The sequence below is a fragment of the Callospermophilus lateralis genome, unplaced genomic scaffold (assembly GCF_048772815.1).
Source record: "Callospermophilus lateralis isolate mCalLat2 unplaced genomic scaffold, mCalLat2.hap1 Scaffold_592, whole genome shotgun sequence".
Classification (NCBI taxonomy): Eukaryota; Metazoa; Chordata; class Mammalia; order Rodentia; family Sciuridae; genus Callospermophilus; species Callospermophilus lateralis.
In genome coordinates this window covers 838,558-975,059 of record NW_027514558.1, presented here as the reverse complement: position 1 = coordinate 975,059, position 136,502 = coordinate 838,558, and the positions used below count along the sequence as shown (strand labels likewise).

At 41.1% G+C, this 136,502-nt stretch overlaps 1 pseudogene; it reads right to left on the bottom strand.

Annotated features, from left to right (window-relative positions):
• Positions 1–14,955: 14,955 nt before the first annotated feature.
• Positions 14,956–88,733, bottom strand: LOC143640719 (inactive serine protease PAMR1-like; annotated as a pseudogene).
• Between the last annotated feature and the right edge of the window lie 47,769 nt (positions 88,734–136,502).

The following is a 136,502-nucleotide window of genomic DNA, read 5'->3' as shown; positions in this document are numbered from 1 at the left end:
CGGAGTAAGCCTGTCGCTTGGGACCTGCCAGCCTCCTCCAGAAGAGACCTCAAAACTCTACCGCCCTGGTGGCGGTCCTCTGAACCCGTCACTTTTAATCTTCTTGCCGGTAGGAGGCACTCCTTGGTGCCCCATTGTGCTGAACCCATTATAAAATGGACTGCCGAGGACCACGTGGAAACTTGCAGAGCGGGCCCTGGAGATGGTGTTTGGGAAGACAGGGTCCCTGAACTACCATTTGGTGGTTAACTGTCAGGCGCTGGTATCTGAGAGCTTGAGTTCTTCACCATCTCCCAGTAATCTTCATCTTCCCCGAGTAATCTGGGAAAAAATTCCTGATCTCACTTCTGCCTTTCTGCAAAATAGGGAGATCATCCCCAGCCTAGCAGTGAGCAGGAGAACTAACCAAATGAAATGTAGGCGACACGAAAATCTCTTTAAACTAGAACCTGGCGCCCAGTAAACGTCAAAAAAAAAAAAATGTTCAGTGAATTCTAAGGGTCCTTGGAGAATCATTTTCTTGGGCAAAACATCCAAGGATGAATAGACAAGTGAGGGAAATAACAAGAAAAGGAGGGGGAGAAGCTTTACAGAAGTTAAAAATAAATCTCTCTCTCCATGTACCTCTTTTCTTCACCTCCCTTCCCATAATCTGGGTCCAAAAATCTTCCTCCATCTTTCCTCCCCTCTTCTCTTTTCTTTCTGCATCACATTCACTCTCAGACTTTTCAGAATTCTTCAAACTCTGCATTGTCTTTCAAGGGGGAAAAGAGTGCTTTAACCACGTCTTTATCCTTTATCCTGGAGCATTTAATTTTGGGTACTTTCCTCTCCCAAAGAATTTAGGTATTGTTTAGTCAATGTGTTTCTTAAAAATAATTTGTAAATGAAAAGGGCTTCTTGCACCTTGGTTATTATGCTTGACAGTTGCCTTCCCATAAATCCTATAGATGTGTGACTTTGTATCTGAAGTTGTCACGTGTGCATCCTGTTGAAGCCAGATTTAAAGTTAGGTAGTCAGTGTAGTCAGGTAAATCGGGTCTAATATCAAGTGAAATCTAAAATGGAGGCCATGCTGGGAATGACTCAGGGAAAACGCAGGACAACTCATGGAATGTTAATGAAGTCCTAAAGGCCCTAGGCCAAAGTCCACCTCAAAGAAATGTTAATGGAGCCCAGGAAAACAGCCCCAACAGACTTGGAGATAGCCCATCCCAAAAGGTGATAATTAAGCCCACCTGTAGGCCTCCAATCTACATTCCATCACTGAAAGAACTATAAAAAGGGGAAAGAACAGCCCTTCCACGGATTCCCACCTTTTGGGTCCCCTTCTTCCTCCGGGAGAAGTCTTTTCTGCTGTCCTTTAATAAACTTCTAATTTCTATTCTGACCTTGCCTCGGCGTGTGCTTTCTGGTGTTATTCTTCAACATTGGGGAAGCAAGAACTCGTCACCGGTCAACAGCGGTTTCACTGTCATTCTCCCTTCACCATTTAGGGATTTTCCTTCCCTCTCTGCTGAGGTAGCAGCTGGAGAACAAAGCCCTGAGGATCTCTCCCAGGAGGCCTAGATATTAATGACCCCAGCAGCACTACTCTATGGCCAGCACCCCTTTAAATTGAGCCTGAGTGAGCCACTCCGTGTAATCCTTCAGTATCTGCATCGGCAAAGGGCAGAGCGGTGCCATTCATTAGTACTCCCTGCCTACAGCAAGGCTCCTAAGGCCACGTAAACCCCGGGTAAGGAAAAGGACAGAAAAGGAAGAAGTTGAAGCTGTTTTCAATTTTTAAAACATCTGGTTGAAACCCACTCAATTACATTTTCCATGTTTGAGGAAATTCAGATATAAATGGGAGTAGAAATTTCAGCTTGCCACCTTCTCTATAGATGACAGTGTTTGGGAACCCTGACATCACCTCCTACATGGAAGAGACATTTGCATTCAGCTGCCCTGGGGGACCTGGTTTATTAAATCATATGGACTACACCACAAACAACTCTGGCTAAGAAGAAATTCTTTCTTGGTCCCAGAGGGCTCCTGCCATCGTTCACACCAGCTCATTTTTAACGCAGACTGGAGCAGTGATTTCCAAAACTAGCTGCCCATTAAAATATTCTTAGAGAGTTTTTAGATATGCAACAAGGCTAAGGCCTCCTGTTAGAGATTTCTACACCATCAGAGGGATTCTGGCTTGGTTGTTCTTCAAAATATCCCCAGGTGATCAATTCTATGATGCAGTTAAAGTCAGGAATGGTTAGACTAGAAGCCTTCAGTATATTGGAGAAGAGTCCAAAAATAGGACTCCAAAAAAATAGTTGGAGCAAGTTGGTATTTAGCCTTTGAAAAGAGAAAACTTAGAAAGATATGCTACCAAGCTGAACTTCTTGTCTTCATATACAAGCTGTTAAAATCTTTTCAGTCCAACACTTGTGTGTTATTCTAGACAACTAATATGCAACTCTATAAAAACAACACAGACCTTTCTTCTTACGTGCCCACGGAACATGAAGGGTAAGCCATGAAGGGTAAGCCGCTGGGTAAGACTCAGCTCTGGGTTAGACAGACCTGCCTTAAATCACCCCCTGCCATGGATTAGACTCTGTGTCACATTAGTCTGGGCATTTCAGATTCTCAGCTTCCTCATTCTGAAACTGGAGAAGATAACAATTGTTGTCATGAGGATTTAACAGAATAACATGGGAAATGTTTAGCTAATATGTTGCCTGGCATGACAAGAGTGCTCAATGAAGGCCACCCTGGACACATGGGCACTGCAGCATGCACCCAACTTATCTACCACTTATCTAGCCACTAGCCTTCCTACCTGAAGTATGACCCTGCTGTCTCCTTCCAATCCCCACAATAAACTTTGAGTCTCCCAGCCAGCAGTAAGTGGATGTGACAACAGTAAGAGGCCACCTTTGCGCTTTTGAGCTTTCTAGCCTCTCTTAGTCTCCTCTAGGAACACTTATGGCAAAAGCGGAAGAGGTAAGGTGTTCTGACATTTGCACACAGATTTACCTAAATCTAGATCACTGGTTCTCAAACATCAGCTTGAATAAGAACTACTCCACAGGACTGAATACCAAAAAGTCAATATACTCTAATCTGATAGGATTTTAAAAATGAATTTTGACCTTAGGGAACTTTTTCTTTTTTGTCTTATTGATTGTTGACTTAACACCCAACCCAAGTTAAAAGTTCTAAGGGATGGTGCATGCCTATAATCCCAGCATCTTGGGAGGCTGAGGCAGGAGGATCATAAGATCAAAGCCACCCTCAGCAAGTTAGTGAAGCCCTAAGCAACTTAGTGATGAGACCCTGTCTCAAAATAAATCATAAAAAGGGATGAGGATGTGGCCCAGTGGTTAAGCAACTTTGAATTCAATTTCTGAGGAAGGAGAGGAGAAGAAGAAAGGGGTGGGGGTGGGGGGTAGGAAGAGAGGAGGAGGAGGAAGTTCTATAGAGCTAAAGTAGTGTGTAAGCCACTTTGTGGATTTGTAGTATTACTATAACATTCACTGAATGCTCCCTATGTGTACAATGAACCTTATATACTTCACCCTGTTTGACTCTTAGAGTGACCTACAGAGAACAAACTTATTATCCCAGTTTACAGAGGAGAAAACTGAGGCCAAGGGAGATTAAGAAATTTGATCAAGGCCACACAAATAGTGGTTTATCAATCAGGATCCCAGATAAGAAAAGATAATCTATTCAATTGTGGTAAATGTAATAAAATGACCATTTAGAAGAGTATGAAAAAGATGTGGGGAAACCCTACCAGATAGGGCAGACTTCCTGATTTGTTAACAGTGAGCCCCAGTACCCAGCCTGGACCTGAAGGGAAGTTATAGAAACTCAGAGGGGTCCTGCATGCAGAAATCTTATAACATGAGCTGAGACTTTTATGGCCAAAGCAACCCAGTGGAAGGGAACCTGCAAGTACCATAATCCCAGTTACCTCCTGTTCTTTGCCCTCCGGGGTTCCCTACTGGTCAAACCCAGCTGGAGGCTGAAGGACAGAAAACCCATTGAAACAATCCACAGGAAGCCCTTGCAAACTCCCCTTGCTGCAAATACACCAAGATGGGAAACAGTGGGAAGGGGACTCCAGGGCCAATAGCAGAGACCAGGGTTCAAGTGCAGGCCACCTTCCTTCAGGACCTTGCTTTTAACCTCTCCACTGTGTAACCTACAATGATAATAATGTTGGAAGAGGTTGGCCCCATAACATGCAGGAACCTCTCCACCATGGGGTGCTCTGGCAGAGAAACAGACTTGGTCAGAACACCTACCAGAGATCAGAAAAGGGTTTATTTAGACCACGGAAGAAGTGACTAGGTGGTGTCTAAAGTTGCAGTTCTAAATTCTGTAATTCTCAGTATTCTTCTCCACTTATTATGGGAACCTAGTTAAACCAAAAGGGAGACGAAATCTTTCTCTTCTTCCATTGTTTCAAATACATGCCCTGCCTTGGTTCTCCCTCAGATGGCTTGAGATTGGTTATTGAAACTCTAAAGGGGAAGGATTTGAGGGACTCCTAATGTAGCAAGGGGGAAAAGCCCTACACTGCTTTCCCATAAAAGGCTGATAAATAAGACCATTTCCCCCTTGTGATGACAACAGAGGAGAAATGTTTCAATGTTCAAAATTTATCAGAAGAAAATGACCTAGAGAGAGAAGTTAACGGCCAAGTGACCCCAGGGTTACCCGCTCAGAAGGGACTGTCATTTGTAATGTCTGAGAAATACAAATTTGACTTTTCCCTCTAGCTGCAATTACTGTTTCATCTGCCTTGCTCTTCAAGATGACAGTCATTCTCCAGAACTCAGTAATGAGAAAATCACCCACCATCAGCTCATTAGTTAAGACATCCATGTTTGTGGTTCTTCTTTGCAAAGTCAGAACCACCCAGGGAGCAAATTAAGTCTTTTCCCAGTTTCCATCCCAGCAGGTGTCCTGGTAAAGCAAGCCTGGGCTTTGGAGTCTAAGCAGTTCAATATTGAATCCCAACTCCTGCACAAGTGACATTGAATGGATCACCAAATCCCATGGATCCTAAACTCCCTCCTCTGTAAAATGGAAATAATTCTTATAGCTTTGAAACTTACATCTGTGAAGCAGACATCATGGGACCTAACATATAGTTTGGGCATACTAAAGACCTGTGCTCTGGCCTTCCCAAATAATTGAGAATCTATAAGTCACCTGGTCACCTGGACTACAAGACTAGACACATTTCCCCACCCCACCCCTAACAGAGGGAACTGTAGGAGCCCTTTCATGTAAGACAATTGACGCAAATATGTTAATTTTAAAATATCTGAAACCATTTTGGGATGCATGAAATACATGAATGAAAATTATAGTACAGTGTTGCTGTTTTAGAGGAAAGATACTGAACTATTCTCAGATAGCATTAGCTCTGAAGCCAAGAGCATGCAAGAGAGAATCTGGATATGTCTGAAATTAAGCTGAAAGTGAAAAGGATTTAGAAAGAGAAAAGAGTTCAGAATGATAATGAGTAGGAGAATTTTAAGTGGTGACACCATCATCATCATATTCAGGATGCTCAGGTGGACACAGAAGTTATAATATGATTTTCAGAATTAGACCACCCTGAGAACAACCAGCGTAACCATGTGTGGAACAATGAGATTCAAGCTGACTTCATCATTCTCTCTTTCCATTTTGAAGTACCTTGAATACGTCATTTGATCCTCTGGGCATCCGTGAGTACAGTAATGACCCTATCCACTGGGATCCTAAAAGAACTAAATAAGGCAATGTCACCCAAGGCATTTAGCACAGTTCCTGGTACATGTGATACTCACCACCACCTTCACTATGTCAGCTTCCTGGCTACCACCACCTTCTCTCAGATGACTGGTGGCACTGCTTTGCTCACAACCACATAGTACAGCTAGGCATTAGCCAGCCTGTACCCATTTGTCTGCTTGTGGTCACTGAATAGGAATAAAGGAAATCATCCATGTCATGTGTGTTTGGAGCTTTAAGATATAAGGTAAGTTCATTCACTCTTTTCTTGTTAAGATGCATTAGCAAAAGAAAAGTAAGGATGTTCTATTTTTACCCCACTTTCTAAGTGATGAAAAAAAAAGAGAGATGTTACTTCATAGAAATCTCAATTCAGATGTTACTTCATAGAAATCTCAATTCAGACTGAGAAATTGGTCTAAATATAATCTCTTCAGGCAGAAACCATTTCATTAAGCAGAGAGCTCCAGAACGTTGAAACATTCGATTGTTACGCTTAGTGGCTGATTAATTCTAATAGAGTGTGGATTTGTTTCATTTACTCGGTTTAGATGAGGGAGGAGAGGAGACAATGGGAAAAGATGAATTGTGAGTTCTCAGCCGATCATTCCATACGTCAACATTTCTAGTACAAGATGGCTTGAGGTTTGATGTCAGGGTTAACGCAAATTCTTTAAGCCTGCCATAAAAAAACCACAGCATTTTGAATTAGAGTGTCTTATTTACAGTAGCTTAATTCTTATATAATGTGGGATGAGTGTTGTTGCTGGCATTTTAATAAGTACCCCTATTTCCTCCTCATCATAGCAACCATTTTTGGTTAAGCATCCTTCCTTCCTCTTCCCTTTGTCCCATCGGAACATAACAGTATTAGTTAGTGACATCCTCATGATGAACAAAAGGGTGGATGGTTTATCTTGGGGGGGGATTCCTTTGCTTGACAATAGCTCACTGTTAAATGCTAGGATATTTGGATAGAAGACTGAATCAAGGACCCAAACCAGGCTCTGTTGACCTCAGAAAAACCAATGACATGATCCTTGTTCTTTCTCTGTTCACTTCTTTATAAGATGACTTGGTGATATCCAGAGAGATTATGTATCCAATCCCAAAAGGATCATCCTTATAAAGTTATTTTCTTTAATAAAAAACAGAGGGAGAAGCCAGTCAATTTAGTTCTAAATTGAGATTATAGAATCAGAGATTCTTTTTAAATCAAAGGCTGAAGAATTGAAGCTTGTATTTACATAACTACAGTAAAGAGTTATGTAAATAGGAATTTATCCCAGTAAGTAGGAACTTATCCCAATTCACTTCAAAGTATCATTTATTAGCACCTGAACAGTATTTTATTTGTAATGCTCTGACTCCCTTTCCACTGAAATTAAACAGCTTTTCCTGAACTGGGCATATTTAAAGATCAATAGCATTCTTTCTCTTTTGTGTGAAATCACCTGGTTCTAGAAGCCCTAAGTGCAGGAATATAACAGCAGTTTTTGTGTCCCCCAATAATTCAGTCTTTTATTTTATTCTTCACCTGAGAAGCTGTTCCCTAATTTTATCTACTGATTCCTTTTTTTTATTGACAAAGGTCTCCATCAAACCTAGCCCAAGCCACTGGATAAACACTGAGTGAATTGGGATACAAACGTGAAGTGAGCCCTAAAAACTTAGCCATTGAGACAGTCTTCTTAAAATGCTGGGCCTCCGCTGCACATCCAGGCAGAGCTCTGCCAGGGAAAGCAAGCCCTGCTGCCAAGAAAAGCAAAGAGAGACCACAAATTGCTACCAAACCACTCCAAAATGTTCTCATCTTTCCAACAGCCCTGAAAAGATAAACTTCCCCAAGCCCTAGGGTTTCAAAGTATTTCACTCAAAATTTTCACAGGATCCTAAAGAAGGAGAAAAAAAATGCAGGCAGGAGTGAAGATAAGTGTCTTACTTTGCATCTGACATTGACCCTTGGCTTTCTTCCTGTCTCTCCTCTCTGCTTCATTTAAGATAATTCCCTGTTAGAACAACATGCATTTGGGTCGATGCAAGGAGTCTTGGTGGTCTTCATTCATGTTCCAGTTTAGAAAATAGCAAAACCCAAGGTCAAAGCCAAGGGCTGTCCTTGATGACTTGACGGCCTCACTAATAATTCCTAGTGACATTCTAGGAATTCACAGGGTTTGATATGCACAGTTTGGTCCTAGCAGTGACTTCTCATCTGGTTTTCCCAGCTTCAAACCTGGCTCTTCACCAGTGGCTCCATCTCCAACCTCAGTCCACTGAGGAGGTCACATTTTACCCCACAGCCTTATTAGTTTTCTTTCTTTCTTTTTTTGAATATTTATTTTTTAGTTGTAGTTGGACACAATACCTTTGTTTTATTTATTTATTTATTTATTTATTTATTTATTTATTTATTTATTTATTTATTATTATGTGGTGCTGAGGATTGAACCCAGGGCTTCACGCACACTAGGCAAGTGCTCTACTGCTGAGCCACAACCCCAGCCCCTGCCATACTGGTTTTCTAGATAATCCTCAGACATGCCAGGAGCCCTCCTTCTCAAGATCTTTGCACATGCTCTTCCCTCTGTCTGGAATGTTCTTCCTCACTTCACATCCTTGCTAGTAGTTAACTCCCCAACCCAGCCATCACCTCTTCAGGGAACAAACCATGTGCATTCCCTTCAGATTAAGTCAATTCCCCTGGGATACATTCTTTAGGCATACTCTACTTTTCTCCCCAGTACTTACCATGCTTTCTAACTCAGCACTAAATCTGGAATTATGTGACTGATTGCAAGCACCTGCTTATGTTGTTGGCCACCTTCAATGTCCCCAGTCCTTGGTGCACAGAAGCACTCAATTTTTTTGATGAGTGAATGACAAACAGGTGGAAAGTCAATGAAATCACAATTCTTGGTTAAATTCAGGATGGGAGAAGTTTTTATCAACTAACATTCTGATACATAAAGTCAATGTTGAAGGTCATTAAGTTTTGAGCAGATGATGAATTTGACAACATGAAAATCCTTAAATCCCAAAGGACTGGGAAGGTTCATATTCAAACCCTAAACTCACAACTCCATGGTATAATGGATACCGTACTATGAGGGAGGATTAAAGGCTGCAAATATCCTACTTGTTCAGCTGAGCCTGGTCCTTTTTGATAAGTTCAACCTGTACCACCTTTGCCCCATCCCACTCAAGTGCAGATAGGAAAATGTATTTTAAAAGTCACATAGGCCCTGTCTCTTTGTCTCAGAAGTGTATCCAGAGGACTCTCACACAATCCACCCTTGCTCTTAATGTTTTTGGTTCTTTTATCCCTTGGTCCCCATTCTTCTGTGCCCATCCTTTCCTATGGCTAACTGCACTCCAAGCTTATTTCTACAGGCTTGGACCTGAACAACATTCTAGAACTCTCTTTTCTCTCCCTACTCCTCATAACATTTCTTATAGCTGGCTCTTGAACTCTTGTCTTCCCCTCCTGGAGAGTACCACACACAGCAGCCAGCAGAGTATGTGGGTCAGGTACTGCTCACAGGCTTGGCTATCAGGTGCATGGTCCTGCTGGAGTGTCACATCATTGCACTCCATTTGCAGATGAGGACCAACTGTGGGATTGACACTGTGGGGTAGTGACAGAGCTTAGACTTGAGCTCAGGCTGGGTTTTCTGATTGCTTCCATATGTCCAATACAGTCCTCCTGAACTCCTTTTAGAATTCCATTTCCATTTTTTCATTGTCCTGACAACATCAGCTGAATGTTCACAAATGAACAATAAGAAGCCACATTATTAATCTTAGCATGTGAAATCCACCACCAATGGCCTCCCACTTTGATGGGCCTTGCCTTGACTGACAGGCCTGACCTGTCACTGTAATGAAGGTTTCATGGTGAAGAATGATTAGTCCCTATCCAACACAGTCCCCTTTATGCTTAATTTCCCAAGTTTTATCCTTACTTATACTACCTTTCTGTCTGCCACTCCTCCGGAGATTTGAAGTTTTAACTGTACTGTGACAGGTTGAGTCTTTGGGAGACACTGCAAATAAAAAGTGGACTAAAGATTCTGTCTTTTTAGTCCCTTCCTCTTGATTCTGTTGTCATTTATGAATACAATGCGAGTTGGTTCCTCTACTACCCATTAAAGATAAAGACCACCTCAGGTATAAAACCTATCCATTACCAAGGAAAGTGAAGGTCTTGCTTAAATTGTAGTGTATCTAAATTTTAGGTGTCATTTAAATTGTATCATATGGGACACAAAATATAAGTAAAATCTACATGATTTAGGGAGGACATTTATGCACATATATATGTACACAGCCTCCATCCAAAGACCACTAGAAACTCCTGAGGTTGAATGAGCTTCTCAGTCCGTACAGTGAGGGACAGTGTGTGTCACAGAGAACTGAGAGGGATATCATCAAAAGTGTCTTGGAAACAACTTACAGGATTTTGACTTCTAAATGATTTGGGGGAGGTTTGAAGGAGGAGTGGGGCTCAGTTCTGGATTGGAAGCTGTCAGAAAGTAGGGGTACTTCTAGAATTGGCCATCTTAATAGAAGACTGAGACCAAAGCTGTAATTGACAGAGAAGGAGCAGTGACTCATGTTAAATCCTTGGAAAGGGAGAGAACTGGTATTCGTAAAGTTTGCATCGTGGTTACACAATATATGAAAGTGGTATTCTTTATGTCTTGATCAATCCTGGTCACAGAATGACCCAGAGGGATATTGGCATGAATGAAGGTTTGCAAATGGATACTAATATGTGCTAAAGTATTTACCTTCAAGAGGAGAACACCACAGCCTAACGAGGCCTGCCATGGACACCTAAACACCAGAGCCTAGCTGATAGAATGTCACTGGTCAGGGGCCACAAGTGTACATATGCAAACAAAACAGCCACAAGAGGAATTATAAACAAACTCTTCTAGATGAAGCACAAGCAGCTAGTCCCTGGTATTTTCCTGTTGTGTCTCCTGATGGCACCTATTCAGATTCTCTGAATCTCCCCAAAGGCCTCCTCAGTGGTCAAGCACTTTCCCAGCACTTGCAAGATTTCTTCCATGTCAACTTAGGGACACTGGACCTATGCTGAAAAATTTCCTCCCCAATATGGTTCTGGATTAGGGGTGGGGAGAAAACAAGAAAAACTCTCATGAGATTTGGAATGGAAAGTGAAATAACCACTGTTTTCACACTCTGGAAGTTGGTAGAGCTCATCCAACACCAAGGCAGTTCATACACATTGTCACTCCATGTCACTCCCTCTGCTGGGATGGGACAGCAACAAAACCCACAGCTTTTCCAGCATCCTGTTCTGGCTTTTAGGAATTTGAATCAGGTGAGCATTCGGCCACATGCTAAGGATACCAACTTCTCCTTCAAGTCACTCACACCAATGAGGTTGGGGGCAGCAAGAGACACACATGGGTTTCTGTTTGTCCTCACAGGTTCTAGTTTGTCCTTGCTGTGTCAAGTTCACATCCAGTTTTCATTCCCAACTGCTGGCCTGGTGGATTCAGGACCAACCAGGAGCAAAGTCTTCTCCACAAGTGCCTGGTGTTATGTGGTGAGTATAATCCCTTACTCTCTGTGACTCTTAAGAGTTCTGGTTGACTGACAAACCTCTGGCTGATGTCCACACCAGATTTCCAGCTGTGAGTCCTATTCTAGAATGCAAGGTGGGTGTTATAAAGAGAGATGGAGAACATTCCAACAGCATCCAGACACAGCCAAGGGACTGGCCCATTATCTGATTGTTTTGTTCTGACTTGAGTCTTATGAGATACAATACTCGTGGCTGGGGTAGGAAGATCTAGGGGTCATAGCAAATGGCTATGGGGCTATTAATCACATTCCCAGGATTTGGGGCCAGAAGAAGCATCTAAGAACATCCAAGTCATGGCAGAGATGACAGTTCTGCGAACCAGAACTGAGTGGTAAGGCAAGAATGGAAAAATTATGCTATGCAAGTGAAGGAGGTGTCAAAAAAAAGTGGGGAGCATGATGGTTAGGTGGGGAGTCAGAACAGTCAGGCAGGAGAATGTGAGAATGGACCCCCATGTGTGCAGTGTCCATGGAGGCAGATGTGGAGGCTTTGGGGTGCTGTGCTCAGCTGGATAACTCAGGCCCTGCCAGTATTGTGGGAACCCAACCACATGCCATGTGTGTTAGTCAGTTTTCCATCATTCTGACAAAATACCTGAGACAGATGCCCCCTAAGGAGGAAAGATTTATTTTGGCTCCCGTATCAGAGGTTTTAGTCATGATCAGTTGGCCCTGTTGCTTTGGTCATGACAATATGGCACATCATGGCATGAACACATGGCAGAGAAAGCTGCTCACTTCACAGTGGTATGAAAGCTGGGAAACGGAGAGGGGGGAGGAGGGGCCAGGATTCCAATATTGCCTTCAATGACCTGAGGTCCTCCCACACCACCTCCCAACAGTGCCGTATGCTGGTGGCCAAGCATTTAACATGTGGGCCTTTGGGAGATATTTAGGATCCCAACCACAACTCCATGTATGAGTCCATTGGTTTCTACAGTATCTCCCTATCATGCAGCTACCAAGATACAATCCCAGGACCTTATCAGGCCGATTTAACACCTGCTGAAGGGCAGGGAGGGAGGCTTAAGCAATTTGCCCAAGATCACTGAGAAAAGAAAAAAAAATGTTAAAAGACAGGAATTTGAATTCAGATCTCTTTAATTCAACTTCCATTACACCTTTCAAGGACCAGGTCTTCTGGGCTTAGAACAAAGTCTTTGGGTGACCTGATAAATATCCGTAGAATCAAATCTCCCTGCCTCAATCAAAGATTCACTTGACTGCAACATCAGATCAAGCCTCTGTCTAATTCCACAAAAACTGTGAGAAGATAAATATTTTTTGTTTTAAGCCATTAAGTATTGGATAATTTGTACTCAACAATGGATAATGTATTGCTCTTGTATGAAGCCGTCACGATGGAGGTGGGGGTGGTGAAAGGAAGAGAGTGTGACTCAGAGAAAGCCCTAGGAACACCAACCAAAAGACAAATTAGAAGTAATTCCTTTCTGACTGAAGGGGTTATGTATAAACAAAGAAAGGGAGGCAGTTTGGGAGGCAAATATGTCCACTATTCCAACCTTGGGGCCAAAGTCCTTGAGGCTGAAGTTCTCTGAGACAAGTTGAAAGAACAGTAAAATTCCTGTTTGGATCTACAGGCAGAGAACATCTCCTCAAATGCCGTGTAACAAGTCTGGGTTCCCCATTCTCGTGTGGTACAGAAAAGACTGAGAAGTTCCCACAAGCCCCCAAGCGAGGAAGAAAGGGTCACTAAGAGTCTAGCTGCGCAATCACCATAGAAATCATCTCTGTGGCCATGAGGCCAAGTAATCCAAGCCAGGATCAAATAGGAATCACCACCAGATCTCAGGAGTGCCAGTCCCTACAGAGCTAAGGAGATGCCAATCAGCACCTCCTCTGAGCCCCCATGGAAGCCAATCAGCACCTCCTCTGAGCTCCCATGGAAGCAGGAGAACACAGCACAAGTTAAGCTAGTTATAGATCCTAGCACTAAATATCAGCAAAATACCCAGGATGGGAAAGACATGCCACATGCACCCAGGAACCAGCATGAAGTCAGGAGTCCCCTCGATGGTCCCAATGCTCAAAGGCACTTGAGCTTCCAAGTCACCATCTTGTAGAAGAGAAAAATGGAAATGAGGAGTGTGCTACTTAGCTTTCTGTTACTGTGACAAAAAGCCTGAGGAAATTAGCTTAAAGAGGAAAAATTTATTTTGGTTCAGGTTTTCAGTCCATAGTCAACTGACCCAATGGCTATGGGCCTGTGGTGAAGCAGAATATCATGGCAGAATGACATTGTGGAGTAAAATTTTGTACTTTATGGTAGCCAGTAGGAGAGAAGGGAAGGAAAGGGCCAGAGACAAAATAAATTCTTCAAAGTCATGACCCTGGTGACCTGTTTTCTCTAACTAGACCCCAAATCCAAATGTTCCTGCCTCTTCCCAATACACCAGATGTAGGGGACCAAGCCTCTAACACATGAGCATTTGAGGGGACATTTAAGATCCAAATCATAACAAGGAGAAAAGATAAAAGAGTAAGTCACCCCAAAAAGAAGGTGTTAATGGGAGGATCACATAAAGAATTTACAGGATTGAATTCAACTTTTTCCTCCCTTATCCAGTGGGAAGCAGGTCTGGGGCTGAGGAGGAAACACCCATGTATTATGGAAAACAGGGAGGCTACAGGTCCTTGGCAAACCTAAATCTGATGTAAGCGAACATGTGGCTTCAATCCAACTACTCTAAAACATACGACAAAGATTTATTTTATTTCCAAAGAAGGGTTTTAGACTGGATCTAGAACATGAGAACCAAGGGCACATGGAAGTCAGCTAGTCCCTGGTGTTTTTCTTTTGTGTCACCTGATGGCACCTCTGTCTTTTTTCTCCTAATCTATGACTCACGAAGCTCCAAGAGTTGGTCTTGAAAAGACAGCGTGGTCTTTGGCACACACACTATTTGGTACCCTTAGTTCTATATTAAAGGACTATAGGGAGACATGGCTCTGACACACGTAGCCCAGAGACACAGTACGCAGGAATGAGAGCACAGCACACCTGTTTTGTAGGTCAGAAGCCAACCCTTGTTTTATTGAAATGTGTACAGGAGATTGGAAAAGAAAAGGACCAGACTGCACTGTGGCAAGGGACAAAGAATGTGCCACATCCTAACTCAGCCATGCCAGACGTCCTGCAGGCAGCTCTTTGGAACTTGGTTTGGCTGCAGCCTCCACAGAGGCTTTGTGAAGCCCAGAACTCCTCAGGTCAACCCTCAACCAGAGGTGACCATGACATTCACCTCACTGAAAGGTGGGGAAGGCCACCAGGTCAGTCAAACCGGAAGGTGTTCTTTGAAGAAACTCAGGTCTTGAAAGCTCTAGGATCTTCCCAGTGGTTTCCAAGCAGGCGGGAAGAAGGCAGTGGCTACCAGAAACTGAGCTCTACTCACCCCCCACTGAGTTGTGTCCATGAAATCAGAAGCCCTGGCAGAGCCAAGTTCATGGGCAAAATCCACACTTCAGATCCACACTGAGTCCTATAGCCCAGGTACAGACAGGTGCGTGGAAAAGCTCCCCGACAGGCCTGCAGCTGGCTCACTTCATGTTCCTCTCAATCCAGTCTTTGAAAGGCAGCACCTTGGTAAATGCTGTGGAGAGGCTATGACTACAAGATTTATCATAGCTCCAGCTGACCAGCCCCACCAGATGCCAGTATGGCTCAGGTGATGCCCGGCCGGGGAAGAACATAGCTGCAATGCCCCCGGTCTCCGCCGTGCAGATGTCCGAAGGGGCACTGGAGTCCTGGCTGGCACATAACATGTTGTGGGTGACACTCACGGGGATGCTGTGGTCTTCATGCTGCTCCTCACACAGCAGTGAGTCCACCACCCTGACCACCCCAGAGCGCAGCGTGTCGTTCTTGAAGCCAGGGCTCCTCACATCTGCCAAGATGTTCCAGCCAGCCACAGTGAGGTGGGACTCCTGGAAGGAGATGCTGAGGTCCCTAGTGGCAGCGAGGCAGATGGGCTGGACACGGGTGCTGATGCGGGCCTTGTCCAGGAGCTTCAAGATGGCGATGTCAGCGTCCAGCAGTATGGGGTCGTAGTTGGGATGCAGAATGATGGCAGAAATCTATCAATACAAGGAATGGATAGCAATGGTGAGCATCCAGCTCCATGGTGAACAAGGACAGTCAAGTTTGGGGGCAAAATTATTGGGAGAAATTGTTCAAAAACCAGGTACCATTATTTGACATTCTTTGCTCAAGAAATCTTAAAAAGTAATTGCTCTGTTTCCAGGACTGCAAACTGAAATGACTACTGGAGTCTGTTAGATGACATTAAATAAGTGGAGTATTCAGGTGAAGCTACAGAGAACAGGAGCACACACACACCCTATCTAAAGTGGACAGAAAGCTGGGTGCAGCGACCTGTGATCCCAGTGACTCAGGAGGCTGAGGCAGGAGGATTGCAAATTCAAGGTCAGCCTCAGCCATTTAGCAAGACCTGTCCCAAAATAAAAAATAAAAAGGACTGAGAATTTATTTTTGTGGTAAAATATCACTGGATTCAATCTCCAGTATGTATAAATGAATAATAAATTAAAAATAAATAAAATAAATGGGCAGAGGCCACTTCATTCCAGCTGATCGCTGCCGTACAGAAATGGACCAGCATTCTACATTTGCCAGAGCATGGACTCCAGATCTTTAACTGAAACATCTTAATTTTTTAATGGTGGTAAGTAACTAATGAAGAAAATATACATCAGCATCATCATGTTCTGTTACTGGAACTGTGTTTGAGCACATTTTCGTGAGAAACTCATGTCACACTCATCATGATATATGGGTCTCTCTCCCACTAGCCTGGACTCTTCAGAGTGGAAACCATACTTTGTTCTTTTTTGTATCTAGTTTCAGTGAAGGGCAAACTGTTGTATCCCCCAAATAGATGGATGGACAGATAGAAGGATAGGACGAGAGATGGATGGATGGGTGGACAGATGGGTAGGTGGATAGATGGATGGATGAATGGACAGATAGATGGGTGAATAGAAGGCAGGGAGAGACGCAGGAAAGAGAAAAGCATTCTGTAAATTGATGAGGAATGTCTTGGATAGGATTTGTCTATGTCCTCAAAGCCTACCAGGTAGTGCCCAAATGCATTGGGTGATTAACTCTCTTTTATCCTCGAACTATTTGTTAATCTACTTTGAACTTGACTCTGTGCTAGGCTGTGAGGGTCTCGTGACATAGAATGTTTATGGAAAAGATGGTTTTAGGCCAAGCAGGTATTAAACTAATAATTTCACTAACTTTTAATTTATTATGAGCTACTAGACAAATTATATGTGTATTTTACTTGGAAGTAATTGAATTCTTTTTTTAAATATTTATTTTCTAGTTGTAATTGGACACAATACCTTTATTTTATTTATTTATTTTTATGTGGCGCTGAGGATTGAACTCAGAGCCTCGCACGTGGTAGGTGAGCCCTCTACTGCTGAGCCACATCCCCAGCCCAGTAATTGACTTTTGATAACCATGATGATAGATGGAGCTTGTCTCTTACTTTTAAAAGAAGCAAAGTGGGGAAGGACAGGATGGCCTTTCTAAATGCCCCTGGTATGTGCCAGGCCCGGGACTGGTACTGACATGCTAAGTTGACAGGGCTGACATGGTCCTGCTCTCCTGTGCTTAGAACTGGTTGAGCCAAAGCCCTGGTTTCCAAGTTGAGCCCTCCTCTCTCACCCGTAAGCTTTGGATGGTCTTCTCATTCTGGTCATCATCCCAGTAAAACTTCCCCAAGACGATTTTGAGATCTGCTGTCTTGATGACGGTGACCTTCCCCAGGTCAGTAACCCAGTGGGTGGCCACCACCACGGTGCGCTCGTTCACCAGGGCGCCGCTGCAGACCAGAAACCATGCGCCCTTGTGCAGGCCCCCATCGTGCACCCCACTGGTCTTCCTGTAGACGGCTGCTTACCATGGCCAGCATGTCCCTTGGGTCTTCAGAGAAGTGACATTCTCAATTTTCCCACAGACTATGGAGAAAGCACCAGTTCAGTAATACCAACTTAGATATTTCCATCCAAAGGGGAATGCATCTCTCTGCCAGGAGAGCACCAACTGGAAAGGTGGTCCCATGGGTCCAATGACCACTAAGCCATCTCACCTGGATTTCTTTTCCCTTTAAATATTGATCTAAACACAGTTGGTTATAAAGTCGAAGGTTAAAATTGGAGGTTTTATAGTAAAATGAAACGCAGATTATGATCCCAGGCACTTACTATCAATAGGACTTGGGTCAAGTGACTTAATCTTTTAGAGTCTCAGTTTCCTCACCTGTAAAATGGATAGAGCAATAATAATAGTCTCATAGGGTTCCAGAAGACTGAATGAGATGATGTATACAGACCCTCAAAAATTTCATGACCGTCATGATAAATGTGACCACCATGATCTAAACCATGCTGTTCTCCTTTCACAAGGGGAGAATGGAAAAAGGAGCTGGGTCTTGTTCTAGACACTTCCATATATTATCTCAGTAATCACCATCTTAACAGAGGAGGTAATTAATATTTTATTAATTAATAACAATTACCTAATTAAAATCACCGCAGGGTGGCTGTGAAATGGAGCTTAGGGTAGCCAAGATGACGTAACTAGAGGCTGCCTAGCACCTCTAACCCCCTCCCCACTTGCTGTTTAGTTCCTGCTCTCTTCCTTTTCTCCCAGTAAACATGATAGAGTTATCCACAGAAAGTATGCTCCTAGGAGTTCATGACTCCGCTTCTCCTGGGAAGTAAGTTCAAGCCAAAGGAAGACACTTCTAACCAAGGGGTTCCAGGTATCACCAAACTAGGGAAAGCCATGCAAGACCACTCCTTTGGACAATGGGACTCTCCCCAGACAACAAGTTGAATGGCTTTACACAGGCCGCTTTGGAAACTGAAAGATACCGTCACTCAAAGATGAGCCTTGACTCACTAGGGATGCAAGATGGGGCCTGCCCACTCCACTTCCCGGTCCTCAGACACGTCCTCTGGCTGCTGCCCAGGCAGCGGTAGAAGGGTGAGAGGCACTCATACTGGAGCTGGGTGTGCAGGTGCTGGTACCCAGCGGGCAGGTCTCCAAAGGGAAGGGCTGGCTTCTTGGTAGGGGCACCCTGCAGCTTCTCCTTGCTGAAGGCCGATGAATAGAGCTGGTGTAATGGCGTCTCCCTGGGTCAGAGCACATGGGGCCAGAGAAAGAGACTGTCACCCTGGTCCCTTTAGCACCCATGCCAGGTCCCATGTAGATATGTGGTTACAGCAGAAGAGGAAAATGTCCTGTCTCTGTCTCTATGTCTCTGTTCTTTCGCTTCCTTTCTCTTCTCTCTCTCTCTCTCTCATACACACACACACACACACATACAAACACACACACACACACAGTACCCTTCACCTCTACCACTGAGCAAATTCTCTTGTACGCCGCAATCTTTTCATTCCTCCATTTCCATTTCTGGCATGCTTCCAACTGCCTCGGATTTTAACCAAAGAGAACTACATCTGACATAATAGCTGCTATGCAAAGACACTACACAGGCACACACACAAATTTAATTGCGAAACTAAATAGAAAAGGGAGTTAATTTGAATGAGAGAATGCAGGCGTACTTTTTTTTCCCTCCAAACATTATCATAATGGGGCAATATTAGGAATTGACTTGAACTAAACTGTGTTGATACAGTAGCTTGATTTAGCAATTAGCAGATGTAATTAGTTCACCTCAGAGAATAGAAATTTCTCTCAGGGTACATTGATTGGGAGAAATATGAAGTGTTGTGTGTAAATGTGGAAAGGGATATTAAATGATCCCTGAAGGTGAAGGCCCCAGAGACCACTCTGGGGTTCTTGGGGGAGATATACACACATTGTTCTGCTTTGTGTTCATTTTATATTGGTGCCCACTGAGTGACAAGCTGAAATTCCTTTAGGAATCAATGTCTTCATTCCCATTTGATAAATGGAGAAGGGAAGCCCAGATAGGTAAGTGAGAGTGCTCACAGGCACACAGGAAAGGAAGATGGTTCATGAGACCACCGTGCTTAGCTGTCATGACTTCCATGTGGTGTCACAACCACATCAATTTGATATCACTGTAAGAAATTATTTCATGCATCTCTATAGAACTTGGATCAGAGCAAATATTCCACCTATATTGATTTCACTCAACAAATATTCCTATCATGGTTCTAACCAGGTCTGTAATTCTGGGAGCTTCTGCGCTTGCAAACAAGTTTATCTCTAGGCCACTGAAGGTTCACACTGCCTTTGGGGGCTCCCCAGGTGAGCCTGGCTGTTGGAGATAAGTAGAACCCCCACCCCCCACTTCAGCAGCCTGCCTTCCAGAAAGATACTGAAAAACCGAATTTCAGGTTTGCTTCTCATTTACATGAGACAGCAGGCACATTGCCACCTAACCTCCCATTAAAATTGTCTTAAAAACTGCGTTCTTTTTGAGAGGGGTTCCTCCTTGAGATGTCTCTTTGGGAAGAACAGGGGGATTCCACTTATTGGAGAGTCCAGCCCAGGGAATCACAGAGACCTGAAGACAGGGCTGAGTTTGAATTCCATTGCCACCATTTCAAAGGAAATGTCTTGCCTAAAAGGAAAAGACTTGAGAGAGAAAGAGGAAGGGTCAGATGCTGACGGGCATCCTCACCAAGGAACACTCCAGGGCGAGCCTGGTCACTCGAACTCATTATTACTAACCCTGACAATAGCTGCCTTTAACAGGTGCTTGTATGTGCAAGGTGCTTTGCTAAGTGTTAGTCTAGTGCATAAGGGAGCAGACCCTGGAGCCAGATGCTGAGTTTATGTCCTGGTTTTGCCACTTCTAGCAGTGTGACCTGGGGCAAGTTACTTTACTTCTCTGAGCCTCAGTTTACCCATATATAATAAAACGGTAATAAAAATCTGTAATAAAAAGAATAATGCCTTCCTCAGAGGCTATAGTGAGAATTAAATGAGACTAGACATGTGAAGTACTCAGAAGAGCAGCTGTACACAGAAAACATGCAATAAGTGTTAGCTATTCATGTTGGATTTAATCCTTACAACAATTCCCAGAGACTGCTATGATTATTCCTGCATTTCAAGAGAAGAAAAACAATAAAAGGCTCAGCAAGCTTAGGAACTTTCCTAGGCATACATAGAACTAAAGAGGGGCAGAACCAGCTCAGGAACCCTTGACTGTCAGTCACTCCAATGTTTTCATTCAGTAAATATTTATTGAGTGTCTTCCACATGGCAGGCACTGTCTCAGGCACTAGAACAAAGCAGACAATGCTCCTGTACTTGTAACTTCTGTATTTGGAATGGGGAGACAGAAATTGAACACGTAAACCAAGACAACCAGTAGAGCGGGAGCTGAGATGAACATGGCCAGAGAACACCAGGTAAAGGAGTCGGAGGGCAGCCGGGGGTGGTAAACTTGATAGTTTTAAAAGGGAAGCCAAGGGAGGCCTCTCTGTCAGGTAAAAACTGAGCAGAGAACTGAAAGAAGGGAGGCAGCGAGCCTCGATGGGATCCTGTGGAAGAAGTTTCCAGACCAAAAGAGGCACAAGAATAAAGTTGTACAGCAGAACTGTGCTTGGAGAGACAGCGAGAGGAAGCCTTCCTTATTGGAGCAGACACAGTGAAAAAGAGGTGAATAGAACTGGGCCTACTGCCCCTGCACCCCAAGGTGGTCTTCAGAGCTCACATCCCTGATGGCGACTGGCCATGCATCTCTAGTTTCTGGACTCCACCATCTCCTCTCTCCACTACAAGAACCTCTGACTGCCAGCTGGGGTATAGGAAGGTGTTCTTCCTGATGCCAGCACCTAGAAGCTGCCACAATCCATACATAGTAATTTAGGGAAGACTCAAGTACGACAACCCAGTTCCTCAAAGACCATCTGAGTGTCTTGCTTCTCACCAATCATCTACTTTCCCACGATCCAATAAAATTTGCCCATCTTCCAACCTTTGCTACCTCTTGGCCAAAGGCAGATGGCTAATGAGCTTCCATGGAACAAGCCCTATTCTTTCATTACCATTTAGCACTAAATGTCCCTAAGAAACCCCAACACAAAGTAGAGAAAAGGAATAGGAGAGGAAATCTCCATTACCCTTCCTGACAGAGTCTCACCTTGACTGGACCTGCATTGGAAGAACTCTCCTTCTCACCAGGTCTGAGACCTTTGGCTCTCGGCAGGCTGGGAAAAAAAAAAAAAAACAGACAGGGTCACATCATCTGTTTTCAGACTCACTGTTCACATGGCTCAGTTCAGATTTATCCCTAACCCCCTTTCTGGATACCACGTGCTCATTCCCCAGACTCAGAAGCAAGACATGTCAGCCAAGCTCGAACAGTTCGTTTAGCAAAAAAGCATGCTGCCTTTCTCCTAAATTGACAGCTTTCTCTGAAGAACTCTGATGCCTCTGAAAAACTCCTCCACCTAGGTGATTTGGGGCCTTGACGATTAAAAGATAGGACTATCTGCTTATGCGTCTAGCATTAGCACACTTGATCAGAATGGAATAAAATTCAAATGGAGTCCTAATATATTGCCCATACTGGGAATGAGAAGATTCTCATTTAAAACCAGGCAGCAATGTCAATCATAGATAAGTCTTGTGTAATTGATTTTTTCCAAGTCCTTTCTCTGCTATTAAGGACCCCAAAAAATCTCTAGGAGACAACTCAAAGCTCAGTTTAATTTTTCTGTAGTCTCCTTTTTTTTCCACAAGTGAAAAGGAGTCCTTCCTGTCTCACTTTCCCAATCAAGAGCAGCCAACATTTGTCTAATTAGTGACTTAGAGTACTTTAGTTGTATTAATTTGTAAGAGTTGACAAAAATCTTCAAGGACGCTGTTCCATACTTAATGAAATAAAACATCAGAAATCTATGCTGGTGGGGGTGAAAGTCGTTTCTGGCTAAAGTCTAAAGTGATTTATTCCTTTCACAAATCATTCCCTTTCATTCCTTTTCCCATGATTCAGGTTGTTGACAAACACCCAGAAGGGAAAGTAGAGGACTGAGGCAATTATCTGGATAATCTAGGACAAGAACCCACTTTTCTTCCCAGTAAACAGCCAGATCATTGTGACTGTCCCCCAAAACAGAGGTGCCGCTAACCAGAAGCAGCTAGAAACTATGCACCCCCACTGCAACAGAAATGGTTCCAACCGCTCTCTATAACATTTCATTACTCTGCCTCCAACTTACATTTTGCAGTATACTGCCTGGGTTGCCTTTCTTTGCATTTACCAATGCCTGGTAAGTTACACCTCTGTAATTTCCTTCTGTCTTCCATCTGAAATGTCATCCCGACTCCCCTTCACATCCTCAAATCCTCCCCAGCCTTCCAGACAGGTCCCAATTCTACCTGCTTCATGCAATTATCTCTCTTTCAAGAAACTCCCTCTCTCCTTTTCCTGAACTATCCGTTTAGTTCCTACAGCTGTCTGTTGAGTGTTCAAAGATCTACTATGTTAGTCTTGAAACATCTTAATGGGTCTCACTTCTCCCAACATAGGCAGCCAGGGAAGATGAGTCCATTCAGTTTTGACCTTGGATCTGCATATATAAACCTCAGCCCTATTGTTTTTCCTGAACTGTTCTGATAACTATATCACTCTCCTCCATCACCTCAAGATGCTGTGATTACAGTAAGCATGTCCTCCCTAAGTCTAGAAAAAAAGAAGCAAATATTTTTAGGGATGGTTTCCAATCTAAGAGATAATGTGGTTCGGGAGAAAACTTAAGAGAGGAAGGGACCCCCCACACTCCAACACACACATAGGGGCTTAAAAGAATGTATTACAGCTATCAAAAAGCACAGTAGCTCCATCTACCCCTATAGCATCCTGACATACCCATAAGTTACCTTTTATGCAGATGGGCTGTTTCCCTGACCACTCTCCATTCTGTTGGCAAGTTCTCTTCTCATTGCCACTAAGAACATAGGAGTTATTACAAAAGAATGACACCACAGTGCCGATTTTTACAGATCGCCCATTGAGCAGTCCAGGACCTCCTGTTATTTTCTTGTACCCATTGACTGGTCCCCCAAGATCTGAGCAGTTTCTTTCTTCAAGGACTAAAAGTGAAAAACAAGAGAAAAGAAGAACTGTTAAAAGTCTGAGTCATTTAACTTTAGAATAGAATCTTTTCATTATTTCATTGAATTAAAAATACAGTGATATCAAGCCTGCTAACAGTGTGCGCAAAAGAATTACCAAGAGAAATCTCATAATAGCAAATGCATGTATTAGACACGTCTTTCCTTGTTTTAATGATTTATTCTCAGATGGAGAAATATTTCATTCTAAATGTAAACAACTTTGACACAAATCTGACTCTTACATGATATCATTCTTTTTTTTTCAAATTATAGGAGCTGGGCAAGACTGGACAAGAAAAATATTTCACCTAGATTTTATGATCAGGATACAGGCATTATTAGTTTTCAATGTTGTATTATCTCCCTCATTTCCTATTGCTTGAGCAATTAAATTAGACTGTTCAGTTTCCTATTTATGTTGTATACAAAAAAGTAGAACTGCTTAACAACAAGAATACATACATGAAATAAATTTAAATCTTATATTTCATATCAAGAAAAAAAGTGTTTCAAGTTTTAGTTAAAACTACTAGAGGACAATATCATTGCAAAAATATTACAAATTCCCCCTGATGCCCAAATTTTACTTTTTATCTGTATACTTAACATTCTTAATATTCTTAATGACTTAAAGTAAAAATGGCATCCCCAGCCATTCTGAGCACTGAACAGGATTTTAGATTTAATCTTAAAAAATTCTGTTAAATAGGTAACATATTTTTCTCATACAGATTATGGCACAATACTGAATATGACCTGTCAAAGGAAAGAGAATGAGTCTTCCAAAGAATTCAACTGAATTTGGGCACTAATCTATCAGTTTCCCTGGTTTCTTTTTAATCATTTCTTCTAAGACACAGGCTCATTCCTATAAAACAGTTCTTGGGTAATGCAGTTATGCATTTGACGTACTTTTCTTCCCATAACTGTCCCAATTATCTTCCAAGCAACTTAACTTGCTTGCCTCCAGGCAAGAAAAGAATCTTCTTTCAAATAGCGCTTTTAAAACATTCAAGAATTAAAAATAAACAACATTACCGGGTGCAACTTGGCAAGATTGCTGCAATTAGCCAACTGACTGGTTTGTCTCCTCTAGGATTATCCATAACCCATGTGGCAGATGATCAATAACACTCTGTGTGCTTTGGGGGATTATGTAATATGAGTGATTTCCCTGGTGGGTGAATCCAAAACTCTTATTTTTAAGTGTTAAAAAAGGGACCTCACTGAGCAAGACTGTTTAAAATACTAAAATGGTATAAAGAGGGCAATGTGGCTTTTTTATGCTTCAAGTGGTCTCAGAAAACCCTAGTACTTGTATTTTCAGGAATACCTCTCTGATGGGAGGGGGAGGGAGAGGAAGCAGTACATGTCACCTCCATGATGGCGCCAGCTTCTTTTAGGAGATGCGTTCAGTCTGAACATATATCCCAGAGGGTGACCACTGGAGCTCAGAGACCACAATAAAAAACGTAGTGTATCCTGCCTGTATGTTTAAAATAATGTAACTAGTTGCCAACATAAAACTTGGGAGAATTCATACAAAAATAGGTCTCACTGGGTTCTCACACAATTTGGATCTTCAGTCTCCCAGCCTGCCTCCCCCAGAGCGACAATCACCTGGAGCTGAGAAATGGCTCTCTGCTCACCTGGGAGCTGCATTCTTTACCAGGCTGCCTGGCTCTGGCAAGTGTTTGAATCTGTGGCCAGTTGCCTATTGAGAGGCTATGATTTATGCAGTTCAAGCGTAGGTCCTCGTTTGTTTTGAGCTTTACTACAGCTCGTGGTCAAAAAAGATTGGGTGATATTTAAGGCCATTCCTGGAATACTGGGAGAAAATGAATGAGACTACAGCTACATCAGCCTCAGCAAAAGATAAATCTTTTCTACTGATGGTTTTGATAGGTGAGCCTGAGAGTGGGGTTGTCTTCCCCTTGAAAGGAAGCTCTTCCATGGTTTGCTAGTCTCTCATGCCCTGGGCTGCCACAGCAGGGTTCTCATAAAACACACACACACACACACACACACACACACACACACACACACACACACACAAACACACACACACACACAGTATTTAATGTGGGCTTAAATACTAGGAATTTGGGAAAGTTCTTGAGCCCTTGGAGATAAAGATTTAGGACAATCCAGGTCCTTTGTTTCTCTTTCTCAGGAGGCTATAAAAGAAGACTTAAAGAGAAATTAACTTGGAATATACAAATACCTCTGTTCAAGGGTAAAGGATGCCACTAAACATCTGCTATTCTTAAATGCAAACAATTTTATAACTTGACATTTTTGAAATCAGGTAATAAGTGTAGTTTTCACATGGAAATTTCTGTAAAACTTAAATTCAATATCTTAGAATGGAGAACTATGACAACTATTATTTGGTTTTAAGTTATTGCTTGTGGAATGTCATCATTAGGATAGAGCAAGTAATGCTTCTATGTTAGGATCCAATGGAGTGTTCAGGGGACTGAATGCTTGTTTCCCCCTCAAATTCATATGTCAAAATCCTAATCCCCGATATCATGGTATTAGGGAGAGGGAGTCTTTGGGAAGTGATCAGGTGGTGAAAATTGAGCCCTGGTGTGTGAGATTTTTGCCCTTATTGAAGGCAACTCAGAGAGTTCTCTCTCCCTCCTCCTCCATGTGAGGATACAGCAAGAAGACAGCCCTCTATGAACCAGAAAGCAGCCTTCACCAGACAGTGAATCTTCCAGCGCCTTGATCTTGGACTTCCCAGCCTCCAGAACTGTGAGAAATAAATGTTTGTTGTTTAAATCACTCAGTCTATGGTATTGACTTGTAGCAGCCCCAACTGACAAAGACAGAAGGCAAGACTACGGCTGAAAATCAAGGGAAATATAGACAACAGAATCAGATTTATAAAGGGTCCAGCAAAGTGGTCATCTGACACTACTTAAGAATATACTTTGTATACAACCAGGGATATGAAAAATGGTGCTCTATATGTGTAATAAGAATGGTAATGCATTCCGCTGTCATATATAAATTAAAAAATGAATTAAAAATGTAAAAAATAAATAACTCCGCTGATACATTCCAGAAATAAAAGACAAGATTGAGAACTTCAGTAGAAAACCAGGAATGCTGAAAAAAAAATAACCTAAGAAAAAATCAAAAACTGAAAAATTTAGTAACAGAACTCAGTGGATGGATTTAACAGCAAACTAAATAGAACTGAAAGATAGCTTATAAGAAAACTTTCAGAATGAAGTTGAAAGAGACAAGAAGGTGAAAATGTACTCAAAAATCTAAGAGGTTCATAGGACACAGTGAGAAGGTAAAGAAATACATAATTAACATTCCAGGAAAGGAGTCAGGGGGAAAGGGAGGTGGGGGGAGAGGGAGGTGGGGGGAGAGGGAGGTGGGGGGAGAGGGAGGGAGGGAGAGCAGGAGGGAGGAAGAAGAAAAAGAAGAAGAGGAGGAGGAAGAGAAGGAGAAGAAGGAGAAGAGGAAGAAGATGATGGAGGAGGAGGAAGAGAGATGACAATGGTCAGAAACAATGTGCTAGGAGATAATAGATGAAAACTTTCCTGTATTCATGGAAGAATTTGTCCTACAGATTCATAAAGCCCCAAACCAGACAAAAATGAAAAAATAGATACATGGGAATGTTTTAAAGCAACCAAAGTGGAGACAGACCAAGGGATTTGAAAACCATACTTTCCGATATTTGAAGTCATTGCTGGGCATGATGGCACACACGTGTAATCCCAGAGACTCAGAAGGCTGAGGCAGGAGGATCATTGGCTCAGCAACTTAGTGAGGCCCAAACTAACTTAGCAAGACCCTGTCTCAAAATTTTTAAAAAGGGAAGAGGGGGGGTGGCTAGCAATGTAGCTCAGTGGTAAAGCACCTCTAGGTTAAATCTCTAGTCCCCAAAAAAGTGAAAATTAAAATAAAATAACAATTGTAGTCATTATCTTTACTGATTTTGCTTCTTTATACTTTTATCAAGTTTTACAATCATAAAGTAAAATCATAAAAGTTTGTTTTTTATTATTTTTGTTGTTGTTTCTGTATTTATTATTTTTTAAATATTTTATTTTTTAGTTTTAGTTGGACAAAATACCTTTATTTTATTTATTTATTTATTTATTTATTTATTTATTTATTTATTTTTAGGTGATGTGGAGGATCGAACCCAGGGCCTCACACATACTAGGCAAGCACTCTACCACTGAGCCACAACCCAAGCCCCGGTTATTATTGTTTTAAAAAATCAAACAAAATATTTTTGAGTGCTGTCCATTAAACATCTAAATCTAGCATACAGTGTTTTATGCCTTGTTTTTTGGTAAAACTGTCTCTCAGTCCATGCAAATCTCTTTAATATTTTGTGTAATCACATTATACAATTTCGCATGAAATCTCTTAAATAAGTCTTGTAACTAGATTCTGGTAGAAAAAATACTGGCCTCTAAGATCAGATAGATATGAGTTCATCTGGTTCCCCAAAGTCTACAACAGCAGGCACTTAATAAATATTTGTTAGGGGTAGAAGGAACAAAGTGTGAAAGTTTTTCAATCTTGTACTTAAGAAACTAAGAGCTGGGAACCATTTAACCTCCCCAACCATTGATTTCTTTACTATAAAATAAAATAATAACACTTACCTGGCTGGGCTGGTTTTGAGGAGTCACAGAAATAACACAAAGTTTCTTTTTCCCTCATTTGCCTTTGTTTACAAAGCACTCAATGTCTTTAAAAGCCAGTTCCCCAAATTTAATACACCTTAAAGAGCACTCCAGAGAGAAATCTTAATAGCTCATTATTAGACCTATTCAAGCACAACACAGCCTTCCGCTCTATTTCCTGGGCTTTTGGTAATATTTACCCGTGATGAACTTCCAAAACTGTGTTGATTCAGACTTCTGGGTACCAACCAGGGTGTCTGTTCATTTATTTTGTTTAATCTTACACAATAAAGCCTTAAAATTATGTTCCTATATCAAACAACCCGCGAGGGTTATTTTTTCTCTTTCATTTTCTGTACTTTCCAAAGCTTGCATACTCCCTTGTGATGTTTTTTTGAAGAGAATTCTAAAACTTTCTCCATCCTTCCTTCTCTCTCCCAGTTGACATCTACCTGGTGGGTACATAGACTATCTGCATCTCATCAGAGCTCCTCCCTGCGGTTAGGTTTCAAAATGATTTTTTCCCCCTATGTGTTCTCTTTTTAGAAACCTTTGTCTCTCCCCATTGAACAGATTCATGATTCTTTCTGTTTGATTTTTCAAGGACTTTAGGTTTCATTTCTCCTCAGTGGGATGGATATTTTCAGGCAAAGCCAATTGAGAATTTAAAATATCTGCATCCCTGGCCCTGAAGGAGCACCAAACTCCTGCTTTGTGAAATAAAAGATTGCATGATTAGTAATAAATAGCACATTGCCCTGTTACTTTTGGAACTCAGCCTGGGGACATTAACACACTAAGTTTAGCATGCCCCCACATGCCACTGCATGAACAACAGCAGTCATCAGAGGTACATTACTCTGGGGTCTTGTTTCAAATAAGCATTTCAAGAAAGTGTTCTCTCTCCCTCTTTTCTTTCCCAGGGCCACGGAATGAGGAAGTTCTCTGAGTTCACTTCCCACGTGATTTCACACGTGACTGCTACGTGAAGGTTTTGTGATGGCTCTTGTCATGACCATTACTGGTGTCCCAGCCAAGTCCCCTCATACTCACAAGTCACCCATCCCTCACCTTCGACATGTGATAGCTGGGGCCTACAGCCTTCAGAGGGTGTCCTTGGGCATGGCCATCTGCTTATCCAGATGGGGGGGACTAAAAAAATACCTAGAGTTCTGTCCTCCTCCCAGGCCCACCCCAGGCTCACCTGTAGCCAATATGTGGAAATAGAAGAACCTAATCCCTGTTCTTTGAGGTTTGATTTACATTCCCAGAACCCCCACGGGGGATGGGCTGTGTAGAAGATTACTTGAAAATATTCTTGCTTGATGTCTTCCTCTTTCTTATCTTGACTCTTCCACTCCTTGCTGGTTAATCACAGGAGTAATCCCTTTAGTGAATCACCTGGGCCCATAGGCTTGACTCAGGTTATGTTTGAGGGAGAAACTAACCCAATACCTCTCTGTTAATTTCTTAGCTGGGCATCAGGGCCTCTCAGGTTTCTTCTCCATGGCACAGGTGTCTGTGATGAGGCCCCAGAGAGGCAGTGGGCTCAGCCCCAATATGGAGCCTACATGCCTTTCAGCATTCCTGGGTGGTGACGAAGCCTTAAGAAGGCTGTTGGGCCAGGCAGCTACAGGCTGGTCCTTAAGACAGCCCCCAGCTTCCATGCTTCCTCCTGGGCTCCAGCCCAGCCCCACAGCAGCCAATCTGCTGTACCTGAAGAGAATAGTTGATCTGAGGCAATGAGATTCCTCAGACCAAACAGTGCAGATCAGAATCTACCATCAGAGGAGTCTCCTTGAGGATTTGGCATGGTCCATGTTCAAGACTCTTTTCACAATCCTGGGGTACCAAAGACGATTCAACAATAATTGAAATTGAATCTCTCATGAGTCCCTGAATTATGGGGCTTAGAGTTGGATTTAAGATGATTTAAAGCAAATAAAATGTTATCTTTTTCTCCCCTGAATGGAACAGTGAGAGGCAATACCTGTTACAAAGGCACCAAGTGAGAAGGCTAGGTCCAGAGGTCGGTGAGCAGGGGACATGGCGATGGAGACCTCAGAAGGCCTGTCAGATCAACATGCAGATGTCTTCAGAAAAAGTGGTTCTTCAGGGCACACTAATAATTTAGCTTTTCTGTACCCTCTAGTCAGAAAAGTAATATTGAATGTGACAAAAGGAAGTCCACATTTTTCATCCCTAACCCAGGGAGTGGACCCACCTTCTGGCTGTGGAAAGACAATAGACCTCTTTTTCCATGATGTCTCTGTTCACCAGTATATTCCCATCCATAAAAGTGATACATTTTCCTAAATGAATCTAAAATCTTAATATGATACACTAGCCCCCCACCCGCAAGGCATATTTGTTTTCTCCTTTTACTTAGGTCTGCAAGCTGTAAGATCATATTTGGAGACAAGAGCTGTTTATAACCTCTTAGGAACTAAAGAATCCAGTTGCTGCTTTGCCTTTTGGAAGCCAACAGGTCCACCTTTCAGAGAAGGACTGGGGAGGTGCTGCTGCCTATTGATTTGACTGATCCCTTTGCCTTCACATGAAATGTTTAATGAGTACCTCCTCTATTCCCGACAGAACAGGACATGGGAAGAGGTTTTTCTTTATCTTGAACATAGGACTTTTTTATTTAAACCCAGAAATACAAGTGACATCAGTCCAGGATGATTACACTAAAGTACTTTAGATATCTCAGCCTTTCCTTGGCCTCCTGTAGGCAGTTATAGACAAAAATGGTTGGATACTTTCCTTCCAGCAACTTATTCCTCAGATCAGAATCTTACCAGACAATCTTTCTCAATCAGCCAGGTATGGTGGTGCACACCTGTAATCCCAGCAGCTCAGGAGGCTGAGGCAGGAGGATCACAAATTCAAAGTCAGCTTCAGCAACTTAGTGAGGCCCTAAGCAACTTAGTGAGACCTTGTCTTAAAATAAAAAGATAAAACAGGCTGGGGATGTGGCTCAGTGGTTGAGCACCCTGGGTTCAATCCCTGGTCCAAAAAAACAAATCTTAATCAAATAAATTCCTCATGGTTTAATTAGAATTTTAAGGAATGTTATTATAAGAAATCCAGTTTTATTTCCTCAGGCTGACTCAACTCACTCTGACACACACACACAAAAAAGAGAGAACCCACAGGGTGGGGGTGGGGAATGTACATAATGTTTTTCATTAGCATTAATTTATCCTTACTAGTGCCTTTCTTACCTGTGCTTCTAAAAGTACATCAGAAGATAGGACCCTAACCAAGGAATAAAATAAAGGTGATCACAGGGTCCTTAAATAAATTAAAATAGGGTAAGGGGGGTCTCAGCAAATACTAGTCAAGCATGAAATTTGACTGTGGCCTTGGTTGCAATGAAGATGTCCCTGGGTGTGATTGATTGAACTGTCTGAGCCTGCTGTGTGGTGTGACAGAAAACCACTTATCTATAGATAGGAAGCCAGGTGAAGTGGAACCAGGTTCTAATCTAGACGCTTCTGCTGAGATTAACCACGGGGGCCTTGTTGGAATTGGAGTTCCCAGTTTTTATCACATTTGTGTTCTCCCCGAGTCACTAGACAGAGATCACCCCTCAACCAGGGCACATGGTGAAGCTATGGCAGTGTGGCCAGTACATCAGGGCATAAAGCCAAAGATGAGACAATTAGAAGAGAGATGCTTCTTCGTGATGGAAGCAGCCATGCTCCAATTGCTGTCTAAAAGGGCTAAATGAGCATTCAAACAAATCTTTATTATTGGCTTCTCTCCAAACATCCCTGGTATCTCCACTCACTCCCTGACCCTAGAGAAGAGGTGTGTGTGTGTGTGTGTGTGTGTGTGTGTGTGTGTGTGTGTGGTGGGGGTGTACACAGATTATAAATAAGTTCCTGAGTCTAACACTGTTTTTTTAATCAGAAATGCAAATGATTCATATTTTGAGAAACCTTCAGATAAGGCTAACCCTTAACATTTATGTTATTCATCATTGATCAAAGATTTATCTAAAACTTTAGAGAAGCCACCAAATAGTGATTTAGCTGAATGTGATCACTTATCTTCTGGGAGAACATGACTAGATCCTGGGCTCCCCAACACCTGCCTAAGCATTATATCTGGACGTGTCTCCCAAGATGTTTCCAGAAGAGACCAGTGTTTGAATTGGTATAATGAGTACAGGGCTTACCCTCTCCAATGTGGGTAGGCAGCATGCAATCCACTGAGGGCCTGAATAGAACAAAGGAATGAGATGGAGGAAGGGAACATTGTGTTCTCTCTCTGCTTGGCTGGCTGAGCAGGATATCCACACTCGGTCCTCAGGACTCCTGACTCCCAGGCCTTCATGCCTGAACTGGAAACTACACCACTGACTCTCTACATTAGAGCCTTCAAATTACTAGCTCTCCTGTGTCTCGGTTATGGGGGTTCTCAGTCTCCATAATCAGGTGAGCCTATACATAGATGAATCTCCTATTGGTTCAACTTCTCTGGAGAACCAGGGCTAACAGAGCTCTCGAGGCTCTACTAAGTTAACTCTTCAAGAAATACACTTTCAGAGAGGTGTCTGAGGTTAAGTTCCCCCAGCAGTAGCATGTGAGACTAGGTTTTGAGTACAAGCAGTTTATCTTGGTGGCAATCCCAGGAAGGGCCAACATTGGACTAGGGAAAACAAAGACCATGAATTTCTTAAGTTATCAAGCAAGTTATCACTGGGGGGCAACTGAGAATCAGTGCCATTTAGCAACTCTGGGAAACAATGGGACATGCCTCATTGTTATCCCACTCAAGGAGCAAGATACCAGTTCTCACCTATGGAGCACCATCAATCCTTTGTTGAAGGATGATGGGATAAGTACTAACTCTACATGCCTCCAGGATGCCCATAGGCCAGAGGATCTTCCCAGATGGAGAAGGTCTCAGGCAGGGTTGAAGGAACATGAGGGCAGGAGCCGGTTGAGCTGGCATCCACTGGAATAGTGCGAGCATAAACAAGACCAGTCACTTTTTTTTTTTGTATGAGAAGGGGAATGATCTAGTTTTTAGAAATATCTAGTAACAAAGCATATTGATATTTCTGTAACTTACAAAAAAGAAATGTTCAGCGTTTCCCCAGTACTCACCCTTAGACACAGGAGAGTAAGGGAGAGGTCAGAATAAAATTAACAATCTTTGCAACTCTAAAGGGGCCTGTGTTTGCTTTCTTTCAATCTCTATTCCATCTGCTGGTCTTCTCTTTGGGATTGTCCTATTTCTGCTTCTAAATAATTTTAACCTAGTTATGATTGCTTATGTCCTCTTGGACTTTGGAAATGGTTTAGCAGCGATTTACGAAACTGTGAGTAAAAAGCATACATTTCTGTGGGCAAATTGTATGTTGATGAAATATTTATGTCAGCCTGATAACCAGCTGAGCAGAAAAAGTAAGTCAGGATCCTATTCTGCTTTTTTAGAAAGAGCTGAGTTCGGAGCTGTAAGATTATCTGAGAATTAGCTAGGGAAACAGGGCCAAAGTCAACAGAGCCCATCACCCCACGATGGAGCTGGTGGCAGGGGCTGGGGATGGAGGGACATTCACCTCTATTCTTAGCATACTCTTGGGATCTATTCATTCTCACTCATCACCCAAATCAAGGGAACCACTTGTGACAGAATTTTGGTTCTGTTTGGAAAAGGCATTAACTTTCTCATTGGGGCTTTGTCCTTTCTGGAAACCTGATTGAACGTGAGGCCAGTGCTCAGAGACAACCTTCAGATGGCCTTTTAACTCTTCCTCACTTTCTCCTGTTCAAATTATATTTGAGTTCAAATTGTATCTAGACAAAACCAAATACTTTTTACTCACAAGATGGTCTTCACCAACGAGGAATAATGACACCCACTGATGATGTCGTCTGCACTGAAATCTCTTTTCATCCCTTTCCAGCCAATGGCATTCTGCCTCTGTGATGCTTTCCAGCCCTTTGCCGGTGTGAATGAGACACTACCCATGTGAAATTATGCTTGGATTGCACACACTGCTATTTATTCATCCGGCAGCAATTTGGAGGCTGAGGCTTACAATTAGCTATTTGATCTTAATCAGGATTGTCTTGGGCCTCTGGTACACTGTGTCTTTTGATCACTACTTTTCCGGTGTTTGGATGGCCTATTTAATTGGATAGCTAACACTGCCTGTGCCTAAGAGATAGGTCAACTTTGACAACTTTTCAGAAAGCTCTAGTCATTTTATTCCTTGGTCCCAGTCAACCTGGCACATCCCTGTTTGACAGAGTGAATGGGTAGGATAGGTAACATACCTGAGTGTTAGAAACCTAGTGGTTCTCCACCTACTACATCTGCTTGGTAATAATAGTGATCCTGGGGTTTCTTCAAATCTCAGAAGGTTTCTGAGTCAGCTCCAGGATAGAGGGCAACTCTAAACTACCGGAAGAAATGTCCCTCTGTGGTAATCATAGTTAACGTTTTGAAATATAAGAAATGTTCACTATGGAAATGCTTGTGGCTCAGTGGTAGGGCGCTTGCCTGGCACGCGTGAGGCACTGGGTTCAATCTTCATCACCACATAAAAATAAATAAACAAATAAAAGCATTGGGTCCATCTACAACTGAAAAAAAAATGGCCTGAGCTACACAACTCTGTCTGTTTCAATTTGAGGTTCCTTGGCTGCTGGGCACATCCAAGTCCTCTGAGGAGATTCTTCTGAATGTCTGGCTTACAAGATGCACTCAGTAATCCTCACCACCCCTGTTGCCACCACCAAAGGCCTTCACTTCAGGAAGTTGTAGCCAGAAACTATGCAACATGTGACCCTTTCCTCTACTAAAAATGGGCTAAGATTAGGCTAGTTTTATGGCTTTGCCCAAAGGCAGAGAAAATATAGGCCATGCAGCTCTGCCATGTTTCCCCAGGGCCTGGTACAATTCATGGACACTCAGAAGTGTTTGGCTGGATGCATCTGTACAGTGGAGATGACAGAAGTACCTACCATGCAGGAAGTTGACAAACTGAGCAGGCAATGTCCCATGAAGCACGGAGCCTGGTCTATATTAGGAATGGAGAGAATAATGACTATTGCTGTTCTTTGTACATGGATACCAGCAAGAACATCCTGTTCTTAAAGAAGAGGAAGCTTTCATCTTCTAGAGCAAGAGAGAGAAGTAGTGAAGGATTCAGGAGGCAGGAGCCTTTAAGGAAAACTGAGGGATCCCTAGCCTCTGTCAAAGGGCTGGGGTTCATCTCAGGGCCAGTGATGACTGGAATGTGTTATGGTTTGGATGTGAGGTGTCCCCCAAAAGCTCAAGTGTGAGAGAAATTAAAGAAGGTTCAAAGGAGAGATGATTGGGTTGTGAGAGTCATAACCCAATCCATGAATTAATTACCTGATGGGATTAACTGGGCGGTGACTGAAGGCAGGTGGGGTGTGGCTGGAGGAGGTGGGGTATTTGGGACTTGGCTTTGGGGTATATATTTGTATTGACAAATGGTGATCTCTCTTCCCCCCCCCTACCGCCGCCTTTCTGGTCATCATGTGAGCTGCTTCCTTCCACCACACTCTTCCGCCATGTTATTCTGCCTCACCTCAAGCCTGTAGAAATGGAGCTGGCTGTCTATGGACCGAGACTTCTGAAATTGTGAGCCTCCAAATAAACTTCTTCTCTTCTACAATTGAGCTGGCTTGGTCTTACAGTCACAGTGGCAAAAAACAACTAAAGCAGGATGTTTGTTTCCATCAGAAGTTAATTATGCAATGCTCTCATCCTTCATCTGTAACTTGTGCCCTCTTCCCAGCCCGAGGTGGGCACACAGCCCCTCCCAGCTCTAATGGATTACCTCTTAACCTGGGACCCAAATAAAATCGGCCTCCTCCATTAAGCCGTGCCTCAGTGACCTCATCTGCTAAAGCAAAGCCAAGAAGGCCTTGACCAGGAGCAGCAGATGAACACAAAACTGAGTAGAATTATGGAGGCTCTGGCCCTTCCATGCTCCAGGGGGCTCCCTCCCATGCTCTGAGAGGCATGCAGGCTAGAGAACAGTTTACATGGCCTCTCCTGCCTTCTTGTTATTTGGGAGAAATGCTGCTATGCTAAAATACTCACTGACTAGCCAAATGCACCCTTGACAAGACAACCCCAAGCACCTTACCCTGCATGCAACAGCAATGCTTTGGTTAAGAGGCCACAGAGTCTCTGCAGCCCAGCAGAGTTCATAACTTAGATGTCACTTGGTCTGTGTAGACTTAGGAACAAGCATTGATCCAAAAAAAGAAAACTTTCCCTCTGAGCTACACACACACACACACACACACACACACACACACACACACCTTGACAATTGTTAAAGGGCAGCTTATACTGTGTTCAGTAATAGTTCTTATGTTTTGGATCTAAATCCAAATGGATGGTGTCCCTCTGAATATACCAAAAGGAGTTCAGAGGTTCATTGCCTTGTTAGGAAGAATGAGTGGGTGGGAGCCCCAGATACTGTGTACGAAGTCAGCAGTCTATCAGCTAATAGTCTTCCTGGGGTTCCTCCAGTCTCAAGGCTCTGGATCATTAAGTGCTTGTGAATAATAACTATGGATCCCTGAGACCATTCTCCATAGAATTACACTCATAACTCTTATACCCTCTTATGCCAGGTTATTCATTTCCTTTTTCTTCCCCATACCTCTAACAAAACTGATGCTCTAAAACCCAGGTCTCCAAAATAACCACAGGGACAGGCACACATCCCACCGTGTGTTAAATGATGCCTACCAAAACCCCATGAGAGAACAGAGGCTGGTCATATAACACAATGCTTTGGGTGACCTTCCTCGGAGTATCCAAATCCAGTTCCTTCATGACATTCTTGCATTTATCATGTCTGAAAATCCCCTCTCCAGGCTATCCTGGTGGCAAAGGCTCCCCAGTCATCACACTCAATGGGCATATTTTCCCCTGGGACCCAGGATTTCTTATGACAATAACACCAGCAACATCTACTTGTCCTTTTAAAACCAGGTCTTTCTTGCTTGTGGGCTGATGCAGTGGTAGCAATATTAAGGGTCCAGCAATGACTCGTGAAGGTCAACTCAAGAGGAAACTCAGAAAGTCTTTAGGGAATTTTCTTAAACCACTGGAGCAGGTGATGAATCCCTTGCTCTCCACTTTTTCATAATCATCACCTTGTAGAAACTAGTGTTGTTGCCATAATGCCTTATCTGGAGACTCCTCTGCTTTCTGCCAGAATTTCAAACAACTTTAAGACAGGGCCAGAAGCAGTCATAAGATTCACAGCTCTTATTCCTCAACTCTGCCTTTTGTGGGTCCCACAAACACCCTAAGAGGTATTTGGTATTATTTTGCTAAACTTTGTAAATGGGAAAATTGAGGCTCATGGAAGTTAAATGACTTGTTTAAGACCATATGGCTGGTCAATTTCAGATTCAGTGTCAATCCAAGATCTTTCTGACTACACATTCCAAGCACCATCTAGCAGAAGTCAGAGATGCACCTGTCTTCCAGATACTGAGGCTAAGAGAGGTCTTTGGACCTGAGACAAAGGCAGTTTTTCAATACCTTATTGGAAAAAATGTCAGAATCGTCTGCATTAATCCAGTGAGCACACAGCACCTTATTTACCTGTCAGTCGGGGAAGAGATGATTGCTACCCACTAGGGGTCTCCAAACAATCTCACTTGCATCAGTATTAATGTTTCCATGAAAATCTCAAAGTTCCCAAACACTTATTCCCATGAGAAATGCAGGGCACCTCTTTGAAGCACAAGGAGACAGTGTGCCTCTCATCCTGGGCTCCTTTCTTCTCAGTCCTTGGGACAGGCCAGTGGGAAACCTTCTGGGTCTGCAAACCCAAATGAATCCAGATTCACCATTTTCCCTTAATTGGTGGAGCCCGGTTTGTTTTGTTCAAAGGCGCGTCAGAGCCTGGAGTGTGAGCATTGTGCCCCCAAGATTTAGCCCGTTTCATCGTCCTTCATTAGGATGCACAGGGGAAAGCCCGGCCTCGTCAACTGGGCCAGAGGAACAAAGACAACATGGAAACTGGAGCAGGCGATGAATCCCTTGCTCTCCACTTTTTCAAAACAAGACTCTGACCATTTTCTTGAGGACTTATTTTGTCGTTGTGTTCCATACAAAGAAACAGGAAACTTCAGAGGAAAGAAGGGGTCTCAGTTTCTTACATGGTGGCCCAGGGAGGCTGGAGGTCACTGAGGGTGTTGGCAGGGGGTAAGTCTGGCCTCAAGGCTGAGGAAGGGCCACTCCCCTTGTCAGGGTTCTGAGGAGGTCACTTAAGAGCAGAGGAAAATTTTACCTCATTGGAAAACATTTTAGGGAAGCTGAGGTTGGGGGGTGGGGCCTTTCACACCCTCTTGACCAGTGGGACGAGGCCAAACCTTGCTGATTGTTTCTCTTTTAATCCACCACTTCCCAAAGTCTGAACAAGAACTCTTTCTCCTCAGACCAGTGGAACACCCTGAAAAACACACCCATTTCCATTTTGACAAGAGTAGACCTTTGTTTCTGAAATGCAGATGCCAATTCTTATTTCTAGGTCTGGTGCTTATAATGAATGGCTCATCTCGTAGATTGGTAAAACCTTTTCATGACCTTCTTGGCAATCATTCTCAAATCTTTAAATACATGTACCCCTACTCGTACATTGCTGATGGGACTGCAAATTGGTAAAACCACTCTGGAAAGCAGTATGGAGATTCTCAGAAACCTGGAATGGAACCACCATTCGACCCAGTTATACCACTCCTCAGCATATACCTAAAGGACTTAAAGGAAGCATACTATAATGGTGCAGCCACATCAATGTTTATAGCAGCTCAATTCACAATAGCCAAGCTATGGAACCAACCTAGGTGCCCTTCACCAGATGAATGGATAAAGAAAGTGTGGTTTATGTACACAATGAAATATTATTCAACCATAAAGAAGAATTAAATTATGGCATTTGCGGTAAATGAATTGAAAACTATCATGCTAAGTGAAATAAGCCAATCCCCAAAACCAAAGGCCAAAATGTTCACTCTGATATGCAGATGCTAACACACAATAAAACAGGGTGGGAAGAGAGAATAGAAGTTTATAGGATTAGACAAAGGGGAATGGAGGAAGGAAGAGGAAATGAGAATTGGAATGAAAGTAGAATGAATCAGACATAATTTTCCTATGTTCATATTCGAACACATGACCAGTGTAACTCCATATTATGTACAACCACAAGAATGGAAAATTGTACTTCATGTATGTATAATGTCAAATACATTCTATTATCAAGTATATCTAAAAAGAACAAATAAATAAATACATGTACCCTTTGAACCAACAGTTCAACATCTAGAAATTTATCTTACAAAAATTTTTTGTTCACATGTAGAGATATCCATTGCAGTTCTCATCATAAAAGCAAAAAAATTTTAAACAATATCAAATCCACCAATCCATCATAAGAATGTGATGAATATTTGATAGCGCATTCATGCATACAATGAATACTCAGGAATCGTTTCATGGACCCATCTGGAAAAAATATCCATGACATGGGTATTGAAAATGAGTTGAATGATTGTATGTATTCTTGAATGCACTTTGGTAAAATGGTCTCTTGACCTTGGCACCACTGGCTCTGGGCTAGATAACTGTGGTGGGGCTGTCTTGGTTCATGTAGGATGTTTAGCAGCATACTGGCCTCCACCTTTAAGAGGCCAGCATTGTCTCCTTTACCCCCACAATTATAACCACCAGCATTGATTAAGGCATTGCCAAGTGCCACCCAGGGGTGGAGATGAAGGGCAAAATCACCCCTGGCTCAGAACCACTGGCTTAAAATAAGGATATATGAAATCATAGGTTGGAGCAACATAGAAAGAAGTTCACAGTTTCTACCAGTGGTTTCCCTGGAAACCAGGATTGGTCAGGGAAAATAGTATTCTCTTTTTATTTCACACACCTCTGTATTATTTGACCTTTGGTTTCTTCTGCAAGGAAGTAGAAAACCTATTTTTATTGGACCCTACTTAAGGACATGCACATGTATAAAGTTAGTTTATATCAAGGACTTTCCTGAAAATAGAGAGACTGATGAGCCATATCAGGAAGGAAAGACCATTGAAATGACTTTATCATGGGACACAGTTGTCACCAGAGCTCACCACTCAATCACCTGGAGTCCTACCAAGCCACGCTGCAAGAGCCACCATGAGACATGATGAATTACATGGGAAATGTGCAATTCTCACTTCTGGTTTTGCATCTGATGAGGAATGGCATCTTGCATCCTCTGCTTTAAATCTTTCATATGCAAAAAGGAGCATCTAATTTTCCACAAAGACTTGAGTGCAGCATCTAGAAGTGGTTTCCTCTTATCAAATTTGATATCACATAAATCAAAGACAGAAATCTTGTGCATCCTGAGCTCGGTGCTCTTAAAACTAATTTTAAAAAATAATTGCCTAGACCAATTTGGGCATTTGAGAGTTTGGGGGAATCTGAGAGTGCTTGGGTTTCTTCTTCACTTTGGAAGAATTCCTTCTAGAGAGATTGTTCCAGTACATTAATATCCTCATGAGGAAAACAGAATTAATATTTTTTCTCTTTTCTGCTTTTCTAATTGACAGATTGCTCTGAAAAAAAAAATGACGAAAATCTGTTCAAAAATTATAAGGTAAACTGCCACAGCTAATTTTTGTGATGTTTCCCCCACGGAGTGCATTAAAACTCATGCCAAACTTCCTAACAGGAAAAAAATAAACCTGCATCTTATAAAAAATAATAAACATTCAGACCCCCATAAGGATGCTAGCAAATGACATATCAGATTTCCACTGTGAATATCTTCACCCAGCTGTAACTGCGCCGTGCTGAGGAATTATGGTTTTTGAACTATATATATATAAACTGGCAGGGGAGAATTCTCTTGCCCATCTATGCTGGTGTTTTAAAGTGATTTCAGATACTGTATGAATCAAGTTACAAATCAGTACAAAATGCCTTATTTTACATTCATTTTTCATGATGTTTATTTTTTCTTGGTGGAATAATCATGCTGAGAAATCCATATTTGATTCACACGCTATCCAGGCACATTTTAGTCATAACTTTGGGAAGAATTAAAACAGCTTCTTAAAGGCATCTGGTCTTATTTGGTGATGTTTCACTTCTTTGTAATTTTACCTGTTTATCAAAGCCCTCATATTGTGCAGTCAGTTTCTTGAATTCATTAAGCATTCCCTTTAAGCTACTCTAGCTGCCACCATGTCCCTTTGAATCTAAAGGGTCAAGGTCCAGCACTGCCATGAGAAGAATCACACCACATACAATTTCTTGATGTAAAGAGAAAGCCTTGGTTCCTTGATTTGCCTGCACACAACACAGCAGCCTCAAATGAGGCGGGGACCACGGAGCATCATTTTCTAAGCCTCTCCCAGAGTCCCACTCAAACCCACCGTGCCACTCCAGAGCAAGGGATGCTTTCAGCAGAACTCAGTGGCATAGTCAGGGACCCCTCCCCATTCTGCAATATTGTCTGCACCTGCTACTTTCAGAGAACTGCTCACAGGCATGAGAACCACATTATCCACCTGCACAGAAAGCCAGCGGGCCCAGTTCATGTCCCCTAGTTCCCCATGAAATTTAGTCAATGACTCACTGTTGTGTGGACAGGACAGCCCAGTCCCCTAGCCTGCACTTCCTTTATATTCCAGGTCTCACTACCACTCAACACTGGGACTGGGATTTCACCTGAAACCTGACACTTACTTAGCTTCATTCCCTTCCTGATTGCTTGTCCCCTCCCTTATGAGCTTCTCTAGGGAGCTTGACCTTGAAACCTCACTTGTACACTCATTCTCATCTCAGGATCTGCTTGGAGGAACCCTGCCCAGGGTAGAAACTGTACTCCTTCAGCTCTTCCCCAAATTTTGACTTTTCTTGTTCTGCACCTCTCATCCCAGGGTGATGGTTTCAGTGCATGACACCAATTTTGGGTCTCAAACTTCTATTAGCACACAGGACACACACACGGTTTTAGTTATCAGATACCCTGACCAATTATTTCTGGTTACTGGGTTAAAATGTCACAGTCCTTGGCACCACACAGAGGGGCTGGTCATTCATGGTGCTACCACATGCAGCCGTCAGCATGACACTTCCTAAGGATAAGGATTAGATCTGTCAGAGACTTGTTCACACTCAGCACATTCAAGTCTCTCTTCTCTCTTCTTGGGTCTAATAGTGGAGGAAAATCACATGCTGATTTCCTGTTTTGGAAGTGAATTATTTTCTTGAGTTGGTTTTTGCTGTTTGGATGACTGGGGGTTATTATTGCACAGCTATAAGACTAGAGAACTTGAGTGGTTCAATGTTACAGTCATGACATGACTCAGGAGCTGGGAGTATAGGTCAGTGATAAATTGCATCCTTAGTATGCTGGAGACCCTAGGTTTTATCCTAGAACAAAGAGGAAGGGAGGGGAAGGGGAAAGGGAAGGGGTGAATTTGGCTCAGGCAGAAGGTTGGGCCAGGGCTTGAATGTTTGAGAACAAGGAGAGCTGTCCTGGATATAACCAGCTGGATCCTCCTCTCTTATGTCCCACCCCCTGCACCCCCTTTCTTTCCAGGCCTGCCCAAGAACTACTAAAGGAGGTTGAAACGGGTCTCACCAACTCGGGAGAATCTGCTTCAGAGAAAGACAAGGCGTCCTCTTTCCCTGCCTCTCCACACTCCCAATGCACAGCAGTCCTTCAGAAAACATTAGTTTGTGCCTCAACAAACCTCATCTCATCCTTATAGGATACCCATGTTATTTGCCGCCCAATTCAGGAAGCTTTAAGTGTGAGTGAGGATCTTATTATATTTAGACAAAATGCACACACTGAGACAGACTGTCCCCAGAAAACTGGAGCTTGTGGTCACCTTACATATTGACCATGCTCCATGTAGGGTTTCAGACTATCCCACACCACATCGGACCTGAATGGTGCCCTGGAGGACAATTCAAAACTCCAGGCCTTAGGATGGACAGGGAGCTCAAACCCTGAACCACAGGAGAGCTGACAACGGTGGCTTTCTACAGCTGACTGTTTCCTCAGTGTTCCTGAGCTCTGAATAGTATGTGAGACTGCTGTGTCTTTTTTGAGAGGTATTTGCAATAGGTTTAGGCTAGAAATGTCAAGGGGCAAACGTTGGTACTCCAGCAGCCCTGCCCTTCTGAGGCCATTCAGTTGTATCCACACCCTGCGCCATCTTGGACAGAGAGTCCTAGACACCAAGAAACAGCAACCCCGAGAGCCCCAAAGCCCTCCCAGGCCCACCTACGAGGCTCCTCAGCTCCACCCAGGAGGCATACTCACGGTTTTCACAGCGCTGCCCGGTGTAGCCTGCCAGGCAGGCACACTTATAAGATCCAGCTTTGTCAGGGAGGCAGGTGCCGTCATGGAAACAAGGGGACGAGGAGCACGCTGTAAGACATAAGGCATCCTAAGTGCCACTGTGCATGCCTAAGTGCCTCCTCTCCAGGCCTGCAGGCTTCTTGACGTCTTGGTGGTTTTCTATTCCTTATACAGAATTCATGTTACCCTGACCTGCTAATGCCTAAAACACGTAGGTACTCGTTACATGTCAGAGGTTGCTGATATTATTCGATCTTTCTGAGGCCCCCAGAAGGCGACGCTAGTCTGAGGGGCATAAGACAAAAAATAAACAGGAGCACTGGGTTCTGTGGCTCAAGCCTGCAAACCCCAGTGACTAAGGAGGCTGAGGCAGGAGGATCCCCAAGTTCAAAACCAGCCTCAGCAACTTAGCAAGACCCTGTCTCAAGATAAAATCCAAAAGGGACTGGGGATGGGGCTCAGCGGTTAAGCACTCTTGGGTTCAATACCTGGTACCAAAAAAATAAACTGGAGCATTAAATAAATGAAAGCAGAATCATGCTTTGCAACTCTTGGATGGGTAAGCATCCTTGGGTAGCTTTAGATCACCCTTAAAAAAAAAAAAAGAGACAGTCACTGGAAGATAATCTTTATGACACCATTAAAGGTGTACTTGAGAATCTCCAAACATATGTTCTGTAGCCATTAGTCCTTGTGATGTTGATATAAGTTCAACTCAATAAAGGTTCTGGCCTCAGATGTACTGGGGAAATGCTCCTGGCATTAATGGTAATTAACCAAACTGCTTTGCTGTAGAACCTCTCAGTTTAATGCCCTATGCATTATGAAGTTCTAAGAATGCACATAACATTCAGTCTTCCCCAAGCTTATCTGACCTCATAACCTGCTCTTTACAGAGCACCTTAAGGACTATATTTTCTACAAAAAGACATTGAAAAACCCTATGCGTGTGTTATCACCATTCCTATGTTGACGGAAGAAATGCATCCCTCGATTCAGTGGAACAAATCTGTACTGAGAGCTTGCTCTGTGAAAGGTACCAGAGAGACACAAAGACAAATAGGAGATTCTATTTACCAGGTCAAGGTGATGTAAAGAAAAATATACAATTGTAACCCAAAGCATGGTGCAGTTAGTGTATTATCAAAAAAGAACAGAAAGTGCTACAGAGTGGTCATAAAAGGGCAAAGTCACAGCTCACTGAAGCAAGAGAAAGGGTTTAGCCAAGGATGGACAAGGTGATAGGGATTCTGAAGCATGGGTTGTGATATGCAGGTTTGAGACAGGTGACCCTAGCCAGAGGCAATAATGGATATAAACTGACAAATGGAGTATGTGAGGAGTAGAAATGGTGCTGGCTCTTTGCCAGGGCAGGCCAGTGTTTCCTAGATTCTTAGGGGAGCAGGGAGTTGAGGAGACCATTTCATAAGAGGGAGACCCTCCCTCCATCACAGGCACACAGGTTGGTGAGCCACCACTGCCCCCAACCAACCTCCCTTAAAGCTGGCTCTGCCTGACAGACCACCTCACAGGGGACCAGCAGGGTGTCATCAGGGACAAGGACTGACCACCCACAGCAGCAAATCATCTGGAACTCCCAGGCCCTGCACAGCCCCATGGGGCCCGGCATGGACTGGAGACAAGAACAACTGCTGAGAGCTGCTGTGGGCATCCTGCTAAGGGACAGGCAGATGAATGGAGGGGACAGCAGCAACCCTGACTTTACCACCACTACCACTACCCCCCCACCCCACCCCCTTCCACCACCACCCCACTTCCCCACCCCACCCACCCCCGCTTTCCTAAGACTCACATCAGAACTTTCATCCTAAGGGAGCCATGATGAGGAGAAGGCCATCGCTAGTTTGTTTTTATTATTATTCAGTATTTTTAAAAACTTAACCTTTGAGCCTGAGCTTATTTTGTAAAACCTGCTGCAATCTGATCTCAGAACAATGAGAACCAGGCTGATTCCTTAGGACTGAGTACTTCATCTTGGCCAAATCCTACTTCCAAATACGCCAAAAAGAGCAGGATTTAAAGTCAGGCTTGAGCTCCTCATCAAGTTTGCCAGATTAGTTTAAGACTTTCGAGACCTATTTTACAGATGGCTAATGGAGGCCAAGGGTACACTTGGGTTGGCAGCTACTGCTGCTTACTGTGCATTACACTGTGCTAACCACTCCCTCTATTCTAGAGTCTTCTTAAGGACCAGCATCTATTACCATCTCCTTAACAATAATTAGGAAACAGAAGCCCAGAGAGAGAGAGAAGAATTTTCCCAAAGTCACACGGCTTGATCTGCCAAGGATCCAAGGACAATATTCTTTACCATAGTGACCCCCCACCCCCGTAAGCTCTAGCGTCAAACTGCTTGCGTACAAATTGCTGATTGCACCATTATAGCTGTGTGACCTGGACACATTATACAGTCTCTCTGTGCTCTACCCACATTATTTATATGAAGAAGATAAAAATTTCTAGTTCTGGTTCCGAAATACGCCTTGCCATTTCTCTCTCTCCCTTTTTTTTTCTCAGTGTGTAGGTTGCTTCCAAGAATGCAACATGCTAGGTTTTAATAAGTCTGTGCAGGGAGAAAGGACTTACCCGGAGCAGATTTTACTGGAGCAAACCATAAAACGCTACACAGTTGTCTCTGTGGTCTTTACCTGTGATCTCCTCGTAGATGGCATGGAAGCCATCAAAATTCTTGGAGCCATCCGAATGGAAGAGGATATGGAGCGAGGAGCCCATGCTCCTGATGGGAGCCGGCCGCTCGTTGCCACAGAAACGCTTGATGATGGGGCTGTCGCGGCTGTCTCTATCACGGACCTCCACATAGTCGTACTGGCACATGTAGTCAAACTCCAGGCTCAACATGACAAACCTGTGGGTGGAGAAGATGACAGAAGAAACAGGTGGGCCCTGGGCAGTGCTAAGATCCTGGGGCCTCTTCAAGACCTGCCCTTATGGAGATGGATCTCTGCTTTGGAAGACAGAAAATAAGCAATGAGAGAGCAGAAAAAACAAGCAAACAAACAAACAAAAAAGGCAAATCCAGTGAATGCTAAGCGCCATGAATACAATGAACCAGATAAGAGCATGAAGTGAGAGTCTCATCTCTGACACTGTGGTCAAGGAAAACCTTTCCAAGGGACTTAGTAGACCCTAGTAGAGTGGAAGCAATGCGATGAAGCTAGACCTGTAAATGTCCTGCCTAAGAGTGGTCCAGCGGGGGAATCTGTGAGTGCACTTGGCATGAAGAACTGAAGGAGAATTCAGGATACCGCCAGGGGACATCCTTGAGTGAAGGGGACAGTAGCATGCTGCCTGGTGAGGGGTTCAGATTTGATTCCAAGCTCAACAGGAAGCTGCTAGAAGGTTTCAACACGAAGGTGCTGTTGGAATTTAGGACCTTAAAAGACCACTCTAGCCACTCTGAGAGGAGGAGACGGTAGCAGGCAGAAGCAGAAGCAGGAACCCCAGTCAGGAGCCTGGACAGAATCCCAGTGAGACACGTGGTCTGAGTAGAAGGGAGGCTCTGGGGACAGAGGGAGATGGGTGGCCCCGAAATTATTTTACAGGCAAGAAAATAGATTTTGTGGTAGCCTGGCAGGTGACAGAAAGGGAATGACTGATGAGCTTTTAAGCTAAATATTGTTTATATGCTTCCAAGTGTTTTCATGATTATCATTACTTGGGGCCAGAAGGCCCAAGTTTAAATATGGAAAGAAATCAGGCCTCTCTCCTGGGCTGGTAATGTGCTTCTTAATCCTTCAACATTTTATTTTGGGGGCTATTTCTTTTTGGATCTTCTCCTGGATCTTGGAGAAGCTTTTTAGAGGCTCTGAGAGAACATCTATCTTGGTCTCTCAGCTGCTGAAATGTTAATATGCAGCATTTAACACCTGCCTTAGCATCCTGGGAGACCCAGTCCTGAGCCCCTTAAGCAGAAGACTGTGACCCCCTAAGTTCCTCCTAGAACCAGCCCTCCTCTGAGAAAGCCCAATTAATCAGCTCACTCCCAATCCCCAGGTCCTCATGGTGTGGGACACCAGCTACCAAGGCCTGCTTTGATAAGGATGGAGAAGGTTTTGCTGGGTCCTTCCAATTCAGGGAACCATGTTGCTCCTCCCGGATGGCAGAGCTGACCTGCGGGAACTCAGGGTACATTCATCCCCCCAGAAAATGTTTGTTGAAAGTTGTACCCTACAGGATCAGGAATCTCAATCACCTCTGGCCTCACCACAACTAGAGAAGGGAAAAACTAAGTAGAAATCTTAGGGGTGATGCAGCCACTCTGCTACCCTGGAAGAAAAGAGGAAGGTATTTTTCAGGTGTGAAGAGTAAAGTGTTAATGGTGAACTTGGTCCATGCCACTATGGTCTCCTTGATGCTTCTCAATTGTGACCCCAACCCTTACCTCAGTTGGATGATAAACCCAGGTTTGGCATGAATGGTCCACTCGCAGTGAGCATTTAAGGGGTAACTCTCCAACAAAATCTGACCCTTTGGGACTCGAAGAACCTGGCCACATCCTGAGAAGAGAAAAAGGATTGGGATGGGGAGATTGGGGTCAACACAAAAGAGATGGAGGAAGGAGCCTTTGAACTCACTCCACACCCCTTAGAACAGAACAAAGAGGGAGAAGGGAGAGGGAAACCAATATTTTTTTAAGCATCTATCCATGTATGAGGCCAATTGCACAAATCAATTCATTTAATCCACCCAACAGCTTGGGAAGGGAAGTGCTATCATCCCAGTTCTCCAGTTGGGGAAATAGATCATCAGAGAGTTAAATCAATCACTACTCTAGTCTATAGGTGACTGAGTGGAAACTCAACTCTAACTGAATATAAAGTCCAAGCCACTGTATGGTACCACCTCTCCAAGACTGAGCCTGACCTACCACCTAGCTGCCTCCGCTTCAAAAAGCAGACTCTCCCTCTACTCCTCTCCCTTGCCCCCTGCCATCCAGTTAGAAAATCTCTGTGAACCTCTCTATGACCATCTATGTAACAAGTGCCTCTGTAATAAACATGTGGAGGGAGAGATGATCTTCAACCACTTGGACAGTATTGATGGTTTTCAGGTTGGTTTTTCTCGCTCCCAAGTACTTTTGCTCAAACTCTTCTGAAGAATACCAATTATAAAAATGAACATTGAAAACATGGATCAAAGAAGGGCTCCTGGCTTAAGAAGAAGCGGGGTCCCTAGGCCCTCCACCCTCACTTCCTCTAGTTCCTTGAATTACCTCCAAAAGAATCCTTAAGATTTGAAAAACACTGATTTTCTTTTTTTAAAAAATTAATTTGTATTGTTGGTTGTTCAAAACATTACATAGTTCTAGATATATCATATTTCACACTTTGATTCAAGTGGGATATGAACTCCCATTTTTACCCCATATACAGATTGCAAAATCACATCAGTTGCACATCCATTGATTTACATATTGCCATACTAGTGTCTGTTATATTCTGCTGCCTTTCAGATAAGCACAGATATGGAAGATGCACTCTATTTTTACAAAAGAGTGAGGAAAATGTCTTCAAGTGATTTTATAGGAAAAAATTATTTGGGTCATGTGCATAAATTATATTCCTTAACTGAGGTTCAAACCGTGAGGGGGTCAAATCTGGCCTACTCCCTGTTTTTGTAATAATGTTTTATAAATAAAGTTTTATTGGAATACAGAATATCCATTCATTCATGCATTGCTTATGGCAGCTTTTGCTTTACAGCAGCAGAGCTGAGTACTTGTGACAAGAGGTAGGAGGCCCACAAAAATAATTTTTTTATCTAGACAATTACCAAAAAACAGTTTATCTATCCCAGTTCCATACAGAAATCCAGACTGACGTCATAAAATAGAGATATGCAGTTATATCCCAACCCTTCCTCAAAAAGGTATAAAATCTCATAGCTAAAAAGAAACTGTTAATATCAGTGGACATTGCTCCATGTCAAGATGGCAGAAGAAACATGCCCACAGTGTCAGGCAGAGAGCCTACACTTCACTTTTGGAAAGCTGGAGCCCTGAGTAAGGCTTAGTACTTCTGTGAAAACTACCACTAGGTTGCATAACACAATAGCTAAACTGTGGAACCAACCTAGATGCCCTTCAATAGATGAATGGATTTTTTTAAATGTGGCATATATCCACATTGGAATTTTACTCAGCAATAAAAGAGAATAAAATCATGGTATTTGCAGGTAAATGATGGAGTTAGAGAAGATAATAAGTGAAGTTAGCCAATCCCCAAAAACCAAATGTTGAATGTTTTTTCTGATATAAGGAGGTCGATTCATAGTGGGATAGGGAGCAGGAGAATGGGGGGAATAGACAAACTCTAGATAGAGCAGGGGGTGGGAGGGGAAGGGAGGGGGTATGGGGTTAGAAATGATGATGGAATGTGAGGGACATTATTATCCAAAGTACATGTATAAAGACAGGAATTGGTGTGAACATACTTGGTATACAACTAGAGATAGGAAAAAATGTGCTCTATATGTGTAATAAGAATTGTAATGCATTCTGCTGTCATATATAAATAAAAAAATTAATTAAAATTTTTAAAAATAAGAAAACCATCTGAAACCAAAGTGTGCATTTAGAGAAGTGTGGTTTTACTACTCTCTTCTGGCTCTAGCCTGCCCATCTCTCCCTATAATCCTGATCTCCTGGCGTCAATCCTTGCCCCCCAATTCTATTCCCCACACAGCAGCAAAAGCTGCATGTAAGATAAATAAATGAATCAGGTGGCATTATGCTCTCTTGATCCAAGTCCTCCAAAGGACTTCCCACACTGTCCACTGCCCTGCCCCATGGGCTACCCAGACCCACGCTGGGCTCAATCCTGTCTACTACCAGCTTACTTGCTCTGCTCCCGTCACGCCAGCCTTCTTTCTGGTCCCAGCTTCAGGCCTTGAACTTGCTCTTCCCTTAAACTAGAAGACTCACGTTCTTTCACCTCCCCTCCCTCTGGGAATTAGACTCACTACAACTTCTTCAATGAGACCTTCCACTTCCAGCTGAGGTAGGTCCTCAAGGTTCTACAGTCGCCCTCCTGACCCCTTGTGTTTTCTTTTTAACACACATCACTAGCTGAAATTATTTGAGACTATTTTCTTGCATCCTTTGGTAAAGCTAGCTTGTATATCTAGCATGGTACCTGGCATATAACAGGTGTTCAATAAATATTTATTAAATGAATGAGTGATGATCTTATTATAAGCCATTCACTGGCTAAAATCTTTACCAATGTCATTTCATTTAATCCTCCTTAGAAACCTGGGAAAACAACATTCGGTCTCCCCATTTCCCAGGTGCAGAACACTAAGGACAGAGGAGTTAGGTGACTTCCCCAAATTCAGATGGCCAAGAAGCCAGAAGATTCTATAAATTGCTGCACTCGTTGTAAAGTGAAGAACAGAATCTTTGGAGTCTGACTATCTGTTATGGCTTACATATGAGGTGTCCCCCGAAAGCTCACGTGTGATTCAATGCAAGAAAGTTTAGTGGTGAAATGTTGGATTCTGAGAGCCTTAACCTAATCAATGTATTAATCCCCTGATAGGGATTAACTGCATTGTGACTATAGGCAGGTAGGGTGTGGTTAGAGGAAGTGGTCATGGGGGACATGCCTTTGAGATTATATTTTGTGAGCTAAGCTTAGACTTTCTCTCTCTGCTTCATGATGGCCATGTCGCAAGTCACTTTCCTCCACTTTCCTCCACCTCCCGATATATTCTGCCATGATATTCAGCTTCATCTCAAGCTCCGAGGAATCAAGTCAGCCATCTTTGGACTGCGACCTCTGAAATCATGAGCTCCCCAATAAACCTTTCCTCCTCTAACTGTTCTTGTCAGTTCCTTTTGATCCCAGCAGCAACCAAGCTTATTAAAACACCACCCTCGGTTTGAAGCCCAGCTTTCTCTCCACTAGCTGTGCAGCCTTAGGCAAATTATTCTACCTCTCAGAATCTCACCTGAGTCACATGTGAATTGAAGTGGCACCTCCTTTCACATGATTTGCAAAGGGCTTGAATCAGAGTACGCATGAAAAACCCATTATAGAAAAATCAGTAAATGTTAGCTTTTGCTACAGGGTGCAGAGCAGGGGGCTGAACCTTGCTCTGTCTGGTCCTGATGCTGGGTCTTGGCTGGTACGATGAGCTGTCTCAGGGACTTGCTGACCAGCCCTCTCCCTCTCCACTGGGAAGCAGGAAGATTTTTCCTCCTCTTTCTAAAAGAGACACATGATATCTTGCACCCTCCCGGCTTCTGCTTCTTCCAGCACACCTCACGCGTTTCATCGCCCACATCTGCCCATCTAATGCAGGGCTATGGAAGTGCTACGCTGGGTGTGAGAGACGAAAAAAGAAGTCCTCCCGCACAGCCCCAGCCCCTCCAGGACTGGCAGCTTCCCTGGTGGCAAGGTGTTAAAAAATTCCAGACCCCACCCCAAGCAAACCTCCTGCTGGGAACCCCAAGTTAGAACCAGCAGCCAATGCTGCCAGTCTGCTTCTGGTTTCTTCCCTCCATATGGGAGCTGGAATCAGTTAGCCATGTCCCTGGGTCCCTCCCCAAATCTAAGAGAAGCTGGTGGCCATCCATTCAGGTCTCCTTGGCAAGTTCATTGGGCTCAGTTCCAGGGTTCTGTGCCGTCTCTGGAAGGCTCAGAGCCCCCAGCCCCACCTGGGAGCCGGCCAAGTGAAAGGCTGGACCACGTGTCCCTTCAGAAGTAGCCAGGATTCTAGAACACAGGCTGCACCTCGGTGCTTCATCATATCATTTCTTCTCAGTCTGAAGAGGAGGGCTGAGTTGTCCCTGAGATGGGGAATCACTTCCAACTAAATGGGGACAAAGAGGCCACTTCTTGGAAATGGGCTTGGAGGAAGGGGTATTAGGCCCAAAGACAGAGGAGGAACAGCCCCCTGCTCCCCACATCAAGGGACTCCTTAGACCCCCACCTCCCCTCCACTCCTGCCTCTACTCGGGAAATTGGCGGGCCTGGGTGCAGAGAAGGCTCACTGCACCTCTCTGTCCAGGGCAGAACAGTGAACACAGCCCAATGTCCCTGCCAAGGAAATGCTACTGGCCAACCAAGCAGGTGGTCCTGAGTCAAAAGACGAGAGCAGGCAAAGGGCCCAGAAGATGTGCTTGGATTCCCTAAAACAGTCTTGCTACAGGGAAAGGGGTGTGTGTGTGTTGTGTGTGGGTGGGTGGGTGTGTGTGTGTGTGTGTGTCCACACGCACACACGTGCATGCACAAGGGGATCTGTCCATCAATCCAGACCATCCCCCGGGGTCCTCAAGTCCAGGACTCAGTCTCCTATTCTTTTGCTACAGGACCAAACAGGAGGGCTAGCTAGATGAAGCCTGCTTCTACAGAGTTGAAAGGAAATCTTCATAATCTTCATTAATTTCTAAACTAATAAGAGAGCTGGAAGGTTCCCAACAAAAATGAAGGCCCCCCCTCCACCTTCAGACACAAATCCCATTATCTCCAGCATCAGGGGTGGGAGGGGATGGCAGGAGAGAGGTACCCTATGCTTCTGGGAAGTGGTTTGGGTTTGTTTTTCTTTAATCTCTCTTAGAAAGAAAAGAAGGACTTTAAAAAGCCATTCAAAGGGAGAGCCATTTGCATTTTCTTTCCTCTTTCAAAGATGACTCAGGAAGCAGATTCAGTCTATGAAGCCAGACAGGGGCTGAACCTCAGGCCGTTGCTTCCTAGCTGTGTGACCCTAGATGAGTTCACTGGGATTTTTTTTTTCTTTGAGCAAAGGTGTTTCATTTGGAAATGAGAATAACAGTAGGTCTCTGCCACGTGGCCTTATTTGCTTGTCTTAAGGATTAAATAAGATGCTCTATATAAAGCACTTCCCACAGAATGCTCAATAAATGACAAAAAATATTGTTATTGTTCTTGAATCTTGATCGGAGACTCGGACGATTTTGGCACAGGAATCAAAGGGGATGGTCACTGCCCAGGCCCATCAGAGCTGTACCTCATCTCTGGCTGGAGGCCTAAACCCATCTGGCCCCACCGCCCAGACAGTACTGGTGAAGCCAAGGCCTGGACGATGACGTGGGATTGTCCCCTGCACAGGGCCAGGAGCAGGATGGAAGCCTGCCCTTCCACATGGTTTGGCTCGTCCTCCTATGACCTGCCAGCCCTCAGACAGGCACTCCGAGTGACCTAGGGGTGGTCCCACTGGGAGGGCAGAGAGGAGCCAGGGCTCAGCCTCTAAATGAGCACCTCGGCCCTGATGCTTACAAGCTGTGTGACAGCAGGAATGTCACTCAGCCCCAGTGTCACAGTGTCACCATTGTTAACAGGCTCTGACGGGGTTGCAGGGAGGGTTAGATGAGTCAGAAGGAAGGTACGTGAACCATGCTCATTTCCCAGTGAGCGCCAAGTGACAGCTCTTACCAGTTCCTTGCAGGGAATTAGCAGAGGTCCCGGAGTGACACAGTAAAAGGCTCACTCAAAGCTTGGCCTGAACCTCAATCAGTTGATTCTTTATAATGACTGATTATTAAACTGTTTACCTCCCCCATGACACAGTTCTTAGGATATCAGGGACATTGTCTTGTTCAAATATATGTATGCATTAAACTGATGTTTCAATTGTTGATTGAATGAATAACTGTACCAAATAAAGATCTCCCTGCAATCAAACCTTTTTTTTTAACTGAACCCAGAAGCATTTTACCACTGAGCTACATCCCCAGTCCTTATTATTATTATTATTTTTTATTTTACTTTGAGATAGGGTCTCACCAAGTGGCAGAGGCTGGCCTTGCATTTGCAATCCTCCTGCCTCAGCCTCTCAGGTCACTGCCAATCGAACCATTTTTAAAACCCCTCTTCCCTATGTCAAATGATCCATCCATTCAATTGAAACAAATGTCCACCAAGAATATTGTCTACCACTCTGCTGCAGAAAGTATTTACTCCCCAAAGTGTCTTCGCACGTACACACACACAAAAAAAAAAAAAAAAAAACACACACACACACACACACAAATGCACATTAAGACAACTCTGCTAATCAAGTTCAAAAGACAGGGTCTGGGCAAGGGTGGTACAAAATGTCTGGTCTGCTGACTATTTGCAGTCTCTTTGCTAGGCTTTAACTTGGCTGATTTCTATCATCCTGTATTTAGTTTTCTGATCCTTTCTTCTTTGGTAACCAATAGGTTCTTAATCCTTTCCATTTTTTTTTAAATCTCAGATCACATATTTATCAGTTCTAGGATTTCCATTTGGTTCTTTATAATACTTTCCAAATCTCTCCTGAAATTCATTGTGTCTTCATTCATTATATTCCTCTTGTCCTAGAGATTCTTTCATACATTTAGTTATCCAAAAGCCTTGGTCTGAAAATTCCAACATTTGGTCACAGAGGGTCTATTTCTTTGGACTGACTGTTCTCTGGGCGATTTGTGGATTATATTGTCTTGCTTTTTCACAGTAAAAAAAATGCATCTCTAACTTTCAACTTCTCCTCTCAGCAACTTCCTGCACTCCATGACCACAAGACTGGGAAACGGTGAGCTTTTGCAATTACAGAAGTGTGTAATTCTGTGGGGCCACAAGTTCTTGAAGCTGTAAGATAGTCTTTATGCCAAACCTAAGACCTGCTTTCTAGTCTTGCCCCCACCTCTGCTCAGAAAGATCCCATTTCAGAAAGTACGTGGTGGAAAGGATGGCTTTGCTGTGGGTTTTCTCTAGATTTCAGTTCCACAGGCCAGGCTGGAGGGGCAGCGAAAGTCCACTGGCTTCTCTGCCGGGAGGTGCCCTCCTTCCCTGGCTCTGCTGCTGAACCGCAGCAACTAAGCAGGGAGGAACCATCTTGCTCCCTCGTGCACCTAGGAAGGACGCACACCCCTGGATTTTAGATTCTTTCTGATTCCATATTCACAGATATTTGATGGTTTTAAAGAAAATTGTGGTTTTCTTTGGTTTATGTAGTGATTTCTTACTATTGGAGCAGGAGGGGTCTGTCATGCCTCTACGTCCTCCCCAGAAACTGGGTTTTGACCCAGGAATTCTTTGACAATGTAGAATCTACAAAGCTCCAAAATTAATTCCCTGGAGTCAAAGAGTTTCTCAGACAGAAAACAAGGTATCACTTACCATATAATACTTGTCCTGGGAAGACTACCTCATCACGTTCATATTTAATTTTTCTTGCTTAGGTAGTTGTCTTTTCCTATCTTTCCTATCCAGCCCTATATTAATTTTTCCATCCCCCCCCCTTGAGATAAAACTCACACCAGCAACAACAAAAGAGCTGCTCTGTTTTGGTAATAAGAACAGAATTCACCATTCGTTCAGCCTATTTAATAGGTAGTCTCACTACACACCAGACCCCATACTGGGAGACTTATAGACAGCACTCCTTCTAGAACTCACAGAAACCCTCTGTGGGGGCCACTATGATCATCCCCATCCTGCAAAGGAGGAAGTTGAGACTGACAAAGACTTAGTAAGTTCGTCCAGAGTCACAGAAGGCATAGAGATTCAAATGCAGGCCCTATGATTCCACACCCAACAGCCAAGGACCGCATATTATCATCCTCAATTTGGACCCAACTCTGTATTATTCTTTTCCTAGAAATCAGGTCACAAAAGGCTGGAGTGACATGAGCCGGTCTGCCTGACTTCACCCAGGTGGCTCCACAGTCTCCCTGGAGGATAGCCCCTTAGGTCTGTGACACACCACTCCCTGAGCCTTTAGCCCTCCCTCCCCTTCTCAAATTGGCTCTTCATCCTTCCCCAGGTGGCAGCTGGCACAAATCATCTTCTCTGATATTCTAACAACACAAACATTTGGGGGCTTGGCTTACAGCCAATTCCTCTTGCTCCTCTGCCTCTGTCCAAAATACGACTAAGAAGATAAACGTATTAAGGGCCCTGTAATCTCTCCCCCTAAATCCCTTCTCATCTGGGTTGCTTTCCTAACCTTCTTAGGTCCCCAACATCCTTCAGGGACTGAACGATTGGGACCACTGGGATGCCAGCTGTGAGTGCAGCATCCTGGGTGGCCCTGGAGCCTCACCCTGCCCATCTCTTCTGTGGCTAAGGAACTCAGCCTGAAGGCCAAGTTAAATAAACACCCCTCCAGGGGTCAGCAGTGGAGGTCAGCAGAGGGGTTCACTTAAGAACTCAACTTTCCAGCCTGGGAAGCACTAAGAGGAAGCCTTGGTTTTGACTTCAGAGACCAGGTACCTCTAACGGCCACATTTGGATCACAGACTCAGGAACCCAGATTTCATGAGGAAATGGCTGGTTCTAGAAGCTGGGAAACAGGGGAAAAGATGAACTTGCATTTCCAGGGAACAAGAAAACAGGGATGTGCTCAAAGAATGACGTGGTTGAGTCAACTTGGAGGCTCTTCACTGGCCAAATCTGGGACAATTTGAACATCAAGACAAAAAAAAAAACTTATGATAACATGATGAAACGTAGAAAAATACGGTATAGTAAAAAAGAAAACCATACCTTGAAAACATGATAATCATTCATGAATCTAGATAGAGTATATGGATGTATACCTTCCTGGAATCTCTCTGTAGATAGGAAATTTTTCGAATGAAAAAATTTGGAAAGGAAAGAAAAAACAGTTCTTTCTTGTGATAATAAAATATCTCTAGCTCCTGGGTGTTTTGAGATCACTCAACCCACCCTTGCTGGGCGAGAAGATGTGATTGGTCCTCTGCTGGGCTCTGGCCTCAGGAACTCTGCCCATTTCCTTGAACTCGCTCTAAACTCCAATATAACTTGTGATCCTTTCTGGCCCTTGTCTGTCACTCCTCCTTCCTAGTAAGTGAGGCTCTAAATGGTACTCAGGGAAAAAATGTCAGTGCCTTACAGGTAGACCTCAGCAAGGAGCCCACCTGCTTGTTACTGGGAAATGGAATTGACCAAATTATGTCATGTGCCTTTATGACTATGTCACATTATATCCCACTGCTATGTATAATTAAAATGCACCAATTAAAAATATTTTTAAAAATTAAACAAAAATAAATCTTCCTCCTTCAGGATAATGGGAGGCCTGAAAAGATTGCTTGGGTGCCATCTACTGGTCAAATGCTTGTACTGCCATGTGATCCTTGCTGTGACTGAGCCATGAGTCACCCACGTGCTCAGTTGTCTTTAACACAGAAGGCACCACAATGCCCAGCTCCAGGCAGACATTCAACAAATAGTGAAATGAATAACATCTTCCTATGAATTCTCATACTTAGGCAGTGCCCATAAGAACCTCATAACCTTATCACACTGATGTCTTCTTCGGGTCAACCTAGTTAGGTTTCCATGGATGGATTATACATTCCTTGAGGGTTCATCGTATTACTTGGTGACCATCCCAGTACTTCATAGGAAATTTTCCATAAGCACCATGACTGTGGCTTTTTATCTCCCATCTCTACCTTATTTATTTTTAAAGTTGCTTTTTAAAAAATTTTTTAAGATATGAATCTTTATTTTATTCATTTACTTATACATGGTACTGACAATCGAACCCACAGCCTCGCACATGCTAGGCAAGCACTCTACCACTGAGCCACAACCCCAGCCCCTTATTTTAAAAGTCTTAAAAAATGATTGTAAAACTTATTTTAAAGCTGTCTCTACCCTTGGCCTCCATTTCCTCCCCTTCCCAAGTCACTACTGGTAAGGTCCCCAGTCACCTGCCAGCTGTTAAATATAAAAACCTCTTTCCTATCCATGTCCTGCTCTCCTTCTGTCTTATTTGGAAACTCTTCTCCCAGCTTCCAAAATACGGCTCCCTCTTGCTTCTCCCACCTTTCTGGCTGTTCTTTCTCACCTCTTCTTATTTCCCTTCCGTTGGTCTCTCTTTCCTCTGTCAATGGCTCTCTGCTGTCTGAGGCTCCAGGGTCCCTGGGGGATCTCAGCTAATTCCCATGAGTGTGTCTTCACCCTCCACGGTTCTCTTAAGCTCCAGGAACCTGTTTCTAAATGCCTGTGGGGTCTCTTACAGATGCTCAGATTCCCACTGATCTCACATGGGACTCCCCTTCTCTCCCCCACACACTTCTTCTCCTCTATTACCCACTCAACAGCACCCACTTTGACAGAGTTGCTCAGACTAGGAAACTCATGACCCATCGAGGTGCTCCACTCTTCTCTCAGTATGTCAGTGAGTCCTGTTACTTCTTCCTTTAAGCTTCTCTCACATCTTGCCCCCCTAACACCCCATGTCCAGAACCACTGAAATAGCACTGCTAACCACCACCTTTGACATGCTCTTGACTCCACCCCATGAACTCATTATGTGCTCTAATGTCACTTCCAGGTCAAACCATTCAATGCACACCACCCACCATCCTCACAATGAGCTCCAAGATCTGCATCCAACATCCTATGCCCTTTGAATCTTGTCTCACCTACCTTTCCAGTCTCACTTCCCACCACTCCCTCATACTGCCACACAGATCTAGGCACACCTGACATCACAGGCTTCCCTGAAGACTCATTTCAACACCCTGACCATGCAGCTCCCTCTATCTGGATATTGTCCCTTCTGCCAGCACCTGTGCAAAGGCATAGCCCAGAGCTTTCCCTGCCCCTCATTGTTCTCTGACTTTCTCAGAGCCCTTAATTCAAGCCTCCTTCACACCTCTTCCTAGGCTTCCAACTTCACCTGAACAACATCTAAATTCTTTACCTAACTTTTGTCCCTACAAGGCCATGTATGATTGGACCCCTGCTGATCACCTCAGCTCCTTCACATCCTCCTACCCCATTCATGCACAAAAACAAAGAGCAGTCTTCTATGGGATCCAAAGCAAGGAAAATCCTGAAGTTCTTAAAGACTCCAAAGATCAACAGAAAATCAAAAGCCAAAATAAGAACTCTTTCTTAAACTCCTTTTGAAAGTATTTTTATTTTGGACCTCCTATTAACTCAATAACTAAGGAGCATATGGAAAATAATGATAAGTACATTGCATTCATGGAGTTTTTCCTATTGCTAGGAAGACAACTAATGTTTCACATGCATCTGTCTCATTGAATCCTTCAACCAGTCCTATTATTTCCCGTTTTTAGAGAGGACATTGCTATTACCAAGGTAACCTTTAGTATAGGCAAGGCTACTACTTAAGCCCAGGTCTGTGTCATTCAGATCTTGGGCTCTGATGGATGTTCTACATACACACCCAGAGCATCTGGCAGAGGAAGACTAGGGTTAAATCTTACAGCTAACCTACCTGGAAGATTGTCTACCAACTCCAAAATCAAGTTTCCTAAAACCACCTAAAATGGCTTCTAAGTTTTAAACCTGCACCTGAGATTAAATAGCACTTTGGTTTGGGGTTTTTTGTTTTGTTTTGTTTTGTTTTTTTCAGAATTTCACTTTTTTAAATTAATTTTTTATGTTTTTATTTGTGCACTATAATTATGCAAAATAGTGGGGTTCATTGTGACATTCACATATGGTAGTCCTTAGCCTCCCTTGGAAGTCTCAATTCTGGTGTATGGACTGAGAGACCAGCACTTCAAAAGTTACCCATATTCTGGAATTCCCAAATACACCCTGACATTCTGACTAAGCCCTTTTCTTCTGACTGTGATTGAATTTTTCAGCCACAGACGGCATACTTCAACATTTGCCCTAGACACCTTGAAACACATAGTATTCTACTATAGGTGGGATCAGGCAAAGAATATCAATCCCACTCCAACCAGCATCTCTATAAACTGGCAATATAAGTCTGGGAAGTACAACTACTCAAAAGGTAAGACCATCCTATCTGCTTCTAATTCAAATAGGTAGCACAAAAAACAGACTCAATGGAAGCAATGTGCATATTGTTCCAGATACAGACTCTTAGACGGACGTTCAGCAAAGGGCACCATCGAGGGAATTTTGGACAGAGAGAGAGGCTAGCTTTCCAATCTATTTTCAAAGAATTATTGAAACTCAGAGGGAACTCTAATAAATATTAAGTAATTCTTTGAGATGAAGTAGCTTCCAGAAAGAATCCCTTTATTAGGACAAATATTATACTAGCAATTTGTTGGTAGATTCCAGGAATTTAGCCTGGGATTCAAAAAATTTACCAATGGAGAGACATATAGCCATCCCTCTCCTCGGTCTATACTCAAAGGACTTAAAAACATCATACTACAGAGACACAGCCACATCAGTGTTTATAGCAGCACAATTCACAATAGCTAAAGTGAGAAACCAACCTAGATGCCCTTCAGTAGATGAATGGATTTTAAAAAAATATGGCATATACACAAAATGGAATATTACTCAGCGATAAAAGAGAAAAAAATCATGGCATTTGCAGGTAAATGGATGGCATTGGAGAATATAATGCTAAGTGAAGTTAGCCAGTCTCAAAAAACTAAATGCCAAATGTTCTCTCTGATATAAGGAGGCTGATTCATGATGGGGTAGGGAGGGGGAGCGTGGGAGGAATAGGCAAACTCTAGATAGGGCAGAGGGGTTGGAGGGGGGGGAGCGGGCAGGGGGTTAGCAAGGGTGGTAGAATGTGATGGACATCCAAAGTACATGTATAAAGACACAAATTGGTGTGAACATAGTTCATATACAACCAGAGAAATGAAAATTTGTGTTGTATATGTGTAATAAAAGTTGTAATGCATTCCACTGCCATTTCTTTTTAAAAGGTCAACTTAACTTAAAAAAATAAAATAAAATGCATTACATCCAGACAAAATAGTGCATGCCTGTAATCCAAGTGGCTTGGGAGGCTGAAGTAGGAGGATCACAAGTTCAAAGCCAGCCTCAGCAAAAGCCAGGTTCTAAGCAACTCAGTAAGCTCTTGACTCTAAATAAAATACAAAAAACCTCTCAGAGGTTGAGAGCCCATGAGTTTGATCTCTATACCCCTCCAAAAAAATGCATTACAGATAAATTTTTTTTTTTTTGGTACCAGGGATTGAACGCAAGGGCACTGAGCCACATCTCCAGCCCTTTGAGACAGGGTCTCCCTAGTTTCTGAGGGCCTTGCATAGTTGCTGAGGCTGGCTTTGAACTCACAATCTTCCAGCCTCAGCCTCCCAAGCCATTGGGATTACAGACATGCACCACCGCACCCAGCAAAAACAACATTTTTGAAGGCTTATTCACATTTGCTGGCCATTGCCACCACCACTGCCTCTGGAAGGGACATGGGTCATGCTGTGTGTGGATGGCCTGGGCTTCATCCAGGAGAGAGGAGAGCTCAAAGGGCAGAGAGAAACCTCCCAGGGTCAACAATCCGGAATGAACAGATGTCCACAACCCAGCAGATGGAAACATAGCTTTGCTTTATAGTCTTGCCTAGAAAGCCCGCTGGCCCCACACCTTCCAAAACTCAGATTCCATCAAGATGAACTTTAGTCCCTTGTACAGTGAAACTGTAAAACCGTGTGCATTAGTGACAGAGCTGGTTCCGGGTCTACTTACGCATGCAGTCTCCTCCATACCAGCCGGCTCTGCATTCTGCACAGAAGCCCTTCACGTAGAAGTCGTCCAGGGTGCCCCCCACGAGCCATTCCGGCAGCTCTTGCAGTTTTCAAAAATGGTACAACCTGAAACATTTCCAAGAAGATTCTCAGACTCCATGCTTGCAGGTTCTGATGGTCCGCATGAGAGATACACCTGCTCAGAGACTGGCTCTAGTGGGGCATTGGGACATAGAAAGGTAGCACAGTCCTTAGGAAAAGCTGGAAAATGCCAGGTTTATCAGGATTTAACTAGAGAGTTTAGGAGTGATCCCAACCGACTTCCCAGTTAGTGGCTGATGTTTAAGGTAACATGAAATCGCTTAGAGTAAAAGAGAATCAATCAATATAGTGTTATTTTTCGCCCTTGTATAAATACTTCACGTTTACTATGAAATATTTAGAAAATTATGACAAATAAAAAGAATTCAATAATAATAATAATAATAAAACCCTTAAAATCCTAATATCTAGCCAGGTGCAATGGCACATGCCTATAATCCCAACAACTCAGGAGGCTGAGGCAGCAGGATCACAAGTTCAAGGCTAACCTCAGTAATTTAGTGTGACTCAGGAAGCCGGGCATGGTGGCAGCACATGTTTATAATCCCAGCTGCTCCAGAGGCTGAGGCAGGAGGATGGCGAGTTCAAAGCCTCTAAATAAAAGTCTAAATAAAATATTTTTTAAAAGGACTGGAGATGTTGCTCAGGGGTTAAACACCCCTGGGTTCAATACCCAGTCCAAAAAAATAAAAATTACTAAGAGAGCTGAGGGATATAGCTTAGCGGTAAAGTGCCTCTTGGTTTAATCCCAGCAACACATACACACACACACACACACACACACACACACACACACACAAACAGATATCCCGTGACCTAGAGAATTCTACCGCTAATACTTTCTCTGCCTGCATACACATACATGATTTTAAAAGCTACACTTGTAACTACATACTGTCCATTCTCTTTTTATAACTCCCTTCTAATTGAATAACAGATAGTAAATGTCTTCTTGTGCCATTAGACACTCTTTCTTCTATCTTTCTATACCCAGAGTTTGCCCCCAGAAACACCCCAAGGCCTGACATAATTCTCACCCTCAAAAGTGCCAGGCAGCCCCACCAGCAAGCCACAGCACAGGGGCTGAGCAATTCCCAGGCATAAATCTTTTAAAATTATGGCCTGTTGAGTGGCTAGGGATAATGAGGAAAGGTATAAATAATTCCTACCCATTTATCAAAAACAGAGCTAATTTCTGAGTCTTCCATTGTCCAGCTTGGGGTTCTGGAGCCAATTCTTTAAGGTTCTCAGACCTTAGAGCCCTCTCTGTCAAACTGGGATTAAAACTGGATCTGCCTCTTAGAATTGTTTAAAAGTAAATGAGCACAGGTAAAGCACCTGGCATACAGTAAGAATTCCCAAGGTGAGACCGTTACTATTCTGCTTCCCCGTGACCCCACCTGGCTTATCCCTGTGATGGCCAATGTCAAGCTTAATTTTCACTTCCTGTGACCCGTCTTTCTATAACAGAGTCAAATCAAGATCATATCTTGCTCAATATTGTATCCTCAGCACCTAATACAGTGCTGGCACCTAGCAAGTGCTCAATGAATATTACTTGAGTGGCTGAGTGAACAAATGAATGCCTCATGAACTGTTCCCAGTAGCCAGCATGTCTTTCAGCATCCGTGAGCTTCTTTGCTGTCAACTGAAATCAGGTTTTTATTGACCTGTAATGTGTGTGTGTGTGTGTGTGTGGGTGTATGTGTGTATGTAAGTGTGTGTGTGTGTTCCACAGAAGAGACTTGTAGCCCTCTTTCCACACTATACTGAGTTTCCTTTCCCTCCTTCTTGAGAAGACGAATTGCTAATATGATTCATCAAATTCCAGTAAGTCATAAGGCACATGACGGAGTCCCATGGGTACCACTGTGCCTTCCAAAAGCCAACCCCCCCCTCACGTGCCAAGCTCCTCTTTAAATCCCTATTCACCATGCTACAGAGGAGGTAAATGGACTCAGAACCTCCCTCCTCAGTGGCTCTGCCAAGACTATTTCTTGGCACAGCAAGTCAGGGTCCTTAAGATACAAGCCACAAAAACCAGTCTAGTGATTAACATGAACAAGGCCATGATCAAAGACAGGAGGTAGCACACAGATTGCCACAGGACCCGCTGCAGGCTGCCCATCCTAGAACCACATCGGCCCACTGAGGACCATGGTGCTGCTAGATGCTGCTGGATGTCACAATGCCAACCCTAACATTGGTGTCCCTCAACCTTTATGGTCCTGCACCACCACCAGCAGCAGAGAGATGCTCACTGTCTACCATAATGGTAGAAATGCCAACTAAAGCCACACTGGATTCCGTGTTCCACCTATGAGACTGGCAAAAGTCCAAAACGACACATTTTGTTGTAAAGCTTTGAAAAAAGAAGAAAAAAAAAACAGCACCCTCACACACTGCTGGAGTAAAGGCCAAATGTACAGAAAACTATTTGGCAAAGGCCGGAAAATGACATATGCACTCCCAAGGGACCCACTGCTAGCAGAGGGGTAAGTGTACCTCCAAGATGCACTTACATAATACTAACTGATGTGTGCAAAGTGTATTCACTGCCCATACAATGACCATCCCTAATCTGAAAACTGAGGTCCAAACTGCACTAAAATCCAAAATGTTTTATGCTTTGACATGGCACCACAAGCAGAAAATTCCACATCTGACCTCCTGTGACAGGCAGCAGCCAAAATGCGGGCATACTGAAAATATTTTGTAACATTACCTTCAGGCTGGGTAAAGGGTGTATACAAAACATAAATGAATTTCATGTTCAAATTTAAATCATGTTCAAGATATCTCATCATGTAGACCCAAGCATTACAAAATCAAAACAAATCAAGAATACTTCTGGTCCCAAGGGTTTTGGAGAAGGGAATATACAACTTATAATAACAAAAGTTTAGGAACAACCCAAAAGTTCATAAATGATGGTCACCCATATAATGCAGTTATAGCAACTGTGAAAAAAAAAGAAAAAGAAAGAAAGAAAGAAAAGAAAAGTGAAGATGGCTTTATATTGATATGGAGTAATCTCTAGTTTTTAATGAGAAAAGGAAGTTAGCATTGTTTATGGTAAAATATCTTTTGTGTGAAATGGGGAAAGATATATATATATACACACACACACACACACACACACACACACACAATATATATATATATATATATATATATATATATATATATATATATATATATATATATATATGTTTTTTCAAACATGGAAAACAGTAAGCCACTCTATACATCAAATAGGTGGTGATACTAGAGATTGAATCCAGGACAGCTAGGACAGCTTCATGCATGCTAGACTAAGGCTCTACCACTGAGCTACACCCTGAGCCCCTTTTTTATTTTATGGGACAGGATCTTGCTAAGTTGTCCAGGCTGGCTTCAAACTTGTGATTGTCTTTTTTCTGCCTCCCAAGTAACTGGGATTACAGGCACGCCCCACCATGCCTAGCTACATCAATTGATTTTGATTGGGAGGGCATCTAGAGATTGAACGCAGGGCCTCGCACATGCTAGGCAAGCACCACCAAGCATAAATCCCAAATCCAACATAGATTTTTAAATGTAGTATTTTTATGGCACATACTTCATGGGACATAGTCTAAGGTCAATAGTAACCATAAAGAAATCATAACTTCATTCGGTGATCCTATTGTTAGTATTAATAGTGCTATTGTTAACTTTGCACAATTCTATTGTCATAAGATAAAGCCAATAAGTAATTAGGTTAGTATCAATAAGAAATAAGACTTAAAATGAGAAAAAAATTAAAGACATTAATAATCTTGAATATCACATAGATTCATTCATTTATTTATTTACTAGTTTTAGGTGGACAGAATATCTTTATTTTATTTTTATGTGGCACTGAGGATCAAACTCAGTGCTTCACGTGTACTGGATAAACACTCTGCCACTGAACCACAACTCCAGCCCCTCACATAGATCCATTTTTTAAAAAACAGATTTGTCTGGGCTGGGGTTCTGGCTCAGTGGTAACGTGCTTGCCTAGCATGCGTGACACACTGGGTTCGATTCTCAGCACCACACACAGATAAATTAAAAAAAAAAAAGGTCCATCAACAACTAAAAAATATTAAAAAAAAACCAGATTTGTTAGCTCCATCCACTGGGGGAAAAAAAACACCTATTAACAATGACAATCCAATTATCAGAAACACTCCTGAGGTTCCAGACTGTGGTCTCGGGTCAGAGTTCCTTGAAGAAATGACTAATTCCAGACCTGGGAAGAAAATGTACAAGTCTGCAATGCCTTGTATTGGGAGAATCAAAGAAGCCCACAAGTGTGGTCATGTCAGAAGCATATAGAAGGACATGAGGGAGCGCCCAGTGTCCTAAGACTGGAGGTGCCTGGGTTAAAATGGATACTGAATGACAATGATTCAATTGCACATATAAATAAAAATGGAGAATTTCTTAATGACACACAGAGAATCCCCTTTCATCAATGGTGACTGCCGAGGGCATTCACACTTACTCTTCTATAATTTAGTTTTAAAAGACAGCCTTTCTTCTTCATCTTGCCTTTCCTTTCAGGGTAACCAAATGGTTTATTTGGATAGTCTTTCATTGGTTAGAACCAGTGATCAGTCCCAGCGTCAAGGTTGCAGATTTGGGTGCCTCCTACCTGATGGGTCAGGAGCCCCGCTGCACCATCTATGCGGTTCTCTTGCCTATCAGACGGCTGACCTCAGGTCATCTTGTAACAGCAGAGTCCATGCTAGTGGTCAGCCAATAGTAACCACAAGGCTTTTGAAAATTGTTCAAAGACTCCCATATCACTGCCAAGGACACCTAGTAGAGAGACCCAGGCTTTACTCTCAAATTTTTCAAGAAAATTGGAAGGCTTTACTCAACCATTTCCCTACAAACCACACTCACCCATCAGGAAATTGGGGCAGTGGATTTCTTTTCTGGAAACAAATATACAAAAGTTATGGTGAAGTCACTCCTAATTTAAAGCCCAGAATGGCAATATGTAAATCAATGGTTGTGCAACTGAAGTGATTCTGCAATCTGTATATGGGGTAAAAATGGGAGTTCATATCCCACTTGAATCAAAGTGTGAAATATGATATATCAAGAACTATGTAATGTTTTGAACAACCTACAATAAAAATTAATTAAAAAAGAAAAAAGAAAAAAAAATAAAGCCCAGCATGACTCTCTTCCAAGGAGAAAGGACTCAGAAGGATCATTTGCAGACTTGAGCCCCATTTTCTTTCTTCTTCCATGGTTTTGCATGAAACGAAGTCCCTGGCAGAAATGGGTATCATTCTCTGTTTTTGAAAGAAGTGGAAATGCAGAAATAAGAGAAATTCCCAAAGCCCCTCCCCTTTTTTGTATCCTTGCATTCATCAGCCTTTGGAAAGCTCATTTGAAAATCTCAATGTCCAAGTCGAGGTGTGGCTCAGTGGTGGAGCGCTTGCGCAGCATGCATGAGGCACTGTGTTCCATCCCCAGCACCACATAAAAATAAAAATAAATAAAGGTATTGTGTCCATATACAACTAAAATTTAAAAAAAGAAAAAAATAGAAAAGAAAATCTCAAGGTCCTTATTCTGACCTGGCCTAAACAGGGAAAGGTGAAACTGCAGGAGGTGTCAGAAGCATAAGGCAGCAATACTTCCTTGCTTTTCAAGCATCAGGAAAATGCGCAATGAGGTTTCCAATCACATCAGAAACACTATGCACTATACGTTCAGTCCACCTTGGCCCCTACCCAGCTGAGAACTACAATGCAGTTATCAAATCTACAATCAATAAAAAGAACACCACACAGCCATAAAGAAAACTAAAATTATGGCATTTGCCAATAAATGGATGGAACTGGAGATGGTCATGCTAAGTAAAATAAGCCAATCCCCCAAAAAAACCAAAGACCAAATGTTCTCTCTGATACTGCGGATCCTAACAGCCAATAAGAAGAGCGGGGAATAGAAGTTCCTTGGAATAAAAATTCAAGGGGAATGAAGGGAAGGGAGGGGAACGGAATAGGAAAGACAGCAGAATGAATCCGACGTCACTTTTTTATGTTCACATATGAATACACGACCAGTGAAACTCCACATCACGTACTGCCACAAGAATGGGAAGTCATACTCCATGTACAGATATGTCAAAGTACACTCTACTGTCATGTACATCTAAATAGAACAAACAAACAAAAAGAACATATCAGTCCCCTCTATGGTGGGGGCAGGAGAGTGGTGGTACAAAAGTCAGGTTCAGCTTTATGTAAAGGCAAAAAATGGGCAGGGGGGCATACACAAGGGCCTGGGAAGGTCCCATCCCATCCAAAGACACTCTCTTGTGACTGGACCACCTCCCAGCTGTCCCACTCAGAGCTAAGACCGTCCTCCTTGACTTCTGCTCTTTCCTTCCCCTCTCTCCTTCTCTACCCAGCCAACCCAGGATGTAGTCAGCTCACTTCCTAATGACCCAAATCCCTCCGCCTCTCTCTACCCATTGGACTTTTACTTTTATTAAGGTCCTCTTATTTCTCTCCTGCCTCAAGTCATATCCCACCTCTTCTCTTAGAGATCTCCAATGCTGGTCAGGAGCATGGTGCAAGCCTATAATACCAGCAACTCAGGAGGCTGAGTCAGGAGGATCATGAGTTTGAGGCCAATCTCAACAACTTAGTGAGTACCCATCTTAAAATTTTTAAAATGTTCTCTTCTCTTCTTATTATTATTTGGGCCATGTAATTCAGTGGTAAAGCACCCCAGGTTCAATCCCTGGTTACCTCCCCCCAACACACACAAACCTCCAAAGCTAGCAAAATATCTTCAGGATTTAGCCTAAAATTCATAGCATGGCTTACAAAACCCTTCTGGATCTGGTCCCCCATTTTTCCTTCAGATTGCTTTCTCCTCTTGTTATCTGTCTCTCTCCCTCTCTCCACATCTCTCATCACACACCGTTTCTCCTGGCTGACCAAGCTAATTGCAATTCCTGAAACCTCATGCTTGCTCTTGCGTTCACAGATGCACAACGTTAACACTGAGAAGAGTATGAACCCCTCTACTCCCTTGCCCGTAGTGAGAACGGGCTGACTGGTGTCCTTTTTAATAATCCTGGCACCACCGAGGGCCGAGGGCTGCCTGCAGGACCCCGAAGGCCGCCTGGGCTCGTGGCTGGGCGCTCACCTGGGTGGATGAGGCAGGAGTCACATTCGTTCTCCTCGTTCCTGCAGCAGGGGATGGTGTAGCCCATGACCTCCTTCTTCCCAGGGCACACGCACTCGATCTGGTCAGATTCGCAGCATTCGCAACACATGATATTCCACTCTGCTCCAGGGCAGGTTCGTTGATGACCGTGTATTCTGAAATGGAAAACCAACGTGCGACAGTGGGTCCAGGCAGGAAGGGACAGACGTGGGAACACTCGGCTGTCAGGAGGCCACCGTGTGCTGTGTGCAAGAAGACTGTGGCATTCTTCCTGGGCCAGAGTCTCGGAAGTGAGACCACCTGCCCCAGGGATCTTCAGAGCCATGCACTCAACACAGAGGAAACTTGCTATAACTGCTAATCAACTATTTTGATAGAATGGGGGGGAACAGGGTACTGGGGATTTTACTCAGGGAGACTCAAACACTGAGCCGCATCCCCATCCCTTTTTTGTATTTTATTCAAAGACAGAGTCTCACTGAGTTGCTAAAGCTGGCTTTGAACTTGTGATCCTCCTGCCTCAGCCTCCCCATCTGCAGGGATTATAGGTGTGGGCCACTATGCCTGGTTATTTTTATAGAATTTTTATTTCAAAAAATCATGTTCAGCAATATATAATCTAAATATATTGACAGTAGAACATGCATGCAATTTACAAAAACATACACATTTCTTAGGTGTCTGTGTTCATTTTATTTATTTATCTATTTTCCAGTGCTGGGGATGGAACCCGGGGCCTCATGCATGCTGGGCAAGCTCTCTACCCACTGAGCTACACCTCGTTTCTATTTTTGTTGGAGTATTTTCATAGTTGCGTAGATTGTGCACTGAACAACTCCAGGGGAAATCATTCAACTGCAGAACTATAGGATGCAGCGCAGTCATGGTGCCATCATAAAAATTTCGGAGACTACTTTGTAGATGAGGCCGTTCAAGTGCAAGGCTGATGGCCAAGTATAGACTATGTTATTGCTTCCAAACTTGGCTCTTCCATTTTGCAGCATGCCAAGTTTATAGTATCTTCAAAGCTAAAACCAACAGAAAAGACAAAAGTACCTTAATTAATATGTTTGGGAGAATTTCAATGTTTTACAAGGGTGAACTCATTAACCCAACTTCATTCAATTCCCTGAGTACAACTGAGCATTCTTTCCCGTGAGAAAGCAATGTTCTCTTTGGGGTAGGATTTTTTTTCCTTTCTTGTTTTTTATTTTCTTTTTTGATATTTATATACCTTAAGTAAAAAAGAAAACCATCTGGAAAAATCTTTCAGAGGAATCAGTTGGAGGTTGTGCAGAGGAAGTCAGACAAAAACCTTCTAGCTTTGATTTGCTTTGTTCCCCACTCTCCATTTTTAAAAAAACATCCTCGCACAAAGATGATGATTAAAGCAGAAAGGGGTCAGATATTTGGGGAAGATAGTGAATGTGGGCAAGGTCCTGTGAAGCCTTCCACAGAAGGATCAGGCAGAGATCCCTGAGATGCTTCACAGGCCCATAAAAACAAACCCTAGTGTCTGTGGGGACCTCTAAACCCTTGACTCCATAGTTTAGTTTTCTATTTCCCTCCCCTAAACTTGGAATTCTGACCCAAGGTTGATCACTCCTAAGTCTGCCAAGTGCAACCACTTTAAGAAACTATCACCATCAATCCTCAGTCTCGGGTCATAAGAAGATTCTAATAGCATGAAAAGGAACCACCCAGATGATGGACAGTTTCTTAAATTGGATGAATCTAGTTTTATGAAAAATTTACTTTCTTTCATCATTTTGGACAAATATCATTGAACCAGCAATGACCCTCACCCTGGCTTTAGATTGGCACAGGTCACCACAGCCTGGTCACTGTTGAGATTTTGCTTCCCTCTCCATTCCATGAGCAACCTCAGAGAGTCCCCTGTAGTCACAGGGGACTTACTAGCTGAGCTTACAGGCTTTGTTACCTGCCAAAGTGGATGACCTCGAAAATCTAGCAAGAACTGAATGTTTAAAAGAGAGAAAAACAGAATAAAAACACAGATGTGAGTTCCCACGAGTCTAGATGTGTCAATGGGTTTTTGGAAATGACACAGAAAGCAAGAACAACAACAAAAAATTACATAAATTCAACTTCATCAAAATTAAAACCCCTTTAGCATCAAAGACATTACTGAGAAAGTGAAAAGACAGACAACAGAATGAGAGAAAATATTTGCAGATCATTTATATGATAAGTTTAGCATTCAGAACATTGCAAAAAACAACTCTTACAACTCAGCCACAAAGAGACCAATTTAAAAATGGACAAGTGGCTGGAACAGAGATACAAGGGGTAAACCAGCCCAGAAGAAGATGTTCAAACTTAACAGGTCATTTAGGAAATGCAAATCAGTGCCACAATGAGATAATACTTACTGCGATGGCTATAATCCAAAAAAAAAAAAAAAAAAAAAAATTAAGTGTTGGCAAAGACATAGAGATACTAAAACTCTCCTATATTGCTGATAGAAATGTCAATGATCTGATTGCTGTGGAAAACAATGTAGTGGTTCCATTAAAAGTTAAATCACTACATGATCCATCAATTCCACTGCAAGATATTTATCTAAAACAGTGAAAACAGGGACTCAAATATACTAGCATGCTGATATTTATTCACAACAGTCAAAAGGTAAAAACAACCCAATGGTTCACCAAGAAACAAATGGAGAAACAAAATAAGGTATGTGTAGCCGATGGACTATTATTCGGCCACAAAAAGGGAATGCAGTATGTACACACTGCAACACAGAAGAACCTTGAAACCATTCAGCCAAGCGAAAGAAGCCACACACAAAAGTCCAAATATTGTCCGATTCTATTTATATGAAATATTTATAATAAGCAAATTCAAAGAGACAAAATATATTAGAGGGGTATTAGATTGGGGGGCTAGAAGGAAGGGGAGAATTATTGCTTAATAAAGAGTTTCCATTTGGGGTGATGGAAACATTTTGGAAATAGGTGTGATGTTTGTACAACAGAGTGAATATAATTAATGCTACTGAATTACACACTTAAAATGGATAAGGTGGCACTGTGTGTGTGTGTGTGTGTGTGTGTGTGTGTGTGTGTGTGTTTGGAGAGCCGGCTCCCTCCCCTCTGCTCCATCCTTCTCTTGGCCACTGTTTCCCACTTTCTATCAGCTTCTCAACCCACCAAGCTTTTGCCTGCCTGAGGCAAAAGCATTTGCTTAGCCACAGCCTCTGTCCCAGCTGTTGGGCCCTCAGCATACATGATACCTGTTCAGAGAGAGCCTCCCTGGCCTTCTCTTCTGAATGCACACCGCACACCCCCAACCCATGGTCTCTGTTATAACATCCTATTCACTGTCTTGTCGCCTTATCATAACAGACCATCATTTTCTGTGTTCCATTTATTAGAAGTACATTTGTGGAAAAGGCACGTTGGCCATTTGGCTTCAGCTGTACAAATTTCAGGGAATTTCAATATGGTGCTAAGGGCCAGTTCCAGAAACTAAGATGGAGAGAAACAACAACAGCTGTAAAAGTTATGGAATGTTTTCTGAAATGTATGCTAAAGCACTTTAATGTTTCGGTACAGAAAGTACTTTGTATTCTTTGTGCAATTTCATCTTCAAAATGATCCAATGAGGTTGGTAATACATTTTCTTCCCCATTAAAAGCATTCACTCCGACCCCTTCACTTTACCAGTGAGGAAAAGAGCTAAGTAGAAAAGAGCTGGACTTTTTTTTTTTTAATGGAGGCAAAGAGAAATGCCAATCTTTTTGAGGGAATTAATTCTGAGGGGGAAAAAAAAGTGGTCCCCAGAATTACCAGGGATATGGGGAGGTGAACAAGCTTGCTCCTAGCAGGGAAGAGGCTAGACCAGCCTGCAGTTCTGCCAGCCACAGGAGCCGAGTAAACTTGCCTTGCTTTCCACATTTAAAAACAGCCTTACAGACTGAAAAACAGCATACTACAGGGACACAGCCACATCAATGCTTATAGCAGCACAATTCACAATAGCTAAACTGTGGGACCAACCAGATGCCCTTCAGTAGAGTAATGGATAAAGAAAATGTGGCATATATACACAATGGAATATTACTCAGCCATAAAAGAGAATAATATCATGGCATTTTCAGGCAAATGGATGGAGTTGGAGAAGATAATGCTAAGTGAAGTTAGCCAATCACAAAAAAAACAACTGCTGAATGTTCTCTCTGATATAAGGAGGCTGATTCATAGTGGGGTAGGGACGGGGAGCATGGGAGAAATAGACAAACTCTAGATAGGGCAGAGGGGTGGGAGAGGAAAAGAAGGGGTATGGGGTGAAATGATGGTGGAATGTGATGGACATCATTATCCAAAGTACATGTATGAAAACATGAATTGGTGTCAACATACTCTATATACAAGCAGATATGAAAAATTGTGCTGTATATGTGCAACAAGAATTGTAATGCATTCTGCTGTCATGTATTTAAAAAAATCAATTAAAAATTAAAAATAAAACAGCCTCACAAAATCTGCCGGTGAGCCTTCTACTGTCAGGGCTTCCAGTAATACAAGCATAAATGAAACACAAAAGCCCATGAACCTCACCCTGGGATTAACTGAGGCACTGGGCCATGAAGCACATGCTGTGATCATGTAGCAAAATCAAGCTTACGGAGGGAGTGCTGGGTGGGGCACGATCGACTCCTTGCCAACCTCTCCATTGAATAAAATATGTATTTCATCTTTATCAAACACTCTAAGACCTCACTTGCAGAGCCATTTTAGGTTTGTAACAAAATTAAGTGGAAGGCAGAGAGACTTCCAATATACGCTCTGTCCCCATCCATGGGCAACCTCCTCTGTTACCAACAGCCCCCTCCACAGTGCTGTGGTTGTTACCATTGATGAACCTGGAGCCACACAGGGTTTTCACCCCAAGGTCACAGATATTAGGCTTCAACCCCAGAGGTGCACATTCTGTGGGATTGGACACAAATATGTGGCATGTGTCCACCGTTACAGTATCACACAGAATACATTCACTGCCTTAGAAATCCTCTGCGTTCTGCCTGTGCCTCTTACCCAACCAAAGCAATGCACTTTTGAGGAGGAGGAGGAGGAGGAGGTGAAGAAAGAATTAAAAAAAGAGTTTTTTGTGAAAGCTTTGGAAAATGAAAAAAAGCATAAATAAAGAAATAAAAAGTATTCACAAAAATAGCATTTTGCCATCTAACCTCAAGTCTTCTGTTTCCAGTGGACATAATATTTATCTGTGAGTATCAATGGATGTGTCAACCCAGAGTCTCCCAGCCTCTCAAAATTGGTAACATGTTTTGTTTTAGAAATTGAGCTTTTCTTTCCCCTTCACTTTCATCATAGGTTATTTTCTCTTGAATTGGAAAGGTTTTCAAAAGTCTTTTTTTTTTTTTTTTTTTTTTTTTGCAGAGAGGGGTGGGTACCAGGGATTGAACTCAGGGGCATTCAGCCACTGGGCCACATTCCCAGCCCTATTTTGTATTTTATTTAGAAACAGGGTCTCACGGAGTTGCTTAGCACCTCACTTTTGCTGAGGCTGGCTTTGAACTTCTGATCCTCCTGTCTCAGCCTCCCGAGCCACTGGGATTTCAGGTGTGCACTATTGTGCCGGCAAAAGTCAGTCATTCTAAATTGCTACATAATTACCCTGTACATGTGAGGGCTCCCCTAAACTCCCCTCTCCCACTTTTTTTTAAAATAAGGGTAATCAAAATATCGAGAGCATTTGGGGCACCATAAGCTTCTTCACCCAAGCCCTGACTTCCATGCTCAGGAGCAGCCATCCTGATATCTCTCTATCCAGAATGGGGAATCTAGTTACATCAGTCCAGTCCTGGTTCTTCCAGAATTCACTTTGAAAAAAATGTAAATCACTTAACCTCTTAGCCCAGTCTTATTAATGAGAATACCAAGTCAAGGAGACATGTCAAGGAGACATGCCAACGAATGGGCACGGGTTTCATGTACTTGATGAATGTACTTTGCTGACATTGTCATTATTTTGCACACAGTTGAACTGCCCGGGGGACATGCAGACAGTTCATTTCAAGGCTTTCTGGCCCTGGTCTGTTTCAACTGTTCAGAGGATGCAGGGACAGTGCCTCCAACAGGGGGCTCACCGAGGCAGGGGCAGGAGGTGCCTCTGTGCCCCTTAGCATGGTCTCCAAGCCCAAGATCTTCAATATTATATATTAAGAAATATACTGCCACAATGACCAGTAATGTCCAGCTGGAAGACTCGGGATTCTCTATGAGAACAAGGGGCAGCCTTTTCCATACCTGATCGGAACATCCCTTGCCAGAGCAAAGGCCCAAGTCAAGACCACCCCTGAGGGTGGCAAAGAAGGGCACTTGTATCATGTACCAGATCCTCTTCCTTGATGTTAGACTCTGCTTTTGAATCCACCCAAAATCCCACAGCCCTCCCACTTAACCTCATTTAATTAGAATTTCTACTGAGGGATTTTTTTCTTTTTTAAACTATCTTGCATTTTATAAGTTTTCTGAGACCAGAGGGAGAGAAAAAAAGAGGCAAGAATCAGAGGGATATATAATTAGGCAGCTGGAGCTCCTCACTCATCCCTGCTCCCCCCACCCCTCCTCCTGAGCCGTCTGAACTCACTGTATTGATGTCCAACAGCACACAGTGGTCCCCACTGCTGGAGGGTCTCACCACCAGCTCGAAGGACTGATGAACACACAAAGCCCAGGACACACTCAAAAAGACTTGAGTCAGAGGTGATGGCATGCTTACTGGGGGCCCATCCTCCATCCTCCCCACTGAGACTTTGAGAGCCATCCTGTCACCAAGAGACCCTCAGCCCCAGCCTGGCTGGTTCTCACCCCTGGGTGATCTCAGTCTTGCCAATTATTATTTTAGCAAAATAATGACAACTAGAAAGCAAAGACCTTGTCACCCCACTTTAGACACCAGGACTGTCATTGGATTCCTTAAATATCTGGTGTTAAACATCCTGTACAAAGAGGATGGCGAGGGGAAAAGAAATAGATTTGTGACTTCCTTTCTCCTTCCTCCTTTACCAAGCACACTGCGCGGGGTGACTCTGCATCACGCGCCTCTGCTCCCTGATCCCACCTCCGTCTCCAAGGGCCGTCTCTGAGTCCTAACCGTATTGGTGTCCAGCTCATTGGATCCTCACAACCAGTTGGAAGTGGGTTATTATTTTCTTCATTTAATTAATGAGGAAACAGAGTAAAACAAATAAATCCAGGTCACACAGCTTTCAGGTAAAAGAAGAAAGATCAGAACCCAGCTCTTACTGGGGCAAAAGCCTTGTTCTTACCAATGCAAGGAAGGGCACTTGTATCATGTACCAGAGTTCACACTTCCAACTTGTAAGAAGAAAGTGGCACCCATGAAATAAAAATATTTGAGCATCAGATTCCCTGAATTTGAACCCTGGCTCTAGCAGTGACCATGTGACTTTGGATGAGCCACTGAATTTCTTTGTCTCGGTTTCCTCCTCTGGGAAATGTGGGCACTGATGGTACTCCTCTAGAGTTGCACTTCTCCATGGAACCCAAGAGCTTACAATAATCCGATAGTATAGGGACAATACCTGCCTCTATTTTATAGATGAGGAAACTGAGGTACAGAGAGGTAAGAAATATGCCCAAGACTGCACAGGTAGTAAAGTGTAGAGACAGGATTCAAATTGAGGCCATCTGTTTCCACAATCAGAGCATTAACCATCATCCTGGCCTTGTTCTCAGGGATATCATTGGTAATTCTAATTGGCAACTAACATCTATAAACACCCTGGGAGCTTGCTCTGAGCTGGCACCCAGCCAAGTGTTTCCCATACGTTCCAACGTGGTGGTGGTGGTGGTGGTGTCGTTTTAATTCACAATGGCATTAGGAATGTGCATTCTGTAGTTGAAGAAACTGAGGCACAGAAAGGTCAAGTATCTTGATCGATTTGCGCAGTAAGGGGTAGAGCTGACACTGTGTGCATCAGAAGCCCATGTTCTCCTCTAGATCACCATCTGCATGGAAACCACCTGAGATGCTTGTTAATGAGCCTATTCACTTAGAATCCCTGCAGCTGGAGGCTAAGTCTCTGCCTTCTAAGCAAGCATCCTCCTTTGAGGAGCACAGTCCTGTCCTGCAGGTTAAGCCAGCCGCCCTCCAGGCCCTGGGAAGCTGGGCTTTGCATTGGTTCTCCCTTCCCACTTAATAACTCGCTGCCTTCTTGGCGGCTCTGAAAGGTACTCTGACCTTCTAGGCTCTACTCTGGACCCACATTGGAATCCGTCCCTCTCTGATGCTTCCAGAGAACCATAGACAAGACACCTTGACATGGTATTTCCCCAAAGCCTCAAGAGGAAGGAGACACAGTGATGAGATCATTGATGCTGCTGCATTTGAATATGACAATAACCAAAAAGGTCTTTGGAAGAAAGACTCCTATTTGTCAGGCATTATTTTCAGCAGAGACCATTATTCTCATCAGATTTTTTTTTCTTTTAAATCACATCTTTGGCTAAGATGCAGATGGCTAAAAAAAAAATAAAAAATGGGATGAGCAATAAATAATGTGTCCTCAGTGGCCCACACATCCAGAGAATTTTCAGATAGGCTGTTTGTGTTTCTATGGTGAAATTCTGGCTTCTTCCCATTTGTTCTTTGGGGTTCTAATTTCTTTTCTTTAATCCATCCTATCTTAGTCTGTTTACTGTTGCTATAACAAAATACCTGAGACCAGGTAATTTATAAAGAATGGATACTTATGGAGCTCCTGGTTCTAAAGGCTGGGAAGTTCAAGAGCAAGATTTTGGCATCTGCTCAGTATCTGGGCCTTCTTGCTGCATGACGTGGTGGAGGGCATCACGAGGCAGGACAGAATAAGAGTGCCAAAGAGAACTCACCTTTAAAACAAAGCTGCTCTCTCCATAACCCATCAATCTATTAATCCATGAATAGATCAATACATTCATGAGGGCAGAGCCAATGACCTTCCAAAGTCCCACTGCCACCTGACTGTGCATGTGGGGGTTAAGTTTCCAACACATATATTTGGGGAAGGGGGCTCAAACCTTAGCACTTCCTCTTCTGACACCATTTAATAGGACATACCTCACCTCCTGCTGCTTCTCTTCAGAAATAGACACACACCACATCAGTAGCCAAGGGGAACAAAACTCAAACTCTAGTGTCATGGAGGAACCCCCAGTGGCTATTTTCTTTGACAGCTGTGGCACTGAAAATCCTTGAAGAACAGCTGTTTGTGAGTTATTTCAAATATGAGAACATGAACTTAATAGATCTTATTTTTACCAGCACTAGCTGCTGAAAAAGTAATTGAATAATGCATCTCCACGTACGTGACAAGAGAACCCAGCAAACATTGCACCAAACAAAGAATGGTTACACTAAAAATAAGACCACTCTTAACATTAAACACCCAACCTAGATGTTCTCAGGCCCAGGCAGTCTGCAGATCATCCCACATGTTCCCAGTCTTCCACACTCGAATGTCCTCTGAGTCAGAGTACATCAGGGCTTCACTGGGGCCTGAGTCTACCAGGGACAACTTCTGCCAAGAGCTTCCAGAGTTTGCACTGCTTTCACATCCAGATTCTGCCAAGCAGAAACCAGATTCTCCTTCTCCTGAAGGCAGCTGGCCACAACAGATGTCAAGAGTGAAGGAATGCTCAGCAAGGGCTATGCACTCACAATGGTATGTCCGTTAGGTCCCTAAACCCTGGACTGGTGGCATCTTAGGTCAGGCAAGTCTTCCCCACTATTACCTCCCCCAGCTCTGCAGGCTAGGTCAGGATGAAGGGGAACTTCCTTTCACAGAGATTTCTGCTGGCTCCACCCTTGAAGCACAAGTGCACCATCATTAACAACATCTCCTCTGCAGACTTTTAAGGGGGCCTCAGTGTTCAGGCGGCAACTTCACTGTCCCAGAACCACCTCCACTGTCCCACAGGAGACTGCAAAAGCCTGCCAGCGGCCCCATCTCAAACACAGCATGTGGAAAGCATTTCCTCTAAGGCTGGAAGGCAGATGAATGATGTAACCAAGGGAAGGGACCAAGCCTTGAGGGATAAACACAAGGTGAATATTGAGGGTTGTCATAGGATGGGATCCTAGACTGATGAAGTAAGCCTCAAGATCAAGTCCATTCTCCTGTATATGAAACTCCTGGTACTGCTGCTGCTCAAATTCCTCGTGAAACGTGCTCGTAGGAAAAAACAGAAGAAGGAAGGAGAGTAGGAGACTTTAATTTCCTGAATACTCCCTTTCTATCAAGCTAAGTATTTTAAATAAATTGCCTCATTTAGTGCCTTCAATAAACCTGTGATATAAACACGAATCGACTCAGCCTCCAGATTGGAATGTGATAAGGCTACATTAGAGAGGTCAATCAATTTGCCTCCGAGAAAACTCTCCATAAAAGACAGGTAGGATTCAAACCCTGGCCTGTCCCAGTACTCTATACCCTGTCCACACACACATTCATACATCTGCACAATATGTACAAGTTCACATCTGCACCTGTATTCTCCTGCACATGTAAACACAATTACATCCATACCAAGAGATCACATCCAAGACAGATCCCACACATAGGGAAAGTAGGGCTGAATCTTTGCAGAGAAGATCTTAGGTTCCCATATTCTACGTAGTCAGAACGTCCTTCATAGAAACTGCTGGTTTTATTCCTCACCCACAGTCACTGTACTCATTCTATCTGAAATAAGACTGGGCAGAGAGACAAGGCAGGCCAAATGTGATGGCCAAGAGAGAAACTGTGATGCATGACAATGGAATGATATAAGTAAAGGCAGGAAGAAAGTGGGTCCCAGAGAGAGCAAACAGGGGCTCACTAAACACCTTTTTTTTTTGGCAGCACTAGGAATTTAACCCAGGGCCTCATGCATGCTAGACAAGCAGACTGCCACGGAGCTGCATCCCCAGCCCTCGACTTAAACTCATGCACACCTCTATGAGATACAGACCATTTCTAGGTTGGGCAAATCAGGGTCATGGTGACTGAGATACACCAGAACTGACAGAATAAATAACAAGAGATTAGAGTCAAGCCTCTGTGTGTAGGGGGAGGGGGCTAATTGGTGATAAAGGGACCTTGGACTCAGTGTCCCCAGAGATTAGAAGGAGGATCAAATATTCTCATTTTTGAAGGGAGGATACATCTAAGTGGAAGTCAATACACAGCTCTTGCCTTAGAATGGCCATGTCACCATGAGCACACTTTATCAGTCACAACCTCATCTGCCCAATGGTCCCAGGCCAATCGTGTTACTTTAAGCAACTTGAATACAGGAAATGAGTCTTCTCTTTTTTTTTAAGAGACAGTGAGAGAGAGAGAGAGAGAAGGAGAGAGAGAGAGAGAGAATTTTAACATTTTAACATTTATTTCTTAGTTTTCGGCTGACACAACATCTTTGTTTGTTTGTGATGCTGAGGATCGAACCTGGGCCGCACGCATGCCAGGCCAGCGCGCTACCGCGTGAGCCACATCCCCAGCCCCGAAAAGAGTCTTCTCAATGACACATGCAGGTCAATTCTGGCGAGGACTTGCACACGCACAGCAACAGGGATAAGCCATCGATTCTATGGTCTTTCCAACATATTAGCACATACTGAATGACAAGGACAGCAGACTTCCGGCCCATCTCTCAGCAAACATCTGAAGAGAAGCTCATGTTTTACAGATTCCCAAATGCCCTTCTTACCCAGTCCTGTGTCTTTGTGAGGTATTCTTCAATGCTTTAAGAGAAAGAGACCAGAGTTTGTAAAACCTTGTTCCATGGAGCACTAATTCCATTGGATAGTACAGTCTTATGTCAAAAAAAAAAGAAAAGAAAAGAAAAAAGAAAGTAAGAAAGAAAAGAAAAAGAAAGACTCTGTGATCAAATATCTTTGTAAAATGCTAATTACAGCTTTCTTTGTTGCAGAACTTTGCAGATCTATATATGCGTTGTGTATAGTCAATCTCCACATCTCCCAGACTTATTTCATCATTATATCCTGTTTTCTGTTTGTTTTTGATTAAAATCTCCCAGGATTAGCAATCCCCAAGGCCCACTTTGGGAGGGAGATGCCAGGCTGGGCCTTAAATTCTCTCAATTTATTGCAAGCGCTTAAGGAAAAGGACTTTGTCTTCTTTTCACCAAGGCAGTGCAGTCCCTGGAAACAAGCTGAGCACCTGACAGGTGCTTGGTAAATACTGCTGCGTAGATACCTGGACATGGACTTGGGAGGCATGTGAAGCCAAGATGAAGGCTACCTGTGACGAAAACTGAGACGTGTGAGCATCCTCTCTTGCTGTGGCTTTTCAGTCTCAAGTATGCAGAGTGAGCAGACCTTGGGGTTCATTATTGCTGGATTTTTTTTTTTAGAGAGAGAGAGATTTTTTTTATATTTATATTTTTAGTTTTCGGTGGACATAACATCTTTATTTTATTTTTATGTGGTGCTGAGGATTGAACCCAGTGCCCTGTGCATGCCAGGCAAGCGCGTTACCGCTTGAGCCACATCCCCAGCCCCTGGATATTTTTGTTTACTGCAGTTTGTAGCAAATTTCCACAAGGACTCAGGACCTACCCACTCTGTCCTACCACTGGATTTCCCAGGAGCCAGGCTTGCCATAAAGGAGGCTGAACACCATTTGGAAGCAAGCAGTTCACCCCCTAGTGGCAGAAAAACAGACCAAGCCTTTTGATCACCAGCAGTGTCTTTCCTTCTGAGGGCATCCAGGTGAGCCAGGAGCATCCAGGTGAGCAACGACCAAGTTGGGAAACACGGGAGCAGATGTTTCCAACTAAAAGTTCAGCTCAGAAAATTTATCCTAAATCACTTCAGGTGTTCTCCACCATCGCTGTCAACTCCTGAGGAGTGATCCCACGATGCTGGGGTTTATTGATAACTTTCAATGGAATCCTTTCAAGTACATGAAAGGGGAACTGGGTTTGAAAACATTTGACAGTTTAGTTTGTCAGAGTCCCCAAACAATTCATTTGATCTGAAGTAAATGCAGTCAACATCCCCCCCCACACGCACGCACCCCACCATTCAGAGTTTTGGTGCTAAAATGGCTGGGATTTATTTTAAACCAAATGTAATTTCAGCTTATGAGGAAAATTGCAATCTCCCCATGAGCTCAACTTGGCAGTATGTGTTCCTCACTGTGTTCTGACAGCAGCAGTCCTGGTTTTCCAATCACCAAACCAACTGACCAGACTGCTACTTACCCAGATGCAGGCTGCCAAACCACTAACTCAACACTGAGACAGCCAGAATCTCAGAGTGGCGGTGATCACAACTCCAAGCCTGCAGGAGCTGAGGCATTGAGCCAACTCCAGAAACCAAAGGGTGGCAAAAAGAGGCATCTTCACTCACCACTCATCCAAGGGTGGCACTGATCTTACCTACTTGATATAAGACCCAGGTCATTGGTATCTGCAGATAGTAGGTCCTCATTCAAGGTTGAAATGAATTGGTTAAAACCCATCCTAGTACTAATGAAGGGAGATCGAGTCTGTTCTCTGCAATATCCATCAATATGCCAAAAAAAGAAGGAAGGGGATAGTTTTCTCTTATTCATTCCGGACCTGTTCCCCGCAATCCCATGGCTTAAAAGTGCACACATTGATGAACTTGACAGAACAAATCCATAAAGGAGCAGTGATACGTAGTGTCATGGCCAGACTTCAAATATGTCTCATCCTTAATTCTGTTTCTATGGAAACGGATGCGTGACTTGAATTATAAAAGTTGACCATGGAACAAAGAACTTTCCATGTCCAGAGTTTAATCAGAGTGAGATGCATGATACTGGACGGTTATCCCAGAAACTGGTTGGATTCAGGGTCTGCTTAGCATCTTGGTTTCCTCAAGCAAATGTCTCCTGTTAAGATTCATATGGCCCCACCATGGCTACTGTTTCTGTTCCTTCTGAGCATCAACCAGCACCCTCCCCCCCATAATGGCACACATAAGCTTATATAGGCCAATCTGAGCACCTGGAAAGTCCAAGGGATAATCAAACTTCTCTCCCTACACTGGGGTCATATTTAGCCAAAATACAGCCAGCATATCTGCCACAATTGGTCCAGCCACTTACTGTAGCAATATTGTGCAGGGTGTCAGGACATGTCTTATGGAGTCGGGCTGCCTGGACTTAATACACAAACAGCTGACATGTGACCTGATAAGTACTGAACCTTTACCTAAGTTCTCTTGTGTGTGACCTGGAGCTCATGATAACAGTACTTACCTCCTGGATCTGTTGTAAGGATCAAGTAAATGCATGTAAGGCATATAGAAGAATGCTTGGCACTTATCACAAACTCCATCAACTAACTATCTGTGTGACCAGTCTTGGGATTAGATCATTAAGGTGTGCTTCCACCCTTGGAATTTCTATCATGGATGTGAAGAATTTGATGTGTGACCCCTACCTACGTCCCTCTCAACCCACACGGGCACTGAGTCTGTGCCACACAGGTAATTGTAACATAAAAAAATATAAGAAATAAACCTGGGAGAAGGCAGAAAGTCTCAGTTCCTCAGAGAGTGGACCATCTCCAGCCAACTCCTAATCCCCTGCCTTCTTTGAGTCATTTTGTTCACAGTTATGAAACCTGATCTGTCCTGCATTTTTTTACTTCTTTCTCTCTGTTCTAAATGTATGGTTTTGGCCTACATCTTGTGAAGGCTGACAAACAGATTTCCTTAAACATAGACCAGGCTTGGAATCTGGTAGACGTTCTGCCACCGATCTGGTAGCATTCAATGTTCCAGCTGGCTTCTGGGTCCTCTGCCCTGGAATTCAGGAACTGGAAAGTATAAACACAGTATTTCTCTCCTTTTTAAATTAAAATGAGGAGGGAAGGGCTTGTGACTTTCAAACATCCCTATGGTGAGGGTGACAGTTCCTTTGCTCACCCCTCTCCCTTAGAGGACAAGGGAGGTGCACACCTTCCCTCATTTATCATGGAAATGACAATTTCCCCAATGTGCACAGGCCTCAAATCAACTGCCATTTCTAGAGTTTGGATCAGGGGAGAAGTGTTCTACTGTATCAGGATTGTTCACCCTCATTGAGGCAGGTGGAAATCATTTTCTAACTCAAGGCCAATCATTAGGTCTCTCAGACATTATTATCTCAGCCAGTTCTAACTCCTCAGTGCAACTTAGATGTAGGGAAGATTAAATCAAACCCATAGTCTGTGCCAGTGACATTCCAAAGACCTCCCCAGGACTTCTGGCTATTTCCAAAGGACTTACCTGCTCAAAGTCACCTTTGCTTCTGGGCTTCCATGTCCAAAAGTGCTTGACTCACAGTTTATGAAGCCCAGTAATAGCACCAGCTTTGTCCTCAGTTTCCACCAAAAGGTCACACTGGTAGTCATACATGAGAATAAAGCATTGAATAGGAGGTCACAGAGAGAGCTGAGATTACATTTCACGAAACACACAAGTTCAAATATATTCCAGTCTTATAAAAATCTCCTGTAGAAGATGCTTTTAAAAGTCCTGTTGGTCAATTATTCCTAAGCAGTTTTATTCAACTTGCATGATGTCCCCATTCAGCATGTGGCCTTCCTCCCCATCCCTCTCAGAAATGGAGGTCATAAACTTAAATGCCAGTGGAGACTAGCAGATGAGTGTTAGGCCATAGAGAGGACCCAAACTCCCTCAAGGCATTCAGGTTCACACATTTCCAAGCACCGTGTCCTGCTAAATACTTCTGCAGGCCATGTGACCTGAAGCTTGCCAGTTTGCAGTTCTCAGCTCTGAAACATTCCTCTTTGCCACAGTCAGCCAAGACAGAGCAACGGGAGCTAGCAAGGGCTTTTCCCCTCTTCCTGTGTGTCCTGGAACTTTGTCAAGGTTAGATGTGCATAAGCACCATCTACCCACATGCTAAATGTGTGAGTGTAAGTCAGTCAGCTAACGGGCAAACTTGGGCTCAGACATTGGACAATAGGGTTCACCATAGGCTCCCCTAATCTGCTTACGTAGACTTTAATTTTTTTTTTTATTGTGGCAACATGTATATAACATAAAACCATCTTTCCAACTATGTTTATATACATAGTTTATATACATAGTTTAGTAGCCTTAAATACATTCACACAGGGGCTGAGGTTGTAGCTCAGTGGGTAGAGTGCTTGCCTGGCCTATGTAAGGCACTGGGTTCAGTCCTCAGCTCTACATAAAAATAAATAAATGAAACGAAGGTCTTACACCCAACTAAAATAAATTTTTTAAAAATACATTTACACAATTGTACAACAATCACCCATATCTATCTCTAGAATTTTTACATCTGAAATTCTGTACAAGAACATCTGTTCCTTCTTCTCCACTGCTCCTGACAACTCCCATCCCACTGTCTCTATGAATTTGACTATTCTAGGTGCCTCACATAAATGTAATCACGTGATGTTTGTCTTTTTTTGTGTCTGGTTTCTTTCATATAGTATATTATTCTCAAGGTTCAGCCATGTTATACCATGTATCAAAGTTTCTTTCATTGTTAAACATGAATGATATCTTATTCTATGCCTATAGCACATTTTATTTATCCACCGACCAACATTGGGTTGTTTCCATCTTTTGACTTTGGGGAGTAATATACTAGGACCATAAGTTTACAAATACCTGTTCAAGTCTCTGCTTTCAATTCTTTTGTGTATATGCCCAGAAGTGGAATCATTAGATCAAATGGCAATTCTAGGTTTAACTTTTTTGAAGAATCATGCATGTGTATCCTGGAACCAATCACAGAACCTCTTTGAACTTCATCTGTAAAGCAGGGATGGCAATAATACCTACTTTATCAAGTGGGGAAATCTCATAATTAATGCACTAAAGCCTTTGGATCATAAATGTCACTAGATGTCAGCTAGATGTCCAGTCTCCTTGTCTTTTGAAAACAAAGGACCCAAACTAAACTGACCACTAAAGTCACTCTCAGCTCCAAAAATCCATGATCCCACCACAAAATTATTTTCCTTTTGAGGTGCCAGAAACTTTCAGAGTATATTGGGATGAACACCCTCTTCCTCAGTTTTCCTAGCTCTGACCCTGGAATGTGCTAACACATCCCATTATAAAAAAAAAATCTCATTTTTTCTTACCACTCCTCCTCCCTAGCTTTCTCTCCACATTCCCCTTCTCAGCGGGCTGCTCCTACCCACTGAATATCTGCGCTTCAAATTATCTCCCCCACTGATGTTTGTGTTCATTCCCCACAAGCTAACGTCTGTTGGAAGTAACACTTGTGAAGTTATCCATATTAAGGTTTCATTTCCCAAGAGACCCATATTTTAAATGAGGTTTTCCTCTTAGGCAGAGTCACTCTGGCAGAGCTCCTGCTGTTGGTGAAGTCACTGGAGTTGGGTTTCCCTTATCACATGCTGTTTATGTTAGGTTTATCACTTGGCCCAGTGTCTGGATGCTCATCCTCCAACATGTATCACATGCTCATGAGCAACAACAATCACCCATTCCATCCCAGTGGATGTTTACGTTTTATCCAACATTCTTTTCAGCAAAGGAATTAGAACAAACACGCTTCCAAGCTTTTCTTGTCAGGGGCCAGATTCAAAATTCCAACAGGGAGTGGACTCGTTCACTACATGAAGAAATATTTTCCTTCTCCACTCTATTCCTCTGCCTTCCCTCCAAATGTGAACAACTGAAATACCCTTGTTAAACACATGGAACAGCTCTCCAGTTCCATCAACAGATTGGCTGACAACAAATCACACACCCTCCCCAATGCTTTTCCATAGCAAAAGGTAAAAGAGATTCTCAGGTCGGTAAGAAGTGGGTTTTTCAGATCAGTGGGCAGCTGAGCTTTGTTTTGTTTGTTTTATTTTATTTGTTTGTTTGTTTGTTAATGAGCAATCTCATCCACCAAGCCCTGGCACTCAGACAAGAACCAGGGTCCTCTGGAGTTGGTCTAAAGAAGGCTACCACAGCCTGGAAGTTTGGAGATCGAGGAGGGAGGAGTCCTCAACTTATCCCTGGTCAAGTGTTTAGGCTTATGGGTTATCAGCAACTGCTGAAGAACTCCTCTGTCCTTCATTAGTCTTTGGGCTGCTCCAGATAGTTTGGAGGTAAAATTCAAATGAAACACTCTCACCATTTTGATGATACATCACTAAGGAAGATTTACCTGGGGGCAGGCAGGCTCCAAGTAAATGAAAAGGATCAGCCCAAGTGGGGGAGAGGTTTTTTGTTGATGATGAGGGATGTATCTTAGGCTGTGTCCCCTCCCTATCGCAGACCATAGCACTCAGCATCCTCACCACCCCATTTATTCTGTTTGTTACTTGGACCACCTGCAGAGATGGAGCACAGGGAACAGGCAGCCAGGTTCACAATACCTGCTCCTGCACAAAGCTGCCCTATTTTGTCACGTCTGTACATCTCAAGCCTTTACCTCATAAGTCTCACCTGATGTGACACCTCATCCCTGGAGCCATATAAGGATAGAGGCTCCTAAGAAGCCCCTGCTTCCCTGCCTGGCAGCAAGCCATTAGAAGATCCTCCACTCCCTGGCTTTTGTCCTTTGCTAGGTCAACAGGCTTCCAGGAGCTCTGAGTCATGTCCCAGCCTCACTTGTCCTGGAAGCCCATTTGACCTGGGAATTGTGGCTCAGAAAAATGGCATGTGAAAAACAAAGAAACCAAAATTCCTTCAAAACAAACATCCCAGAAACAGCTTTCACTTTTAACCCCAGCTTTCTTTCTCTTCTTTCTCTTTCTTATCAGAAAGTGTGTCTATGCTGGATGAAGAAATCTCTTGTGTTGGAATTCTGTTCAGATACATTGTTGTAAGACAGCATTAAGCAAGATTCACTAGGAGGAACACCCAGGCAAGCCCTGCTCTTTATTCCCCTCTCTTTCCAGCTCACCTCTGCGGGAGCTCTTTCCAGGGGAAACTTTGCTTTTGCAAATCAAAGCTTGCAACTCACTCTGAATTGATTCCCCAAGGTAATTTCATGTTTTAAAGCAGATAAACTAAAATTGAGCAGATCATACTGGAGCTCGTCCCCCTTCCTGAGGCAGTCCAGTCTCACAATTACGGATGACAAAACTGTATCCCCTACTAAGCGAAGGCAACAGACCCTCCGGGGTCACCAGTAAAGCCCCGAGATTATCACCAGAGAAAGTCCCCCGCCCAGACTCCCGGTCCTGCTCTGGGTCAGCCCCCTAGAGGGAAATGTCCCCTTCTCGAGGCGTCCTGGACCCTATGGGTGACAGTACCTCTTGGCAAAGACGAGATGAGAAGGAGCTGCAGGAACGTGAGCCCCAGCTGCGTCCACCGGTCCAGCTCCATCTTTCCCGCGGTGGTGCCGAGCCCAGCGACTGCGGGGGAGCTAGAGGAGGGACGCGGGAGGCCCGCGGGCTGGCGGCTCTTCCAGGGACCTCCCCAAGCTCCGGCTGAGCGGCAGCTCGGGTTTCAGCTCGCCGCCGGGCTCTCCCATCCTCATCCCAGGGAAACCACCTTCAGCCAGAGCGACGTCAGCCCAAACCTCTGCTCTCCGCTGCCTTAACCCTTGTGGGTCCCGGGAAGGTGTGGCGGTGCCCCGAGGCCGGGGACCAGGGCGGGCGGGGACGCTGCGGGTCCTCTGGGCTCCAGATATCCCGCACCTGGGTGGAGGGTGCGTCCCGCAGCACCTGGACGGGTATCCAGGTAGGCGGGGCCACGGGGCCACTCAGGTGAGGCAGGGGTGGTTTCTCACCCCACTGCCCCACCACCGTGGACGCCTGGCACACGGGTTGGCTGCGGCTGCCTTCATGGCACACGTGGAACCCAATGGCCTCGGGAGAGGGAATCGGTGATGGGAGGAGAAGAGACGCCCACCCCTCTTCCCTCCCAACACTCTTACCTCTAAGTTCTTTCCCCTCCCTCTGCTCTAAGAATCCTAGTTTGGAAAGAGATCCTAGTCTGGATCTGTAGGCTGCAGGGGGCAGTTGCTCATCTTCTTATGATGGTGAGTAAGTTCAGCGGTATAAATGACTCCTGAGCATATGTCAGGCAGGTCATGGAGCTTGGAGACACTGTACGGTGAGGAAGCTCAGTTTAGGTACCTGCACTGCAAACCACATCTTGAAGTGAGTAAAAAGAATGGTTTACAAGATGTCTGATTTTTATCAGCTTCTCTGTGCCAGGTGCCTTCCCTTCTGTCTTTTCACAGTAAACCCATCTTTTCGTTTCCTACAAGAGTAGGAAAATTGAGCTACTGAGTTCAATAACACATGTGAGGTCACACAGTAAGGGGTAGAGCTAGAATAGGAACGCGCAGGGCAACCAGATCCAGAGGCTATTGTCCAAGCCACTAGGCTATACAGACTCTTACAATGTTGCCCTTATAAAATTGTATTTAAATATTTTAGGTACATTTCTGCCTCTACAGAATTGTATTTAATCATTTAGTCATGATGTACAGTAGGTGGTATTATCTACATAATATGGATGCAGAAATGGAGACTCAGAGGATTAACTAACCTGCTCAATATCACTCAGCTGGACATGGCAAAGCAAGATATGCCCAGGTCTAATGTGGAATTGGGCCTTGGACCATAGCTGGTCCCAGTTTGTACTACCAGATTTAAAAGCCAAAATCAGGAGAAACAGGTGACCATTTCAAGCCAGGACTAGTAAGAAAGCTTCCTGGAGCAAAGAGGCTTGGCCTGAAGTCTAAGAAAGACCTATCACAAGCCAGAGAGGGGAGTATAAAAAGGACTATCTAGGAACTTGGCTGATGCCATAGGAAATGGTGGGTGTTTATATTGTAGGTCATAATTTGCATTTGTACTTTCCCCCAAAAGATCCATGGCAAGACCTACCACTAAAATGCCTTTTAAGCAATTTTGATAAATAGAGGAGACAGATAGATGATAGAAGATAGTTATGTAGAGGCATACAGAACAAAACCAACCATAGAAAAGCCAACTGAAGATTAGAGACAAATGGATGTAGAGTTTGAATGTAGCAAAGATTCTGAGTGCCACCAGAGTGTTTCAATTTTATTCTTTAAGTTGTTGGAGCGTGCTGATGATTTGGTACTGGAGGGTGCTGAGCCCAAAGCAAGCCCCACAAGAAGGTAAGTGATCCTCAACTATTGTTGAAGGTCAGAAGTAAAGAGTAAGCATTTGAAGTGGAAGGGAAAAGAAAGTGAGAAAAACCTGAGGGAGGGTGAAAGCCCAGGGCTCTGGGCAGGTTTGGAAAGGTGGGAACCCTGACATGAATGGCTTCATTAAAGAGGAGTTTCTAAACTCCCAGTCCTGCTAGGAGCACCTTGCAATGAAGTGACCAGAAGCGAGCACTCAGCACTCAGAGCCCTGGGTTCAAATCCTTCAGTCGTGACTTTCTGACTGCTTGACTTCAAGCAAGCTAACTAAATCTCTGAATCTGTGTTCTTCTCTACAAAATGGAAATAATAATCAAACCCACTTTCTTGGCCACTGGAAGGGTTAAATGAGTTTATGCATGGAAGACCTGTAGCACAGTGCCTAGCACATTCTAGCTGCACAATTTTTTTCCCACTACTGGAGACTGAACCCAGGGCTACTCTACCACAGAGCTAGATCCCCAGCCATTTTTATTTCTTATTTTCAAACAGAATCTTGATATATTACCAAGACTCAGCTCAAACTTGCAATCCTCCTACCTCAGTCTCTTGAGTCCCTGGGATTGTGGCATGTGCCATCACAATAAATATTAACTATCATCTGTATTATCTGTCCTAAGGATGCCCAGAGAAAACCCTCACTGTTTTAGTCAGCTATTTCACTGCTAAGACTAATGGAACCAACCAGAGTAATTTTAGGGGAAGAAAAGTTTAGGGACTCACAATTGCAGAAGTCTCAATACATAAACAACAGGCTCCATTCCTCTGGACTCGAGTTGAGGCAGGACATCATGGTGGAAGAGAGTGGCAGAGGGAAGCAGCTCACATCATGATCAGTAAGCTGAGAGAGACCACTCACCAGATACAAATATATACTCCAAAGCCATGCTCCAATTCCCATTTCCTCCAGCCACACCCTATCACTTCAGTTACCAGTGAATCCCTGTCAGGGAATTAATTCACTAATTGGGTTAAGACTCTTACAACCCAATCATTTCTCCTCTGAACCTTCTTGCATTGTCTCACATGTGAGCCTTTGGGGACTTTTATCAGCCCACGAAGAATCTACACAGCAATCCTTATTTTCCAAGAGTTTTCCATATATTTGTCAGGAAGTTCAAAATCCTTTTCCTTCTCTTACCACTTCTCTACAAATGTTGTTCTTTTGTTAAGATGCTATTGTTAAGCTAAGATGCTACCCCAAATCCTCACCACCCTTTTAAGTTATTCATCAGTACTTGATCCCATGCATAAAAGTCTTTGTTTTTCTCTAAATTAATGTCTTTCGTTTTTTTCTCTTGTTAATCTGTCTTTTGCTAGTCTAATTTACAGGATTCCAGTAAACCTCAGATGTTTAAAGATTTTTTTTCCTCCCCTACAAAGCTGATTGGCTAAGAAAGTCCCAGGTTCAGAGACCTAAAAACAGGCCCTTCCTGTGTTCCTGGAATCTCCGCAGGAGTCTGCTTGCTATTTGTGTCACTAATTTGAGTTTGCAAATTTTCTAGGGTTAGGTAACCTGGAAACTGTCAGAAAGATACTCTACAAAGGAGTGAACTCATCTCTTCAAAGAACTCAAAGCAATAAACTACTATTACTTTGTGGAAATCCACAATAATCCCTGAGCTGGGAGAAGGTCAGGGAAGCTATTATCTGAAACAGGAAAGTCCACCTGAGGCCATATAATCCTACACAAATTTCTATTTTCCTACCTGAGTTTAGCTTCCTCTGTTGCTATTATATCAAGTTAGTTTCTCATATTGATCAAGTTTAATATTGCTCCAAGTCACAGTTTCTTAATCTGGGAGTTCCATGGGGTCCCTTAGAAGAAGTACTTTAGAGGGACTTTGAACTTCTCAAAATTATATGCAACATTTTTGCCTACAGTTTGTGGAGTCAGAGGCATCCCCTAGCCTTGTTCGAAGTCTCACTTGCAAACTCCCAACTCTTTTAGATTCATTCATTGTCATAAGATAAAATTGAAAAATTGACCAAGTATTTCTTAGATTTGGGGAAAGTGATTTTGTACATACGTACAGTTGTTGGCTCTAAGCTATAACCTGCACCGTGCACACTTGCAGGACTCTCCCGAATGCTGAGTTAGCACATGCTAGCTAGTTCTGAATCCAGATAGACCCCTTACCACTTACGAACACCTGGGCATGTTATTTCACCTATGATGGACTTAGTTTTTGCATTTGCTAAGTGGAAAAAAATAAGGGTACCTGCCTGTATAAGGTTGGAGTAAAGAGCTCAGAACAGTGCCTAAAATAGAATAGATATTCAATAAATGTTAGCTGTTTCCCTGATGCTGGTCTCCTCCTCCTCCCTTTACCTCCTACAAACACTCCAGGGAAGAGTGAATCACATGAAAGCCTATGGGTGGGAAAGGCTAAGAAGCATACTGGGAAGTAGAGACTGATACCTGGAATTAAGAATTATCCCTTACTATCAGCAACTAGAAACCAACAATTTCTGCAGTCGATGGAGTCAGGACACCCATTAATTCAAGCTATAATATGCACTAATTTTCACTTGAAAGGATGAGACTCTTTGACAAAATCTGTCCTCTTTTCCATTGCCACCAGGGAGGCTGGTAGCATGTGGCTTCACAGGGAGAACAACAGAGAAGGCGGTCTTTGTGGATGCCAACGGTTCCCAAGCTGTAACTTCTGCAGATCAGCAGCTAGCAGCAACCGCACACTGGAAGAGCCAGAAGCAAGAGTCTGGGTAGAGGGGTCTGCGAACTGAGCGTCGTCCCAGACGTCTGGTAATTAAGTTCGGTTTTCACCAACAGCACAAAACACAAAGCTCAAGTCAGGCAGGGCCAGGGACAGAGAAGGGTGGCACTGTGAAAAAGACAGAAGGGCTGTGGCCCTTCCACCACAGCTTGCCCTAGCTGGCCCCACGGAGGTAGTCTCCAGCCCTAATGAATTCCGGCTGTTGACCTACACAACAGGCAACCATGTTCAGCCTCCAGGTCTGGGTCAGCTCCGTTCTCTTTCCACTTTGGAACCATGCAAAGGGGTAAGGACGTCTGTGGTTCTTTCTCTGACCACATTCTTATGACTGTGTGTCATTCTTCATGCAAATTGCTAAAAGTCGGTGAGCTTCTATGCTTCACAGTAAATGTGCTCCTGAATCACCAGGGGAAACCTGGTCTTGGCTTTCATATGGATATTTATGAACTTCATTTTTTTTTTAAAAAACTATCTGTTATGCAACTGAACTGCACAGTTTTATAAATAACACTGGCAAAAAGTTTGTTCATGATCCAAGTGGCAAGCCCAAGAGTTAAAACCAGGAGGAAGGAAGGAAATAAAAAATAAACTAATTCCCAGAGAAGGCAATCCTGCGGGGGTGGGCATGGTGATACAATAAAGGACCCTGTAGTCCCAGACCCAGTATGGATCAGGGCTCTACTCCCTACTGGACATGTGGACTCAGGCAAATTCACTGGCCCCCTGGGTCCCAGTTCATCATCCATAAAAAGGATAGTAGCCACCTTATCATTTCGGTGAAAAGATTAAAATGAGGCTGGTATTTACAGGAGGAGCTCCATCAATGTTGACTATTACTGTTATCTATGCACATCTTATCTTGGGGTTTTCAAAAATACCCTCCCTTCAAGTAGTTGGTCAAAATTAATAGATACTGTAAATTAAGTTAGGTTATGTTTCTATATTGATTTGAGGCAAATGTACATTTAAAATATATATTGCCTCAGAATTTATGCTTCCAGCTGGATGTCCAGAGGCAGAGGGGGGAATTTACTTGAGGACGAAACTGAGAGGCCTGTTCCAATTGGAAGCTGCCCAGGATCCAGAAAATCCCCTGAGGAGATCTCACATTGAATGTCTGGTTCAATGGAGTAAGAAGGGTTTGGAAATAAAGCAACTCTTCTCTATCTATGGAAGGAAGTAAAGGACACTGAGAAAAACTTAATCAAGTAAACATTATTCATCTTCACTTAGTATAATTTACTGCATGCCTACTGTGTGCATCATTTCAGGTCCAGGGGATAGGGCTCTGAATACAATCTACATGATCCCTTACCTTGCAGACTTACAGATTGGATGGGAATTATACATCAAGCAAATGTGACAAGTAACACAAGAGAGGAGAGAACATTCTGGAAGGTGGTAACAGGATGTGAGGGTCAGAAAAGCTTCCCTAAAAAAAGAGACATTGAACTTCAGACCTAAAAAGAACAACAAAGTGAAGAGAGTAGAGAATAAAGAATTAGAATAGAACATGTTCTGGAGATGGGCTAGTGATATATGCAAACCTTGAAAACAGTAACTTTATTCTAAAGGCCATGAGAAGCAATCTGAGGGGAAGACAGTGGTGGGTCCAGATTGTATTGGGGAATGAGCCTCCTCTGCATCCTCCATTCAATAGGGTGGGGAGAAGTGACTTGATCTAAGGGGCACTGTGGAACATGACAGTGAGTGTCAAATACCTCCCAGTGTGATGGCCACATGGGTGTGGGCGGGTGCACAGTGACATGCTCTGGGGAAAGCCAGCTGCCACATTATGTGAGCTGCCCTATGGAAAGAAACAGAACTCTCCTGAAAGCTGTCACATGAATGACCATGTGCCATGGCTCTAGCCAGCAACATACTTCATGAGAGATTGCCTAGCCAGAACCATGCAGCTATGATGCTCCTAGATTCCTGATCCTCAGAAACTGGGTGAGATCATCCACTTTATTTTATGCCGCTAAAATTTGTTACACAGTGTCTTAGTCCATTAGGTTGCAAAAACAAAATACCATAAATAGGTTGACTTATAAACAACAGAAATTTGTTTCTTACAGTCCCAAAGGCTAGGAAGGCCAACATCAAGATTTAGTGTTTGATGAGTGCTTACATCTGGTTCATGGCTGGTCCCCTCTAGGTATTTCCTCACGCAGCAGAAGGGAGGAAGTCTGATCTCTTCAACCCCTGTTATGATCTGAGTGTTTGTTTCCTCCTAAATTAGGTTTCTTAGGTTGAAACCTAATTTCCAATGTGGTGGTGGTACAAAGAGCTGGGGTCTTTGCGCATGATGAGGTCTTGAGAGCAGAGCCTTCCTGAATGGATTGGTGCCCTCTCAAAAGAGCCGAGGGGGGTTGTTCACTTTCTCAGCAGAGAGTGGGCCCCACCAGGCCATGAGCCTATTGGCACTTTGATCATCAACTTCCCAGCCTTCAGCTCTTTGAACAACAAATTTTTTCTATTGTTTAAAAACTACCCAGGCTAAGGTGTGTTTGTTCTATCAGTCCAAATGGAACAAGACAATTCCTTATAAGGGCACTAATCCCACTCATGAGGGCTCCACCTTCATGACCTAATCACTTCCCCAAATCTCCACCTCCTCCTGCCATCTCATTAAAACCACTTCAACACGTAAAGGGGCACAAACTGTCAGATTATAGCACACAGCAACCAATTACAAATACAAAAGCTTCTGAACTGGGAAATGTGGAAGAAGAGAAAAGAAAATTGTCTATGCCTGGGTAGACCCACAGTCAAATCAAAACCGCTAGCCTGGCTACAGCTTAAGGACTCAACCCTGGGAAATGTTAGTAGAGTGAGACTATCACAGTTAGGAGGCTTCCAGCTATACATAACGGCAAATCCAATTCCGTGGTTGAAATAATAAGTAGCTTTATTATGTCCTATAACTGTAAGTAGGTAGGTTGGTTCCAGCATTGTTTAATTCTGTGGTTCAGCAGCACTGTTCAATACCCGAGACCAAATGACCAAAAGATAATGCATGCAACAATTTATCCAAAAGCTCAGAACAAAGAAAAATCACCTTTATGTTTTATGAACACAAACATATCATTAAACTATTAAAACATATTTTAAAATGGCATTCTTTACCTTCAAGATAGCAGCTACCACTGAAAGGAAAGGACAGAGCTAAACACAGGGTATGAAATTTTACTCAAAATATAAAAGAAACATAGGATAAATCTGAAGTTACTGAAGCAAAATTTTAACCTCTGTTTCATCTTAGAGGCAAGTACATAGATCATTGTCTGAACATTTTTGTATGTTTGCATTGTCTACATTTTATAAGGCTATAAAGAAGACGTAAGAGGGATATGTAAGGGAAAATATTTTGCAATGGGTAGAGAAGACAAGCACTTATTCATGTATTAAAGTAAATATTTTGAGTATTTGCCATGTGCCAGACACTCTTGTAGGCAGTGGGAATAGCATGGTGAAAAAGGCAGAATGGTTCTTGTTTTCATGGTGCTTACACACTACTGGACAAAGATGCATAGCAAAGACAGACGAGATGGTCAAAGTGCCATGTTAGAAATGAAACAGGGTGTATTAGTCAGCTTTCTGTTACTGTAACAAATGCCTGAGGTAAATCAACTTACAAGGAGGTAAAGTTTATTTTGGCTCACAGTGTCAGAGGTTTCAGTTCATGGTCACTTGAACAAGTATGTCTTGTTGCTTTGGGCCTGTGATAGTGCAGTATATTATGGCAGGAACATGTGAAAGAGGAGAACTATTCACCTTATGGTGGCTAGCAAACAGAAAAGAAAGGGATGGGGTCCCACCATCTCCTTCACTCACAATGACCTAATTTCCTCCCCCTAGGCTCCACCTCTTAAAGGCTCCACCACCTCCCATTAACACCATGCTGCATGAAAATCAAGCCTTCAACACAAAGACCTCTGGGGGACAGTGCAGGTGAAAACTGTAGCACAGGGGAACATGCTGACAGGTGATGGAATCCTATAATTGTGGAATCAGGGCAGGCTTCTCTGAGAAGGTGACATGGAAACTGAAACCTGAGATTAAAAAAAAAAGACAGTCACTGGGGCTTCTGGGAAGGATGCATTCCAGGCACAGGAGACAAACATGCAAAGACCCTGAGCCTGAATGGCTTTGGTGTGCTTGAGGATCACAAAGGAGGCCAGAGTAGCTGGCAACAAGTGCATCATCACCAAGCGGAGAAACTCTGGAAGATCTGTGAAGCTGCATATCAAGTGCAACATCACCTTCGGGGCATCAGAGAATCACCTGAGAATTTAGTGAGCAACTGTGGATTCTAGAGAAATACACACACACATACACTGATTTTTGCTTTCAATTCCAAGGTGTGTGTGAGCCCTCTGAAACCAATGCCAAAGAGACCTAACTCCTGCCTTTAAACTGAGGCCACATTCTTCCCAGGCAGCCCCCACCCCACCCCCCACCCCCAGCCCGTGCTAGTTACTGGAGGGCTTGCAACAACTCAGTTGACCCAGAAGATCCCTGTTCTGACTTCATAGGGGTCAGGAGACTGACCAGAGGAAGGCAAGAGACTTCATCCAATAGTACACTTCTTTTTCATCCTTTTGGATTTGGATGGACACATGGGATTTTTCTTGAGTTTCCTGGGGTGCTGAGAATGTAATTCACAGCCACACACAGGGCCAAGAGTCTGATTCAGACACAGCTTTTACAAAGCACTTTACTTCAAAGGCACAGATTAGGCCTCTTCATTTCCATTTGAAACTGTTTTCTTGAGGAGTCCCAAAGGAGTGCCCTAAGGCAAACACCTCCCTGACATTCAGGGGAACAGAACAATAGGGAAGAAAGAAGCCTGGAGAAAAACTTTTCTTTAACTGAACACTGTGCCATTGTCAGCTCCTAATCATGCAACTTGGGTTGCTATCTATCCAAGCAGGTATTCTCCAGAGAGATCCTTACCAGTCATGCTAATTTTTGAGTTTTCTGAGATGCTTGGCATTCCCTTCAGCAATCCAGTCCATGGCCATGTCACAGAGCTTGAATGTGGTACACATCTTGGACACAAAGCCAGGAACCCCTTCAGAGAGTGGCCAAAATTCAGAAAGAATACAGGAACTTAGGATCTTGGTAGGTGTTGCCCATCTGCAAGGCAAGCAGCAGTCCATTCATAAATTGGCCATGAGGAGTCCTGCAAAGATTTCCACTAGACAGGACACATTAACGGCTGCATTCTTCTCTCTACTCTCTTTAACCACAAACCTAGTGGGATCCACTGACATAAAAAGACTCATTAGTTAACAGTCCATTTCAAACCAACAACAACAAAAAAGATTTTCCTTCATGTTCTCAAAACATGAGACAAAAACGACAAATTGAAACACACACCCACTGAGACACACAAACCACCCCTGTATTTGGTCTGCTTGTATCCACCCTGTCCTCTGACTGATGGGTGAAAATATGTTCCCCAGCAGTGGCCTGTCCTGTCTCAGCTCTGTTCTCCTTGGCCATTTCTGTGTAGTTGTCAGGAGCCAGCAATGAGCCAACACTTCTTTCTAAGAAAAGGCCCCTGTTCAGACCATTCAAGGCATTTGGCTATTCACACATCACTAGGTACCAACAAAGAATGACTCTGGCCTTGGTACAGACAAACAAGTGATCCCACTGGGAGTTGAACTGCCTCTGGATGCCTCACCTCCTGGATCCCAAGTTCAGAGAGTTCCATCACCAAGGAAGTGAGGTGAGGTCACTTCCTTCAGGGAAGTGAATGAGGTCACTGCCTTGGCAACCACTTTGTCCTAACAGTTGTTTCCAAGGGTCCCATGAGATGGAGGCTGCCCCACCTTCCTGTGACATTTTCACAAGACATAAAGGTCTATATATCCTAGGAGCCCGGGATCAGCAATCCACACAGACCTGATTGTGCCCAGCTTCCCTGCATTGAGAAGAGAGAGGCTGATTCAGCCTCATCCCTTCGTCCTGACTGGGTTGTTGGCCATGGAAGATGACTTTAGACCTCACAGGTCCTACCTAGCTGCCTACATTTGCTCCAGGGATCATTTCTGCATCTACCCTTGAGCTTCTCAGCAGCTGGAGGATTCCCTACATACCTGTATGGCAAGATCAACTCAGGACCTGCTGTTATGTGAAAATAGATTGAGGGAACAGAGTATGGTTAAGGGTCATATCATGTTCGATTTGGGTTAGGAGTCATTCTGCTGGATGAATACGGGTATTAGGCAACTGGGATATTTATACAAATGTAAGGTGAAATGTAAGTATGAAAATAGAAAACTAGGTAAAATCTGAAGCACACAAGTTTGTTGGGCCCTTGATTTGGATACATAGTTTTGAATTATGTTCTGCAGAGATGAATCCTCTAAATCCATAGACAATGGCCTAAGATCTTGTACCTGGGACTACTGAATGTAAAAGAGAACTTGCAGTGAAATAGAGATAGCAGGCAGGATTCCAGTGTAGGGTAAGGAAAAAGAGTGAGTTTAGGATTTGGACCAAAGGCCCTTTCTGCAATCCAGTGAATTTCTATTAAAGTGTAAATGGGAATGTAGGCACACATGAAGAGTCAGTCACAACAAGGCACTTGGAGAAATAGATATCAATAAGGATGTTAGGAGAAGAGGCAAAGTACAAAATGAGTGATAAGATCAGGGATATTTTCAACAGGGGGGTGGATGAACACACTATCCTCGAAAGAAACAAGTGTATACTCACCATAGGATTGAGATTTGAAAACAATAGGCAACGCAGACGTAGATGATTTTAGTAATTCATGCTCTCATTAAAATGAGGCTTTGGTAGAAGAATAAGATAAGTGTCAGTTTTGCATTTTGTGTCCAGAAGATGATGTGATGAAAGGAATACATAGAGCAGGTGACATGCGTATTTCTTCCACAATTTCTGGAAGCATGTTTTGAATCCCTATCATTTAGAGTTTGGGGATAAAAATAGGTGTACCCTTGGTTTATGTATATAGAGATGATGCATGAATAGACCATACGGTGAACAAAAAATATAACAAGTTACTATTTTAAATAATGGAACCTGTCTGTTCACTCCTCAGTCACACAGAGGAGGCAGGTCATGCAGAGGTCAAGGTGCTGGCCAGGTACTCAGGAGACCAGGATTGTTGCAAACAGCAGCAGGTTTGATGTTTATGAGTTGCAGCATTTTATAAGATGGACACATAACTTTGAGATATTTTTGTGTCTTAAACCTGGTGATATGTAGTGTCCCCCCCCCCCCGCAAGTAAACTGTTAAAGTTTTATATCACTAAAATCATTCCCTGAAATACTCAGTATCTGCTTGGTACAGTGGGTCACAAACACAGCTACCTGGGAGACTGAGACAAGAGCATGGAAAGTCTCATGCCAGTACAAACACTTTGAAAATGTCATTTGAAACCTTGTGTAACAGTCCAAAAATAAATAAATATAAAACTTTGGAAGAGCATTTGCCAATGTTGCAATATTCTGAGGTTAAATCACTGAGTACACACAAGTATACCTCACCAATAGAGTTAAAAACTAATATCACCTAAAATTCAAGCTGATTATTACTTTTTATTTTTGATAGACAATCATTCTCTCTAAATGTTCTAAGTAGTTTAAGTAAATCTACATACACTTTACAGCTGAACCTCTTTGGTTCCCATCATCTGAAGAAGAGAAGGAAGGTCTTGATGACACCAAAAATAATCAGCCACAGGTGTGTTTATACATATATTTAAATTTCTGATTTCCCCCTGTATTCCTTGTTTTAAGTAAGTAAATACAAGCAAATTCAATTATCTTTCATAACAGTGTTTTGAAATCTAAAGATAATTTTCAAGCCTAAAAATTTTTAACTGATTATGTATCTGAAAATGGCATTAGAATTCAGCATAATATGTAGGTATATATTATCCTTGTGATTGAGGCAGAATTTTTTTCTGAATATTGTTTGGACTTCCATTTTTCTAACCCCCTTAAATGATAAAGAAGTTAAAGTTAGGTGGATTTGTGAATACCCTTTTTTAAAAATTTTTTTTAAAGAGAGAGTGAGAGAGACAGGGAGGGAGGGAGGGAGAGAGAGAGAGAGAGAGAGAGAGAGAGAGAATTTTTTTTCAATATTTATTTTTTAGCTTTTGGCAGACACAACATCTTTGTCTGTATGTGGTGCTGAGGATCGAACCCGGGCCACATGCATGCCAGGCGAGCACGCTACCGCTTGAGCCACATCCCCAGCTCTGTGAATACCGATTTTAATTAATGAACATATATAGTGGTGATTGTAATTCAATGCATTTATGGTAAAGATGATTCCTCCCAGTGGCTCAGTTTTAGTTAAATATGAACAAGTTTTCATTCCAAAGTGAAAGATTTTCATATAGCCTAAATATCAGTGTTTCTTTCAATTCAAATAGTACCCTCAAATAAGATACACAATGGCCCATTAAGGAAATTAAATTCTCCCAGAATGAACCATTGCTTTTGGGTAACAGGAGGAACTCCCTAATTTTTTTTTTCTTTCCATACCATAAAGCAGTCAATATTATTAAACATTTTTATCCAACTTCTTTAGTGAAGGATAGGAAAAGAAGTCTTTGAATGCTGTTATTGGAGAATTAAGAAATTTGATGTGTTTTTTTTTGCATTTTTTATGTTGTCTGTGTTAGTAAGGTCAAGGTATTTTATGCATTGTCATGTATTTCTCTTCCTAGTATATTTGTGTGTCCTTTAATGCAAAGCTTTCCCTTTGGAAAGCACCCTGGGCAGGGGTGATATCTCAGGATCAACTACCCAACTTGACATGACTGAGTTGCTAGTTTTTCCCACCAGGACCTTTCTAAGAGTAGAGAATATGCTCCAGTAAGAATGACAATTTAAAACAGAACATACATCACTTATTAAGAAATTGCTTGTTTAAAAGTGATCTTTATAAGTCCACAAATTGGTGAGTTATGGTGCAAAATAGCAGTATACACCTGGATGAAAAAAATAGGCAATAGTGTTCATAAAATTATTTGGGTGCAATTCAATAAGAAAAAAGAATAAAACTGATGTCACTAAAAATATCTATAGGAGGAAACAAGGAGAAAAAGAAACAAAACTGAGAAAGTATTGAATTTGAAGTGACAAGAAGAGGTGATTTAGGGGAAAACATACAAGAAATAATACAAAATCTTAGAAAATGAGATGGAACATGAAGAAAGAAATAATGAGAAAACCCCTTACACAATGACAGACCAGCAAGAAAAGCATAAAATTTTTCCTTGTTAATAAAATTGGGGAATTTCTGTTCAGAATCTTCAATTATAGAAACCAAAACCATGGTGTGATTGCTTCAAGGCAGATGTAGGCCAACTCTTTCCTGGTCTTTCCAGCTGAAACACACCTAATCTGGTAGTGATGTGATGGTGAAGTACACAAGCTGATCTTTTCTCGGTTATGCCCAGATACTTGCAGAGGGCTCTTAGGGAAGATTTCCAGTGCAGATGAAAACCCACCCTCAGTACTTTTTTTTTTCACTCAGAGATGGAGTATGTCTCTCTGATAAACCCTTTCACTATGGTGTCAGGGGACTGGCCTGTCATACCCCAGCTGGAGACTCCTGCAGTCAGTTATCTCAGGGGTATGCAAGATTCCCAGTGTCTTGAGGGGTTTTCTGACATTTTCTTTGAGCATGATAGATGAGGTTTGTTGATGGAATCTGTGCTTTGTTCTGGAAAATGCAAGAAACTATCTTCTCACCAGAACTTGCCCCAGGTCTCCTGGATCCTTCTGTCTCTTGAATTACTACACAGGTTTTGTACCTCACAACCACTATTCTCAAAGTACCTATTTGAAATGTGCAGTGTCCCTGTTGGCCTCTATTGTATAGATTGTCTAGTTGGCACAACAAACCTCTTGCTAGTGAGAGTATTCAGCACATTCCCTTCAGTCTCTGTCATAAACCCCTAGTATCAGGTAGAAGAGCTGCCATCCTGTGAGGAGAACTTTACCTGGATTCTGTGTGCTGCTTTCTAATATAATGATAGAAACATTTCTTCACCCTACTTTGTCATTTTTATTAAACTGGATTTCCTCTCAGTGAAACAAGACACGCAGTTCTTTTTGATGTTTCACACAGAGAGATACTTCCAAAAGGAGGTGGACCACATGAGTCTATTGCAATCACTCTTTTCTTTTAAGGGAAGAGCTTAGAACCACCTCTGTGGCAGAAATGGGAGCAAATATTCCAAAAGCCACTGATCATAGTGGGTTGACTTTACCTGGGATATCTGCTCACATATATGGTGATGCATGGTGTGAGTTTTATACCAGAAACATCCATTCCTGAATGTTTCACATAACTGCAAACACCTACATCAGAATGAAAGTGCCCTGGGTTTTTCTAGTTCTTCCATAGACCACAAGACATGCTGTGGCTGCCCAGAGCTTTCAGTGTCTCTGCCTCTCATTTTCTCTCTAAAAACCAATCAGAATAGTGTTGGGATATGCCTGCAAAGCCACTGAATTAATGATACAGTAAAATCTTGAAAATATTTTTAAAAAATTCTGGGGATTTTTATCTCCTATGATAAATAACTAGAAAAATGACCCTGAGAAAATATGGCTTCTTTCCAGCACCCTGATGCTGCTAGCAGAAATTTTTAGTCCATTCATTTCACTGGGCTTGTTGTATAACTTGTGTACTGTAAATTGCACTGCTAAAAACAGTGATGTTGATGTGTCTAAATTACTTATAAACTGATTTTTAGTTCCTCATGATAAATATCACGGTTTAGTATGACTTGGGGTTGAGGTGGTTATATTCCTAGATATCTTGAGGAAACTCCACACTGCTTTCCAGAGTGGAAGTTCTTATTTTCAGACTCACCAACAATGTAGGTGAGTAAGTGTTTACTGTATCCTCTAATAATTAATGGGGTTGGTAGAATTCTTCTTCTCAGGTTAGTAGAGAAGAGATTTCCTTTGTTTACACCATGGAATTTTCCTCTAACACTGCATCAGAATATTTCTCCTATTGTCCTGACATGTGACAGAATTATTATCACTTAAGGTGAATTGTCCTGGCACTAAATAACTACACAGACACAGAAAATACTTTTCTATGAGTGTCAGGATGGCTCCTCGTCAACCTCAGCTCATAAAAGGGAGCCAGACAAAATTAAGAGAGGCATGCAAAAGAGAGCATGCCTGAAATCCACCTATTTATTGGGGAGAAGCCAGTTATAGAATATTTCACCCAAATAAGGCAAGGGGTCAGGTTGCAGAGTGTGAGGTCTTGCTTGGTGATGTGTTGGTCAGCATTTGAAATCTTGGAAAATCACACCCATCTCAGGTGCTGTGTGAGGATCACAGGCAGGGAGAGTGAAAAGACACACACACATTGCAGAGCCCAATCAGGCAGCAATTTCAGACCAGTTTTCCTCATATATTTCAATGTGCATAGCTCACACAGAAAGCCCATGGATGGCTGGTTACATCCCATAAATTCATTTACAATTTTAAAAGCCAAAATTCTGGGTTTCATTTGGTCTGAGGCTCTCTACAGTGCTGCTCCAGGTCCACCCCCACAGATCCTGTTTTTCATCCAGAAAACACACATGAGCCAATATGACTCAAGCTCTGAAAAATAGTCAGGAAGTGCTGTACATTTTTTTTTTTTTTTTGCTGTCATCTTTCTTCACTGGTGTACTTTTTAGTTCTCTCTTGGAGCAAAATGTTGTTTACTCTACCCAAATTCTGTGTGCTGCTGTCTAACTGTATGATAAAAACATTTCTTCACCCTACATTGTCATTTTATTAAACTGAATTTCCTCTCAGTTAAACAATTACTAAAAGATCTTTAGATCCTGTGAGACTGTGATGATCAAAATGAAGTAAGCCCACCAAGGGTTTGTTCCTGCTAAACATCATATAATTCCAACTCTCTTATCAAACCAAGTTTCATATTTTGACACTAAAGAATTCTGTAGGTCTATTGTTTAAAACATGTAATGCAACATAATATTAATTATATTTCTCAAGAATGTCCGGCTGCAGCAAAAGAACTGGGGGGTGACGAGCAACTTGTGTAGATTGATACAGCAGGAGTGGAAGCCGTTTATTGTAGGACAATAGAGGTATTTATACATTCCACATAGCTTGTCTAATTAACATAAACTCGATACAGCGGTCAACCAATAAGGAATCTTCACACTTAATGGCTTGCTGGCATTACTTCGCAAGCCACTCCCTCTGGCAAAATGCCAGGCGCCATCCAGACTTGTTTACAGACTCTAACATTTGCCAGGCGCCATCCTGACTTGTTTACAGACTCTAACATTTGCCAGGCGCCATCCTGACTTGTTTATAGACTCTAACAGAAAGCAGCACACAGAATCTGGGTAGAGTAAACAACATGTTGCTCTGAGAGAGAACTAAAAAGAAATGAACCTAATAAACAGGGAATAATGAAAAATCAAGAAAGATAAGGAGTTGTCTATCTTAAGATCAAAGTCCTGCAGCAGGTTATAGAGGGAGTGTCCCCTTCATTTCTATACAATACATGCAGAGACCAAAGGGAAGTTGGAAAACTTGAATTTTTATGTTTGAAAGAGTACTCTTCTTTATATTCTACTTGTTTTCTATTCATTTCTCAGTGTATTCTCATTTTCTTCAGGGAATCTTTTCTGTAGCTCAGATTCCTCTATTAGATCAGAAACCTCTTATCTAAAATCATCTGTCTGAAATTATAATGATCTTTTTTATGTGTCTGTCTTCTCCATTAGACTTTAAGCTAAATAATAAAAGGGGACTAATCTCATCTGCTATATGTGCAGAGTACACTGCTGGGAGCCATCAGCCAAGTAGGTATGACAATTTCCTTGCCAGCGTACCCCCATGTTTCTTTAGTGGAAGGACTCATGCAAATAGGACATTTTGCAGGACATTGCATGTAAGGTGACCTTGCTCAAGGACCAGGGCGGATCCGTGTTTAGGGTGTTCCCCCTTTAGAATAGGGCGGTTTAGCATAATAGGAGATTAGGGTGTTCCCCCTTTAGAATAGGGCGGTTTAGCATAATAGGAGATTAGGGTGTTCCCCCTTTAGAATAGGGCGTATCCTGCTGCTGAGTTCCTCTTGAGTTCTTAGGGTCAGAAAGTATTTTTGGGAGACAGAAGCCCAGGAGTAGTGGATTTGGGCAGACTGTGGATTTGGGCAGAGAATGTGGATTTCCCCAGAACGTGTTTGTAGACGGCTGGTGTGAGTTTGGGAATAAAGAATTGCTGTTTGAATCTACAAGCTGTGAGTGGCTCATGATTTGTGCCCACCCAGGGACTGCGGCAGTACACCATATTGTGTCACATGTTTTATGCACTCATTGGTTTAGTGTATAAATAATGCATGTGAAACATATAGCATTCATATATGTAAATTAGTCAAGTATTTTACTTCTATCTTTTTTTATTTCTGACAGATTTTGTTAGCCGGTCAAAAACCCAGAAAGCAGTTTCTTTACTTCAAAAAATAATAAAACACAAAAAAGTCACTGCACACAGTGTTCACTACATGTTAAAAAAATGCACAACTGGAAAATGAGATTTGTGAGCTTAAAAACAAGGGTATCAGAGTTTAAGCAAGAAAATATAGAATTAAAACAACTCCACAATTTGGGGTATTATATACTTCATTGAAAGAATGGGTGGAATCTTTCCTGTATACCAATAGAAAAAAGGAGATATTTTTTAACTGCTGACTTATCTGTTAGCACTTTGCAAGGGAGAAAATTTGAATAAATTATAAAATTCTTACAAATATAATAACATATTATTAAATGTGATTACTAAAAACTAAGTGCTTATTTTTCCCCATCACAATTTTAATGGCTCCATGGAACCCCATCTGTTAGAAACCTACTGATTTAACAAACAGAATATGGGATTGTTATTTGTTTATATTTTAACTTTTTATTACAATTAATGTTTCAAAAAATTTCTTGAAACAATTAATGTTTCAAGAAATTTAGAAAAAATTCATTTTCTACTCAGATACCATGGCATGTGCCTATAATTCCAGCAGCTTAGGAGACAGAGACAAAAGGATCAAAAGTTTAAAGCAAGTGTCATCAACTTAACAAGCTCCTTAGAAAATAAGTGAGACCCTGTCTTCAACTAAAAATAAAATGAAAAAGGCTTTGAGATATTGGTATGTGATTTAGCTTCTGCGGGTTCAATTCCTGGTACCAAAGATGGGAATGAGAACAAAAGAAAAAATAATTTTCTATATTTCTGTTTACTTTTGAAAAAAAATTTAATATAGAGTTATTTGGTTAAAGTTGGGAAACTTTAAAAAGATTTCAGGATTTATAAGTTGCTCTCAAGAAAGTTTGTATTCCACCAATGAGGCATTTTTCACTGCCCTAAAACATGTTTTTATACATTCATAGATTTTATTCTGATGCTTGGGAACAAACCAGGGTTTTGTGGTAATGTGATATGCTAGTGCTGAGCTAGACCCTCAGCTATACTTTCAACAATAACATTCATTAAACAATGAAATGGAAACTGATTATAAGTTATTTTATTCAAATTCACTCTTGTTCATAAATTAAATTTGTTCAGATTTCTATATTGAATGGACATATACTTTTTTATGTTTTTTAGGTGTACATGACAATAGACTATATATTGTTATGGCTAATACTATAGTGTGTGTGTGTGTGTGTGTGTGTGTGTGTGTGTGTGTGTACACACACAGACATATTCTTCATTCATCTGTTGAAGGATATTAGTCTTCATTATTAGATGAAATACTAGGTCCTTTCTTGTTCAAAAGTGGATATTAAGTTGTTTGTAAAGTACATAGTGATCACCAAGGTAAGCTGAAAGTATTACCATAAAAGAAACATAAAAACTGTATAACAGGTTTTAGATTTCTTATCCCAGTTTGGGGTTATAGTAATACAAAAGATAAATTTCTTACATCTTTATTTTATTTATATATGGTGCTAAGGATTGAACCCAGCACCTCACTCATGCTAGGCAAGCACTGTACTGCTGAGCTTCAGCCCCAGCCCCAAAAGATACATACTGAAAGAAGAATTTCTGAATATGCTTTTACTCTGTAACCCAGTTATAGGTATACCCGACACATTTTATGAAGATAAATCTATTACTACTTAATTCATAAATTTGTATATAAACAATAAGTCTTTAAAACTTATTTGACTTGAAATTATCTTTTTAACTGGGGAGGATCTAAGAGAGGGCAAAAAAAATCACCTTAAACTTGTAAATTTACCAAATTATTTCAAAATTCCTTTTCTGTACGATCTACTTTCAATTATGTTTGTTTTAGACAAGATTAAAGAAGAAATTAAAAGTGTTAAACTAGAAAAGCTTCAGAGAATATGGAATTTTCATTAGGATACTAAAACAGTATACAAAGGGCCAGAACATAAAAATACATTTTTGTTTTCTAGGAAAAATCAATTTAAAGGTAACCATATTTAACTTCAGATATACTTCAAAAGAACATGCAGTAACTCAAAAAAACATGCAGTTATCATGGGTGTGAACACCCACACACTTCAGATCTCTCGCAATGCCAAGAAATACAGACTTACAGGACCTCTGTTTATATGAAGTCTGCTGTTTTCCAAAGCTTTGGTATGTGGGGTGTGAACTCCTATTTTGATTTAAAACACAATGTTATCTGACTCTAAAATTAAATGATGACATTTATGACAAAACTAGTTACAGCAAATCCTAGCATCTGATAGATGTTCAGCATTTGTTTTCTGAATGAAGAAATTTAGTTTAATCACTGAAAAAAATACCAATTTAGGAGTTTTTTTTAAAGAGAGAGAGAGAGACAGAGAGAGAGAGACACACACACACACACACACAGAGAGAGAGAGAGAGAGAGAGAGAGAGAGAGAGAGAGAGAGAGAGAGATTTAATATTTTTTTTTTTTTAGTTTTTGGGTGGACACAACATCTTTGTTTTGTTTGTGATGCTGAGGATTGAACCTGGGCCACACGCATGCAAGGCAAGCGCACTACTGCTTAAGCCATATCCCCAGCCCCCAATTTAGGAGTTTTTATGTTAAGATACAGACTAAATAGCTCTCCAACTGCTTTAAAATTTTTTAAAAGGTTTCATAATTACATATCTGCCTGTATTTAAGAAATGTTTTCACTCACCCAAATTTGTCTGTCATTTGTGCAGTTGAAATTTAAGATAATGACTCATAAAGAATAAGTCTTTTTTTGTTATTTTTTAACCTTGAAGGTACCACTCTTAAATTAAGCTTTTAGACTTCTATCACCTTCTGATATACAGCCAAAACCTTGCTGAAATAAATTTGTAGAGTTTAGCAGAACAAAATGAAACCTACAATTTTCACGAGACCAGAATGCCAGAATTTATACAAAGAAATTTCAGTAATACACTTTGGCAAACAAAAAGAGATAGATATGTGCAGAAAGAAAATGTTTCCTCAATTATTTTCTTCTGTTTTCAAATGTGTGTGTGTGTGTGTGTGTGTGTGTGTGTGTGTGTGTGTGTGTAACATGGTTAAAGAGTAACTCTATTAATCATGGGAAAGTATAGGGTGTTTTAAATCTATATGTTTATAACCATAATGTACGTATCTTGGAGGTGAGGGTGGCATTGTTTGTCCCATTGAATTAAGTTCTTAATTCAACTCTATTTCTCTGAAGCAGTCCCATGATGACTTTCAGAGTAGCCTTATAAAGAGAAAAGACTTTTAATATTTTCCACAGGAAGAGATGATTTTTCTATGATCTCAAAACCCTTGCTTCTAATAGTAGATCTTATAGTTTGGGAAAGTGACTTCACTCTCTTGTTGTGTTAATGTGTATTACTACTCACACTGTTAAGTAAAGAGGAAAAGTGGGTACAGCAAATATTCTGGTTTTGTGTATCATTTTCTCCCTTTTGAGAAGAGAAACAAACACTTTGCTCCAAGTAATCTCCTACTTCAGTACAAAACAACTTTGGAAACAGTGGCATACCATAATGTGTTCTTAGAAATAAGTTACTGGTAAGTATTTGTCCCTAATACATATGATCCATTTATTTTCCTTATTTTATATTTACTCATGTTTTAAACTTCACTGAGATAAAACAAATGCTAATGAGTAGCAATCTCAGGATTTTCTGAGTAAAGTCTTATACATTTTGCACATTCTTTATTTCTCCCCTTGACTGCATATGTCACAAATTTGCCCCCTGGAGACAGTTGTTATTATTTATAAGTATCAAATTAAGAAATTCTTATCACTAAAGATTATTTTTATCTTCAATTCTAAATGTTGATTTTATTTTTGGCATTATATCTGTACTTTGACTGTTATTGTTACCGCTGTTTACTGGTAATGAGGCCTTGCTTCCACAATGCTGAAGTATAACATCAGAGAAGTAGGCCAAGGCAAGTTTAGAGTGGAAAGTTGAAGCTTTATTAAAGGACAGCAGAAAAGACATCTCCCTGGAGGAAGAAGGGGACCCAAAGGAGTGGCACCCCCTTTCTCCACAGATTCCCTCTTCTCAATGGCTTATTTGGGGACCCTCAGCCAAAGAGTCTCTGCAAAAGAGATCAATGTAGATAAACTTCCCATTTTCATCTTGCCCTGTTTACTTGGCCACTGGCTGGGAAGATACCAGCACTCGAGGTGCTGGACACCCCTTTACTAGTTTTTCACAAACGTATCCAGTATAGTACTTTGTTTTTTTTTTTTTTTGAATTTTATTATTTATTTATTTTTTTAGTTTTTGGCAGACACAACATCTTTGTTTGTATGTGGTGCTGAGGATCGAACCCGGGCCGCATGCATGCCAGGCGAGCGCGCTACCGCATGAGCCACATCCCAGCCCCAGTATAGTACTTTGAAGAAATGTGCAAACAAGGACTCTGGCCTTGATCTGGGCTTCACAGAGATGTCTACATTTTTGAGATAAGTTACAAATGGGCTCCATGGTAACAGCTGGCAGGGGGAGAAAAGCAGGGGAGAAGAAGCTCTCCTATTCTCAGGTGTTGTCCGTGAAGAGTTAACTTGCCCAGAACAGTGAAAGAAAAAGCTGCTTTTATGTGAACTTCTGCGGACTGTGAACTTCTAAGCCTCTCCCCTTACATGCTGGGTATAAAACTCTGAAACTCCCTAAACCCAGGGTTCAGAAAATTAATTGATTACAAACAAACGCTGTGATCTCTGAACCTGGCTGCAGTCAAATAAAACTGTTTCCTGCTATGTTCAATGCCTTGATTCATTTGTCCCTACAACAAACTGGGACACATTGCGGGAAGGAGTTCTCTCACATGTGGTGAGTCAGGGTCTACAAGAGAAAAGACCAACTGGGCTGCTATCCCATACATCTTTCCCACTTGAGCATAGCAACTGATTCTGAGCATCACCCCAAAACCTCTCCTCACAAAAAGATGCCTTTATATATAAGGGTCTGATGGCTGCCCCATGTCAGTGTCACATGTCATTTGGAAGCCAATGGCAGATCCACATGGCCCCATCACAGATGTTTTATCACATACCTGCACTCCACTGCTCCAGGCCCAGTTCCCAGCAGAATCCAACTCAATGACATCTCTATTATACACCATTTTCATGAATTTGAGTCAATAAAGGCACTATCTGGTTCAGTCATGATGAGCAGCAGGAGATTGGAAGGTTCTCCAGTGCTTCCTGGTTATGGAAATTTTAAATATTTCATTTTATTCATCTATCTATCATTCAAGGATGAAGTAGGTGGCACTGTGGGTTTTGATTCTTTCAGTAACCATTAAGTGGTGAGGAATATCCGTTCAATGAAAGCTCTGGACAACTCACATAGGCAAGGCTTCTGAAAGAGTGACCAAAATGTCACAGGAAGCCAGGCCCATTGGGGTGCAAAATGTGAGGTCCATGTGTGTTTTGGCTCTCAACTATGGCTGACAAGGCTTTCAAAGAAAATCATGTGACATCATGGCTGAGATTCCCAGTGCAGTGGAGAAAGCCACCCTGGGCTTAGAGCTCAGTTTCCAAGGGTGCCTCTCATGCTTGGCCTCCTCAAATCCCAACAGTCTTCATGGCAATACTTCCTAAGGTCAGTTCCAGAACTCAGTCTCTAATGGGAATCACACCAGAGTTCATGCTGAGATTGACCCAGTTATCTCTTCCAACCACCTCACAAATGACCACAATTCCAACAAAAACACTTCTACATGGCCCTCATCTTCTTCCATATAGACACTCATCATAACCTTCTCTCTGGAAGTTCCCATATGGGAGCAGTCCTAGATGGTGTCCAAAGTAAGCTCCCATGCCTCTCATTTGCCTAATGTCATGGTGGCCTGGACACCCTTCCTGAGAACCAGGATAGATAAAATGGGACTGCAGTTAATACTGCTCTGCTTCTCAAATTAGAGGCCTACTGACTGCCGGGGGTAGATTCTTTGTGTCCTGGAGTCATGAAAAAACCCAACCACACCTGTGCTAGCTACTTCAGGGCTTGGAACAACTCATTTAACCCAAAGGATCCCTGTTCTCACTTCATGGAGTCAGGAGCCTTACCAGAGGAAGGTGAGAGACTTCATCGAAAATTACTGTTCTTTTGGTCATTTTAGTTTTGGATAGACTCATGGCATCTTTATTTACTTTAATGGGGTGCTGAGAATCTAAGGCACAGCCTCACACAGGGCCAAGAGTTTGATTCAGACACATCCCTTTACAAAGCACTTTACCAAAGAGCCACAGTGAGGCACCTTTATTTTCATTTTGAAACTGTTTTCTTGAGGTTTCACAAAGGGGTGGCCTGAGGCAAAGACTTTCCTGACATTCAGAGGAACAGAACAATAGGTAAGATAAAAGCCCTGGGGCAGACTTTTTCACATGGTTAACACTAGGGCACTGACAGCTCTTGATCATGCTACTTGGGTTGCTATCTAGCCAAGCAGGATTTCTCCACTCAGAGCCTTACTGCTCACACTGATTTCTGAGTTTTCTGAGATGCTTGGCATTCTCTTCAGCAATCAAGTCCATTGCCATGTCACAGAGCTTGAAGGTGGTACATATCTTGGATGCAAAACCACAAGCCCCTTCCGGAGAGTGTCCAAAATTCAGGAAGAATACAGGAAATAAGGACCATAGTAGGTGTTGCCTATCTGCAAGGCAAGCAGCAGTCCATTCCTAAATTGGCCAGGATGAGTGCTGGAAAGCTTTCCACTACACAGGACACATCCACTGATACATTCTTTTTTCTACTTTCTATGACCACAGACACACTGGGATACATCAACCTAGAAACACTCACCTTGAGCAAAAGGACTCACTAATAAACAGTCCACTCCAAACCGAACAATTCATATTTCCTCCATATTCTTAGAACATGAGACAAAACCACAAGGACACACACACACACACACACACACACACACACACACACACATACACACACACACACACCCCATCTTGAGTTGGTCTGCGTCTATCCAAAGTGTCCTCTGACTGATGGGTGACACTGTGTTCCCCAGGAGTGGCCTATCCTGTCTCAGCTCTGGTCTCCTTGGACAACACTGTGAAGTTGTCAGGAACCAACAATGAGCCAGTACCTTATTTCTCAGAAAAGACCCCTCTTCAGAGCTTTCCTGGCATTTGGCCATCCCCACATCAGTAGGTGCCAAGGAAGAATGACTCTGTCCTTGGTAAATCCAAAAAAGTGAGCCCACTGGGAGTGGGGCTGGCTCTGGGTACCTGGATACCTGGATCCAAAGTTAGAGAGGAAGTGAGGTGAGGTCACTTCTTTCAAGGAAGGTCACTCACTTGGCAACCACTTTGTCCTAATGGAGGTTTCCAAGGGTTCCAGGAGATGGTGGCTACCCCATGTTCCTGTAACCTTTTCAAAAGTTAGAAAGGTATACATACCATAGGCGCCCCAGGATCAGCTATCCACACAGACCTGGTTTGGTCCATCTTGCCTGCATTGAGAAGAGAGAGGCTGATTCAGACAGATCCCATCATCCTGACAGGTTGTTTGCCATGAAAGATGACTTTAGGCCTCTCAGATCCTACATAGTTGCCTACATCTTCTCCAGGGATCATTTCTGCATCTATCTTTGAGGTTTTCAGCAGGTGTAGGATCTTCTTCATACCTGAATTTCAAGATAAACTCTGTACCTGGTCTTAAATGAAATGAGATACAGGGAACAGAGTATGGTTAGGGTTAATATCATGTTCAATATGGGTTAGGAGTCATTCTGCTGGATGAATACTGGTATTAAGAAACTTTGATATTTATAAGAATGTAAGGTGAAATATAAGTATGAAAACGGAAATCTAGGTAAGATTTAAAGCACAGAAGGACATTGGGCTCTTGATATGGATACATAGTTTTGAAATAGGTTCTGCACAGATGTATCATATTAATCAATATACAATGGCAAAGAATCTGGTACCTCGGATTTTTGAATGTAGAAGAGAAATCCTGAGAAATAGTTAGTAGGTAGGATTGAAGTGTAGGTTTAGGAAGATGAGTGAGTTTAGGATTTGGACAAAAAGTCCTTTTGCAATAGGGTTTCTGTTAGAGAGTGAATGTGAATATCAGCACACTTGAAGAGTCAGTCACAAGAATGGACTTGGGAAAATATGTAGAAAAATAGATATCAATATAGAAGTTAGGAGATAAGGCAAAGTATAAAGTAAGTGATAGGATTAGAAATATTTTCAAATGTGGGCAGTTGAATATATAATCTTAGAAGGAATCTAATATATAGTCACAAATAGGATTAAAATTGGAACACATTAGGCAATGTAGACATGGATGTTTTAGTTATCCAGGCTCTCATTAAAATTAGGCTTTGGTAGAATCATAAGTGTGAGCTTTGCATTTTGTGTCCAGAATATTACTGTGATGAAAGAGATATGTAGATCAGGTGACATGAGTATTTCTTCCACTATGTCTAGGAGCATGTTTTGAAACTCTTAAATTAGTATTTGGGGATACAAATAGGTATACCCTGTGTCTATGAATATAGACATGATGCATGAATAGACCATACTGGGAATAAATAATATAACTGGTTCCAATAGTAAGTAATAGATTGAATTGGTATTTTAAAATATACATGAAATCTGGTATTCACATACATACATTCATTCGAACTAGTTATACATCTTGTGCTAGTATTAGGGTTACTATTTATACCGAAATGTGTGTGAGTTTTGCTTTAAAAACAAATATAGAAATAGAAAACTGTGTTATGAAAGAAGTCTCATGAAAAAGCAAGTAAAGAAACATGGAGGAATACATGTGTTCTAATGCAGGAAGTGATTGAATGTGAATCATATGCATAAAAATATGTGAACTTGTAGATGAAAGGATATATCCTATGAAGTATATATACTGAAGAAATCCTAAGGTACCAATGTTGAATGAAAATTAATGTCAAAATAAACATCATGTCCCATATAAATATGCTTGCATTGATGTTAAATGGGGGTCAGTTACAGTAGAAATATTAGGATTAGTACTCAATATTCACTGAAGTTAGTTTTGAGTACTAGGAAATGAATATCTATGTCGGGAAAATGAATATTTCTGAGAATGATCTTGTGAAAAGTTGATTATAAATCCACATACATGAATATGAAAGAATCAAGGTAGTGTATCATATGACACATATATTTCATATTGAGAAAAAATGTGAAGAGTAATTATATATATAGTCTGACCCAGGCTACAGAGAAAGGGAGTTATAAAGTTACAAAGTGTTAACTTTGAAAATTCATGGAGAAGTATTAGAATAAAAAAATGACTAGTTTTATAACACATACCCTTGATAAAGCAAAAGGAAAGTGCAAGTATACAACATGCCTCCTATAAACTGCCTGTACTTCTTTTCATTTAGGTTATTTTTATCCATAATGTTAGGATTAGTAGTCAGAGTCTAGTAGGGTAAGGGTTAATGTCAGAGATTCAATATGTTGAATGGAAAATAGGAAAATGTATTCAATGTGTATGCGAATATGTGCTACACAAAAAACTTCCCACAGTCATCCAGAACAATGCCTTGACATTACCATCACCCCAAGACACAATTAGAGCAAAAGAGGAAGAAAATCTGTGAATACATATCGGGAATGAAAAATCCTCAGGAGCTCACAACTGGAGGTGGCAGAGGAGATTACAAAAGTAGGGGAAAGGGTAAATATTCCACAAACATGGCACTGTGCTGTCCTAGTGACTTCTTGACAACCTGCCTCTGATCTTTGGGCTCTTGAAATATATGTTCATATTAGGAGCATTAGCTTCCTTTGTAGTGAGACCATCAAAGCTGTTTTGCATCTATGTGAACTGGAGGACGTGGTTTAATATTTTCCGGTGAAATTGAGGCAGCAGAGCTAAATCCTTTCTTTGTAGATAAATGGTGTCCACTGTGGGTTTAATGTTTCCCTGGGTGAATTGTGAAGCCACTGGGTCATCCTCCAATGGCTTTTATTTCAGTTTCACTGGGAATTTGGTAGTTGCTTCATGAAATACAAGACTATCAACTGGGACACAGCACTGGAGGAAGTTCTGTCACGGGTGGTGAGTCATGGTCTGAAGGAGAAAACACCAACTGGGTTGCTATCCCATACATATTTCCCACTTGAGCATAATAACCTGATTCTGAGCATCACCCCAAAACATCTCCCCACAACAAGATGCCTTTATATATAAGGGTCTGATGGCTGCCCCATGTCAGTCACATGTCATTTGGAGGCCAAAGGCAGATCCACATGGCCCCACCACAGATATTTTATCACATACCTGCACTCCACTACTCCAGACCCAGTTCCCAGCAGAATCCAACTCAATGGAATCTCTGTTCTAAACCTTTTTCATGAATTCTAGTCAATAAAGGCACTATCTGGTTCAGTCATGATGAGCAACAAGAGATCCAAAGGTTCTCCAGTGCTTCCTGGTCATGGGAATTTCAAATATTTCATGCTCTTGGTCTAACCATCATTCAAGAATGAAAGAGGTGGCACTGTAGGTTTTGATTCTTTTAGTAACCATTAAGTGGTGAGGAATATTCTTTCAAAGAAAGCTCTGTACAACTCACACAGGGAAGTCTTTCGAAAGAGTGGCCAAAAGGTCACAAGAAGCCAGGCCCATTGGGGTGCAAAATGTGAGGTCCATGTGTGTTTTGGCTCTCAACTATGGCTGACAAGGCTTTCACAAGAAAATCATGTGACATCATGGCTAAGATTCCCAGTGCAGTGGAGAAAGCCACCCTGGGGCTAGATCTTAGGTTCCAAGGGCATCTCTCATGCTTGGCCTCCTCAAATCCCAACACTATTCATGGAAATACTTCTCTGAGGTCAGTTCCAGAACTGAGTCTCTAATGGGAATCACAACAGAGTTCAAGCTGAGGTTGACCCAGTCATCTTTTACAACCACCACACAAATGACCACAATTCCAACCAAAACACTCCCACAAGGCCTTCATCTTCTTCCATATAGAAATTCATCCTAACCTTCTGGCTGGAGGTTCCCATACAGGGAGCAGTCCAAGATGGAGTCCAAAGTATGTGCCCATGAACCTCATTGGCCTAATGTCATGGTGGCCTGGACACCCTTCCTGAGAACCAGGATAGATAAAATGGGTCTGCAGTTAATACTGCCCTGCTTCTCAAATTAGAGGACTACTGATTGTGGGGGGTAGATTATGTGTCCTGGAGTCATGAAAAATACCCAACCACCTCTGTGATAGCTACTGCAGGGCTTGGAACAACTTATTTAACCCATAGGATCCCTGTTCTCACTTCATGGAGGTCAGGAGTCTTTTTTTTATTTTTTTGATAAAAAGCTTTGTATTTTTCCTAATGATTACTTTGGGATAATATTTACTTATGTTGTCCTTATTCTTCTTTTTCTTTACTTAAGATTCTCCTACTTGTCTTCTCAGCTTGAAATAGTAATTTAGTAATTTTTTACTCCAAAATGCTAATGACATACTATTTCATGAGGTTTTACTACTAACACTTTCTCCCGTCTCCTCTCATTTCCTTTTTAGTTGTACTATTTTTTTGTCAAGCACTGTTCCAAAGTCCATGCTCCTATTCCATACTTTAATCCATCTGAACATTTTTAACTTTCACTATCTATTGTATTTGTTACAAATTCCTTTAGCAAAATGAGTAGATAGCTCCAAAGTGTGGATTCTTCTTCAGGAATATATTGTGATATATATATATATATATATATATATATATATATATATATATATATATATATATATATATATATATTTGAGCTCTGTTTTAGTCAACTTTTTCACCACTGTGACTAAAGGAACCAACCAGATTATTTGTAGAGGAGAAAAAGTTTATTTGTTGGCTCACAGCTTCAGAGGTCTCAATCCATAGACAACAGGCTCCATTCCTCCGGGCTTGAGGTGAGGCAAAACACCATGACAGAAGAGTGTGGCAGAGGGAAGTGGCTCACATTATGATCAGAGAGCAGAGAGATAGCTCTCCACTTGCCAGACACAAATATATACACCCCAAACCATGCCCCCCCATGCCCCACCTCCTCCAATCATACCCCACCTGTCTTTGGTTACCACTCAATTAATCCCATCAGGATATTAATTCACTGATTGGTTTAAGGCTCTCACAACCTAATCCTTTCCCCTCTGAACCCTCTCATATTGTCTCACACAAACTCTTACAAGTTTAAACTGTTTTTCTTTAACATAATATATATATATATATATATATATATATATATATATATATGTGTGTGTGTGTGTGTGTGTGTGTGTGTGTGTGTGTGTGTGTGTATGTGTGTGTGTGTGTGTGTGTGTATAGTGTAGTCCTGGAGATTAAACCCAGGACATGTTACCATTGAGCTATATCCTCAGTGCCTTTTTATTTTTCACTTTAGGATCAGGTTTTGGTAAATTGCTTAAGATCTCACTAAGATGCTAAGGCTTCCCTATAACTTATGATCCTTCTTCCTTAGCTTCCCAAAGTCCTTGGGATTCCTACTGTGTTTCAGTAATCTCCATATCCAGTTCTTAAGCATAACTTTTGTTCTCTTTCCAGAGTTTTTATTGGTGCATTATAGTTGTGAATAATGATGGAAATTTGTTGTTATGCATTAATACATGCACACAATATAACAATTTAATTTGGCCAATATCGCTCCCTAAGCATAACTTTTTGAAGAAAATTTGACTAGATATGAAATCTTAGTCATTCTACCCTAGCGATTCTTGAAAACATTTATCCATTTTTCAGTTGTCTTGATTTGTATATTGCTATCAAGAATTCCAGAGGTGAGCTGGTACTCCTTTCTTTTTAAGTGGCCTTTTAAGTCTTAAAAACCTGGAGAAAAAAATTAATCCTTATAGTACACTAATTTTACTAGAATACATTTCAAAAACAAGTTTTTCAGTGTATGGAAGACATTTATCAGTGTGTATAATCATGTCTTCTTTTATTTCTGGGATATTTTCTTAGATTATCAATTTAAATTGTAGTTCACTTCCATCATCACATTTTTTGATGTTCTTGTTCTTGGACTCCAATTACAACAGTCCCTTTCTCCATGATTGTCTGCATTGCTCTTTTTTTTTTTTTTAGTTCTTGATATATTATATTTCACACTTTGATTCAAGTGGGATACGAACTCCCATTTTTACCCCATATACAGATTGCAGAATCACATCAGTTGCACAACCATTGATTTACATATTGCCATTCTGGTGTCTGTTCTGCATTGCTCTTGATCATTCTATTCTTTCAGCTTTTTTGTTCTCATTACTATTTTTTTTTGCTTTTATCAAATGTACCTACTTTCCTGTGGGCACATTGTAATGAATCTGAATCATTGATATGGTTATTCTTTCCTTAAATTATTTCCTTAGTTTGGTCAGCTCTTATTTTTAAAAACTTTTAGTTTTTAAATTTGTTGCAATTAGTTATACATGACAGCAGAATGCATTATGACTCATTATATACAAATGAAGCACAGCTTTTCATTTCTTTGGCTATACAGGATGCAGAGTCACACCATTCATGCAATCATACATGTACACAGGATAATAATGTCCATTTCACTCACCATCTTTCCACCCCAATACCCACTTCCCTACCCTCACAACATTCTGCTCAATCCAAAGTTCTTCCAATCTTCCCTTGCCACCCCATCCCATTAGGGATCAGCATCAACATATTAGAGAGATAATTTGGCCTTTGATTTTTTGGGACTGGCTTATTTCACTTAGCATGATATTTTCCAACTCCATTCATTTAAATGAAAATGCCATAATTCACTATTCTTTAAGGCTGAATATTCCATCGTGTGTGTGTATGTGTGTCTGTGTGTATCCATATATTCATATATTCATTCTACAGTTTATTTATCCATTCATTTATTGAAGGGCATCTCTGTTGGTTCCATATTTTAGCTATTGTGATTGAACTGATACAAACGTTGATGTGGTTGTGTCACTACTGTATGTTGATTTTAAGTCCTTTGGGTACAGACTGAGGAGTGGAATAGCTGGATAAATGGTGCTTCTATTCCAAGTTTTCTAGGGAATCTCCATACTGCTTTCCAGAGTGGTTGCACTAATTTGCAATCCCAACAGCAATCCCCACTTCCTTGCCAACACTTATTGTTGCTAGTATACTTGATAATTGTCTTTCTTATTAGAGTGAGATGAAATCTTACAGAAATACAAATCAAAGTTGCTCTAATTGCTAGAGATGTTGAACATTTTTTTATATATTTGTTATAGATTATATATATTCTTCTGTGAATTACCTGTTCAGTTCCTTAGTCCATTTATTGATTAGGTTTTTTGGTTGTATATATGAGTCTGTTTTGAATCGTATGGTTTGGATGTATATTCACAGATGGTCTAATTAATAACTGAGCATTTTCCTGTTTCATTGGCTCTTTTTCATCAAATTCTTCCTCTTTTTTTCTTGCAAGAAAACCTCTGGTTCATACCTCCTATTTCTATGCTGCTACTTGATCTCATAGAGGTACTATTCTCCTCAAAAATGACACATTCTCTTGTCCAAAGCACATTCTAAGTTTCTAACTTTTATTTAATTGCACTCTTGATCAGATTTTTTCATAATCAGCCTCACACAGCACTGATTGACATGATTCAAACTGCATTCACAGTGGTATTCCCCTCTCATCCTCCTTTCCTCTGTTCAATCTTTGATAATTCTCTGCTTTCTTGAAAGGTTCAGAATGTTGTTCTTATTTTGAGTGCTGATTTACTCAATTTGTGTGAGTTGAAACTTGCAGTCATCTCCCTCTAGTTATATCTAAACATAAGCGATGGCTAATGCTATTTCCTTTTCTCTTTCTTCATGGTTTCTTGGAGACTTGCATGACTTTGGGATTGAGCCATTATCTTAGAAGAATCATGAAATGCCAAGTAATAGAGCATTAGTACTCAACTAAAATAAAGGCAATTAAAAATCTTTTATTAGAAGAATTATCAGAGAGTCAGAATGTTAATTGATTTACATTTCAAACTATAAGAAGAAGTGAAAGATCTAACATTTTGTGGTACTTCGAAAGAAGTTTGAATACAAAATTAGCTTAAAATAATCACTTTTTCCACAACTCAACAGACGAATGCATAAATAAAATATGTGAATTTGGAAAATTGTGCCAATATTTTAATTTCATAAAAGTTAATAGATCAAAATGGTACACAATGTTGTCCCTATTCAGTAGATTATCAAATAGTATCTATTAAAACATTTGCTCTCAGTGTATGATTCTAGACATATTTCACAAAAGTTCCCATCACCACATAGAAAATGTGGTAATTTATAAATGTACTTACAATATAATAAATATAGATTATATTTAATTTTTTAAAAAATATTAAATATAAACTATCTAAGTACAACATTATATTTAAGCCAAGGAACATTATTTCTTTTCATCTTTTCTAAAATATTAATTTAATAGTGATGAATTGTTGATATTTCCTAGTTACTGTTGCTAAAGTCTTGATACATAATTTCCACCTCATGATCTGTCTCTTTCCCCCATTCCAACTTTGAAAAAGAACATACTCTGACCATACTTTGTTTTCTCATTTCCAAGACTCTACTTAAGGAATTCCTCCTTTCCTGAAAATTAGTTTGGAACTGGCTTATTTCACTTAGCATGATATTTTCCAACTCCATTCATTTATTGTTCCTCATTTCCTGGTAAAGTCTCATTTATCCACATAATTTTTGTTTATTTTTTTTCCATAGAGATATCTTTCATGTCTAATCTCTAGAGCGCTAAAGTTTTATTTCTCTACAAGAATCTTAAGGCTAACTGTAGGATATATTAGTCAGCTTTGCATTACTATAATGAAATGCCTGAGACAATCCTATACCTAGAAGATAAAAAAAAAATTCCACCTGAAGACTGCTAGAGCTGATAAACTAATTTGGCAAAGTAGCAGATTACAAAATCACAGACAAAGATCAACAACTTTCCTATATATCAACAATGAATCTGCTGAGAAATAAATCAGGAAAACAATTCTATTGACAATAAACTTTAAAAAATCATAGGAATAAATCTAACCAAGGAGGTGAAAGAACTTGACAATGAAAACTATAGAATATTGTACCAAAAATTTTAAGAAGAACTCAGACAATGGGAAGACTTCTCAAGTTCATGGAGAGGCAGAAATAATAGCATCAACATGGCCATACTATCAAAACTATATATATATATATATATATATATATATATATATATATATATATATATGTAACAAAACTATATATTTATATATATGTAACAACAAATATGTAAAATGTATATGTAACAACAGATACCACCATTATGTACCATTATTTTATATATATATATATATATATATATATATATATATATATATATATATATATATTTTTTTTTTTCCCAAAGCAATCCTTTATCAAAATAACAATGATATTCTTCATAGAATTACAAAAAAGGCCTAAAATTCATTTTGAAGGAAAAAAGACACCCAGGATAGTCAAAGCAATTTTAAACCAAAAAAAAAAAAAAAAAGCAATAATAGAGGCATCACAAAACCTTCAAATTATACTATAGAGCTATAGTAACAAAAATATCATGGAACTTGCATAAATACAGACATATATACTAATGGTACAGAATAGAAGACAAAGAGACAAACCCATGCATCTTGTTATATAACCCTTGACAGAGATGCCAAAAAACATACACTGGAGAAAATACAGCCTATTAAACAAATAGTGCTAGAAAACCTGGTTATCCATATGTAGAAGAATGAGAACTAGGAATTAGATCAGAAACGATACAACTCATAGAGGAAAACATTGGTTCAAAACTCTAGGGTGTAGAAACAGGCAATGATTTTCTCAATAGGACCCTTAAAGCTCAGGAAATACTTTTAAGAGTTAATAAATGAGATGGCATCAAATTGAAAAGCTCTGCACAGTAAAGAACTAAGTTCAGAATGTGAAGAAGTAACATATAGAAAGGGAGAAAAATCTTGCTAGCTACTCTTCTGACAGAGGGTTAATATCTAGAATATATGAAGAACTCAAAAAACTTTACACCAAAAACTGAAGTAATCTGATTAATAAATGGAAATGAATTAAACAGATACTTCTCAAAAGAAGAAATACAAATCATCAATGAATATAGAAAAAAGTGTTCAGCATCATTAGCAATTAGAGAAAATAAAAATCATAACTACACTGAGATTTCATCTCATGACAGTCACAATGGCAGTCATCAAAAATACAGATAACAATAAATGATGAAGAGAATATGGAGAAAGGGAACACGTTTACACTGTTGGTTGGATTATAAATTAGTACAACTACTATGGAATCAATATAGAGGTTCCTCAAAAGACTAGGCATAGAACTACCATATGACCCAGCTATACCTCTTCTTCATATTTATCCTGAAGAATTAAAGTGATTATTCTATAGTGATAAATGCATACCAGCTTATAGCAGCACAATACACAATAGCCAAACGATGGAACTAGCCTAGATTTTCGTCAATGGATAAATGGATCAAGAAAATGTGGTATATATACACCATGGAGTTTTATTCAGTCATAAAGAAAAATGAAATTACATCATTTGCAGAAAAACGGGTGAATGTAAAGGCCATCATGTTAAGTGAAATAAGTCAAAATCAGAAGGTTATGGGTGGTATGTTCTCTCTCATTTCTCTAGTGGGAGCAAAAGAGGAAAAAGGAAAAGAAAGATGGGGGTGGATCTCATAAAAATTAAAGGGAGATCAGTAGAGGAAATGGACCAACAGGTGGAATGTGAAAGGTTCGTGGGATGGAGGGGGAAAGTACTGGGGTGTGTTATTGGCCAAATTATATTATTATATTGTGTGCATTTATGAATATGTAACAACAAATACCACCATTATGTACCACTATAATGCACCAATATAAATGTGGGGAAAAATCTATTTTTTCATATCTAATTTCTAGAACTCTAAATTTTTATTTCTCTACAAGACACTTGAGACTAACTGAAGACTACAACTTCAGACTACAGCTTTTCATCGCTGTAATGAAATGCTTGAGGCAACTTATAAAAAAGAAAAGGTTTATTTAACTCAACAGTCCTTGAGTTTCCAGTCCAAGAAATTTTGGCTTTGTCACTTTGGGCCATTAGTGGGGATACCAGATGGTAATGGTGCAAGTCACATTACAGAGTAAACTTCTCACATCAGGAGCCAGAAAACAGAGAAAAATTAAATTGGGGTCCCACAGTCCCCTTTGAAGGCATACTCCTAGTGATCTAAAGACCTCCTATAAGGGTACACAACTCCCAAAAGTCTACAAAACCATCTAAACGCACATCCCTGAGATCAAGCCTTTAACACGTGGATCTTTGGGAGATAGGCTTAGACTGTAATAAGTTATTATAAAATCTTCTTAAAGATAATCTCAGTATAAGGTTTTATGTAATAATCCTGATGTTATTTTATTTAGCAATATTGCAGAAAAAAAATCTAATAAAGAAAAATTGATCATTTAATGGGTACCCATGAATCATGAAACTCCCTTAAAAACTTCACAAACTTAAAGAAAGACTTGCGGGAAGTAACAGAGATGTCAATAGTGGCTCACTACAAACCTTGAAGTTATAGCACCATATTTCATAGTAGTGGTCAGCATCAATCATTAATTTATTAGCTATTTTAAAATATTATCTGTACTGTGAAACTGAAGATATTCTTTAATGTTCTGACAAAAGCCACATCCATCCCTTGAGCTGTGTTACTACCTCCTATTTTTAAAAAAATATTTTTTAAGTTGTAGATGAACACAATATCCTTATTTATTTATTTTTATGTGGTGCTGAGGATCAAACCCAATGCCTCACTCGTGCAAGGCAAGTGCTCTACCACTGAGCCACAACCCCAGCACGTGTTACTATCTCTTTCCATCTCCTCCTTTCCCCACTCTTACCCTATCCTCACCAAATAACTCAAAGGCCAGTATAGATATTGAGATAGTTGTTTCCATTCTTCTTCTGACAGTGTCATAGAACTAGCAGACTTTCATTCTCTTCTCTTCTATGTATGACATACACTTCTTTTTATATTGCTTTCAACACCTGTTCACACTCAGTTTCCTTACTGGAATCATATCAAGTCACATCCCAATAATTTTACACCTGATATTGTGTAAGCATGTAATATACATAATGTGAGATGGGAAAGAGTAAGGACATTGTCTAAGCTTTTCTAAATGGAAGTTAAAAACTCAGGGTTATAGAAAAAATTCTGTTTATATCAACAAACATCAAAAATTCAAATGCTCCACACCAACAAGGAAATCAAAGATCAGGGAATCTGGGATCATAGAATGAGAATGAAACGCAAGAGACATTCCCGCGTTCCAGTAGTTTAATTCTGATTTACCTATTTTACAAATGTAACCACCACACTTCCCAAATACTAAATAAAAAAAAATATCTGAGAGGTGGTATCAGGTGAGGAAAAACCATCCTTCCTCTCCTGTGTGGTTTTGCAATGCTGTGTCCACTGTATCATAATGACCATGTTAGTTTAAGAATTAATTAGGTCCAAATAATATTTTAATAAATTTTAATCTACTAGTATTAGCTGAATTGTGAGTAATTTGATAGGAAAAAATTAAAATGGAAAAATAAGAACTGTTTCATCAAATATACTAAAAATATAAAGATCATATTAATAAAAAATCAACTTAAAAACTATTTTAAAAAGGCTAGAAGCATGAATCATTGATAGAGCACTTGCCTAGCATATTCGAGGTCTTGGGTTTGATTCTCAGCACTGCAAAAAGAAAAAAAAAATAAAATATAATATGATCATGGGGCTATGATGTTCATTAAGAAAAAGGTAAAATGGATAATACAACTACATAGGCAAAAAGAAAATATCTGAACAAAAATGTTTCTGTGGTGTATAATAATTAGTAACATTATCTAAACTAAATATAATCAAAACTCAACATTTGAGATATAAAGTAGTTTAACCCTTGATATAAATACATAAAAATTAAGACTTCCTCATTTTGAAACATTCTAAGAAATTATGGGACTTTTGTGTGACTTAATGATAAGACATTTGTCTAGTATGCTCTGGAGTCAATCACTAGTACCATATACATACACAAAATCTTCAAAGAAAGATGTAACAGGGTTAATATGAACTTTGGATATGAGTATGATGAAGACAAATATAATTAGAAAATAGTTGATTTTTATATTTAATATTAAAAATGAAAAACTTACAAAAAGCACAAAGACTTATGTAACTGGCAATAATTCAATCATAGTGTATATTTTCATTGAGAGGATTGTTAAAGCAAATAACATTAGCTTTATCATCTCAGAACTAAATGCTAAATAGCATTATATTTAATGAATAAAATGTATCTAGTTCACAGTTTAATCATATCAACTCAAAGAACACTATTGTTTTGGATATTTTCCTAATGTCAAAGATTACTAGCTAGAATTTTAAAGTCTTATTTGTTAAAAACCTTTGAAGACTTTGAACATTCATTTTATCAACTTTGAATATCTTATATAGTAAAAAGTGGTTATATACAAATTTGTTGCAGGTATAAAGAAATGTAAGGACAAGGAGATCAAAGAAAGAAAAATCTCTTTCATCCCATGTAATGCAACTTCTTCAAAATGAAAACAATAGAACTGTTTTCTGTGAATATTACAGTTACTTTTAAGTAAGTGATTCTTGCAAATAAAACTACTGGTGAAATAAATTATCAAAACAAGTAACCTTCTACCAAATATTGCCATGACACCATGCACTGTGGATTGTTTCTTTAATTATTATTCTTTGGACAGAAGAATGAAATGCCATACTTTAAAAGGGGAAAAGAGTGCTGTAGTTTTCTTCTTAATACTACAGTGGGAACTCATGATTCACACTATGCTTAAGTCTGTTGTTGACAATATGTGCAAAGCTGATACCTCTTCTCAGACTGATGCCACTTAAGCAGGCACCATTGATACTTTTTATTAATCTACAAGAAAGTATTTGTAATCTAACATTAGAAAAAGCCTAGAATAGAAGGAAAATATACACTAAAATAACATTTCTAAGCAAAGTCTATGAAATACTGCAAAATATATGAGAAATTAAACAAATACAACATTAAATTACAAATGATATGAGTGTATCAAATCTTGGATAAATTGGGTTATGGTAGTTGTTTTTAAAACTTCACTTTGAAGCAGTTTTCTAGTTTTGTGTATATGTACATGATACCACTTCCTGAGCTTCCTTTCATAACACCTTGGTGACACTCCCCAATCTGAACCCAAACATGAACTAAGCACTCTAATAGATGATTATCCCCTGTTAAGAGAAGCTCCCTGGAACTTTTCAAACCTCCAAACTCACCTTTGTCTTCCATGTTCTTGTTAAATTTTGTAAGCACTCATTATTATTATTGTACATTTAGCAAAGTTAATCAAATCTCACATATATTACATAGATTCTAAACACAGAGATCACAATTGTTTTTTTTTTTTTTTTTTTGTAAGATAAAACTCTCTTCAAATAAAAACCCAAGGTTCAATACTGGAATGGTGTGAGGCCATAGATTAATCATTACTCTTTGGACAGCTAATTGGGTCAAAATTGTTTCTAGGCATGATCTGATCTTGTTCTCTCAGTTCCCTCACACCTGAGTTCCAGACAGTCACTGAGTACCTCCATTTCCCACAAAGAAGAAATTTACTGTCTTTGAAGAGCACTTTTATATTTGCAAACAGTTGGCTTCAAGTTTTTGTTCAGAGTCATTCTTCCATGTCTTTATTACCCCAGGATTATCAAGAATACAGCTCCCCATATGCTGATCCTACTGTATCAGAATCAAACAGCAAGACGAACAATGCAGGAGTGAGGAGAGAATTCACAAAATATAATGCCAGAGTGGAGCCTTATATTCTGGACCTGGAAAATCAGAATGAATATTGACTATTGTCTATAATAAACTATTTTGAATTAGAGTGTTTTAGAATGGTTTCAATTTGCAAGTGCTAAGCTAAAGATTTTCATTTATAGTTAAGTAAAAGGATAGCTTTATTTAATGAGTGATGAGTTTGAAAATTGTCCTGAGATTTGTAATTAAAACTATATTAATAAGAAGAAACATGGGACATAAAGGACCCAGTAATACTTAATCTGACAATTGTTCAACTAAAAAGACATGAGTTGCTGTAAAAGATCAGGAAAGACTACCATGCCTAAGTGGATGGTGATCAAAGGAATTACCTTAAAATATATTATGACAATTTTTCAATTAAAGATCAGCAGTAGACATTTATTATTGTGAAAATGATTTGAACAGATTTAGAATTACTAAATAAATGATAAGAATAATCCCCCAAAGTTTTGGACGTGTATCATTACCTTACTCCTATTTTGTTTGATATTTTTGAATATTCATTGATATATTTGATTCTTTTGGTCAGCCTTTTTACCACTGTAACCAAAAAGACATGAGAAGAACAATTTTAGACAAGGAAAAGTTTATTTGGGGATTCAGAGGTCTCAGTCCAGAGATGGCTGGCTCCATTTCACAGGACCTGATTTAAGTCAGGACATCATGGAGGAAAGATATAGCAGAGAAAAGCAGACTAGGGCAATCAGGGCATGGCATCAGAAAACATAGACAGTGAAAGACTCCCCTTACCACAGACAAAATATATACCCCAAAGGCAAACCTCTAGTGACCCACCTCCAGGTACACTCTACCTGCCTAGAGTTACTACCTAATTGATCCCTATCAGGGGATTAATGCACTAATTTAATTAAGGCTTTTATAGCCCAGTCATCTCACCTCTAAACTTTCTCACATTGTCTCACACAAAAGCTTTGGGGGAATATTTTACATTTAAATCATAACATTGGCCATCAAAAAGTCTTGAGAAATAGAAAGACAACCTGAAATTTGACTGAGATATCTCAAGTTTAGACTACTACAAATGAAACATGCCCATTTTAATTTTAGTATTCCCCAACATGCTGCAATTTAGACTAAATTATATGAATACTATGGATGTAAATTCCTACTTTATAAAAGAGGAAATCAAAGTTCTTATAAGAGTAATAGATAATAGAACTGGCATTGACCAGGAAGCTTCTGATCCTCCATTTTTAAAGGTATGTTCTTCCAAGAAACAGGGCTAGATAATATCTAACATGTATTTTTATTTTTAAATAGATTTTTTCCTAACAGAATGACTACTAATTGGTAATCGAGTTTCAAGACTTGTAAAAGTATACAGTTACTATGACAAAAAGAAATTCATATTTCAAGATTCAATTTGTTACAGTTGATTAAAAATAGAAAATAGAAGGTATGATAAATTAGAAATGACCAAAAAGAATCTTTGAGACTTTTCCCCAAAAGAAGTGGCTCTATTTTCACTAAACTTGAATCTGCCTGGGTTTTGTGACTGTTCTGAGTAATAGAATATACTGGATGTATACTCAAGTCAGTTTCCAGCCAAAGGCCTTAGAAGACTCTCTTGAATTCTTTGTCTCTTGAAATACTTTGGGGACTTTGAACTGCAATATTAAATCCATCTACTAGAAGAACTCAGTGCTAAGATAAATGTGTTATGTTCAAAAGTCTCAGAGAACTCAGACCAGACCAAGAGTCAAATCAAAGACTTAGGGACCAGGCATGTTTGTAAAGTAATATTGACTTTGCATACTATCCCATCTACCAGATGAATCTTAGAAAATGGCACTGTTCAACATCATAAAGAGAAGTATAGGCTATATAAGCCCTATCAAATTAGTGAGTCAGAAAATCATGAAATATAATAAATCATATCTTGTTATAAGCATCTAAGTCCTAGGGTAATTTGTTATTCAGAAATAGATAGATAGGACAAAATTTGATACCTGTAAACGTGTTGCTATTATAAAAAAGTTTTTAAAACAGAATATTTGAAACTCAAGTTGTATGTAGACAGGAACTGGATGGAACTATTGATGAACATTTGAATGGCCTTAGGGAGACTACTGGAACATTATGGATGATGAGGAAAACTTTATTAAAGGCCAATTATAAAGTACAGTTGAGTTATATACAGAGAGAGCAGCTAGCAAAACTATTGTTTACAATAGTATGGAAAACATAAAAGAACTTTGTGATCTCAGAAATCTTGCTAAGATTTGCAGGCTCAAATTTTCCTAACTTCCTATGAAAATGAAAGATTAAAGAGCCAAAATGAAAGATTAAAGAGCCAAACTGCTGAAAAACTCCTGGAAAAAATACTAACATCTCAGGACATCTTTTCCAAACTAAAAAGTAAGAAATAGACTCAGAGAAGATGTCACATGCAGGTCCCTCTTAGTAATGCATGGTCTGGGGGTGAAAGTGAAGCCAAGAGTGAACATGTAAAACCCTTTTTTAAGACCTCAGCAAGACTAAAGGTGTTTTTTCATGGTTTCTTTCATTTGGACCAAATGACTACAAAGGACAAAAAGAAAAAAAATCTTCTTAGGAAAAACCTGTAGAATATATTTGTTAAAATAGTAGGCTTACAAAAATCTTGAGGTCATTTTTTTAACTTCACAGAGTGCTCTAAGTGTAGAAGAATCTATTTTGAAAATATTTGTGGGTGCAGTGTTGTCTGTTGGAATGAATTGTAAATTAATACACAAAAAGTTTACAAAGCTTTTAAAAGATTTATACCAGTTGGACTGGAAAAATATAGTTACATTACAGAATGAAAAAGGCAGTTGAGTCTCTAATTTTCTGTAGATAAACATAAAGCTGAGAAAACTACTCAGCTACAAACATAAACCATGTTTTATAGAATGGAAAAATAAATCCAATGTCCCAGATGAGAATCTTATCCTTCAACAGCACTGGACTCCAATAATTAAAATGGCCACATGTACCTAACTAGATTTCACAATTGCTATGGGCCATACATTCCCATATGCTTCCTGTTTTTCCCCTCCTTTTTTAACAAACATGTCTATTGCTGTTTTTAATGACTATATCATCATTGTATATTGTGTGTTGAGAAAAAAAAGATAATTTAGCTCTTAATCACAGTTTAAGCTCCAGAGAAGCCATACATAAAGCTGTGTAATACATACCAGTCCTCATTTCAAGTGGACTGAAATTTTGGAATTCATAATAATACTGAAAGAGGATGAGACAGTGAGATTTAGAAGTGAGTATATTTTCCATGTAGAACAAATATAAACTATTTACAATTCAAGGCAAACCATGATGGGTAAAGATGGCTGCATATTTGAAATACCTCTCATGATAAGAGTGAACCTATCATCCTTCTCTTTGAATTAAGTGGACTGTATTATTGCTTTAACCAATATAATTCAATAGATATGACACTAGGCCTATTTAAACTCAGAAAACTCCTTCAACTCAATAAAATAAAAAAATGTGCACAAATAGTCTACAGCTAGTATATTGTATCTAGTACTGAAAAGATTAGATATTTTCCCTCTATGATTGGAAACAAGACAATGATGTCATGTCTTACTATTTCTATTCAAGATCACACTGAAAATTCTAGCTGGTATAATAAGAAAAAGAAACAATAATTATACATTTTACAAAGTAAAAATAAAATAACAATTTCCACATCAAAAACTCCCAAAGAACCAGCAAAAAAAAATAAATAAAATGGGACTGATTAATAAGTAAACCAACTTCTCAGAATCCAATCACAGGCTAATTATTACTTTCTTATAAGCCAACAATAAATAGTAAAAATAAGAAATCACAAAACAATATCATATCCAATATCACCAAAAAAGGCAATACATTGGTACAAACTGAAAAAAAACTACATATAGGGTTTGTATGTAAAAACTATAAAATACTGATAACTTATATCAAAGAATGTCTAAAAATTAAAAGATATTCCATGATCATGGATTAAAAGACTCAATATTATTAAATTATCAATTCTTCAAAATTTTATCTTTAAATTTATCTGAATCTTTCTCAAAACACATGCAACTTCTTTGGAGATATGAACAAACTGATTTTAAACCTTAAATACAGAATCAAAAGACCCAGAGTTACCAATGAAATACTGTAGAAGAAAAATAGTAATAACTAATTAATTGATTTCAAGACCTACTTTAAAGCTAAAATAAATCCACATATACATATGCAATATAAATATATACAGTAAGGCAAAAGAATATACAACCTATAAATAGACTCTCAAAAGTACTCAACTAATTTTCTTTGAGAGAATGTGTTTCATTATGTTTCCCAGGCTAGTTCTGAGCTGCTGAGCTCATGTGATCTTCCTGTGTCTGCCACCTGAGTAGGTGGGAATACAGGTAATTGCCACCTGTGCCTGCCTCATCTAATTTTTTTTTCATAAAATCTTAAAAACATTTCAATGAAGATATGATAGTCTTTGCAACAAAATGCACTGAAAGAATTGAATAGCCATTAAAAATAAAATAACACCGATGCTATACCTTCCAATAAAGTTACCTAAAAATGGATTTTAGATATCAATGAAAAACTAAAAAACAAAACTTTTTTAAAAAATTGCAAGAGGAGAACATTGGAGAAAAGTATGACCTTTCATTTAGTGATGAGTTCATAAAATAAATATAATATAAAATCATAATCCATTAAGAAATAATAAATTAGACTTCTTCAATTAAAACTAAAACTTCTGCTCTGAAAACACACTGGTAAGAGAACGAAAATGGGGCTGGTTTGTAGTTCAGCAGCACCACATTTGTGTAGTACACACAAAGCTTTGAGTTCAATTCCTAGCACTGCAAAAGGGAGAGAGAGGAAAAAAATACAAGTCAGAAACTGGGAGAAAATATTTGCAAAACACATATCTGATACCAGATTTATATTCAAAATATTTGAGGGTCTCTTAAAGTTCAACAGTAGGAAAAAAAGTAAGCCAATTAAAAATGAACAAAAATGTGAAAGGATATATAGGTAGCAAGCAAGTATATGAAAAGAGGCTTATAATTCGTATTTAAGAAAATGAAAATTAAAATAACAATAAGAAACTACTAAACACCTAGTAAATAACTTAAATCCAACATTCTAACTCCATGTATATATGCCAAAATATATTCTCCTATCATGAATATCTAAAAAGAACAAATAAAGTAAATTAATTAATTTATAAAAATCCAGTATTCTAAAATTATCAATACCTGAAGACCTGCAAGAACTCTTATTTGTTGCCAATGAGCCTGCAAAATACTACAGTCACTTTGGAAGACAATTTGGCAGGTTTTTTTATATATATTTTTTTTAGTTATTGGCGGACACAACATCTTTGTTTGTATGTGGTGCTGAGGATCGAACGCAGGCCACATGCATGCCAGTTGAGCACGCTGCCGCTTGCATCCTGAGCCCCAATTTGGCAGTTTTATACAAAGCTAAACACAGTTTTATTACCTGATCCAGCAATCACATGCTTAGGTGTTTACCTGATGAATCTGAAAACTCACATACACAGAAGAACATGCATGTGAACATTTGTAATGGATTTATTCATAATCACATAACTGGAAGCAACCAAGAGGAGCTTCATTGGGGCTATATATACTATTTGGAAACATTCATACAATGCAATACTATTGCTACGGTCTGAGTGCCTTTCCAAAATTCATATTTTTCAATTTTAACCCTGAATTGATTGTATTAGAAACTAAAGCTCTTGGGAGGCAATTAGATCATGAAGGTGGGGAGCATCGTGAATGGGACTAATGCCCTAAGAAAAGGCCTGAGAGAGCTGCTTGCCCCTTTCACCATGTAAGTTTGTGGCAAAAAGATGGTCATCTAGGAAGCAAGAACTCACATTAAATCTGCTAGTGTCCTGTTCTGAACTTTTCAGTTTTTAGAACATGAGAAATAAATCTATGTGGTTCATAAGCCTCCCATTTTAAGGTATTTTGTTATAGCAGCCCAGAGACCAATACAATCATCCAGTGACTAAAAAAAAAGAATGATCCCTTCAACCATTTGAAGATATGGTGAATCTTACTAGTATGTTGTAAAGGGAAAAAAAGATCGACTGAAAAACTTCTATATTGTATTGTTCCAACATATGACATCTGGTAAAGACAAAACTATGGTTACTCTACCAAGGTTTGGAGAGGGAGGGTTTAATGAGTGATGCCAGGGGATTTTGTAGGTCATGAACTTATTCTGTATGGTAAGATTATAGTGGATACATGATACAATGCATCTGTCAAAACCAAGAGAACAAGAGAGAAGCTTAACATAGTCACTTATTTAAAAAAAAAAAGGAAATAGAAGTCACAGGGTTCCAGGATAGAATACAAATGTGACAAAACAATGTAACTGTATTACAGGTATCTGAAGCCAATTCACTGAAGGGATTGGAGGTAGGGGGTGAGCTTACCTTAGTAATGTGGGAAATGATAGAATCTGTAAGACTAATGGTAGAAGGAACTATGCAAAAGTACTATACTTTAATTGACAAAACTGCTTCCCTGAAGGTATAAGCTTACAATTCTAGAATTACTTTGCATAAATACAGAAACTGAACACATAAGTAAGTGGATAGCAGACAGCATTAAGTCAGTTTTCTCATTGTTGAAATGAGAGATTATAGAGGATAAAGAAAGGAGGCTAGAATGAACCATGTGGAAATGGATTGCAGTTGGTTTATGAACTCAAGTTTAGCTTAATAAAGTGATAGAAGTTATAGAAATGTTTATAGATATGTAAATACATATTCATGTCTCCTTGCTCAATTGGCTAAGAGGGCCTGGAAGCAATAATATTACTAGAGTAACAAACATGCTTAGGACTCAGATAGTAATTTCTTTTAAGATTCTCCTAGGATTCTTAGAGAAATTCCGGATTTTAGAACTGAGCAGTAAATATACATGACTAATTTGGAGCATGCTGTAGTAAAACTCCTCTCCCCAAAAAGCAAACTAAAGTATACTAGTATGATGGAATAGTTAATGGGAATAGACACCAACTGAAAGTTCCCATTGGCCAAACCTGGAGCAACAAAATAAACAAATTAACATTTCATTATTAACCAATGTATAAACAACATATCCATAAATAAATACATTTTATTGATTCATATAAAAGATTTCATAAATAGACAAATGAGAGAATATTCTGTGTAGATAAATTCCAAATAATTTATATAATACTCTGTTCTCAAGGAGGTGGTCCCTAACACAAACCAGGTAATCAAGGTAAACATCAATCATGTGGTAAATCACATTGATAGTATATACCCTTCATAAACATCAAGGTATGCATAGCACACACCCATTATATAACCTTGATGTCTTGAAAAAGGCACTTTACTTCTGTGTCTTCCTCCTGAAAATACATTCCTTCAATGTGATCATGAGAAAAACATCAAACAAATCCAAGCCAAAATATATTCTATAAAAGACCTGATGAGTACTCTTCAAAACTGTCAAGGTCATTGAAAAGAGGAAAATCTGAGAAACTGTCATTTATAGCCAAGAGGAGTCTGAGAAGACATGCCTACTAAATGTTCTGCCGTTTGCTGGATAAAATCTGTACCAGGAAGAAATGGCATTAAGGGAAAACTAAGGAATATGAATGATGTATGGACAGCATTTAAAGATAATGTATTAACAGTGTAGTGCTAATTGTGACAATGTACCAGA